Source organism: Muntiacus reevesi, chromosome 3 (assembly GCF_963930625.1).
Source record: "Muntiacus reevesi chromosome 3, mMunRee1.1, whole genome shotgun sequence".
In the NCBI taxonomy this organism is placed as follows: Eukaryota; Metazoa; Chordata; class Mammalia; order Artiodactyla; family Cervidae; genus Muntiacus; species Muntiacus reevesi.
Window position 1 is genome coordinate 118,341,407 of NC_089251.1, and position 144,179 is coordinate 118,485,585.

Below are 144,179 nucleotides of genomic sequence, written 5' to 3' on the forward strand. Positions count from 1 at the left end.
TCTGGAGATATGCTGAGGTACTGGCGGTTAGGACTTCCATATATGAACTTTGAGGGGACACAGTTTAGCCCGTGGCACTCCTCTTCAATGATTCCTCTTGAAGTAATCTTTTGGTATCAAACTCCAAAAATTCAACTCTAAGTGCCCTGTGTTTTGTTTAAGCAAATAATAGAATATGTCATTCATGGCACTTCCTAGTCTGGAGTGGAGACCCAGCTGGATCTCGAGCTTGTGTGATGCTTTGGATCCCTTCTGAGCTCGGGTTCCTCTGGGTTGACACTGTGTTCAGGCTTCGTGTGCAGCAAGGCTCAACTCTGGGTCACGTCAGAGGGAGAGGAGAGGGTGGTTCCCAGGGGTGGGAAAGGAGGTTCCAGAATTGGTTTTTTTGGCTCAGATTGTCCTGACGGACCCTGTGTTCTTCCCTGAGCCTGTCACCAAGGGCTGAGGGATAAGAGTGATGGCAAGCAGCCAGGCTGAGCTAGGATGTCACCAGTCCCCTTAGGGAAAAATAAAGGCACAGACATCAGTTCCCAGAAGGAAGGCAGATGGTGGCTGGCCTGCAAACATTACAGAAGCTCACTGGAGAATGAGTGAATACAGGAGGGAATGAGCAACTTAGACCTTCTCTGATGTGGTAGAGAAATGTGAGCTACACCCAGTCATCTACGGATTTAATTTCCAGTTTGTTTAGTCACACTGGCTTTGCCCCCACAAACGAGGCTTTTCCATGTTCCCTATGGGGAACATTGACAGATTTTCTTTTCCTGGGCTCCAAAATCTCTGCAGATCGTGACTGCAGCCATGAAATTAAAAGACACTTGCTCCTTGGAAGAAAAGCTATGACAAACCTAGACAGTCCACATAGTCAAAGCTATGTTTTTTCCAGTAGTCATGAATGGATGTGAGAACTGGACCATAAAAAAGGCTGAGCAACGAAGAATTTATGCTTTCGAATGGCTGTGCTGGAGAAGACTATTGAGAGTCCCTTGGACAGCAAGATCAAACTGGTCAATCCTAAAGGAAATCAACCCTGAATTTTCATTGGAAGGACTGATGCTGAAGCTAAAGCTCTAATACTTTGGCACCTGATGTGAAGAACTGACTCATTGGAAAAGACCCTGATACTGGGAAAGACTGAGGGCAAGAGGAGAAGGGGACGACAGAGGATGAGATGGTTGGATGGCATCACTGACTCAATGTACACGAGTTTGAGCAAGCTCCCGGAGATAGTGAAGAACAGGGTAGCCTGGTGTGCTGCAGTTCATGGGGTTGCAAGAGTCAGACATGACTGAGCGACTAAATAGTAACAATTAGTGTCAGCTCCACTGCGGAGTGTGACTTTGTCTTGAACCAGTGTCTTGAGAATGTGGAGAAGACTAACCGCAGTTTACATGTTCCTGTTTGGAATGGATTAGGACATTTAAAGATTCTAGAAACTTCCCTTTTGGTCCAGCGGCTGAGACTCCGCCCTCCCAATGTAGGGGGCCCTCGTTCAAACTCCGGTCCAGGAACCAGATTCCACATGCCTCAGCTATAGATCCTCAACTATGACCCATTGCAGCCAAGTAAATAAATAAATATTAAAATAAATAGAGACTCAAAGCACTAAGAAGATTATGGTGCCTCCATAGCCCAGCCCTATTACTGCCATTAAAAATAAAAGCATTTCCAAGCCATGGAATAAATGTAAGGAAGTCTAACAACTTGTTCATTTTTCCCATAAAGACTATTTGAATTGCAAATATATGTTGATCAAATTATTTTAAGAAAAATGAAATTATTTTTTCCTGGGCCTCTGCCCTGCTGGCTCTGGAAGACACTCTTGCCTGCTGATGGGGAATTTGGCCTTGCTGCCCCTGTTTGACCCTGGAGCATCATTTACCCTGCTGCTGGCTGAGATCTTTCTAGACTGAACACAGCCTCCAGAGGACACTGAAGAGTGGAGAGGATGAGGCACCTGTGTCCCGGCCTCTGTGGGGCTGGCTTGGGGCCTGAGGATCCCGGGCAAGGACTGACTGTTTGGCACCCACCCACAGGCACTGTCTGCTCAGGCAAGACGATGTGTTTGGATCTTGCTGGGTCACTTTAAGCCACAGAGGATGTCAGGCTGGGGGCCCTGGTAGGGTACATCGTGACTGCCCCTGCTAGCTCTCTCAGTTCCTCAAGTGTGCCCACCGTGGGGCATACTGGGTAAGAGAGAATAGCATCTTTTTAACTATGCTGTTAGACAAACCCAAAGTTCATTTTGCTGGCGAGCAGCAGTCGCCACGGCGAAGGCAGGGTATCCTGGAGATGTGGGGGCCAGCAGGCCTGGTGCCACGGATCATGTGTACTACACGCGAGGCTTGTCCAGGGGGCCTCGGCAGGATAGCACTCCCACTTTCTGCCACTTGGCCTGCCAATTTGGGTTCTGGGGGCCATTCCTTTGGGGAGTAACTCTGCCTCCAGGTGTGTCCTGCCTTGCCTCTAGAGACATCTGCCCTCTAAGGAGGGTTTTGCTGATGGCTGTGTGGTTGGAGGGGTTCTGGGGTCCTGACTAGCCCTGGGTCCACGCCCCATCTAAACAGCAAGGGGACCCAGCTCTGGAGGCCCCTTTGTGTAGGAGTGTTTCTCGGTGTGATCTCAGGATCACCTTTATCAGGATTACCTGAGTGCTGGCTAAAGTGATTTCTGAGTTGGACTTGAATTGAGTTTAGCCACTGATAGTGGCTAAAATAAGCAACTGTTGTTGTCCAGTCGCTAAGTTGACTCTGACTCTTTGCGACCCCATGAACTGCAGCACGCCAGGCTTCTCTGTCCATCACCAACTCCTGGAGCTTGCTCAAGCTCACGTCCATTGAGTTGGTGATGCCATCCAACTATCTCATCTGTCGTCCCCTTCTCTTCCTGTCCTCAATCTTTCTCAGCATCAGGGTCTTTTTCAATGAGTTGGCTCTTCATCAGTTGGCCAAAGTATTGGAGCTTCAGCTTCAGCATCAGTCTTTCCAATGAATATTCAGGGTTGATCTCCTTTAGGATTGACTGGTTTGATCTCTATACAGTCCAAGGGACTCTCAAGAGTATGAGCAAAAGCAAATAAATAAGCAAAAGCAAACCCAAAAGATACAGGTTTTGTAGTCAGACAGACCTGGGTTTGAATTCCGTTCTCATGACTTACTAGATACCCTTATCCTCTCGAAGTCTCATTTTTTGTAAAATGGGGATAGTAACATTTAGAATTATAAGGGTTGAAAATGGTCATCTGAGTAAAATAACGTGCTGAACAGAGTGCCTAGCACACAGAAGCTATTGTTTTCCTCTATTTCTTTGCACTGATCATTTAAGAAGCCTTCTCATCTCTCCTTACTATTCTCTGGAACTCTGCATTCAGTTGGGTATATCTTTCCCTTTCTCCCTTGCCTTTCGCTTCTCCTTTCCTGAGTTATTTGTAGTCTCCTCAGACAACCACTTGTTTAGTCTGAAGCCAGTAGGCATGCTGTCTCAAACACCGTGACAGGGACTTTGGGAGATATGTTGGAACTTGCCCTTAAAGAGCTTCTTTATAAGCTGGCTGGGCAGTAAAAATCCCATACACACAGGAAATCACTCAAGAACAACGAATTGCCTGCCAAGCATGTGTCATACGTGCCTGGGAGCTGCTCAGAGAGACTGATTACTGGGGCTAGCAGTGAGGTGTAAGTGAGAAACTCCACCAGGCTTCTAATCCAAGAGCAAAGGAAGGAATATGTTTATTCCTTGTTTTGGAGGGGTTGGTTCATACCCAGCATAAGCAGAAAGCCTGGGATGCATGTAAACCTCTTAAATCTTTAGAACATAAACCAGGGCTTCTGAGAGAAGATCACGGCATGAGTCAGAGGCTGCTCATACCAGGTCATGGGAACACGGCTTGGTGGGAAACTCTTTATCTCTGTCCAGCCACTTGCCAAGTCCCAGCTCTGTGTAATGCCCGAGGTCTTTGAAGGTAATTATCTGCTGGATGCAATTTTATTATACATAAATAACTCACTGACTTGACAATCGCTGAACGCATGCACCACCAAAGAAAAGGAGTGCTCAGATCCCAGCAAACAGATGGGAAATGCCCATCAACAGTGGGCCGTGATGTAGAGGCAATGGCTATCTGGAAATAATGCTTTTGTTGACAATCTCTTTCTTAAAAGGCACATTGGCTTAGGAGAATGGAAGAAGACACAGATTTGGAGCAGAGTACGGATGTAGAATGAGCAGAGAAATGGCTATTAGGAGGTCTGCTGCCTTTGGATCAAACAAGCTCATAAAACAAACAGGCCAGAGAGCCTGCTTCATGCAAAGATGAACAGGAAACACAACTGTAAAAATGGCACTTGATGTCAACTTCACTCTTTTGAGTGTCTTCATGTGTGAAATGAGGGGTTAGACCACACCATTCTGATTCAACTAAAAATTAGTGAATACCTGCCTGGTGCTAGGTTCTTTAACCTAAATAATCTCAACATAATAGCATCTACCTCACAAGGTGGTTTTGAAGCATAAGTCATATATGTGATTTCTTGATATCTAATAATAATTAGTCATTATCATCTAATCCCCACAACCTTGAGGTAAACATTATTTCCTCTGTACAAATGAAGAAACCATTAAGGGACGAGATCTGGATCTGAACCAAAGTCTGAAGTCAGAGTCTACTGTCTCCCCATTACGCAGTTTGGTTTGGATAGGGCCCTCCCTTCCAGCTCGTCTCTGTAAAAAATGAGAGGGTGGAAAAAAACTTGAGTGCTAGAAACAATCGAGCTTAGGACCTTCTAAGGGGTTTTCTGTGAAAAGCTGAAGTGTCCTCTCATTTATGATGAGGATAATAAGGAGACTGGGGAGAGGACTGAGACAAAGTCACGAAAGCTTCTTTGCCCAAGCTCACTTATCACCACCTCAGGACAGTTAGAGACTTCAGACCCATCATCTTACATGTACACATAAAGAAAAGCCAAGGTTCTTCAAGTGTAAAACTACCTGAAAAACAGTTCTTAGTAGTTTAGTCACTGCAGGAGATACACGAGAGGACGTTTGAATTAAATCTCCTCCCTTGTGCTCAGGGGTTCTGTCCCAGCTGTTCTCTTAGTGCTCAGTTGTAGCTCTCACCATTAGAGTCCAAGGATATATGATCATACATTGTGTGCTAGGGTTGTAATGGGAAGCAAGACAAATGTGGAGCCAGTAAATGAGGACAGAAGGGGAAATACTGGGCAAGTCTGGAGGCAGACGGACAGGTAAGTACTTGAACGAAGGGTAGTAAACAGTGGGGAAGGAGGGTAGGTGAAGTGGAGAGATGTTTGAGAGGGTAAACGTGAGTCAAGGGTGAAGCCTTTCTGAGTTTCTGGTTGGATCACTGGATGGAGGGGTTCCCATGGCCCGCAAGGGGAAGAGGCTGGAGGTGCTTTGCTTACATGGGTTTTGGTGCCTGTGAGGCAGCCCAAGTGGGGAGGCCCAGAGAGTGGCTGGATGTGCACCCACTTGCCTTCAACTCTGAATCAGTGTCCACATGAACATCACCCCAGAGTAACCACTGCCACTCTCCCTTCTGTTTCTTCACTGAATGTGTCAATTCTAGCTCCTGTTCATCTTCATACAGGACCTTGTTTCACTCGATTCTATTTCATTTTAGGTTTCTCTGCACCTTAGTTATCTCAATGCTATGAGTATCTTAGGAAATCGGGGGGGGTGGGGGAATCAGGAAAAGAGATACCATCTCATCATAGTCTGGCTCAAGTAGACATTTTATCTCAATAGCTTGCATTTTTAAGAGCTGTAACCTTAAGACCAAGATACAAATTCTAAACAGCACTGCTTACCAGGAACTGGTGCTGACTGCTCCTTCAGGGAGCAACCCACTATTTTAGAAAGAATTTATTAACTTTGGCCAGAGTCCAGTGACTGTACCACTTTTCCCAGACTACTCAATTTTGGACAGTGACATCACTGAGAGAATTCTGTTTTTTTTTGCTTACCCATGTAAGCAAACATTTCATATATTATGGGAAATGTCAGAGATAAACTGTCTGAAATGCAAGCAAAGTTAAGAGCTTGAAGAGGAAGGATACAGCTAATGAGAGGCTAGGAAATGAGATAATCTCTTTTATAGAAATATCTGATATTGAGGAAACAAGGAATTTATAAAGGAGGGAAACAATGAAATTAACCAGCGAGTGGAACCATCCTTTGGGATCAGTAATCTTGAGACCGAGACCTAACAGTAAAGCTGTGGTGATGAATGGACACTGCTGGTCTATCTAGGAGTTAGTTTCCTCTACTAAGATCAATTTTCTTTTTTTTAGACGTAGGAGGCTACATCTTAAATTACAAAGTGAAAGAATCAAGGCTGGAGTAAAGAACCATTCATGTATAAATGTTGGAAACTACCTACTTTAATGGTTGAAGGCCAAGGCACAAAAAACCCTATAGAACCAAATGTCTGCATTTTTTTTTTATTACATTTAAATTATATCTCAACTTAAAAAAGAAACATGGGAAAAAAAGTTAGAAAAGAAGAAAAAAAGGGTACACAATTAGGTCTTGTGGCTAAATTGAAATAATTTATGCTTACTGTCCATAATAGGGTCAAAAGCAGGAAACAAGAAGTAAAGCTTATTAAAAATAAAAAGCTTCTGAGCTGCCTAAATAGACTTCATTTCCCTTGGATCATTAAAGGGACTTCCTCTGTAACTGAACAGCACCCTACACCCTCAATCCCATTAATAAAAATGCAGAGAATTCTTGGAGTAAATAACAAGGGTGGTTGCTTTTCATATTTTTCTCCATTATTTTTCAAATAATTTATAAAATAGTTTAACTCCTTCACCGATATTAAAGTCATGCCTACTCATCTCAGGAATCAGATTCAGCTCTTTGGGTTTAGGCGTTTCATGGTGGGGAGAATAGTATTTGATCCATTTATTTACAATCCGGCTGAAAAACAAATAAGAAGTCCTTGTCCATCTGAAGATCTTAATATATTTATTTGAAAACCAAGTTGTGTGAAAGAGAACACTAGTCATATACCATCTCTTCAATCAAAGACTTGCAGACAAGGTCAGCACAGAGGCAATGATACATGCAGTGAAGAGCAGGTCTCAGCATAAATTTCCTCACAGGCCTTTCCAATATGAGCCTGGGCAATCTTTAGGTGAGCAATAAGATCCTGGGGTAGGGGGGAGAGAGAGACGCTAGGGTTACTCTTAATTTTAAAAACATTAAAAACAACACCCCCCCCCCACCCCCCAACAAGACACTAGATGTTGAAGTTTAAAACTAGCCCCTAGGGACTTTCCTGGCAGTCCAATGGTTAAGACTTCACACTTCCACCACAGGGGGCACAAGCTTGATCCCTGGTCTGGGAACTAGGATAGGGCATGTGGCCTGGTGCAGCCAAGACATAACAAAAGAAAACAAAACAAAACGGGCCCCTAATCCTGCTGATACAGTCCTAATGTGCCAGTTTGTACTAAGACAGACTGTAGCTTTCAAATTCTTATTGGACTGGATGTTTTGCCCTTTTAAAACCTAACAAGAACCCAACTTCCAACTGAAAATTTCTACGCCATCTGGTAGTTCATGGCCCGGAAAGACTTAATTGGGAGGTTTTCAGTAAGGGATTGTGAAAGGCTGCCAGGGGCTAATGTGAGCTCAGTTCTGCACACAAGCTGAGAGCTCAGGGTGTTAATACTGCTGTGTGTGGCTGGGTAAAGCTCAGGAAACCATCAAGAGCTAAAAGGTACTTTTCAAAAGCAGGAAGGGAAGTTATAAATCTGCAAACTGTCTCGTGGAGGTCTGACTATATGTTGCTACTAAGAGCAGGGTTCCTGCCTTAATTATTTATCTTAGAAAGCTTTAATTAATTGTTACTTATGGAGCTAGATCTGCAATCTGACATTTAAAATGTATTTTTTCATTGTCATAACGATACTATTCTTATCTTCTTTGAAGAGTAAAATTCACGTTTGTTTTACAACCTATTTGTATTAAGATGGCATTAGAGAACCTTGATTATACAGTTTGTGTGTGCTTAGTCGCTCAGTCGTGTCCGACTCTTTGTGACCCCATGGACTGTAGCCCACCAGGCTCCTCTGCCTATAGGGATTCTCCAGGCAAGAACACTGGGGTGGGTTGCCATGCCCTCCTCCAGGGGATCTTCCCAACCCAGGGACTGAACCTAGGTCTTCTGCACTGCAGGTGGATTTTTTATCATCTGAGCCACCAGGGAATGGCATCTTCAAATATGTAACACCCATTTGAAAAAAAAGAGGAGTAGAATGACAATTTTGTGAAATTGCAATCTTTTGCACCTAAAAATCCCCTTCAACATAGTTAGGAAACTGGCATAATAATTATCCTTTTCAACTTGACAAAGCTTTGTTTACAGTCTAACTGACCACAAGTACCTATAAGCACTATTGTCTTATACATATTAGATGTTCAATAGCCTCACTGAATAAATGAATGGTAAGGCTTTTACAGCCAGAAGTATTACCAAAGGAAAGAGAGGAATTCAGACCTGTGCTACTCAAAGTGTGATCTACAGAACAGTGCCAGTCCACAAACTATAACTGATCCCCAAGAAGGAGCTTACATCAGAATGGAAATCAACTCCATTACCGAGCAGTCAGTCAGTTTAGCTGATTTTTGGGGGGTTAGGGGATAGCAATGCTTTCTGATGAGCGAAGCACTGAGTTACATTCTGGAGCAAGCCCCTTCCTCAGGGACCTATGAAAATAGTTTGCAGTCCAGTCACTTTGAATAGGACTGGCAGAACACTAGACGAGGAGAGAGAATCAACAAAAAAAGAAAAAGGAATTGGTGGTTACATATTCAGGAAGAGGTCAAATAAAGAGAAGTTTTAATGTTATTTACATAAATAGGGGAAAGGGGTGAAAGGGAAAGTGAGACCACATCCTTGTAAAAACATTTGTGAAGAATCAACAGAGACTTCTCGCAGCACACAATTTTGCTCCACATGTACCTCTGGTCCTTAGTCATCAATATACTCAAATGGTTCTGGGGGTTCTGGCTCTTGTTCTTCCTCCTCGATTTTTGGGCCATGAGCTGCCACGGGTTCCACCAGCTCTTCAATGTCTTCACTGGTATCCTTCAGAATGATGATGCCTCCAATGGACAACTATTGAACAGAGCAAGGAATGAAGATCCTCAAGCTCCACTCATATTTCCAGAATGCTCCACAATCTTGATTGCATACTTGTTAAATGGTACCCCAAGAGAACGAGAATGATTTGGAAGTAGAAAACTGGAACTACACTCTCCTAGATGACAGTCAGGAAACTTGGCATTTGTCCCTGTGTGATGCTACACCAGTAACTTAACTGTTCAACTGTAAGAAGGGGCTATTAATATCTTCCTCATCTATTCCTTCAGGTTAGTCTGAGGACTGAACGTGGACAGCACTGCCAAAATACATAACAAAGGATTAAGATAACTGTCAGCTATAGAAATATCTGCAAATTTAACCCAGTGGCTCTGGGGGGTGGAACACGTGGTGTTACTCTGTTTGGACGATGCATCCCGATTTAAGATGCATTACCTAGTATTGTACTGACCTTAGCGGGACTGCAGGGAAAATGTCTACTATCCAATGAGGCAGTCTAGTGCCGTGCTACTCCACATGTGGTCCCGGGCCAGTAGCATCATTATCACATCAGAGCTTGTTAGAAATGCAGAAAACTTAGTCCTACTTTAGAATTCTGAATCTGTGTTTTAACAAGATCCTCAGGTGATTTTTATGCATGCTAAAGTTTAAGACACACAATCTAATAGATCTTTTTATCATTTGTGTGAAAAGCATTATTTTGGACAAAAAAGACAATTTATAAATGAAAAGAGTATTTTTTTCCAGAAACTTTAGAATGACAGAATATAAATATCACAAATATCTAAGTGTTTTTCACTTTAATCTACAAATCGTTGTGATGCAAGACAGTGAAAAACTAGATGGGAAATAAAAGGGAAGTAGAATGTAGAAGCAATTCTATTAAGCCCTCTCCCAAACATATTAGTGAAAGGTAAATTCAAGCGCCAAACTGTTCGCCCATCTCTGGTGTACCAATCTTATTCTATTTGCTTGCCTATGTCAAAGGAAATGGAAAGCTGCTCTCTGTAATTAAATCAGTCAACAGTGGAGGGCACATCTGGAAAAAACACATTTCTACCAAAGCATATTACTGGGAAGGAAAAGAAGCCCAGGCACATTAGTCAAATGATTCACATATGTATAAGCATCTCTGCGGTTCAACCTAATCTAATTTTTACCCATCAGAACCCTGCTCTGCCACGCTATAAAACTGTTGTGCCTACATGAATTTCTAAACTGTTTCCCCTGTCTCAATACACACATATCCATACATATTAATCTATAACCCTTCCCCTTAGAAAGTTAGCTTTTCTTGGAAAAAAAAAAGCCATTTTATGAATGGTCCCTGACTTTACTACCAATATTCACCCAAGAACAGAGTTACTTGGCCACTATCTTAATACTCCATGGTCTAAAAGTGTGTACGAACCTCTAAAGGACCAAGGGAGATTCAACAAAGAACTTCCTGCATTTTGGAAATACACGGCTCTAGGTTGTAAGAGTACTATTTCGTGCTTAACTGGAATGCTCCAGCCCAAATCCTGTAGTATAACCAATACACAGGAAGAGCTTTTTATACCTACATGGTTTAGATTTATTAATGCCTTATATGTTAGAGAGTTCACACACTCTCTAAGCAGATAGTAAGATATACGACAGTCTGTTTTCTGAGAAGGCTAGTGACAACTGAAGACAGAGGCAATGGGACATTTCCTGCTTCCAAAAGCTCCACACTCTGTAAGGTGTCTTTTAAGATGGACAGGAAACAGTAGGAATGCAACACATTTTCAAGACTATATGCAATGTCTGAGGAAGGACCTGATGACCCTGCCAGCAGGGTACTAGAGGAGATGAGTCAGGGGGTACTCCTTTCTTCACCACAAACATACAGAGGCAGTCTTTTTTCCAAAACTGAGATATAATTCACAGAACATAAATTAACTCTTTTAAAGTACACAATTCAGTGTTTTTTTTAAGTATATTCACAAAGTCATGCAACCACCTCCACTATCTAATTCAAGAGCACATTCTGATGAATGTTCAATCTAAAAGAAATTCTGCATCTATCAGCAGTCATTCTTCATTTTTCCCTAATTCCAGCCCTTGCAACCATTAAAACAACTTCTGTTTCTATGGATTCGTCTGTTTTGGACATCTCAAATAAACAGAATCATACAACATGTGGTCTTTTGTGTCTGGTTTTTGTCACTTAGGATAATGTTTTTAGGTTCAAACATGGTGTAGTATATATCACTATGTCATTTCTTTTGGCTGAATAAAATTCCATTGTGCATATCATTTTTATTTATTCATCTACCACTTGATGGACACCTGAGTTGTTTATACCTTTTGGCTATTATGTGTAAAGCTGATATAAACATAAGTGTACAAGTGTTAGTGTGGACATGGTTTTCATTCTATTGGGCATATGCCAAGGAGTGGAATTGCTGGGTCATATGACATACCGGCATTTAATTTTTCAAGGAACTGTCAAATTGGTTTCCATAGAGGCTGCAACAGCACTTGACACTCCTACACCAGTGCCATCTGAGGGTTCCAATTTCCCCACATCCTTGCTAACTTTAATCTAAAATTTACTGTCTTTTTGATTACAGGTATACCAGTAGGTATGATGAAGCATCTCCTTGTGGTTTTGATTTACATTTCCCTTACGATGAATGATGTTGAGATTCTTCATGTGCTTTTGGCCATTTGTAAATCTTCTTTAGAGAAAAGCCTATTCAACTCCTTTGCCCATTAAAAAAAAAGTTATGTTTTGTGATTTCTCTAGAAAGTATTTTTGTTGTATGTGACCACTGAAATCTCTCAGTTATCTGACCAGACAGCTAATAATTAGTGGAGGAGTTCCTTAAATACTTGGAAGAATAAGTCTCCCAGTCTTTACTGAGGGGCTATGTGTACAATTGGGGACCTACCTTCAACAGCCAGCTAGGCACAGACATAGGAAATATATTTTGACTCATAAGTGAACAACTGTTACAGTTTCGTCTGACTTGAGCAAAGTTTTAACAATCATTTAAGCTCCAGCTGAGGCAAATCAGCCTCCTCATATGGTGTCATGACACTGAGCATATGCTTTGTTGTCTCTAGTTCTTCATAACTGTCAAGATCACTGGGTGTCTTGTGCGCGTTGACTGCTCACTGGCTGTGTACTAATACAGCTGTGCTGGCAAGAGCAGTTTCGAAAGCATGCTGTTAGAATGTATTTTCTAGAAACATGTCACTTAGGTGAGCTGGGTTGCAGACTAGACAGTGACTAATATAATGTGTCCACTGGTGAGTGAGTGAAAGTCACTCAGTACTGGGTCCGACTCTTTGCGACCCCACGGACTGTAGCCCACTAGGCTCTCCTTTGTCCATGGGATTTTCCAGGCAAGAATATTGGAGTGGGTTGCCATTCCCTTCTCCACTGGCGGTTCTACCAATTCATTCATTCAGCACTACAGGCCAAGTAGTATTGGGTCCCAGTAATGCAAGGTTAATAGGAGGTGGGAGAAGACCTTCAAACTATTCTATCCTTCCTGGCCTGACTGCCTGCTACCCACAGATGTCTGATGACTTGTCACCAACACCAATAGCTACTGACTGAGGATTTACCATTTACAGATATTGTTTTAGGCATTTTACACATAACAACCTATTTAATCTTAACAATATTCCTGAGTGGTAGGTAGTATCACCATTCCAATTATTTGATGAGGAAACAAACATGAAGCAATTAAATGAGCTGTCTCAGTCACATAGCTAAGACATGGCAGAGCTGCAAGATAAACTCAGTTCCACCCAATTCCAGCTCTTCCATTAAATACAGCTATCTTCCATCCTCTGCCCTTGTTTCCTGATAATCTAGTTGGGTAAGACCCTGACTCACAATTGTGAGTAAGAGCTGTCACCACCAGCAGGGACCACCTTCAAGCTGATGAGAATGGGTTTACTTTTCCAGAAGGATCTAGAAATCTTATCTATGACATTTCAGATTGGTCCAGGATTTGAAGGTACTAAGTGTGCCTACTAATGATTCTCCAGTTTGCAAGATACAAGAACCCAGAAAAGAAAGACATTACCATGCTCAAATTTCTGATCAGCATTTGTTCCTAACATGAAACTTTCTGCCCTAGAATAAATTAAGTGGCATGAAGATCCTTTCCTAATTGTAAAACAGAACACTCATGTGCTTGTGTATTTACTGTATATGCTTGTATATTACGTTGTTCAATCACATTCTCGTGAGGTAGGGATGATAATTCTTATTTTCTAGCAGTGAAAACTGATGGAGAGAGGATTAGTTCTTGGCTTAAGGTCACGCAGGCTGAAAGTGGTAGAATCAGGATTTAAACTCAGGATGTCCAGCTCCAGAGTCCATGGTCCTAATCACTATGCTGTGTTAGTAACTCTATGATGTAAACCTTTGGTAGATGAATGGTTACACAAAAGTCAAGAATCCAAATCTGTATGAATGGAAGGGAATGTTTGCTTTTGTTAAGAGATTTATACTAGAGAGCTGTTTCCAACACTTGGGCAATTTATCCTTCTCTATAAAGATTCCATTGCCTTACAGATTAATATTCTACTGGTATATAACTAAGGGCCATTAGTAACTTACTGGTTTGAAAGGCTGGTATCTACAGGTCTCCAGCATGCTTAGGACCTTAAGCTGGGCAGGCATAACTCGGGCTGGGTTATCCAATAACTGGAAGTTTGGCTCAGGTTCTTTTTTCTTCTCTTTTTCTTCCTTTTTCTCTGCCTCATCCTACGGGGGGAAAAAATATATATAGTCCCATAAAGGTTCACTTCTGTTCTACAGCACTGTTTAATAAATTTACTGAGCAACTATCAGGTGCAAAAGGTAGTTAGGATTAGATATAATGGAAGTAGAACCAAAATGATACCAGACTCAGAAGAGAGAGATGGTAACTGCTTGGGGGTGAAAGTGATATTTAACTTAATTGAAAAGGGTAAGAAGGTTTTTACATTAGTAGAGATATTTAAATAAATGATGTTGCCTTTGCCTGAAAGGGCTTTTCTTTCTCCTACCGTCACCGCACTGTCTGATGAAAATCCTACTCTGCCCTTCAAAACCCATTTTAGTTGTCATTCCTTCCAAGAACTCATTCTTGATTTGTACCCTACTAGTATTCCCATGAATGAGTTTAATTTCTAAAGTCTCTTTCAATTAAAATTTTATGAGTTTCCATACTTGGAACAGGATAATTATTTAAAGGAAGTCAAGAGCAAGGTATAAGAATGTTCAACTAAGGAAGAATCTGGACCATGACAGAGACAGCTACATCAACCCATATCACCAGAAAGTTATACCCACCACTTCCATTTTCTCCTCTTCCTTTTTTTCCTTTTCTTTTTCCTTCTTTTTAGCCTTAGCAGTTATAGACAACACAGCAGTGGACACCTAGAGGAGTGAACAGAGTAAACTGTTATAATACTTACACAGGCTTCCCTGGTGCTTCAGAGGGTCAAGAATCGGCCTGTAATGCAGAAGACCCAGGTTCAATCCCTGGGTCAGGAAGATCCCATGGAGAAGGGAATGATAACCCATTCCAGTATTCCTGCCTGGAGAATGCCATGGATAGAAGAGCCTGGCAGGCTACAGTCTACAGGGTCACAACAATTGAGCAACTAACAACTTTTACTTACACAGAGATGTACAAGCCCAGTGAGAATTCCGTTCTACAATGCTATTGTTTCCTGATAGTAAAGAATCGAAAAGAAGTAAACAATCTGGGAATGTAAGGATAACTTACTGTTACAGTCATCAGGTAAATCTTTAGTTGCTAGAGGCTTGTGTCCAATATCGCTCTAAATTTTTTTTTTAATCTGTAGTATACCTTGGATGATAATTTGCTACGATAAGTTTCTGAGACAGAGATTTGGGTGCCACATCCTTTTTTACTTTATAGGGAAAGCACTGGAAAACAAAAATTTTCTCCAAACCTGGTTGTAAAGCTCTCTCACTGGACTAGATGCCCTACAATGATAACCCACAGTGGGTAAGTGGTTAACCTGGAATCATCATCCTTGATGGGTCTCACTGAAACCAGAGGTGAAACAGGGACCCTGAAAGGCTAGGTAGTAATTGTGTAAAGCTGCCTTTGTTTTAGACTCAAAGGTGGGGGAGGGGGCGCACTCTGAAACACAGCTGATGAATGATACATAGCTGATGAACAAGATGCTATTATCAAAGGACACTATCACCTACTACCTGGAAATTTGGCAACTATGTAATTATCCCTACTTAACCATAACATTTACAGCAAACAATCAACTGGCTAATACAGAATATTCTGTTAAGAGAAAAAGTTATTTTCCTAAACCTGAAGTGTCATAAAGGATAATTTTACTGAGAAAACTACAGGGACAAGCACAGCTCTCAATTTTACCACAGTTTAACTTAACACACGTCAATGAGTATCTTTATACTCATTGGGAGGAGTATAAATTGGTTATATCCATTTTGAAAGGAAATTCAGTTAATACTTATAAAAATTAACAATGTGCATTACTTTTGATCAAGCAATTCCATATCTAAGATCCTAACTTACGGATACACTTGTACAAGTGCACAATACACATGTATAAAAACTCTATCCCAGTCTCATCTGTAACAGTGACAAATCAGAAACAACTTTAAATGTCTATCAGACAAGGAACTGGTAAAACAATATACACACAAAGGGATTGCTCTGCAGCTTTGGAAAAAACGAGATCAACACACATTAAAAGAACCATTAAAATGAAAACAGTAAGATGCAGAAAAGTATGTAGAAAACACGATTTGCGGTATAAAAAGTATTGATATGTGCAGAAAAACCATTTGGAGGATTCACAAATTGTGACTCCTGAAACATGGGACCTGGATGACCAGGAGAGAAGAAGGGCTTTCACTCCATACTCTTGTATGATGCTGGATTTGACCATAAGAAGTATTACTTTAAAAATACCTACTTTAAAACATAACCGTATTTAAAACAAATCCAAGTAAAACACTAAGCAGCTCCTATATAGCTACAAATGGTGCTCAAAGTAACAAAGAACCAACCTTTTCCTTTTCTTTTTCTTTTGGTACTTCCAGAGGGGCAGGATACGCAAATGTTGATGGTTTACAGTTTGATTTATATTGAACTTTCGGCATCTGAAGAAATAAGAGAATTCCGCCCCTTTATTAAAATAATCAAAATCAAGGTTTAAGGATTCTATACTCTAAATAAGCATACAGATGCAAAGGGATGTCAGAAGTTTCAATTCACGTTAAATCACACAGCTATTCAATTATGCTACCACACTTCCCTTAGAGGCATCTGTCTTCTTTTTTTTTCCATTTATTTTTATTAGTTGGAGGCTAATTATAGGCATCTGTCTTCTTTCACTAAGTTAGTTTTGAGGTGCTCTACAGAACTACTATGGTTCCCTATACTTTCTTGAAGCTTGGTGCCTTCGAACAGGCATCCCTTTCATTTTTCATTTTACCATGCACCCTGCTTCAGAGGGGTAAGTCCCAGTCATGGTGTGAGCATCAGATCAACTGTTACCTTTTTTGCAGTGTCATCTAATTATCTAATCTGCACACTTAACTTCCATGTCCCTTCCTTACACTACAGAGTCTAGCATGAGACTAATGGAAAAGTTGGCTTTGCATTACTTGGTGACCAGGTTTAAAGTTCTCTAGTCTGAATTTTTCTCTATTTACCCAATTTGCATTAATAGGGAATGGTAATAAACACCACTTACTAGGACAAGCAACGTTGTCTTTCCCATCCCCCTTTCATTGTAAGGAATCGACACAGAGATCACAACACTATGTGCCAGAGGAAGAAGTCCCTAAAGATTACACTGTATGTTTAACCACAATGTTAGAGACTGGGAAACCAAAAGATTCTTGCTCTAAGACCGCAAACTGCTCAATATACATACAAGTAGTTAGTACTGAAACACTTACAGAACAACTGATTGGCTGTACAGCTATACTGGGAAGAAAATCAACCAGTGAGACACTCAATCTTTACCCATCATTTTTTTTACCTAAAATTTTTCCACCCTAAAAACTTAAATATTTTAACAACAGTGACGACCAAATGTAAGAGTTATTTAAAGGTCAGAAAGCCTCTGAGAGGATGGAAGACCACCAAAGTGAATCACTGGGCCAAAGCACTGAGAAAGACACAAGTGAAACTACGACCCCCCACTCCCCTTCAAAATAGTGTGATGACAGGGAATGCATCACCTCAAGTCTCTGACTTCTGTCACTAGTTTCATTCTGTCACTGCCCCTGGCTCCTCACCTCCGTGGTCCTGTTTTGTCACTACCAAAGGGACATCCACCTGTCTTGTTTTCCCTTTAGTAACAATCCTTTCCTCCAGCAAACATTCCAGCATCACATAACAGTGGAACATACTCCTTTCTCTACTCTTCCTTTCTTAGTAAGATTTAGTTAAGTCTCCCTTGCCTAGATTGTCGCAACAGCATTGTAACAAATTTTCATTGATACCAGAATGATGTTTCTAAACTGCAAATCTCACCATGTCATTTATCTGCATGAAATCCTACAACAGCTCTCACAGACCTTCAATATTAAGTAAAAGTCATCAATGATTATAAAGCCTTTTCATGTTTTTATATTTTGCCCCCTCACCATTTCTTAACTGATTTATCCAAGGTTACACTGTTAGTAAAGAGACTTAATTTTGAAAACTTCCACCAACACACTCCTCTCAGTCAGATGACTCAGTCTGAGGGGAAATATTTTATTAATAAGATGCCAACTAATCTTTAAGATCTTCATGAAAATCCTCATGAGTGGGTGGTGAACAGGATATAGTAAAGATATACTATAAAACTGAGCTCTTGCAAACATACCTTTAAGTCTTTGTTCAGGCCAATGACACAGGTAGGGGTATAAGCCAATGACAGGAAGTGCGAAAGAGGAAACCAGAACCAGAACTGGGTAAAGACAAGGACGCCAACCACAGAAGGCATATGGGTGTGCCCAGTTCTGGACTGCAAGGAGATCGTAACGTTATGTCCACCTGCAGAAAAGGAGAGAAATCACCAACATGAATCTAGCAGAGCAAACTAAAATTTCTAAGTACTGTACTAGAAAATAATTTGGTGATTGAGTGTACAGTTCATAAAATCTAATATGAAGTCACTGGAATTAGCCAGCGATCTATCAAGGGTCTCCAAAAGGAAATGCTGGACTCAGGGTAATTGAGAACTTCTTTATATATATATATATATATATATATATATATATATACACACACACACACATATATATACACACACACACATACACTAGGCATTTTTTAAAAAACTAAGCCTGAAGGACATCAGAACTTGTATGCTAAATTAAATTTTAATCTATATTGTATACTGGCTTTTAATGTACAAACAAAAAGTAAAATTTGAGTACATATCACATTTGTAAACAACAGCATAAGACAAGAGGTAGATACTATTTGCTTCTAATTCTATTAAATAAGAAGAGATTTTGGACTGACTTATTAATCTACCAGTTGCCATGTCTCCTAGACTATCCCCTGAGGGAGTACAGAGAAATACAGTTTGAAAGCTAGTAAAAAAGAACTAAGGTCCAAGTGTCAGTTAGCTACATCTTTACAGGCCCTCATAAGGCTGAGATTCTAGGATGCTCTGGAGGTTGCAAACATGAATGTCTTTAGGATCTGGTCAGGTAAACAAAGGAGAAAGCAGTACGACTGAAGCAAACTGATAAGTTCATATCATATTTAAAGAGGACATGTTACTCGGTGTGTAGGTCCATGGTCATCATGTAATTTTGTTTTTAAAAGTACACTTGAATCTGGATTTCTGACAAACATTTGCAGATTTTGCTAGGCAGGCAAAAACATGTGTTTAAGGCAGATACGGCCCACGGACTACTGTGTTGCTGCCTCTCGTCTATAGTAACAGTGTTAGTGTTGAACCCCAGAACTCTGGGATGCGAATTTTGTACTTCATATAATATAGCCTGTGAAAACAGGGCTTGTTTGTGCCTAGTCAACATCCTAATCTGAATTCCAATTGTGGATCTCCATTGCTTGATTACACTTCATCTCAGTATCTCACAGATGCCTTCACGTTTTGCTTGGAATCAGGAAGTGAATACAAACTTTACTAAACCAAAAAGCATTTTAATTTTTTGTAAGAATCAGGGTTCTACTGTTCAACCAAATAACCTAAATTTTTTCAGTACTCCTCTATAGATATTTCATTTACGATTTTACCTAGAAAAACTCAGGTATACTTTAAGTGTATTTTTCCAATAGGAATGAGTTCTGCTTTTACTGTTGTCTTATTTTCCTCCCCATTCTGACCCCACATTCACAGAATGCTTACTATGGATTGAAAATTCTGAACAAAATGCTGAAAAAGATTCCAAGCAGCTACAATCTAGTGAAGATGGATAATTTGATAATTAAAATAAGGCATAAAAGTATTACGACAGACATAAAGCTAGGCCCACCTAACCCATGGCAGAGGCTGAAGAAGGTAGAAGGGAAGGAAGGGTCTCCTAGAGAATGCGATATTTGACCTAAGTTTTGAAGCTGAATTTCCTTTTATTTCAATGAAATCTATCTTCTTCAGACTTAGAAACTAAACCTGCCTTTTGTTCTAACAGTGTGAGATTAATATAAAACAAGGGAAAGTTTATTTTATTGATAGTATTTGCACAGTTTTATAAACTTCAACTATAAACTTTCTTAACCTCCAGATTTTCTCCATGAAGAGACTAAATCATTGAGTGAGTTCTCATAAACTTCAATTTCACTCATTTCTTTGAAGTTTCCCTCTCTGGATTTTCTCTACTACCATTAACTTCTGAGACAAATCACAGTACTAAAATTTTTTCTAAAGCAAAGTGAAAAAGGGTAAGGAAATAATTTTATGTTCCTAATAGTGAACATGGCAGTCTAGAACTTTTAACAACACTAAAAAGAGAAATGGAAAGAAGCACCAAAACTTGATTGGTTCATCACAGATCAAATAGACATAAAAAATGTGGCGGAAGGAGAAAGGGGTTCAAAGAGGAAGGAAGCGAAAACACAGAGAGGACTTCTAGTAGAGATGGCAGAATAAAGCTAAAATAAAGAATTATTCTCTCCCCAATACCTTAACAAATGACTTTGATTTAGTAAAAACCAGTGAATGAATGAGTAAAGGGTTGAAGTCTAAAATCATAAAATTAAAAAAGCAGCAGCTAACAGGAAATATAAAAGGTTATGGAGTGGTAAAATGTTACTTCTAAATCCTATTTAAAAACCAATTACTAAAAATAGTCAATCTGAAAAGGCTACATGATTCCAACTGTATAACATTCTGGAAAAGGAAACACTAAAGCTAAGAGATAGCAAAAAAGATTAGTGGCTGCTAGGGGACTGGAGATAGGAGGGAGGGAGAGAGGGATGGAAAGGTAGAGCACAGAGGATTTTTAAGGCAGTAAAACTATTCTGTGTAATACTGTAATGGTGGATACATATCATTATGCATCTATCAAAACCCACAGAGTGAACTTGAATGTATACTAGGGACAGACAAAATCTAGTCAGTTAAGTGTCAAGTCTTAGCATAGACACCCTGGAAAAAGAAGCAGCATAAAAGAAATGGTGGTAAATAATGAATTCATTTAAATATGAATCTAAGACTAAACTGAGAACTATAATTTCACAAGAGAATGTATTTGTTATGAGCCATGACAATGAATCACAAGCTAGAATCAAGATAGCTGGAAGAAATATCAACAGCCTCAGATATGCAGATGATGCCACTTAAATGGCAGAAAGTGAAGAACTAAAGAGCCTTTTGATGAAGGAAAAAGATGGCTTAAGAGTCAATATTCAAAAAAACTAAGATCACAGCATCAGATCCTATCACTTCATGGCATATAGATGTGGAAAATGTCAAAAGAGTGTCAGATTTCATTTTCTTGGGTTCCAAAATCAACGCAGATGGTGACTGCAACCACAAAATTAAGAGACACTTGTTCCTTGGAAGAATAGCTATGACAAACTTAGACAGTGTATTAAAAAGCAGAGACAGCACTTTGTTATCAAAGGTCCATATAGTCAAAGCAATGGTTTTTTCAGTAGTCATGTATGGATGTGAGAGCTGGACCATAAAGAAGGCTGTGAAGAGTGTGAAGTGAAAGTCACTCAGTCATGTCCAATTCTTTGCAACCAAATGGACTGTAGCCTGCCAGGCTTCTCTGTCCATGGAATCCTCTAGGCAAGAATACTGGAGTGGGTAGGCATTCCCTTCTCGAGGGGATCTTCCCAATCCAAGGATCAAACCCAGATCGTCCGCATTGCAGGCAGATTCTTTACTGTCTGAGCCACAAGGGAAGCCCAAGAATACTGGAATGGGTAGCCTATCCCTTCTCCAGGGGATATTCCCGACGCCAGGGTCTCCTGCACTGTAGGTGGATTCTTTAACAGCCAAGATACCAGGGAAGCCCAAATAAGGTTGGATGCTGATGAACTGATGCTTTTGAAAATTCTGGAGAGTCCCTTAGACAGCAAGGTGATCAAACCAGCCAATCCTAAAGGAAATCAACCTTGAATATTCAATGTAAGGATTAATGTTGAAGTTGAAACTCCAGTACTTTGGCTACCTGATGCAAAGAGCTGACTCACTGGAAAAGACCCTGATGTTGGTAAAGATTGAGGGCAAGAGAAGGGGATGACAGAGGATGGATGGTTGGATGGCATTACTGACTCAATGGATATGAGTTTGAGCAAACTCTGGAAGACAGTGAAGGACAGGGAAGCCTGTCATGCTGCAGTTCATGGGGTCATAAAGAGTTGGACATGACTTAGCGACTAAACAACAATGACAATGTTTAAGTATAACATACAAACCTTGAAAGGTGGCAAAGAGGAATTTAGAAAGATGGTAACGATAACCCTATATGCAAGACAGAAAAAGAGACACAGATGTATAGAATAGACTTTTGGACTCTATGGGAGAAGGCGAGGGTGGGATGATCTGAGAGAATAGCATTGAAACATACATATTATCAAGTGTGAAACAGATCACCAGTCCAGGTTGGTTGCATGAGACAAGTGCTCAGGACTGGTGCAATGGGATGACCCAGAGGGATGGGATGGGGAGGGAGGTGGGAAGGGGGTTCAGGATGGGGGACACATGTAAATCCAAGGCTGGTTCATGTCAATGTATGGCAAAAACCACTACCATATTGTAAAGTAATCAGCCTCCAACTAATAAAAATAAATGAAAAAAAAAAAGGGGAGCAAATACAAGGGTAATGGTTCATTAGGGTCCTCCTAGAATTTTGCCTACCATAGGGCTCAATGAGTATTTACAAAATCAAATGACATATGCTCCCCCCTTCAAAAAAAAGAAGAAAGGTGGCAAAGAATGAGAAGGAAGAAACTATGGCATGTCAATGTCTGTAATGTTTATAACCACAGAAGAAAGAGAATCAATACCATCAAGAACTGAAATGGTTTACTTCATCTAAACTATCCATAGAATATTTTCCTTATTTATATACAGCTGCAATGACCTATTTTTAAATTGAAAAGAGAAAAATATAAACCATATCTTAAACACTAAAAATTTAAGCAGAAAACTCTCAACTTCTTGGAAAATTAAAACAAAACAAATGCCACTAGATAAATGGATTAAAAGAGAAGAGTATTTGCCTTAGAAACTTAGACAACTGCACTAACATTACAAAAAAAAAGAGAGAAAAGCAAATAAGAGTCAAACCAAAACAAAGAATCTAGGGGGCAGACCAATGATGATGGTCGTTTCTGGAAGAGTCCTAAATGATGAAAACATGGCTAGATCTCTGAGGTCCACGATACAGGAAAAAAAAAAAAAAAGAATCTAGGGGGCAGAAAGACTAACAGTAGCATATAAACAAATACAAAGAGAAATCTAATAAATTTAATCAAGAAAAAGGTAAAACAATCAAATTAGAAAGGAGACAGATTTTTTTTAAAAGCCTTATCTATACAGGAGATTACCTAAAATTATAAAATAAGGACACTGAAAATCTTGATATGACTAAAAAATACTCCAAGTGGAAAATATGAAGAGGTTAACCAAAAAAACCTAAGATATCAAAACATTCAGCTTCTTTTCCTGATCTCATTCACTAGAAATATAAACACATTTCTAGTTGACCAATAAAATAGTGGTAATAAATATGGTTAACAGTTATTAGAATAAATTAAGATAACTAATAAGTTTGAGAGCTCACCTAATAACAGAATTACTATGAAAACCTTGAGATACTACTTTTTACCTTTCAAAAAAAGATTAATAAAAAAGATTATATTCTTTTTTATTCTTTTATGTTATAATTCATATATTATATACATGACTAGGGTACAGTTAGAGAAAGAATCTCATACTTTAATAATTAAAGAGTTTAATAATTTAATAACAGTTTGATAATTTAATAATTATTTGATAATTAATTAATTATGCTCACTCCCTTCTACTCTACTGAGTGAAGTATCACCAATAATAACAAACAGTTAAAGAGTATGCTGCTAAATGAACCCCAAGTCCAAGGCCCTAAAACACACCATTCTATCTTGAAAAGTCAGTCCATTTCTTTTGAAACAAACCATAGCATAGTAATGAGAATGTGAATTCAGGAGCCAGTACAGTGTGCTATGCATACTAGGCAAATATTGCACGTACCTTATTTTAGGGTGATTTGGCTGCTAGAATTTGTCTAAAACTTATTTTCCTTAAAAAATTTCCAATGTCAACTTGTTTAAAACTGATACATACTAAGAAAATTAAAGGAAAAAAATCAGCCAACACTCATCAAACACTTTACTAAGGTACTGGAATGGTTTTAATTGCTTTACATGTATTTTTAATCCTCCCAACACTATGAGGTAGACTCTACAAGACAAGAAAACAGACATAAAGAGGGGAAATATAGCTAGGACTGTAAAGGGACTGGGATTCAAACCCTGACAGTTTGCAGCCTTAACTGTGCTAAATTATTCCTATGAACTGCAGGTTCCAAATTTTTTCCAGAAATAATTTGTCTCAGACTCAATTTCTACTTTGTCATATAGTTAGAACAAATATTTCATTAAATTTAGTTTAAAGAGATAAATAAATCTGGAAGATTTAAAAACATTTACCTGCGTCCAGTATGCCCTGGGCCAGAATAGCGCCAAACTTGGCCATGACATCATCATGTTTATCATTGATGACTTTGGAATACAGCTGTCTGAATTGATTCACCTGAAGGAACAAAAAAAAGAATTACAGCCTAATTCTATTTACTTGCTGTGTGATTTTAGAGCAGGCAACAGACTGCTCAAGTGGTAATGAAACCTAAATTCTGATTCACAACAGGCAGATAGGGGGATCTGGACGAGATCTGACGGCAGACCTGTCCCATGGTTGAAACACAGATGTCACGACTTTTCTGGTATCAGAGCACCAGTTTTGTTTTCAGTCCTCATTCCACAGTGGATGATTCAGACTTGGGGGAATGCTGAATGTGATTTTGTACTGCACCACTGTTAGTCAGTAGGCTGAAACTGTGTGAGTGAACACAGGCTTTCACTGCACTGTGAATTAGGTCTATTCTGCTCACCATCTACCTACAGGGCTCCTATGGGGCATAGTCCTTCCATTCTACCTTAAAACAAACTACTCTTCACTGAAGCTGCATGAGTATGTTTTGGATTTATATTCACACATACGATACAGATTTTCATTATGCACACACATTAACTTTTTGAGGAGTAATAATTACTCTTATCAAAAGAACACACCAAAATGGAACACACACGGTGACACATTTAGGGAGAGATTATGGGTAATTTCTGTTTGCTTCTTTTTATTTTCTGTATTTTCTAAAATTAACATGTATTAACTTTTATAATTAGAAAATAGAATTTATAAAATATATTTCTCTTGTTAAAGTACCTATGATTTTTGGGTGACAATAAGGGAAATATTTTATGTTTCTTCAATATCTTACGCTTCTCTTTTCCCACCAAGCATTTTTCAAATGGTAGGTACTCAGAAAGAAGCCTGCTTGTTCAAGAAGTAATGATTATGGAGTTCCCCAAGTTTGCCAAAAGCAGAAAATACCGAATTTGAGTTTCCTAACATAATGATTTTATCTACACTACATAATCTTTCAGAATCTCTTCTCCTTTTCAGTTATCTTGGTCTGGGAGGCCACAATGCGCTATAATACAGAGTAATACAGGATCAGACAACACCGGCTTATAAATACCTCTGCTCTAAGAAGCTGTTTAGGTAAGTTCTCAATACTGATCTTTTCTGAGTCTCAGCTTCTTCATCTCTACAGGGATTATAACACCTACACGGCTGTTGTAAGGATCATATGAGGTAATATATATGTAAAGTAATGTGTAAAGGGCATTGTATGGTTCAATAAGCATGGCTGTCTTACCATACCAGAGAAGAACCCCACCAGTCCTCCATGACTATTACCTCTAACAAAACAATACTTCTTAAAATGGTGCTTTTATTTATAGGCAGCAACAGAATGTGATGGGGAAAACAATGAGCTAACTGTGCCAGCTTATGACCATTAACAAGCCACTTTTCTACATCTTACTTTCTCTAACTATAAAACCCTGCATGATGAGATCATCACTAAATTCCCTTCCAGCTTAAAAAATCCTAAGGTTTGATGCTTTTACTCTGGTTCAACAGGTCAAATTCCTTTGATTCTGAACTTATTTTAGACGAACACTTACAATACCTTATATAGGATGGAAATTTTGTGCTAACAGTTTATGAAATAGTTCATGAATTTATAAAAAGAAACACTGGACAAAGCACTGTATGTACATTATAAGGAAAAATTTAAATATAAAATCACACCCAAAACAAGAAGACAACATCTGAAAGATGGAATTAAAAAAAAAAAATCAATACAAATACCTAATGGGTTTATCCAATCAACATTAAGTAGACTAGTACTTAAAAAGCCAGTTTTTGTCCATCACTTAAAAACTTTCCTCACATTTTATTACTTATGCATCAGTGACTTTATTTTCATTATTATGATTCTTCAGAAAGAATTTCATGGCTAAGGATCATGATTTTCTGACTCAACGTCATCAGTATGAATAGTATAGCCCCCTACAGAAAACAAATTAGAATTTGTAGAAGAAAGTCATATTAATTTCCCATTTTATATCATGATAATCTCAAAGAAAAGATAATTAAATTTCAGACAATGCTGTGATCCATGCTTTCTGCTGTGCTTGATTAAAGTCTACCTTCTCCAAATTCCTACATTTTAAACATTCATCATGTTTTTAATTCTATACACCTTATGCTGTTGGGGGAAAAAAAACAACCCATGCTTATATGCCAGAGAGAAAAATAAAGGTAGGGGAAGAAGGGAATAAAATTCCATTGAGTCTTTTCTGTTGTTACTTATCACCTAGGTATTTCTCTTCTCTCGGTCTCTTTTTCTTCCTTCAGTTTTCCAGGATATAGAAATGAAAGTGTACATCAGGGATCAGTTTCAGAGGGTTTTTTTTTGCCCCCTTTTATCTTTCTATAATAATACATTAGCTCTTATGACTTCAACTAGGTCTCTTAATTTCTTCCACAAAATCCTTGAGGCCGAATGAATTTTGGAATTCAGAATTCACAGTTAACATGGTGCATACACCATTAACTATGTAATAACCTCAGTGGAGTATGGGGGTAGCATCCCATAATTAACCAAATTAATATTTCTGAAGCAGCAAAATGACTGAATATTTACTAAATGGGATAAAGGCTATAAATGTGTTCATACAAGGTTAGATTTTACAGCCAAAAGAGGACTTAAAAACAAAGAAAATTCTTAGTTTTTAGAGTTCTCTGGAATTTGGAATTGCAGATAAAGGGCTCTGGACTTACATAATTTATCTGGACTGGCTCCTATTTCTTTCTTTAGTTCTGATTAATTTCCTATGTTCTCATCTTATCTCCAAATGACTTGCTATAATCTCAAACTTAATGTGACTAAAGTGAAAATTACCTTTCTTCTTTTTCAAGATATTCCTGGCAGTGCTATTATAATTTCCTCCTACCAATATCCCAAATCATGTTTCTAGCTCCCTCCTCAATTTTATTAGCATTATTTTGTTCACGTTAGTTGCCTGTGTCTTTTCTTTGTATTACCACCAACACTTGTAGAATCCAAATCCCCTCTTACTTAAGGAAACGGTATGTAATATAGATACCTATTTACAAATGTATTATGCTGTAAAATAAACCTTATAAAAGTTGATGCTGATTTATTTTATAACTGCAAAAGCTTATCAAACTTGGCTAAATATGATCCTACTTCCAAAAAGGGCACATGTCAGTGGTGGGAGAAGCTTCCTTGTAGCAGGTCTTAGGCTAGATGATATTAGACAAGGATGAGCACTAGATCCTATTCTTATACTTCTATATTTTTATCTGATTCTATGTATGTTACTTGTTATATACATGTTCAAGTAACTGCTAACAGTGGAGTTCATTTAATAAGAAAAACAGAAGATAGATTCTTCATAAAGAGTTTGGTTCTGGAGACAAAATAACTCCAAAGATCTATAAAAGAACATTATTCTAGTTAAATGGTTCTGATCCTCTGGTATAACAGCTTTTTAAATTGGGTCTGTAATCACCCAAAGGGGTATGCAGGTTCTTAGGCCTATGTTTGTGAGTAAGAAACTGGCAGAAGAAAAGCAAAGATGTACTGGAGTTAGTTAAACTAAGACCACAATGTGTATGTATAGCTTAGTGTAAAGGCAGCATTCTATAAAAGGATGTGATATAGATCATGATTACATAAAATAATTTCCTTTGGAAATTTCCATTGAGAATCTCACAAAATATCTCAGAAACATTTCTTTTGGATTGGAAAGGGTTATAGTCTTGATTAAATTAACACGTGAACTTTGATTTCAAGGCATTTTAACTTTATTTCATGGACTGGTTGTGACTAGGACCCTGTAGCCTCGAAAACTTCTCTTCAAGCTTGTTTACAGTCATTTCTTTTCAGCAATAACACATACCACCCCAAAAGAATATCTTTTTTTTTATCCTTCTCTTGCCTTGCTGTGAGGCTTGTAGGATCTTAGTACTCTGACCAGTTTCTCTGCAGTGGAAGCGTGGAGTCCTAACCATTGGACCACCAGGGAATTCCCAGAATATCGATGTTGTCTTCTTAGCAATTATCAGATAAAAGAGAGATGATATAAACTATAGTCTACAAAGCTGTTGATCATATGCTTCAGAGCAGAAAACAATGAAACAGAACCTAAACTTTAAGGATTTATGAACTGAGTAACAATTTCACTCTAAGGGATAGTGTTTCCAGAAAGAACATTTGTTGTATAAAGTTTTGCTTTTTTGTCATTGGGGTGCACATTTAACTTTCCCCTATGGAATTTATATTAATGGTATAAGCTACCAGGTATAACTACATTTCAACATTCTTAATCAAGACCAAAGATTCTAATAAAATGTGAAGATGGAAGTGTGTCCTACATATTCACATCAGCTAAGACTTGGTTCAACAAATGTTTATGAATGATTATAAAATAATAATTATTCAAACTGCTGCATTCTTTTTAACTTTTTCTAAATATGAAAAAGTTTTACTTCTTTATTAGAATAAATAGCTGAAGGCCTTTTGAAACTACACAACCTACTGCAACTTAACCTCACCCCCATTCCAAAGTACTTGGCCATTGTTGGTACACAATTTATGGTTATAAAATCAAATCAATGAAATCCTACAGCAGAAAGAGGAGAGTGAAAAAGTTGGCTTAAAGCTCAACCTTGAGAAAACTAAGATCATGGCGTCTGGTCCCATCACTTCATGGCAAATAGATGGGGAAACAGTGGAAACAATGGCTGACTTTATTTTTCTGGGCTCCAAAATCACTGCAGATGGTGATTGCAGCCATGAAATTGAAAGATGCTTACTGCTTAGAAAGTTATGACCAACCTAGACAGCATATTAAAAAGCAGAGACATCACTTTGCCAACAAAGGTCTGTCTAGTCCAGGCTATGGTTTTTCCAATAGTTATCTACGGATGTGAGAATTGGACTACAAAGAAAGCTAAGCACCTAAGAATTGATGCTTTTGAACTGTGGTGTTGGAGAAGACTCTTGAGAGTTCCTTAGACTGCAAGGAGATCCAACCAGTCCATCCTAAAGGAGATCAGTCCTGGGTGTTCATTGGAAGGACTGATGTTGAAGCTGAAACTCTAATACTTTGTCCACCTGATGTGAAGAGCTAGCTCATTGGAAAAGACCCTGATGTTGGGAAAGATTGAGGGCAGGAGGAGAAGGGGACGACAGAAGATGAGATGGTTGGATGGCATCACTGACTCGATGGACATAGGTTTGGGTAGACTCCAGGAGTTGGTGATGGGCAGGGACGCCTAGTGTGCTGCGGTTCATGGGGACGCAAAGAGTCGGACACGACTGAGCGACTGAACTGAACTGAACTGACAGCAGAGGGTAGGAATATGGTAAAACATTTGTCATGTTCATAATACATACAACATGAAAGCAACAGGTCAAAGTGAGTAAGTATCTGTATATTACTGTTAGGGGAGATGCATTCCATGACCAAATTTCCTTCTTAAATGACATTACTCAGTTGGATAACTTCTAGCTAACAAAGATCAACAGATGATCAAAAGCAGACATAAAGGATGCAAAAGCTACTCATATTATAACTGCTGTATTTAAAAATAAAACCGAAAAAGAAATGTGGTCTGTTTGAAAAGATGTTTATATTCTAGAAGATATAATACATTAAGGAATATATTATTAAAACAGGATGTGAAGTTTGATTCTATTTCTGCAATAATCCAATTTTTAGAAGTCTTGTGATTTTGAAAGAGTAGAACTGGATTTAAAAAAAAAAAGTGACAAAAATGATAGCAACTGCTTAGAAACGGAAATTTATTAAACAAAGTTTCACAGAATAATCAATGAATTCTAAAATTATTTTTCTCCTTCACCCTCCCTTGCCCCCCTCCCAGTCTATCTACTTTGCTGAAAATAAATCTTAATGAGCCCAAAGACAGTACACCAATGGCATTTTCTGTTGTCAATCTCTTTGACTGCTTCTCATACAGAAGCAGAAATACTACAAGCTTGTTAAATGCCCTAAGTTTAAATTAAGAATTAAAAGATCTGAAATTACTGCATAAACTATATACATCTATTACATATATGTCAAGCATGGTATTTTTAAGTATATGTAAATAAGACCTATCATTGTCTGTTTCTCAATAAAATGAGAAGTTCTGGTTGAGGTGCCAAGATACATCAGATCAAAAGTCTGAAATGAGGTCTGAGAGGAGACCCCATGAGATTTTAAAATAGATGCCTCAAAATATGTTATGGAGTCATCCACACGGTCTATGTGGGGACTAGATGATAGAAGGATATGTGAAAAGGACTTGAATGGGGAAAGCTAGGCTTTACGTCTTTCCTCCTAACTCCAAGCCTAGAAATGGGCTTCAGAGAGACCAAGTGGTGGGCTTAATGATCAGTGGTCACTGTGCATTGACATCTGACACATGAAGTAAGAGGCATTTGCTATTGACTGAGGTATAAGCAGTGCAAGAGGGAGGGAGAAGAAAGGGAAGGAGGAAGAGAGAGGAAGAGGCAAAAAAAAAAAAGTTGCACTGAAAACCTATTACAATCCGACCTGCAGAAAGGGCAAAATATGCAAGAGGTTTTTTGTGGATAAAGAAAGAAAGTCTTCCTGGAGCCACCTGAAACCCCGCCCAAGGCCTCTCCATTGAGGGCAATGACATTCCCACGGAGAATCTGGATGAGCTCCTTTCTAAACTGAGACTGTATACACTACATAAAGTGACTGCAGAACTTTTTATTGCCTCAGAGGACAGATCAAAAGAGTCATGGACCATTGAGTTTGTGTCATGTATTAGAGGAACACACCATCCCACTGAACAAATTTTAAAAGGACAGCAGAAGGCAGAATTAAAGTTGATTTTTATGATTTTGCCAACCCATGAGTTCTAATTTTTTGAAGTATGGCTATGTAGCTGAATTAACAAAGTGACCATAAATGTATAAAAAAATGCATTCAAAGAATATTATATACTTAAAGCTTACTTCCTATGCATTCAGTGTTCACAACATCTGAGGTAAAAATGTACTCAAGAGAAGATAAGCTACTAAAGAAAAGTCTGAACTAGTTCTCTCCTAGAGAATATTTTTGTCTGCTCACCTTTGGACAAGTGATTTCAGTCTGCTGGATCATGATGAGAGCTGAAGCTATGAGAGCGCCTTGCCTCACATAGTTCACAGGGTCATTTGTCATTGGTTCGAGCAAATTAATTGCTTCCTGAAAGCATAAAAAAAACCTTTTAATAAAGTTCATGTAGCTAAATTTTCAAATTATTTACTGTCTTTCTAACACAATATTTCCATCTAACATTGTATTCACAAGTTAATTTAAGACTACTTGGATGAAATGGTCAGAAATGAGCATGATTTAAGTTTCAGTATAACTGATGGTAAGTGAAAAGGAAGCTTAGAGAACACAAGTGCTCCTGTCTTCGGGTAAAAGAGGTCAAGAAGAAATTAAGAAAAAATGAGATTAATGTTTGACAAACAATATTATTTTCCAGGTGCAGTGGAAGGTATTTTATATATTTATTACATATTCAGGATGAAGAGGGTATATTCATCCTCAATATATAAAATACCTTCCACTAAAACAAGAGCAATAGAAAACAATTTTTATAAACAAAGAAACAGTTAGAAAGGTAAATTGACAAAAATCACCTAAGTGTAGCAAACTCAGGCCAGTCTGACTCTGTATCCAACTTCTTTCAAATACTAGAGTAAGATAATATCTTAAGATAACTTTACAAAACCTAATTTAAAAAATTAAATAAATCAAATCTAAATTGAAACAAACAAAAAACAAACAGAACTCTGAAAACAAGATTTTACTTGCTCGTAGAATGGCAACACAAACTAAATCGAATAGGATTAGAACTGATTCCATGGTTACACTCTGAAAGACTATATATGGTGGAATTTTCCAAAATGTTTACCAGGATTTTCCCAATATTAAATTCTTCAGAATATCAGTTCTATGAAAACAGGATTCCTTGATTAAATAAGTTTGGGAACTCCAGCATACTATATATTACCCTCTCTTGCATCAAGGGCTCCAGGAACGTATATATCATATAACAAAAGGTTTAAGAAAGCTAATTAAACGAACCACTAGTAAACAGACTCACAGATTTACAGAACGAACTTATGGTTGCCAGGGGAGAAGGGTAGGGGGAAGGAATAGTTAGGGAGTTTGAAATTGACATGCACACACTGCATATTTAAAATGAATAACCAGCAAGGTCCTACTCCTTAGCACAGGGAACTCTGTTCAATGTTACATGGCAGCCTCGATGGGAGGGGAGTTTGGGGGAGAATGGATACATGTATATTTATGGCTGAGTCCCTTTTCTGTCCACCTGAAATTATCACAACATTGTTAACTGGCTGTACTCCAATATAAAATAAAAAGTAAAAAAAAAAAAAAAAAGAGAAAGACACCACTAGAGCTTTGTATATCTGACCAAGAACTCTTCTGCTCTGTTCAACACTCTGCAGGAGCCTTGTTTAGCACCTCTTACAAGGTCCTTAGGTAAGTACAAACCTGGGGGAGCAGAGGAATGAGTTTATATGATTATCAAACTTATTTTAATACAGTATATCACTTCTCAAATGTCCTTTGTTTCAAAGCTGGGTAAGTGAATTGAATCCTTTTTTGGGGGTGGGGAGTAATGATTTTAGATTTCCTTACACGTCAATTTATTTATTAAAAAAAAAATCACGAGTGATTAACAGGTAAAACAAACATCACATAAGTGCATTCTTTCTCACTTCCCTGTAAAATGTACTGCTGTTGTTTAGAAGAATAAGTTTTTCAAATATTATTCATATATTGCTAATATTGTTTATGAAGCAGTCATGATAAAAATCTAACAAAATTTCCAACTTATAAGTTAGAAGATACTAACTTGACCTTTAAAGTATGTGATATAACCTCAAAGACATATTTTAGAATAAACAGGGTGTTTCAGGTTTTTCAGAAACAAAATTAAAGTGCCAAACTTCAGACAGATATTCATAAGTAGATCATACAAACTATCTAGAAATAAAGCAGACTTGTTTAGTAAGAGTAATGAAAAATGTTCATTGAATTAACTTGTCAGATGCTGTGTCTCAAAGAACATTTATTCCTAGATACCATATTAAGTTCAGAATAATCTGGAAAGAAAAAAAATCTAATTTACATTTAACTTATGAGGTCTGACATAAATGTCTACTAAAGACCTGAGGGAGAAAATACTTTGCAAAGCATTCAACTATATTTTTCCTTTATTTATAGAACAGATGTGTCCGGAAAAAAATGAAGGCCAATTTCTATAAACTGTATTTTATACACACAATGACTTTTCTAATAAAATTGACGATACATTCTCATGTAAGAAATTTTCCAAAAAAATGAAAACATTTAAAAAACAAAACTGTGAGGGCAGAGACCATGTCCAACTTGCTCCTCACCATATCCTTAAAATGATCTTCCCTCTATCATTCAATTGACAAATATTTACTGAAACTCTACTATGTGTCAAGTCTGACTTTGGTTTTAGCAGTGAATATTTGGTTCTCAGGGACCCTACATTTCAGTGGAGAGGAGACAAACAATAAATAAATAGGCCAAAATAAAATAAAAAGTCAGAAAAAAAGAAGAGAGAAAGAAACCACTAGAGCTTTGTATATCCCAACATTTGTTCATTGTATTTAACCAAGAACTCTTTTGCTCAATTAAGTCATAAAAATATGTCAGGTGGTGCTAAGTGCTCTGAAGAAAAATAAGGCAGGGTAAGGAGACAGAATGGGAATACTGGAAGGGCATGTCTTTTTATAAATTTTTATACAATTCTTGCCACACAGTGAAAATGCCTATTTTAATTTCTAGCTTCAATAATGTTTTATGTGACTAGGAAAAATTGTTTGTATCTAATACTAACCCTCCTTATTAGAGAAAAAGTCAAGCAAGTTAAAATCTAATCCCTGGAATCAATCAACAAACTAAAAATTATGCTTTACTTTAGTTTGGATAAGAAATGATTTCTAAAACATGGCTCCATTCTGATGTAAAGACTCTGGGGATATAACCATTTTCTTGTTCTCTCTCTCTTTCACACACAGACACATGCTTGTATGCTGTTAAAAGAAAAAGTACACCTTTTGAGGAACTAGCCAAGATGTGTTCATGTGTGCTATGAGAGGCAAAATGTGATTATGTCATTGCTGTTGGTCAAGAATACCTGTTATTAAAATACTGTTGCATTTCTTTATGAATCTCATGACAAAATGTTTTCGAATCATCAATGTGCCTAGCCCAACTCTTTCTGTCACTTTTGAGGGCTTAACAAATACCAGGTTACCTATTACGCTCTTGAGGAAAAAACAGACAAACAGCAGTTAGGCATAAGGTTAAAACACACACATGAAAAATCAAACTGAATTGACCATGGTGGTCTTAAGAAGAACTTTGATTTCCATAATACTAATTATGCAAATTAAACATGTATGTAAAATGGCCAGAGCAGTTCTTCAAAGAGCAAAATAGTTTTCCTTCTTTTTAAAGATTTCAGTGCTTTTCAAAAAATTCAACAGCATTGTTTCTACTAGAGCCACCCATGTAATGTGGTTTGTTCTTAAACTGCTTTCAGCAATCCGGCACAGTAAAGTAGGGGAGTTCGGGGAAGCTTAGCTTGCAAGGCAAGTGCAGATCACAGCACACTTGTATTTTTACAGCTGTGACATAAACTTCTCTGCTGGGAAAACAGTCTGGCGCCAGGGAAGCGCGGCCTGCCTGGCTTGGGCTTTACCTTGTTTCCCGTACCAGCACAGCAGATGCCCAGGGCCATGGCAGCTCCATAACGAACGTGAGGGTTGTAACTCTCTGACAACAACGAAACAACGCTGGGGCACTGTTCAGGGGTCCTGATGAGAAACAGAGACACATTTTAAATCAAGATGGAACAACTTTAATCAATTTTGTGAAAGCTATGGGGAACAACAGAGTTATATTCAACACAGAAGTTGCAGAATTAAACATCTCCAACAGAATTCTAATATTGATATTAGAAATCTATCGTCAACGCTCAGAGACTGTAAGCAAAGAAAGGAAAGTATCAGGTGATCCCTCAACTGCAGCTCTGCATCCCAGAATCTGTCATTCCTTGTGTGAGACACAAGGAATGGTGGGAAACAGCCATGGGGTGGGAAGACACAAGGGTGGGAAACAGCCATGGGGGAAGGGGGTGGGGGCAAACACTGCTCTGCATCCACTCATAACTCCTGCTTACTCTGGGTCTTGTTTCAGAAGACAAATGTCACTTATAGAGACTCCAACATGATTCCAAATGATTTAAATCTTCCAGTTATTACTCTGATGGAATATTACATTGGTAAATAGGACTCAGTATGAAAAATATTCTGATTTTTGTTATCTTCAGTAATTATTTTTGTGTTGATAAGAAAGAGAAGTTGTTCTGTTCTTATCCTCTTCGTATTTGTAGCAAATAGAGAAAACAGGGGAACCCTGACAAATGAAGTATCTGATCGGCTCTCTGAAAGACTGTCCTGTTAGAGGGGTTCCTTCTGAGGGGCAGGCTGACGGGTACAGTAACTGGGAGAGAGTATAAGGGGCATTCTGAAAGGCTGGTGCTGATGAACTAGGTCTGGTTAGACAGGCCTGTTCAGTTGTGAAAACTCATCAAGCTGTAGGCTAATTATGCGCATGTTTTTATATGTATATTATACTTCAATAAAAACTTAAAAAAGAGACTATTCATATATTACATTTCAATAGAAAGTTAAAGTATCTTGTGAATGAAAACAGTTATTACATACAGACCAACTCAAACCTATAATTCCATGCTGAGACTGTCCTCTTGCCTCAAACTCCAGTGAATAGTAAACTCAAACTTCAAATGAAGTAGAGCCAAATTTATGAAAACTGTCTATAAAGGTGAATTTGGGGGAAAAGGCAAGACAAGGGTAGAGGATTAAGAGTACAAACTACTATGTATAAATAAGCTATGAAGATATATTCTACAACACAGGGGATATAGCCAATATTTTATGGTAACTATATATGGAACACAGTCTTTTAAAACTGTGAATCACTATGTTGTACATCTAAGACATACAATATTATACATCAACCATACCTCAAAAAGATGGGCGGGGGGGAACTCTGCTGTAAGGGAAGGTTGGATTATTTCCCAACTTTATTATTTAAAAAAGACGTAACTCATACCCAAAGTTCACACAAAACTACATAAAAACCAGTTGGCTATTAAACCCAGGAAACTGATTATACCTAGGGCTCTGACATCTGGATTTCTTCACTGACTTTTCAGGGAGCTGGTGGCACAGAGAGCCCTCTGCCCACCTTGCCCCTCAGCTGCAGCAAGGACAGCACAGTCCAGGGAAAAGTGACTCACAAAGAGTTTATCTGAAATGTGTCTAAAATCTTATTTTATGACTCTCCCCTTGTTAAAAGTATTATGCTTAAAAAAAGGTATTAACTATTTCATGAGGTTTAGAAAAAAATTTGCCTGTGAACACAAATACAGAGCTTTGCCTGGGAGCCTAATCAAAGAGCTTTACTTAGTTTATCACCATAATGACTGAGACAGTCTGTGAGGGCTATAAACTCAAAAGCACATAAAAAAATTCTTGTATGTTTCTCAGTCTAATAATAATTCCAACTCTGACACATTCTTCAGAAAATTTGTTAAGACAAGGAATGATAAACACATTAATAAATTAGCTTAGACATTCAACTTCTTCAAGAGCAAAATAAAATAATGCATGAGTGCTAAGTTGCTTCAGTTGTTTCTGACTCTACGCAACACTATAGACTGTAGCCTGCCAAGTTCCTCTGTCCATGGGATTCTCCAGGCAAGCATACTGGAGTGGGTTGCCATTTCCTTCTGCAGGGGATCTTCCTGACCCAGGGATTGAACCTGTGTCTCTTATGCCCTCCTGCATTGGCAGGTGAATTCTTTACCACTAGCGCCACCTGGGAAGCCCCCAAATCATAATATTCTAGTTTTACTTTAATTTTTCAACAGGAAGCTCTAAAAGGACAAGTGAATTTTTCCAAGCAATGATCGCAATGCAAACATTCACTGGAAGCAAAACTTCCTTATTTTAATCTTTATCCAAACACATACATACACGCTATTGTTATTGTTTAGTTGCTAAGTCATGTCCAACTCTTGTGACCCTGTTGACTGTAGCCCGTCAGGCTCCTCTGTTCATGGGATTTTCCAGGCAAGAACATTAGAGGGCTTTGCCATTTCCTTCTCTAGGGGATCTTCCAGACCCAGGGATTGAACCTGTGTCTCCTGCATTGGCAGGAGGATTCTTTACCACACAGCCATCAGGGAAGCCCACACATACATGCTGGTAAATATACCATTTTAAAAACTAAGCTAATAAATGAATAAATGACAAAACTATATCAATATTACCAATATTTTGCAACATATAATGAAATTAATGGATATCAGCATCATTATCAGACTGCTAACATCATGAAAAGAAAAACAACTAGACCTGATACCTTATGCACACTGCCAGCCTCTCCTTAAATTAAAAAAGAGAGAGAAAAAAGAAGAAAAGAGTGAAACACTGACTTTGAATTAGATCAAGTCTTTTTTTTTTTTTTAATTAGACCAAGTCTTTATACCTATCAATTTATAGGGAATACAGAAAACCAAAAAACACATTATATTACACAGAGGTGCAGTGGGGGTGGGGAGGGCAAGGCAAGATATGGAGGAAGAACCTGCATTAGTAGAAAATACACTAATATTCTTTAATAACAATTCATAAGGCTTTCATTCAGTTGTTTTAGATAATTCTGACACAGTCCATAAGGTTTTCATTCAGTTGTTTTAGATAATTCTGACATTCCTTGAATGTTAGTTTTTCTATGTAAACATTTATCTCTTAAGGTAATGGCATAAAATAATCTCTTTATCTTGTTTTAATGCCTTTGGACCAGTATAATTAAGTATTTAAATGACTAATCCTTGATCAGCAACAAAAGTTCATCATATTACCAAGTGTGAAAGAGATCACCAGTCCAGGTTGGATGCATGAGACAAGTGCTCGGGGCTGGTGCACTGGGATGACCCAGAGGGAAGGGATGCGGAGGGAGGTGGGAGGGGGGTTCAGGATGGGGAACACATGTAAATCCATGACTGATTCATGTCAATGTATGGCAAAAACCACTACAATACTGTAAAGTAATTAGCCTCCAACTAATAAAAATAAATGAAAAAAAAAAAATTAAGAAAAAAAGTTCATCTGTCTTCATGAACATTTCCTGCTCTATTTTTTGGTTAGTTTATAAAAATTTAGAAAGTGAATAAGAGATTTAGAGATTAAAAGAGGGGTGATAGTACACACTTTGAACTTTGTTTTCATCTCAATATAAAAAATACATAAAATATTATCAGAAAAATAACTGAAAAAGAAAACAGTTTCATCTCCAAAAGACAGTGTCCCTTGAGATTCTGTATCCTAAGCTACTGCTATTTGCAGTTTTTAAATTAGTTTTTACTGTAGTTTTTTACCATCAATTTAGTATTTAAAGAATTATCTACTACATGCAAAGTACCACAAGGAAAACAAAACCACATAGACCCTGCCTCAAACCTTATGACTTTAATCCTATCTTTAATATTTCTTTTTTACCATCTTAGTGTACTCTGAAAGCCACTCAGTTGTGTCTGACTCTTTGTGACCCCATGGACTATACAGTCCATGGAATTCTCCAGGCCAGAATACTGGAGTGAGTAGCCTTTCCCTTCTCCCGGGGATCTTCCCAACCCAGGAATCGAACCCAGGTCTCCCGCATTGGAGGGAGATTCTTTACCAGCTGAGCCACAAGGGAAGCCCAACAGTACTGGAATGAGTAGCCTTTCCCTTCTCCATGGGATCTTCCCGACCCAGGAATCGAACCAGGGTCTCCTACATTGCAGGCGGATTCTTTACCAAATGAGTTATCAGGGAAGCCCATAATAAGCAACAAAGCTCTTAAAAATCTGAGTGCACTTCTGAACCTACTGTAACATTCAAAAAGTTACAGCATTATCAGCATGTCTCCGAGCCCTGCCCTTTATATGAGCAAACTAAGAAATGAAAAATTCACTAGAGGGGGCTCAACAGCAGAACTGAGCAGGCAGAGGTAATATTATCTTTCTCAGGTTAATTGAGAATTGAAATTAGGTTGGCTTAGACAATCCAATCTGAAGAGTAGAAAAAGAAAAGAATGAAGAAATATGAACAGAGCCTAAGAGAACTGTGGGCATCACAAAACATACCAACACATGCCTAATAGGGGTCCCAATGGGAGAAGAAAAAGAGAAGGCTGAAAGAATACTTAAAGAAATAATGGCTGAAAACATCCCAAATTTTGATGAAAGACTAGAAACTTAACAAACTCCAAGCAGGATAAACTCAAGAGAATGGTAAACAAAAAAGACAAAGACTACACTCTAGTAGGAGACAGACAATAATAAGTGATAAAGTTAGTAAAAAGCGGAAGCTCTATGGAGAGCAAAAAAAGTAAATCATGGTAAAGGGTCTTGGAAGAGCCAAGAGAATGGGGCATTTTGCAGCATTCATTGGTGCAGTCAGGGCACCTTCAGTGATGAGGTGACATTTAAGCGAAGACAAGAAGGCAGTGAAGAAGTGAGTCAAGTGGCTATCCAGAGGAAGAATACAGGTAGTAGAAACAGCTCATGCAAGTGCCCTGTGGCAGAATGACACCCAGCATGTTTTAGGAGGGGCAAAGACGCCAACAGTTTGACAGTAGTGAAGAGGGAAGAGTAGATGAAGACAGGGGCAGGTTATAGGAAACTGGCTTTTACTATGAGTGAAATGAAGGACTATCAGGATTCTAAGCAAAGGAATGACATGATCTGACTTGTTTAAAAACGGTCATTTTGGCTGCTCTACTGAGACCAGAGGTAAAGGGAGAAGAAAGACCAATTAAGAGGCTACCTCAGAAATCTGGTTAAGATATATCAGTGACTTGGAAAAGGTTCTAGTCATGAACATAGAGGGGAAAAGTTTGAAATTTGCCACCTGATGTGAAAAGTCAACGCATTAGAAAAGACCCTGATGCTGGGAAAGGTTGAGGGCAGCAGGAGAAGGACACAGAGGACGAGATGGTGGGATGGCATCAATGACTCAATGGACATAAGTCTGAGCAAGCTCAGGGAGATAGTGAAGGACAGGGAAGCCTGGCATGCTGCAGTCCATGGGGGTCACAAAGAGTTGGACACAACTAAGCAACTGAATAACAAAGAGTTATTTCAGTGGAGTGCTGGCGATAAAAATCTGATTACAAGGGTTACAGACTGCGTAGGTAGTAAGAAGGAAAGTAAAGTAAAAGTCGCTCAGTTGTGTCCGACTCTGCGACCCCATGGACTATGCAGTACATGGAATTCTCCAGGCCAGAATACTGGAGTGAGTAGCCTTTCCCTTCTCCAGGGGATCTTCCCAACCCAGGGATCGAGCCCAGGTCTCCTTCATTGCAGGCGGATTCTTTACCAGCTGAGACAGAAGGGAAGCCCAAGAATACCGGAGTGCAGCCTATCCCTTCTCCAGGGGATCTTCCCGACCCAGGAAATGAACCAGGTTCTCTTGCATTGCAGGTGGATTCTTTACCAACTGAGCTATCAGAGAAGCGCAGTAAGAAGAAAAAAGGATAGGCAATTATCTAAAGAAGTCAAATAATGAAGGAAAGAGACCGAAGGGATAAAGAAAGGTTTTATTTTTCATTAAGTGGTAAACCTGTACACGTCTGCAAGAAAGAAGTTAAAGCTGAGAAAATGAATATTTAAGGCATGGATTCTACGTGTGAAAAATATACTTTATTTAGCAAGATTGTAAATAATATCATAAAGAGCTGGGATTAAGAACTTAGGTAGAAGTTAGTTATGGAAAAGAGGGATGACAACATGATCCCAAAGAATAGGATGGATGAAAAGACATTTTAAGAAGTTGAAAGCTGACTGAGCTTTCAGATTGGTTTAAGCCTTTCATGAAAATAAGCGGTAAATTCAGTCATCAGGGGAGTATGAGCACAGAGTTTAAGGAGAACAGACTAAGTCTAAAATAGCTACTCTTACTAAAGTTTAGTTATTTCACTGATCTCATCAAAAAAGAATGAATAAGAAAGAAATTTTAAAAAAGTGTCAAGATGTATTTGAGCTGCAGTGCAGGCCCTGTCGAAGTGCGCTAGTCTTACCTCTACCATACCTATATTATGAGTGAGTGAGTCAAGTTGCTCAGTCGTGTCCGACTCTTCGCAACCCCATGGACTGTAGCCTACCATGCTCCTCTGTCCATGGGATTTTCCAGGCAAGAGTACTGGAGTGGGGTGCCATTTCCTTCACTATCAGTATACTGTTTCCACTCTTTTTGCCCTCCCCCCTCACCCCTTCTTTCAATCTGGCTTCCTTTCCTCCCTCTGAAATCTTTGAAGACCTGAGAGATTTTCATTTACTTTTAGTACTTGGATCTGAAGTTCTGTGTCTCTATAGGAGGTTTTCTGAGAGACTGTCATCTTGTATTTAAGGGAGTGTCTGATTAGGAGAATCAGACTGGAGTGTCTGATTGGAGAAGGAATGGCAACCCACTCCAGTATTTTTGGACAAAATTCCATGGACAACGGAGCCTGGTGGGCTATACAGTCCATGGGGTCGCAAAGAGTTGGACATGACTGAGCGACTATCACTCACTCACTCATAACTGTTTGCATCCCCCATAGATTATAAATTATATATAAAGGCAAAACATGCTTATTCTATTCTTCACTGTAACTCCACAAGCAAATGGAACTCAACAACTACTTTACACATGAATGAATATGCAATGAACACAATCTACATATTGTCAAAAATTCACTAATGTGTTAAGTGTGTGAAAGATATCATGACTGAGAGGTAAAAACTATCCTTGGCTGATATTTAAGTTGTCTTCCTAGACCTATAAAAGATACTACACTGCCTCTTTAAGTAGAAGACAATCTGTTCAATAAAACAAAAGGTATCAGGGATAAAATTCAGTATTTAGGGAAAAAGGCACCAATTAGATGTTTTGGTTACAGTCAGATTAGCATTTGAAACTGACCTTTACGCTACTTAAGAAAGAATTAATTTATCTGGAGTTCTTGATAAATTAATTTATTTAAGTTAATTAATTAAATAAGTTTATCTAGTTCTCTAAATAACATATCCTACACAAAGCTTCCAGATATTTGAAATCTCAAAAAAATGCATTTCACTTATTCCAGTCATCCAGAACAGAGCTGAATAAAGATGATTTAAGCTCTCAGCTGGTAAAGACTCCGCCTGCAATGCAGGAGACCCCGGTTCAATTCCTGGGTTGAGAAGATCCACTGGAAAAGGGATAGGCTACCCACTCCAGTATTATTGGGCTTCTCTGGTGGCTCAGATGGTAAAGAATCTACCTGCAATGAGGAAGACCTGGGTTCGATCCCTGGGTTGGGAAGATGCCCTGGAGAAGGGAAAGGCTACGCACTCTCATATTCTGGCCTGGAGAATTCCATGGACAGAGGAGCCTGGCAGGCTACAGTCTATGAGGTCGAAAATAGTTGGACATGACTGAGCGACTTTCACTTTTATTTGAAGCTTTATTAAATATGTGGTAGTCATCACTATATCAATTATACCACACAAGAGTTGTGGAGGGCTGAGTTACGAGAGCTACAAGTCTCTATTCTGAATAGAACTACATGCCTATTCAATTTCTGTTTTTTTCAGTTGGCCCTGTTCACTATTACCAAAGAGCTGTCCATCTTTTAATCTGTTACTCTATTTTGAAGAACAGAGGGAAATGTGTTTGTTAAAGCTGTCTCAAGAGTGAATTTATCACTGAATATTCTTTTGTATTGTTGATTTACTACCATGGGCAATTTTTTTTTTCATTAAAGACAGGGGAAAGACAAGTTTGTGTGTGTGTTTAGTGTTAGAAGATTTGAAGTGGTGACTTACAGTCTTCTACCTAATGTGCATGAGGTTTTAGAGCACAGATTTACTTATTTGTCAATTAGATTCATCTACTGTTTTATTTAGTATTATTATTTTGCCTTCTGATTGTCAACTATGCTTCTAATAACTCAAAGTTGTTGTTAACTGCAACAATAAGTAGTTCTTCTAACTACTTTTGGTCTCTAGCCATTAAGCTAATTAAAAATACAAATATAAATAAAAACATTCTAGGAGCCAATTTTAACTACTTTTAGTTAAAGTTTAAAAAAAGAAGTGAGTGAATGTGGGCAGAAGGGTTAGTACTGACACAGAATTATATAATAATAATGGTCAGTACTTTTATAATATACTCAATGAATACTTTAAAAACCTTATCTGTAAACACAAACTGATGAAGGTTTACTTCATACACGTCTTTTCATTAAACACAGTGGTGCTCGTTCCAATCTGACATTACTCATTTGCAGACACCTACTGCCTGCATGAGCACAGAAGCCAAACTGGCTCAGAATGAGCTCTATTTATTTTAAGATGTTCCCATATTCCTGAAGAGAAATTCTGGCACATTAAAATTTATCTGACTGTTCTTGAGGATTGTTTTGTCTTCACCCAAAATTATTAGTAAACATTTTTTTCTAAAATACTGAAGTCTGAGTTAAAATAAAGCAGCAAATATTGAATAAAATCTGAAGTGCTCAGTAGAACTGAACAAAATATTTTCTGGTAACTTTCACACAAGCTAAGGAACATAAATTTGAAACTGCATAAATGCTACTGCCAACAGAGAAGTAATTAAATAACTTAAAAATACGAATGACCTACAATGATCTTTTATTTATTTCTGTGTAGCATATGGGATCTTTAGTTCCCCAACCAGGGATCGAATCTGCATTCCCTGCATTGGAAGTGTGGACTCTTAACCACTGGACCAACAGGCAAGTCTCCTATTACATAATCTTTTAAAGGGAAGCTTTGAAGCAATGAAAAAAATCTCTTCTCAAACTTATATATGCATGTAGAATTCAAACCTTCCTGTGTTCTTCTATATAAGGTTGTAATCAGAGCAAATTAATTATGTTCCACAACAAAGGCATGAAAGCTGCATAAGAAACATGTTTCACTGGTAGAAATTAAAACTCTGGAAATCACTTTAAGGCTCACTGGGCAGAATCTCCACAGAATTAAAGCTCCAGTATCTCTAGACTGTATATTATTTTTTCTCAATTAGGAAAAAACAGCCTAGGGTTAATTGAAAACAAAACTATCTTAAGCTATAATGACATAGTTATCACAGTCCCCCAAATTGAAGACAGCTCTTAAGAATATAACTCGAATAAGGATCATGAATTGGTTCAACATACTTAACTGGTGGTTTTATGAATTATAATGAATGCTGCTACTCTCTAAAAATGAATGTATCGAAGATGAAACAACCTCCTTGGCACGCTTACAGCTACACAACACATTTGTATGATTTCGAGCACCAGTGCTGGAGGCTCAGAATAAGTCAACGGGAGGAGGACTCCCACCGCGGCAGCAAGCAGGTCTCCTGAGTAGATCAGATGATACGCTTAGGAGAGTAACCCGCAAATAAGAGGTAAGTACCCAATAGACAGAGTTAATCTAAAGGCTTTTTCTTTTCCTTCTTCAAAAACTCTGCTACCATAATTTTTTATTTCTATTCAGTGCTTTAAAAACCAAAACGAAAAATTTAGAAATGTTAAAGGGAAGATTTTAATGTGGGATTTGTAAGGCTTTATGAAAAAATGATTTAATCTTCCTCCTTGCCTCAGAAACTGGGAAGGTTAAGAAAAAAAGAAATTACTACTTAAAAAAATAACTGGTTCAAACTTGACATAAAGTGAAAAATTCAGAAAATATCTGTGCAGAAACATGCTTTCTTTGAAAGATGAAACATGTAAAAATAATTATTTGGATCCTAGGAGTACTTTCTCATCTTCTTTCAAACTATAAAGGAGTTCTAGAAACCCCAGTTTTTTAGAATGAGTTACAAAAATGTTTTATAAAAAATGGCATTTATATGAGTATTAAAATAAACTTGATCAGACCAAATCTAATTTCAAATAAGGATTCCTATGCTGGTAAATCACAGCAGGGCGGGGGGGTCGGGTGGGGGGGCTTGGAGTGTTTCTAGGTAGAAGGCCAGTGTGTATGAAAAGTTCTGTTTGGTGTTTGGATGTTTCTAATCTTCTGTACATATTCTAAAGTAAAGGTAAAATGACAATTGGGGGTCAGGAAACATCTAGGTTTTCATTACACCACTGAAAAAATTAATGTATCTCCCACTTCATTAATTGGAACATATCAGGCATATATATGATTGTAAGAACTGGCTGTATTGTCAGAAATGCACAAGAGACCTATCAAGAAGGGAGGGGCTGCTAATAAATTCAACTGCTTTTTTAAACTGGGTTTTATTAAGAAATAAAGAAAATAATGCAATTGATATATTTTATATCTAGGGAGAACCCTCTGGCATTCAAATTCAAACTCGACTCCACCACAACAAGGAAAAAAAAAAAAAGAGGGAGAAAGAGAAACCAAAAAATAGTCTGTTTTTTTCCCACAGCTATCAGTTTCTTTCACTAAGCCTTCCAAAACCTGAGCCTCTGCAGAACACTAACCACTCGGGTCTTACCTACAGACATGGACAGATGTACGTACACTTTCATTTTACAGAGTTTGAAATTCTCTTTCTAAGGAAGGAGTCAACTTTGGCCTTGAGTGTTTGGCATGGGTACAAAGCCTTAAAAAAGCAGATGACTGGTCAAGCTACTGACCATGCTGATCATTGTCCGGAATCAGATCAAATCAAAGAAAAACAGAGAATGGCTTTCTCTTTTAGAATATTCGAGCAACGCACAAGTCCTGAGCATGTTTTGCAGAGCTCATTTGACCACTTAATCTCTTCTAACTGGTCTGGATTACAGACAGAATCGATACCAGAGAAAATGAAACAGACTGGTGAGGAACAGGGAAATAAGCCACGCTGGGCAGCTCTTCTGATACTCATGGTGATAATACCCACAATTGGTGGTAACATCCTTGTTATTCTGGCTGTTTCACTGGAGAAAAAGTTGCAGTATGCTACCAATTATTTCCTAATGTCCCTGGCAGTGGCCGACTTGCTGGTTGGATTGTTTGTGATGCCGGTTGCCCTCTTAACAATAATGTTTGGTAAGTATTTCACTTTGTTCCTGCCATCAAACCACAGAACTATGATATACTATTAGAGAAATGGATACTCATTCAGGGTTTAAATATGAACTTGGACTATTTAAAGATATAGGGAGTAAACAGTTCCTCAGTTTTCATCCGTATGGTTGATAATCAGTTTTAAAGAGCAAAAAATAATTTCTTAAACAATTCTATTCCCTCTCAGTCACCTAAAAAAAATCATTAAAAACTCATCCAAGTTAGCAATATTCATATATTCTGAATGCATTACCTAAAACTTCTTGTGAAGAACAGATGACTCTATACTTTATCCCATTACTAGTACTTTTTTTCTTGATAAAGCAATAGCTAGGACACTACTGTGACAGTTAATGTGCTGGGTTAATTAATAATAAGGTCTCTGAATCAGTAAATGCCAATATAAATCTCTAAACTCAAATTTCAATTGGAATTGTTCTGAAAAGTCTTGCTATAGCTCTTTATAGTTTGTGTACTTAAACTAAAGTGTTACACATGTGTCCTGTTAACAAAAAATTATGTTTAGTTGCTGAAGGAATGGTCTGGCTCAGAAAATCCCAAGAGATGATCCATCTGTTTAGTTTTTATGATTTCTGACTATTCATGTCCTTGATGTATGTTAGAGGAATAAAATCTCTAAGTTATTAAAATAAATGACCAAAATCTGAGTTATTACAATAACTTAAAACACAATTAAAACTGAAATTTTAGTTTGTCATGATAAAAAAGAAAATGATATTAAAATGATGCAAGTAGTTTATGATTCATGCCTATCATCTCTAGTTATATAATTTGGGTCAATACAATTCTGATGATGAATTATGAAGGCTCTCAAGAATCAGCATTAAGAGGATATATAACTTAATGCTTGACATAAATTGATAGTCCATTCATTAATTGCTAAGGAAGATGATTATAGCAAACAGAGCTTTTTAGAATTGCTTATATGGTGAAGATAAAAATATTTCAGGTTATAGAAGTAAAATTTATTAACTAGAATTAGATTGCATATTTGATTATATTCAGGTTAAATGTTATATTTTTTAAAGTAATTACAGAAATGTATCTAATATTAATACTTGATCCCTCAAATACAATCAGATGGTGACAGGCTAAAACTTCCCATTCTTAGCTACGTGTTAAATTCTTTGGCAGGACAGACAGTAATGTCTTTTCTGTTTTAAAAGATTCTCTCATCATTAGTATTGTCTATCCCCTCTCTTGTAAGTTTGTAAAAATCTAGTGCAACACACAACCATGGAAGATGATTAAGAAATCTTACTCTATAGGAGAGCCTAAACAATCTTAATTCTGAATAAAGTTTAAAAGAAGTAAATGAGGATTATGTCGGAACATTTATGCATATTTGGTAAAGACTGTACAGGCACCAATTCAAATTCTTATCTCCATGTGCACAATAGTTTAATGTGTGAAGTTACTCTTTAAATTGTGCTTTGTTAGGCATACAAATGTTAAAATATTAAAATGTTAACATGCTCATCCCAACTATGACAAAATTTAATTGATATGTTGAATAAATGAGACTGATATGTATTTTAACTTTAAAATCCATGAGTTCATAAATATCAATCATCTATTAGTATTTGCAAAATACTGTTGTAGACATTTAACCAACAGTTAAACAGTTAAGGAATTTAAAGGCAAAGTTTCATGGCATTAAAGTAAGCTGATAAACAAAATAGAAAAGCAGGTAACAGTGATAATCCCATGTATTTCACAGGAAAACAGCAGGCATACTGCAGTTGAAAACTAAGTTTGTATTTAAATATTCGGGCCCAAGATATTCTTGGCTATAATGGCAGAAAATCCAACATATTTTAACATACAATATGTAGAACGTCTTCCTATCTATGTTCAAAAAATTATTATATATATACACTTTTAACTTCATTTTGTTCTTTCAAATGTAAATTTTTAATTACAAAATAAACTTTCATAGCCCCAAACATTTCTGCTATCAGTAATTAAGCTGCATAGAAAGGTTAGTAGATTTTTAAAAATAAGCTAACCTGGGAACTACTATTTAAAATATTACTGCATAATTCATTATTGAAAATGTTCTATTTCTATGAGAAAATGTATGAGAAAATGCAAGTTGCCCTCTTAAAAGCTTCAAAAGGATGCATTCATAAACTTGGAACTGCACATATTATAAATGGGGACCTGAGTTCAAATACTGTGATTTTTTTAATAGCCTTTCATGTGTTAACTAAATCAATGCATTTATAAGAATTTCTTTTAACTTTAAAATGCAGGAGTAGATTTTGTGCATTTTTCTTTCATTATAGGGAAAATCTGCAGAATTTCTGAAGTCTGTACAAACAAAAGTATCCCTGGTTATGGAAATTAAAAAAAAATTAACTATCACTATTTGTGATAGGAGTTACTTTAGTTATCTTAGGGAAATTCAAAGGAAGTAACACCGAAACTTTCTATTCTAACAAAATTAAGTTTAAAAGAAAGGACAGCACTGACAATTTTAAAGTGGTTTTTATGCTGATTAACATTTTATCTAACCAATAATGTGTATAATATTTGATTATACATTATTTGAATTTCTATTTTACCAAGATTATGATGACTGATATAACACGGTTTTTTCAAATAAATTGTGCTACATTAACTTTTCTGTCACTTCTTCCTCTTTGGGAGCATTGGACTTAACCTTTACTTTCCAGTTCTTTCACTGTCTTGTCTACAATTCTTAAAAATCATGATCACAAATTAGTAGCGTATAATATAAGGCTTGAAGATGCTTAGGTTAGACATATTTGAGTAGAACGCAAAGGAAAAGAGTGTATCATATGCCAGCATAAAAAAGACAGGATATTCACAGTTTAAGAATGTCTCTGAACTTTTCCTTCTCCCCTTAAACAAATTCTTTAAAATGTAAAGGGAGAAAATATAACATTTGGTCACCCATTGGTCATTACTGGCTTCTTTATAACAAATTTAAAACAATGTTTCACGATCTGTAAGTTGAAACAGTATCTGTGGTACAGTTGAAAGTGGACAGATAAAATAGCTGAAATATGGGTGTTCATTTGAAGCAAGATACCATATGCTTTGAATCCTGGTTTTCTTGTATTGGCTTAGGCAAGTCATTTTTAGGCAAGTCACTTAACAACATATCAGAATTCAAGCACCCTGTGTGTAAAATGGCTGTGCTAAATCTTCCACTGCCACTATCTTGTGAAATTGTCAAGTAGGTCCCAGCACGTATTATACACTAATAATTGGCAAGTATTTGTACAACATGCAAAGGGTTTATATACTTAAATACAATATTTAGTTTAGATGTGAGTTTGACCAGAGATGAAATAAACATATAGCAGTAAAAGAGAAAAAAATCAGTTATTCATTTATACAGTGAAATACTGTTCTACCTAACTCTTAAAGAAGGGAGCAAAGCAATTAAAGGCACTTCTTTCTGGAAAACGGAAATTTTAAAAAACCAATGTAAAATTTTCACAAGTATTAAATCACTCAAAACATTTATAACACTATATTAGACATTTAACCCCATGATCCTTCATATGCTCAAATGCAGTGAAAAAACAACAGTAACAAAAACAAAGCAGCTTTGTAATAAAAATTTAAGCACTGATCTAGCAGTCTTTTCCAGAAGATAAATATAGGAGCATAAAAGTTTCTAAGATTAAAAAAAAAAAGAAAAATACTTGAAAACTATGTCCTTTTTGGACGTTAGGGCAATTTAGGACTTGTCCTGCTACAGTACCTTCAAGAACTATGTATCTCAATGAACAGAGTCCCCTTGGAATGGCTTTAAAAATAGTCTTTAAATCCTCAAGAGGGAAATCTTTTATGTCCCAGATTCAGAGATTAATGTCAATTACTTTCCAAACTACCGGCATAACTCAGTTTTTCAAACTAAAAACTTGCCCCAAGGATAAGCAGGTTTCAGATGAAAATTAGTCCATGTCATCAAGAAGCCAAGTTTGTGGTTTAAAAATTCAGGTTTCCATACCAGTTGAAAAGAAAGCCAAACAAACAACTCACCCAAAAGAAAACAAAAGAAAAAAGGCATGGCAATGCGCATAGGTTATTTATGCTTCTTAGCCATATTCAATACAAATAGTTAAAATTCAACTTTAGTAAAAGGCATACTTTCATGACAAATTTAGTTAAAAGTTGAACAGTTAAAGATGTTCTCATGCCCTTTTTCTGAAGTAGAGTTTTCAATTTAATTGGATGCATTTTGCTACCACAGGCAGAAAGACAAACACTGATTTTATACTGATGATACGGCTCAATGTTTCTAAGTGGGAGGGTTTTAATGGCTGGATTAGTTGGCTAGTTTCTGCCAAACAATAATAGTAATAAGAACTAACATTTATTGGGTGCTTTCTGTATGCCAGATGTTGTTCTAAACACTTTACATGTATCACTGTATTTAATCCTCAAAGCAGCTCTATAAAATGGTATTACTGTCATCCTCATTTTACAAGGGAGGACATAGGAATAAATAAGTGATATGATCTGAACCTAGGAGAACTAATTCTAGAATTCACACTCTTTTACTCTGCTTTCTCAAATGAAATGAGAAACTGTATCAACCAGAACTGTTGCATTTGGCAAGCAGGCAACATTTTTTATCTGAAATAACTTGATCTAACAGGAGGGCCAGAGAATTTTATCTAGGGACAAGGCAGAACCCAATATTGTTTTAAAGTTATATTTCATATTAAATGATACATATTATATAATTTAAATGCTTGCTTTCTTCTGTAATAGTTTTAATTTAAAAAATTAGATCCTCAGGGATTAATTTAGTTTAAGTATCTGATAACTTATTTCCCTTATAGATTCTTAGATACACTTTTCTGTTTATGTAAATCTTAACTTCCATTTTAAATAATACATTACATCCTTATGGAAATAAGTTAGACATAATACATTGCAACAAATAAATGAAATTATAAATCTTCAAAACCTTTTCCAGTTACTCTGAGTAGTAATAAACTTTTCTGACCTCGCGCCTGTCAAATTAACACTAACTGAGAAGACAATTTTAGAATAGAAATATCTGGATTAGGAAAAGTCCTTTTATAAACTGAGAATGTCTAGAGCTGGTTTTAACTTACATAAATTATTATATTACATGAATTCTACTTAGGCAATTATTTTGGCTTTGAATAAAAGATTTCTATAACTTAATCCAATCATGTTACTCTTGTTAAGTTTCATAAAAACAGCCTATTCACTAGAATTTCATGAAATCTGGAATCATAAAGGTTAAACAAAAAGATCTATCACTTTTCATCCTAAATCTCAGTCTCTTTCTCAAAGAAAATTCTCTATCATGCTTCAGCAATTCTACTGTTACCGATTAAGAAAGCACTGACTAACGCACTAAAATTCTAAAGATCTGCATTAATTTTAGAACCCCTTTCTGCTCCAAAATTGTAGAGTTTATATATCCATTTTGCTGGAAAACAAAGCTAACAAGGCTTCATAGGCTTAGCTAAAATCAACACTAAAGAGCTTTCCCTCTTAGTTCACAATTAGAAGTATGTAGGTCAAACAGTTCAATTCCAGAGACATGTACTGTTAATACGGGAGTTCTACTGTGGCCTGCTGCTCACGGCTACTAGATTTCTGACCAGAATTTTCCAGATGTTAACTGAAAAGAATACAATCCAAAATTAGAATAGCTAAATAGGCAAGTGTATGTTATTAGCAACCCACTTTAAAAGATGCAGGCATTTTAAAAGAGGAAGCCTAACACATAAGACCTTAATTATCTGCCTTTTAAAATCTTTAACAATGATCAGTATCTCTGTAGCTCTAGATTTGAGTATTTTTCTACTTGCTGCTCAATTCTAAACCTGAACTTCAGGATAGTTTAAAATGCAGCCTCACTTTAAGTAGTTTCCACTGCAAAACTATCTCAGTCATATATGATTCTTTTTGCTCTATTTAGACCATTAATTTCCTTAAGCTCAGGTCAAAGAATACACTGCTGCCTTTGACTGTTCAAGGTCCTTTCCTGCTAGTTAAAAAGAAAACAGAACACCACAGCTAAGAGTAAGAAAATCTAACTGATTAGATTCTTCCTAAACACAAGTTTCTCTGCCATATTTTATTAAGTTTATTTTGAACAGTCTCTCATTAAGTTCTTTTTTATGAGGAATTCTGAGTGCCTATCCTATGCCAGCAAACTCAATAAACAACCTTTTCAAGAAAGTGGTGCTTCTCAAACACTAATCTGCATATAAATCACCTAAGGTATTTCCTTCGACTGCAGTCTGATTCAGCAGGTAGGGATGAGGCCCAAGAGCCTGCAGTTCTAAAAAGTTACCAGGTGATGCTGATCCTTGCAGATCTGAAAAGCATATTTTGGGTAGCAAGGTCCTAAAGAACACTTTCAATTAACATTTAAATTTTAGTAAATTTTGATAAATAAATGCTCTCTCTCAGATTTAAAGACTTAACTGTACCTGATTTTACTCATCTGCAAAATCAGTGATATAATCTCTAAGGTCCCTTCCCGCTCAGTGACTATTTTATCATCTCCATCCCTTGTGAAGTCGCTCAGTCGTGTCCGACTCTTTGCAACCCCATGGACTCGTAGACTACCATCCCTTATCCCCACCCCAATTCAATGAAGTAGGAAAAGCCTGATTAAAGTAATTTACTTAAAATATGAATTATTCCCTCCATCTGATGCTTTAAAGCCTTTTTAAAGAATCTGCTGAAGATGGAACCAAGTACAAAGGAATCATTTATTCTTTTTTTTTTAATCTCATACTGATTTAAAAAATATTTTAATATTCCTGTTAGGAATGCCACATACCAACTGCAGAAGCAGAAGGCACCAATGGGAGTATTTGTCAGCCTTGCTAGCTTTTTTTGTGAAATATCCAAATATTTTTCATTGAGATCCTTCCTGATTCTTGAAAAAAAAAAAAAAAAAAAATTCAAGCCTATCTAAAATCTCTTTCCCTAAATTATAGTCTTTTTTTTTGGCGGGGGTGGGGGTGGGGGGGGTGTCTAGAATACTAACCTCTCTCCACCCCTCAGGCTTCCTGAACTTAAACAGTTTACAACTAAAGGGTCTCTTGGTGCTCTGAAATACTGAGATAATCTTCGTTCCCCCTCCAATTACCTCAATCATTTTATACCTGTCAAAGTCAAGATACACTTTGCAAAAACCAGGAAAAGTAGTTTACATTTCGTCAGTGGACATACAATAATTAAACCATAAAAAGGGTTTAGATAATGTCATATGTATGGCATTTGTTCTACACAGAAGCAATGTGCTTTTATAGGAAGTTCTACAATTTGTGTATTTATAAAAAGGATTCTAACTGAAATACTCTAGGGCAAATGCTACAATAAATTTTAGTTGTTTTAAAACTACAAAAAAATACACTAGTGAGTATATATGTACAATGTGTAGTATATCAAATTCATATATGTATGGATACTCTTCTAAGTAAGTTTGTTGGAAAACTATGTAGAATATTCAATAGCATATCCTAAACCTGAAATTTTAAAAAAAATTTAATATTCTAAAGTGTTTAAGACTGTATGAGGTATAGAATAAATGCTTTTTACATGAGTTTGTTAAATAAATTAATTACCATGCCTAATAATGAGATGTTCTTTTAAACCCAAAATCTGTATTATTATCTCAAGTGCTTAGAGTGAAGGATGGACTTTTGGAAGGGTAACAATCCACTTTTCTCTGGAATAACCTAAGGCCATTCCTTTTGCAAACTAATTATTTCAGAACTATTTCTGTCAAAAGGAAAACTCCAGTCATTCCACTTAGTTATTTCACCAAATTAGAGTTTGCTATAAACAAGGTTCATGCTGCTAGTTAATGCTAGAAATGAGCCCAAATCCCAGGCCTGAGACTCCCATGCCAATATTCTTTTTGCCACATTACACTGCTTCCTCTATCTGGTAAAAAGGGTTTTTGTTTGTTTTTTTTTAAATAGCAGTTTAAAAATAAATTTTATCTGAATAGCAAAATTAAGCTGTAATACTATATACATTTTTAAAAAATCACAAAAGAAATAGACAAAAGAGCAAAGGTCAAAATAATGGTAAAAATGCTAAACTGATTTAGAAAGAGTTGTAATTACTATACAAAACAAAATATATTTAAGAGGTGCCATCTACATAAATGTATATGTTGTCAACTTCATTATCTGAAGTCTTCTTGGAAGTCGTAAAATTTCAGATGAATATTGAAAAAGGTTAAAAAATATGCATCAGTTGAAAAAGAAACGAAACTGCAGGAGAACATGCTTTTGTTTTTTTCTTTCTTTCAGAGGCTATGTGGCCCCTCCCACTTGTTCTATGCCCCGCCTGGTTATTTCTTGATGTTCTTTTTTCTACTGCATCCATCCTGCATCTCTGCGCCATTTCAGTGGATCGTTACATAGCCATCAAAAAGCCAATCCAGGCCAATCAATATAACTCACGAGCTACAGCATTCATCAAGATTATAGTGGTGTGGTTAATTTCAATAGGTATGTGGGGAGCGTCAGGGTGTGGGGTGGTGTATATAGGCCTTTGGTTCCTTTTGGCTAGGAGATTATCAGGTCTGGTAGTGATACATCAATACAAACTCCTCATAACATTACATTCATCATATAGCTTCTAAACCATTCTATCAGAAAAAGGGTGAAAAAGCAGAAAAGTTCATGGCTTGTTGTTGACATACAGGAAGACTAAATCTGAAAAAGTTTTTGTATTTGTCAATCAATCATTATGGCCTAGGTGCATGTAGAATCCTGAAATTTTATTAAAGTAACACCAAAAATGATATGCATCTGAAATCACACCTAAGAAAATAAATAGGAAATGAGAAAAAAGAATCACTTTATGTCATTATTGAAGTTCATATAGTCACCTTGGAAATTAATATGTATATAGACTAGACACATTAGTGTCTGTTTAAACAGTGTTTTGAACACGTTTATAAATTTGTTTTTGGCTATACTGCATGGCATGTGAGATCTTAGATCTCCAGCCACAGGGACTGAACCTGTACCCCTTGCAGTGGAAGTGTGGAGTCTTAACCACTGGACCGCCAAGGAAGTCCTTGAACGTGTTTAATTAGAAATGCTAAGAGAGATGCAAATGATGCTCAGAAATAATTTTTGGAAGAAACTATATTTCTTAACTGTTTTATGTGCCTGTGCCCATCTTTAATACTCAAAGATAGCTGCTATATTAGAGTATCTGAGCATGAAGTAAAGCACAAATGGTAACTCAAATGTTTTGTAAGTTAATATCACAAAAACAAACAGATTCACAACAGTTACTATGATCATTAACAGTTTGACTAGTATGTTCACTTCCTCCTAGTAAGGAAAATTCAAAGAGGAAAAAAATCAAGAGAGACTTGAAATAATCGAGAGACCTATGATCATTAACAGTTTGACTAGTATGTTCACTTCCTCCTAGTAAGGAAAATTCAAAGAGGAAAAAAATCAAGAGAGACTTGAAATAATCGAGAGACCTTACTAGAAAGAAATCTAGTAAAGATGTGACCTCTCTCTCTAATGAGAAAAAAAAAGACACTGGGGGTTAGGGGAAAAAAACAAGAAAGCAAGACACTGAAAATGACCTACATATTCTTGGAATACCAAAGTCAACTCTCTTTTGAAAAGTTTGGAGGTTAAAGTAAGGAGTGTAACTACTCTGGTTTGGGAAGAAATTAAGAGTCAAGAAGAAGTCTATTTATCTGCAAGCAGTGAGAAAAACCTAACTTTGGGGAAAGAGGCTGATTGATAGAATAGAAAAGGCCCCTAAAAAGGAAGCTACGGAAAGGACATCAGAGATAACGGGTGACAACTGCCAAAATTTAAAGTGGAGAGAAGGAAAACTGAAGTTCACGTCAAAAACCCCATATCTTTTTGGTAAGTTCAGGGCAATGAGAGAGAAGGAAGAGGAAACAGTGTGTGCTGCCGCAGGGTGGAAGCGAGGGGTGGGATGGGGGACAGGGCAAAGGTGGAGGGAAAACAGGAGAAATGGCTCCTTAAGAATTAAAACATTTGAAACTGAAATATATATTTAAGCCAATATACAGCCTGTTGGTAGAAGTTGTACCTCGATTAAGCCTGGATGACATGAATTTATACTGATAAAACTGATCAAATTTACATTAAGTGCTTATATGTTAGACACTAAGAATACAAAAATAAATAAGAAAAAGAATCTTTTCACTCAGGAAGATGGTCAAATAGTAAGTACTAAGTATACAGGAAGAAAAGAATAAAAAGATGACCTCAGATTTACAGCTTACAAGTGATCTTACAAACCTATTTTTTCCTTTTATAGATGAGAAAAGAAACCTAGAGGTTTTAAATAGTTGGCTTAAAGACTTATGACTTTTGGCCCAAAGGCCAAGATCAATGCCATTTTCATTTCATCACACTCTATGCTGTAGAACCAATGACAATTTAACAACTTTGTAAAAGAAAAGGCAGATAATGATGTTAGTTCAGTTTTTAAATTCTGTAAAGTGCTGAAGAGAGCTCACTTTCTTCTTCTGGATTTATAGTTATCCCAGGTAACACCTGACAACAGTAAGGTCTGAAAGGAGAGTAACAGGGTAAGGTATAAAAAAATACCAGAGAAAACAAACGTTACTGACCAACAAGTTGGTTGAGAAGGTAACGTGAGCCTTGATGGGAGTTAATGGAATGTGGGAAAAAGAGAAGGATGAACTAGAGGTCAAGATAGCTGTGAAAAGAAGTTCTACAGTAATGAAGAGCAGCAGGACAAGAAAGGGAAATAATAGTTCATGATTTTAGATATGGGATAATTTTAAGTGGACTTATGGATGGCTTCAGGAATGCAAACAAATAACTGGAGGTGAAGAGTTCAAGAAATAAAACCTTAGGTGTTAGAAGAATCATCAATGGGATGAAATTATGGAAGATGATAGCAATGGAACAGGGGATAGAAAACTATAGCAAAGGGCTAAAACCATTAAGGAAGACAGATAATATGTCCCAGAGGTTGGCAGAGGATCTAGATGGAGAACAGAGTAAGTAGCTTACATAGGCTTTGAAAGAGAAGTGCTTTGGGGGTGGGGTGGGGGATGGGGGGGGGGGGGATGAGAACAGTGTAATGGTTACTGGAAGTAACAGGACAGAAGGACCAGCGAAATTTTTCTGCAAAGGGCAAGATAGTAAATATTTTGGTCTTACAGATTCTGTATGATTTCTGTCAAAACTACTCAGCTCAGCAGCAGTAGAACAAAAGCAGCTACAAACCATATATTAACAATGGGTATGGCTGTGTTCCAATAAAATTTTATTTACGAAAATGGAAGGCAGGCCAGATTTGGCCGTTGAGCTACAGTTTGTTGACCCCTAGTGAAGAACAGAAAGTACACAGATCATCTTTCTGGTGGTGTACCTGAGAAAAAGCAGACAAAGCAGCAGCCTCCATTAGAAAGGGTTTGAGGAATATATTCTTTTCAAGGTTTCTATGCTACAATAAAAAGGCGATGTAGATGATAGGAATACGTTCAGATTGAGAGAAGTGAATTCCTATGATACCTCAAGAATCCTAGAGATGTCTAAAGATCAATTAACTCAGACTTACTTTAAAATATCTGCCGTTTCAAAGGGAAAGGATTAGGGCCAACCCTTGTGTTCTCTTCCTAATAAGCTATTTTACCAATAAGCAAGATCTTATTTAATATCTACTTCATAATATTTAAAGTATAAGAAAATTAGCATGAAATATATTTCTTTCATTTTTATCGGAGGAAAATGCAATCTTGAAAATAAATTTCAAGATCCACAAACTCTTAAGTAGTATTTAATAAAAAACAATGAACCCTTAGTTTTCCCTAAGAAGTCAGAAAGAAAAGGTTAAAAGACATTCACAAATATCGAAAGATAAACTGTCTGTTAAATGAAACCGTGTAACCTCAGAGATTAAAAATAGGTATCAACTCAGAACTAAGATACTGCATGAATGTATTCTTAAGTCTTTTGAGTTCAATCACATTGGATATTAAGATAAAAGCAGTTTCTCTTCCACATTCCTTTCCTTAACCTGGGATAGCTCAAGAACCAAAAATAGATACTGAGAAGTGGAGAATATATAAAAACATTCTCTATATCATGGGTACAATATAGTTTTAGGGACGCTTTAATTATACAACTGAAACCACTAACAAGTCTCTTTAAAAACAGCAGGTTTGCCGACTTAGATTCTGTTTGTCAAATCTTCCATTAAGTGCTTTGATTCTGCCTTGTGGGTACCAGGAATTAACATATACTAATAGTGAAATGTCAGTAAGACAAACTTTAAAAGGACCCAATCAAAGGTCATAACTCAGTTTATCTTGTTTTCCTTAGGCATTGCCCTTCCAGTTCCTATTAAAGGGATAGAAACTGATGTAGCTAACCCACACAACATCACCTGTGGGCTGACAAAGGATCGTTTTGGCAGTTTCATGCTCTTTGGCTCACTGGCTTCCTTCTTCACACCTCTGACCATCATGATTGTCACCTACTTTCTCACTATCCATGCTTTACAGAAGAAAGCTTACTTGGTCAAAAACAAGCCACCTCAACGCCTAACGTGGTTGACTGTGTCCACAGTTTTCCAAAGGGATGAAACACCTTGCTCATCACCAGAAAAAGTGGCAATGCTGGATGGTTTTCACAAGGACAAAACTCTGCCCAATGCAAGTGCTGACATACTAATGCGAAGAATATCCACAGTAGGAAAAAGGTCAGTGCAGACCATTTCCAATGAACAGAGAGCCTCAAAGGTTCTCGGGATTGTATTTTTCCTCTTTTTACTTATGTGGTGTCCCTTTTTTATTACAAATGTAACTTTAGTTTTATGTGACTCGTGCAACCAGACGACTCTCAACATGCTCCTGGAGATATTTGTGTGGATAGGCTATGTTTCCTCAGGGGTGAATCCTCTGGTCTACACCCTCTTCAACAAGACATTTCGGGATGCATTTGGCCGGTACCTCACCTGCAATTACCGAGCCCCCACATCAGTAAAAACCCTTGGAAAATGCTCCAGTAATATCTACTTCCGGAATCCAATGGCAGAGAACTCTATATTTTTTATGAAACATGGAATGCAAAATGGCATTAATCCTGCCATGCACCAGAGCCCAATGAGGCTGCGAGGTTCAACCATTCAGTCTTCATCCATCATTTTACTAGATACACTTCTTCTCACCGAAAATGAAGGTGACAAAGCTGAAGAGCAAATCAGTTACGTATAGCCGTAATGGCACAATTTTAATATAATGATGAGTAAGGCGATGAGGAAAATATAAATATACCAAGAATTATATAAAGAACTTTATATCATGTATCAAAAATCATCTCTTTAAATTAAGAATTATGTATTAAGATTATACAATTTTCTTTATTTGGGCAAAATTATTCTATTATTAATAAAAAATCATTTTTGTATAGTTGAAAATTAAAACAATCCAGCACCCTGGTTAAATGTTAAGATAGTCAAATGAAATAAAATAAATAAATCAATAAACTTGTTTAGAAAAAAACAATGTCACCATACAAAAAAACAATGTTACCATAAGAATTTATTTAGTTCCTAACTGCATGCAAAGCTATGCCAAGAATGAAATAAACAAAACAAACAAGCATTAACCTTGTCTTCAAGGCCTTAAAAGCATAAGGCATAACACAGAACAACAGTGATAAGAGGTCTAAAAATAAGAGTATAAAATAATGATCACAGCTGAAGATAAGCTAAGATTGCCATTTACACTTAGGCTTAGTTAAATGTGGGCTTCGCTGGTGCTTCCAATGGTAAACAATCTGCCTGCAATGCAGGAGACCCAGGTTCGATCCCTGGGCAGGGAGGATCCCCTGGAGAAGGGAATGGCTACCCACTCCAGTATTCCTGCCTGGAGAATTCCACGGACAGAGGAGCCTGATGGACTATAGACCATGGGGCCACAAAGAGTCGGACATGACTGAGCGACTAACACTTTCACTTTCACTTTAGTTAAATGCAGCCACAATTTTGCACCGATCAGGCAACTGTCTTGATGAAAGGGGGTAGTAGGGAGGACAGTAGCTGGTTATCACACACAAGAATAGAATCTTGGAATTACAGCTGTTGGTTAGATGGCTCATACCAGGCATTTACTGAGCAGAGGCAGGTTTACCAGAGGAAGAAAAAGCAAATGAAAACAGTCTTGGGTACATGGACCTTATGTTTCTCAAAGAGCATGTGTAAACTGAAGGCAGGGGACTTTAATCCAGGAACCCAAACTTTAATGAATTTGCAAATAAGATCATGGCTGCCCAAGCTTGCTTGAAGAACTGGTTGAACTTCTGGCACAGAATTTTTTATTCATCTGTTTGTCATTTTACTTTACACTGCTATATGTGGAATAAATCCAATCTGTGTCATTTACTAGTTATTAATAATTTGAGAACTTGGTTTTCACTGCAGCACCTTAGACAAGTTGATTACATTTAATTTTCTTCATCCATGACATTTTAGACAAAAGCATTCCTAACATGTTTTCTAGTTTCTACTTCTTATAAGAATCATATTATGAAGGAAACACACACACACCAAAACCCTGAATGGCCTTTTAGAAATAAAAAGCACATAATTCATTAGCTGGATCTGAGTATCCTTGGTAGTAGTCTCGGTGGTAGAGATCTTAGCAAAGCCTAAAAGCAGCTCAAGGAAGACATCTGCTGCTGAAACTGGGAATTGAGCACATGTGTGAGCTACAGTAAATACAAGGGCAGAAATGAATTTTGCTAATTAGAGATCAAAGCACGGTCAGGTTAAAAGGGGGAAAAAAACAGTTTTCATGAAAGCTCTACTTCCTGTGTGGCAGAATATACACAGGAGGTGACTGAGTTATAGGATATAAAATATAAGGTGACTAACAGGAAGAATTAGTAGCCGATAATGAATAAATAAAGGAAGAGACCCTGATGAGTAAGATTCTTTATACAGGCCAATAGTTACTAAGGGTACAACCTAAAAGAATATATTTCTCATATGAAACTTATCTTCTCATAAAAAGCCCTCCCTAAAAGGCAAAAATAAAACCATTTATTTTTGTTTTTAAATTGTGTCTAAATTTACAGCAAAAATAAGGAAAGGTTAGCATCACAGGTTGGCTGGAATGATAGGCCAAAGACAACAGGAAGGAAACAGAACTACTCAGCTTCTATTCTGCTTCCATCTTTTGTCACAAGAGAAGGATTTTTAGACCAGAAAAAGTAATGTTGTTAAAACTGATCAAAATGTAAAATAGGTGAAGAGACTGGCTACCTTAAATGGGTTCAAGTCTCTAAGCTAAATGAATCACATCCCTGAAACAGAACCTATGAATATAATAATAGAACCATCGCTGACAAATCTGAGGAAAAACAGAAAATGGCAAAAGTACAAAAGGACTGTAAGTGGCAAATACCCTAACGTTCAAAAAGAGAAAAAAGGGATGGGAATCAAGAAATTTAAACTGTGGAGTCTGTTGAAGATCTTCTGAAAAAAACATGGAATAGCTTAATACAAATGGATTTTATCAGATCTTAGAAATCAATGAACACCTGATACTTCTTATGAATTTACTAAAAACAGTAATAACCAATTAACCACATACTCTGTTTTAGAGGTACCAGACTAGTTGTTTAGTCACTAAGTTGTGTCCAACTCTTTTGCGACCCCATGTACTGTAGCCCTCCAGGCTCCTCTGTTCATGGAATTTCCCAGTCAAGAAAATCAGATCTGTATAAATACCACGTCTTCAGGATTTAGTGAAAGCTCTCCAGTCTTTGTGAACAAGCTGGACAAATGAGGGTTAGAGGATAATACACTGAAAGAGATTAGTATTTTGTTAAATAACCTCCTTCAACAAAACTGACTGGTGAAAGGAGAAACCTATTAGCATGCTATATGGATCTGTGCTTTGCTGTTTTAGTCAACATTTTTATCCAAAATAGGAAAAAAGTATTTAGTGTCTGCAGTAAACGGCTAACTTTCTATCTTGCATCTTAGAGGTCTTCTAACCAGTTCAGTGGATGTTGAATGAATATTCGTTGGAAAAAATATTTATGTATACATATTATTTGTTGAATTGCATTATTATCTTTACAACAAAGGTTCATTTCAGGAACTTGGGGTAGAAAATCTGTACCAGAGATTAAAAGAACATGAAACTCATCTTACTTGTCCTTCAGATTCCCATCCCTACATTACAGTATAACTTCATTACAATATCCAAAAAAAAAAAAAGAGTATCCAATATCCGGCAGTATCCAAAAAAAGAGCTGAAAGAAGTACTTTTAATTTTCCTATGTTGCACTTTAAGATAAAGTACCTTAGTGAAAAGAAACTATGAGAGATCGGAGAGCAGAACTATTTTTAAGAGGTGTTACTGCATCTACCGCCACTATTAACAATTGCCACTACTCACACCCATTTGACTAGCACTTACTAGTGCCAGATACCATTCTAAGGGCTTTAGATATATTAACTCACTCAACTGTCAAAAAACAGTCTTAGATACTATTACTCTGCCTCTTTTACAGATGAGGAATCTGAAATTCAAAGAGGCTAAGTAACAAGCTCTAAGTCACTCAGACTTTGAGTGACTCAGTAAGTGGCAGAGCCAAGATTCAATTCTGGCAGGTTGGTTCCAGAGTGTGTCCCCTGGATCACAACCATACTATAATGCCATGGGCATCTCCACATCTGCAATTTTTCCACTCTTCTGCATTTTAACAAAGCCTATTACTTTTCACTCTCATTAAGGAGCTTTAAGAACTCTACATGCCTGTGTGAAAGACAGCATCCCATTTGAATTACCAATATATCAATGCATGGGAAGAGGACTACTACTTCTCAAATAGCATCCCAATCTCTCGAAACATACTGGCTTCTTTTTCAGAGGAACAACACTAACTCTATTATTAAATGGTCCACATTCTGAACCTAGATAGATTTCTCAGAGAATCAGTTGCTATGTAACTACTAATTACAAATAGAAATGGAATATAAACAGAATCAGAAGTTAGAAATTATTACCTGAAGAGAATGAACCCAAGTGATTCTACTGCTGCTCTCCTGACGTCATCATTAACATCACTTACCTAGGAAAAATTTCAAAGGATGATTACATTATATGCTACATGCATTCTATTACTACAATCATTATATTGCACGCATTCTATTACTAGAATAAACTGATATTAGTGGCCCACATAATTTTAATGTAATTAGATCTCATTTGTATATTACCAAAGCTATCTTCCTATTCAGTTTCACTTTCAGCAGTTTCAGTTACCCACAATCATCTGTGGTCTGAATTTATTTACTGAATGGAAATATCCAGAAATAAACAACTCACAAGTTTTAAACTGCATACATTCTGAGTACCGAGATGAAATCTCATGCTTTCCCACTCTGTCCCACCTGGGATATAACTCATCCTTCTGGTCAGTGTATCAAGCTGTATTTGTCATTCACCCATCAGTCACTTAGTTACCCACTTAGTTATCAGGCCCATGTATTCAAATAGGGGTTCCCTGGTAGCTCAGCTGGTAAAGAATCTGCCTGCAATGCAGGAGACCCTGGTTCGATTCCTGGGTTGGGAAGATCCCCTGGAGAAAGGATAGGTTACCCACTCCCGTATTCTTGGGCTTCCCTGGTGGCCCAACTGGTAAAGAATCCACCTGCAATTCAGGAGACCTGGGTTCGATCTCTGGGTTGGGAAGATCCCTTGGAGGAGGACATAGCAACCCACTCGAGTATTCTTGCCTGGGGAATTCCCAGGGACAGAGGGGCCTAGTGGGCTGGAGTTCATAGGATCACAAATAACCTCTAGTTTACTTAATAATGGTTACTTAAAATGTATTATTGTTTACTTAATAATGGTTAAGTTTATTTAGTTAACTTACATTATTTACTTAATAATGGTTTACTTAATAAAGGTTATATTAGTTTACTTAAAATGGCCCTAAAGCACAGAAATAGTGATACTGGCAATTTGAGTATTCTCTTACTAGGCCTACTTTATAAATTAAACTTTACTACAAGTATGGATATATACAGGTATATGAAAAAACATAGTATATGTTTCAGTACTATCCATGGTTTCAGGCATCCGTTGGTTGTCTAAGAACATATATCCATGTATAAGGTGGGGGGACTACTATATTCCTCTATTAGAATGTCTTACCGAAATTTAGAAAGATTCATCTAAGAATTTATTCATTTCAAGACTTAAAAGCCTTTACAGCTTGGTGAAGTTTAAGATTCAGGGGTAGTTTTAAAGATTATTTCAGCTGTACCATAGCATTTGTGGCCCACACCAAAAATCTAATCTTTCCTTCAATGTTGTTTTAAAAAAAAATATGCCCTAAACTTAAGCAAAAGACAAACATCTAGAACATACCACATGTTGCACTGATAAATAATAAATTGCTAATAAATACTGGGTGATGTGAACATCTCTAGGAAGAAAAAAATAATAATAGTACTAAACCCTTTCTTGCATGGGAAGATGATCTTGGGTCTACCTTCTCCCAGCACCAAGACGGTAGAAATGTACTGGGTGAAGACATATGGAATGCCCACTGTGTCATCAGACAACATCATTGAAAAACTACACCTGGATCGGGTGACTATGAGTGGAAAAGCCCACTGGAGAACATGGGCACTGGCTCTCCTGTGCAGCGTGTCTCCTGTCACAGAGCATGTCCCTCAGGGTTACCTGGAAGCTAACTTCACAGGCTGGAAAAAGTTGTTTCTATTGTTCATCAGATTACCCTACCTTGGGGTGGCTACACACATTCACATGGTCTTGTCTCTTACTAACGAGCGTTTCCCTTGGAACAGAGTTTCAGAAGGTGCCCTGAATGACTTTAAGGACTTCTATGCAAATAAGACACACCGTTATCTGGAAAAGTTAAGTGAACCTGGTGCTCGGTTATGGCTGACTATATTCAGTGGAAGAGAATATGAATCTAAGACCACTGGTGGTGATTATGTGGTGTGGGTGTTGCAGTCATCAACACATTGAGGGTCCATCTGCAAACTTTCCCTTCCATCTCTATACAAGAAAGGATTAGAATACTTACAGCAACATGTAGCAGGCGTCGAATAGCTTTGTTGTTACCTGAGCCACAATAAGCCATGGCTACGGTATACATTCCAGATCGCCGAAGAATTGGATCCTAAGAAATAATTCAATATCATCAACTTATTTCAAATAGTAACTTCTTACAGGCTTAGTTGCATCCATCAGGGGAGCTGGTTTTAGGCAGAAAATGAACTAAAAGAGAACTGATTTGTGGTTGGCAGTTTTCTAAACAATGGGGAAATTAAAGGCTCTAACATGGGAATAATTAACTACTTCTAATTCCCAGTATTCTGTGCAACATACCTATGCTGCCTCACACTTTTTAGGACGTATAAGCTCAAGCCCAATACCAAACGCCCTATGATTCTTTCATTTGTCAAACAATAAAGAAGCTTGCTTCTAATTCTACATTCTAATTTGCTTTTTACCTTATCACTTAATTCTTGGGCACTGAGCAATGAGTGGAAGAGATATGGAGTTTGATGGCTGAGCAAAATAATTAGTAGTTTTATCAATAAACTATAGGAGTGGATATTTTTTTATCAGATTACAGAGGACAGTACTGTTTACCACTGTCTACCTACTATATGCAATATAGTAAAAATCGTTTCACTGCTGTAAAAACAAGACACACACACACACATATCTTGTTTTTTGTTTTTACAACAGTAAAACAATTTTTACTATATTGTATATGGTAGGTAGACAAGACAGGGGCTTCCCTCGTGACTCAGTTGGTAAAGAATCTGCCTGCAGTGCAGGAGACCTGGGTTCGATCCCCAAGTCAGGAAGATCCCCTGGAGAAGGAAATGGCAACCCACTATAGTACCCTTGCCAGGAGAGTTCCATGGACAGAGGAGCTGGGCAGGCTGCAGTCCATGGGATCGCAGAGAGTTGAACACGATTGTGTGACTAACTTTCCAAATAAATAAGTACAGAGAAGGTCACTGTTTTGTGATGAAAAAACAATGAAGCAAACTTTGTATCCTATTAAAAGACTATGAAATCATCCCCAAAATATTATTTCTAAATAAATTAACTTACAATTTCTAAAGAACTTTTCTAAATCTGCTTATTTGAAAACCACTGGAGTCTTAATTAAATTTAAAATTCTCAAATTAGCCCTGCTCACCTCTTCTAATTAGTGTTTTTCTTGCCTAAATTTTATTAGGCTTTATATATCTTTCGAGAAGTTTCATTGATTAATGTACCTAGGAGTTCTGATGGAAACAGAGATAATTTCTAGTCAAGGTTAAGTGTTTCTGTAGATGTTGGATATAACAACTGGAGGGTGAGGAAAAGCAGGGAGGAAAGGATGAACAATAGGTGATCTCACCTTATCACGGCAGAGAGATTCAATGAGAGCATCAGCCTCTTCCATCCTCCCGTACATCACTAATGCAATGCCAACTGCAAGACCACGGAGAATCTTCTCATGTTGAGTCTCCTGTGCATAGCCGACCATGTCCTCAATAGCCTGGGCATTTTTAGAGCCCAACATAACCAAACCTAGGGCCAGGCCAGCTGCTTCCCCTAGTGAGTAGAAAGCAAAACATTAAATAATAAGAGTTAAGTATGTAAATAAAATATATTCTACTGGAAGTGCTAATTATTAACAACTATCAACTATCAAAATAACCATCAGCTTCTGTAGCATTTTTTTCAAGTCATCAGATATAAAGGAGGATAGTTCATAAAGAAGTCCACCCATATATTTATAGCTATTTTCCTTTTAAACCGTGATAGGATATACCATGAAATCCTGCAGTGATTTCAAATGAGATACTATGGCAATATTTTTTCTACATTATCACCAAGCAGTATAGATAGTCCTAGGATACAAGGAGATCACTCTAATAAATTTCTATTTGCTAAAGTCAGTAATATAGACATATACACAAGATATACTATTTTTAGAAGCCTATATATCATGAAACATATTTTTATAAGATGAATGATAAATGTGGCAAAATTAACTCCCTCTACAAGTAAAGCTGGAATTAAGACTGCCAGGAGAAATATCAATAACCTCACATATGCAGATGACACCACCCTTATGGCAGAAAGTGAAGAGGAACTAAAAAGCCTCTTGATGAAAGTGAAGGAGGAGAGTGAAAAAGCTGGCTTAAAGCTCAGCATTCAGAAAACTAAGATCATGGCATCTGGTCCCATCACTTCATGGGAAATAGATGCGGAAACAGTGGAAACAGTGTCAGACTTTATTTTTGGGGGCTCCAAAATCACTGCAGATGGTGATTGCAGCCATGAAATTAAAAGACGCTTACTCCTTGGAAGGAAAGTTATGACCAACCTAGGTAGCATATTTAAAAGCAGAGACATTACTTTGCCAACAAAGGTCCGTCTAGTCAAGGCTATGGTTTTTCCACTGGTCACGTATAGATGTGAGAGTTGGACGGTGAAGAAAGCTGAGTGCCGAAAAATTGATGCTTTTGAACTGTGGTGTTGGAGAAGACTCTTGAGAATCCCTTGGACTGCAAGGAGATCCAACCAGTCCATCCTAAAGGAGATCAGACCTGGGTGTTCATTGGAAGGACTGATGCTGAAGCTGAAACTCCAATACTTTGGCCACCTCATGTGAAGAGTTGACTCATTGGAAAAGACCCTGATGCTGGGAGGGATTGGGGGCAGGAGGAGAAGGGGACAACAGAGGATGAGATGGCTGGATGGCATCACCGACTTGATGGACATGAGTTTGAGTAAACTCCGGGAGTTGGTGGTGGACAGGGAGGCCTGGCGTGCTGCAATTCGTGGGGTCGCAAAGAGTCGGAAACAACTGAGCAACTGAACTGAACTGAACTAACAAGTAAAGAAATCTATTAGATTTTTAAGAGATCACAAAATATAGGCAGAAAACAAATGTTACAGTTACATTACTTAATCCTAGAGTATGTCATCTTTGGAAAGAATCACTTACCTGTCACAGCATCATCCTGATAGAGGTTTGTTTTCAGCAAATCATACACATCCTGGCGTGCGGTCCCCATGGCAGCCAAACCAAGGCCTAGACTGCCACCATGCCGAACAATCTAGAGAAAAAGCATGGGCTCCATTTATCTGGTACACTGCACTTAAAATCCAACCTTTCATTCTACTTTCAAAATATACTGTGCTGTTGGCATGGAGAGCAGCTGGCCTAGTGAATATTATCAAAAGATAAAGAGGGTCAATGGTAACCTTACAATTTCAGTTTTGAAAGAATGCTGCCTGCTGATATAAAATAATGGCAAGTTAAGGAAATGAAAACAAAGTGGAGACAATACAGCTCTCTTTTAATAAGTTTACACGAGAAGGGGAGGAGAAAAATGACAACTAAAAGACAGAACCAACTGGCAAGAAAAGAGTTTTAGGATAGGTGAATATGCTTATGAATTGAGGGAGGAAGCATAGAGGAGAAAAAGGATGTAATGGAACATGGTAGGAGAAAGTGGCATCAAGAGCAAAAGTTAGGCTTTATTTGGAGAGTATTTGTGTGATGATCTGTTACTTTTGAATGCACAGTAACCTTTTATTAGTGACAGTACCCCAGTTCTGCTTGGGGAATATTCCTCCCTACTGGTTCAAATCTTGGTGAGACTGTCATTGAAAATAAACTCTCTTATTCCCCTGGGGAAAGTGTGGGCCTGTGACTCTAGACAGGCCAATCAGATGCTCCTCTGGAATTTTAATCTTTCTTAAGTGGAATGACCCAAGGACCAAAAACACTTCAAGTTCATTCATTCTGATAGTAGAGCCCCAAAGAGACCATTCCATTAGTTCCTATTACCGAGATTCCTAGAATCACCCTGCTTTTAACCTTTGTGAGAACTAGTTCACCAGCTTTTCCTTTAATTATATAAGCTAGTTGCAATAAACTCCTTGTTTAAGTTGGTCAGCAGAGGTTTTTGTTGCTGGTAATCAAAAAGCTTATACCTGATAAGAAAATTTTTACCTGAGACCACCAGAAATTTAAGGCAGAAATATCTATAAATTATGTAAGATTTGTGGATGGGGGCATATTAGCTGAGACAGACCATCCTACTGATCTCAGTCTTTTCACTGAAGTAGGACAAAAGTTTTTTGGCTCACTGAGCTACTCTCCCAATAGCTTTCTAATAGAGACTACTCTAACATAAAAGTTTAAAAAGTCTAAAATCCTATGTCACGGCTCCTTAAAATAAAAACAGGGATGCTTAATAAGTTTTTCCAAAAGAGTTACATTTAAAGATCACCATAAAGATTACACAAGCAAGAATTCTGATTCCCAAAATACTATAGGCAATTTTGGAGGGGCTTTAGTTTCCTATAAAATAACAGAAAATCACTTATGTAACATAACAAGACTCTGAAGTGTCTTACAATGCATACGATGTATATTTTACAAAAATCTGATACTTTTATTTCACTTTTCACAGATAAGGTTTAAGGGACTAGAAACACAATTTTAGCTTATAGAGGAGGAGAGGAAATTACCTTTAAAAGAAAAGATTCTATGAAAATAGTACTTTAGATCTGGGAATGTAGATTTGGGAATCCTACAAGATTTCTGTTCACTGAAATAATTTGGCAAATATAATGTTTCCCTCATTCTTAAGTAATGGGAATTTAGTTGTGCATTCTAATACTTACGTCATTGCTGGCATTCTTGAGCTGGTTAAGCAGATAGTCAATTATATCACCACCATGATTGGCATGAATGAGACCTAGTGCATAGAGACCTCCACCTTCCTGATAGGCTGATCCTGGAGAGGTGTCCTTGGGAAGGTATGTTGCCATTAATTGTAATGCTTCCTTCTCATGACCCTGTAAATGTAAGCCACCACAGAGGTGTCAGTAAAAGAAAGAGAAAAACATTTTCTATGACTACTGCTTTTTCTCCAGAGTGAAGGAGGAAGTGGAGTTCTCTCCTAAGCAACTTTCTATCACTCACAGGAGAAGATAGCTTTTAAGTGATCCTGAAATCACATCCTAGTTAGAAACAAATGCTTCCATTCCCCTCCTTTGTTTTATAACATTTCCCCAAATTTATCTTAGACTCTGCAAATAATTATTTCAATTCATCTTTTAAGAAATGGCTTAGTCTTCACACAAAAAAGATTTCTACTTTTTATTAAAAAAACAACCCACACATTTCCTTTTTACTTTATTCTTCCCTGTATAAGGACTGATCTAATTTAACAAAATGTACTTGTCAGTGCATTATAGTAAACATGTTTCTCTATTTTTTTTTTTTTTGACTGCACTACATGACATGTGGGATCTTAATTCCCTGGTCTGTCCACTGACTTGGATGCCCAGAGTCTCAAGCACTGGACTGTCAGGAAAGTTCCTACTTTTTGTTCCTTAACTCCGAAAAATTGCTTCTGTTCTGATGCCTGCTCACAGAGATAAGTATATATTACCTTATGAATTACACCCAAACTGGCTGTAGCTGTAAATTTTGCCCAATTAGTGGCTCTGGCTAACCATTCCAAGTTATCTCTGTAAGAAAACAAAATTTAGCAATATTATTGAAATGAATCTCATAAAGCTCTTTATAACACTAAAGTCAAAGCTCTAACATTTTTACCTTAACTGTTAAAAATCATTTTACTTTATGGATTTCAAGTTACTGATGATTCTGTTTTACCTCTTAAGGCCTCTTAATATTCTGAGGACTTTCTAAAAACGCATATATAATTACATTATGAACAAAAGCAAAATTGTATCGAACTTCAGAGCTTAATATATTTCATTCAAAAATCTGTATTCAAGGCAACTAATGAAGAAAATTAATTTTACCTCAAAACAGGTAGGTATATGCAATTTAAAAAATTTATAAAATAGCAAAAGTAGAATTTAAAATTCAGGACTGGCAAGCAGCTAAGGTTTCCCACATCCATGTAATACTGCCAACAGAGTCTCTGTCAGAGACACTTTTAAACCAAAGGGGGAGCCTACGAGTACATTTACCTAAGAAACTGGTCACTGGTGGTGCCACAGTGCATAAAAGAGTTTGCTATGACAGTTGCCGTATGACAGACAGAATTCCTTACTGCATCCTAAAAAACAAACACAGATATTCATCAGTTGTATTCATACAAATGCAAGCTTGAATGTAAACACACAATAAGAAGCACTATTTTGTGATGAAAACATGAATAAACTGAATTAGCATTTAAAATACGAATCTTGGAAATTTCTTTATAAAGATTAAATAACTAGCTTATTAGAAAACAGCAAGTCAAAAGTTTTATTTGTGGTCTTAACTTGAGGTCAATTTCAGGTAAGACTTTAATAGTAGATATTCTAATTGTTAGTTTCTAAATAGTTTGCCATTTCTCTTTGATATCCTGCTCAAGGTCTCCAAGAATGGATGTAACTTGAGGAGCAATGGTATACCTCTTCTGGCACTGTACCTCTGGCAGTCACCAAAGCAATTTTGTTTAATTCGATTGCACTATAAAGATAAGCATCAGAAAACTGTCATAAATGCAAATTTTTCTCTTGCACACTTGTGAAAATTATTTTAAAAATCTAGAGAAGCATGATTACATATACCTCAATCAAACAACTTCATATTAATGAAATAGTATATGATTATATAAAATGACTTTGTGAAAGGATTTGGGTAAATAACACAGGCAAGGCAGGAAGATTTTTCATAGTATGTATCTTTTCATATTAAAATTTTTTGGAACCAGATGAATAGATTATCTGTTCAAAAATTAAAATGAACAATTGTCAGGATGAATATTTCAGTAAAGGTTACAATATCAAGGTTAAGAACCCCTGTTCTCAAGAAGTCTGCAGTTCACTGGGAAAAACAAACACACAACCTATATTGATGCTCTGATTGTGGTATCTGTCCAAATGCCACATGTACACATTCAAATAAAAGTTAGCTATTACCATATGTAAAATAGATAGCCAACAGGATTTGCTTTATGTCTCAGGAAACTCAAACGGGGGCTCTGTATCAACCTAGAGGAGTGGGATGGGGAGGGAGGTTCAAAAGGGAGGGGATATATGTATACCTTGAAGAAGGAAATGGCAACCCACTCCAGTATTCTTGCCTGGAGAATCCCATGGACAGAGGAGCCTGGCAGGCTACAGTCCATGGGGTCGCAAGAGTTGGACACGACTTAGTGACTAAAACCAAACCATGTGTATACCTGTGGCTGATTCATATTGAGGTTTGACAGAAAACAACAAAATTCTGTACAGCAATTATCCTTCAATTAAAAAATAAACAAATTAAAAACAAAGTTAGCTAAAAGAGTAGGGTTAAAAAAAAACAACACTAAACTTCCCAATGACAGACTAACACAAAAACAGGAGTTCAATTAGCATTAATTCTCTTTCTTCTTCAGTAAGAGCAAGTGTCTCTTCCATTGTTATTTTTTCAAAAATGTATTTCTGTGACAAAATGCAACAAATTATTCAATAAGAAATAAGTACTAAGTACTCATGGTCAACAAAGAAATAAATATAAGAAAAAAGCCTCCATTATAGATGAATTTTCTACCTTTGTGTTTTTTAGAATCATGAGATCTGTGTTATTGTTTCGTATTAAAAACTGTAGATGTAACTCAATAGCCATTTCACCACTTAGAATTTTAATCATTTTCAAAGTCTGGTCCTTGGGCTCTGGACTCTGCCAAAACAAACAAGAATGAAAATTATTACATTATTGAAATCCAGTAAACTAATTTTAATAGCCCTAAACCAGTGTAATATACACATAAAAAAACTTAAACAAGCTTCCAATACAAAAAATTTTTTAAAAACCTTTAAAAGAGTAATGATGATATGCAGGGAACACTACTTTATACTTAGCCAACTCATAGTTTAGGTGAGAAACTCTCTCCTCAAAACTTAAAAAAAGCACCTTTAATCAACACATACATATGATCTCACGAATTATACTGAGCCACCAACACAACTCGTTCCAACCACAAGAAGAGTTGAAATTTATATACCTGGTAACTAGAAACCAAAAACTCTGATGTAGGAAACATTACATCCAACAGACTACTGCTCTAGTCCTTGCCTCACTCATAAGTACACTATGAATATTAAAAATAAAGACAACTAAACTGTCCTCTCTCTCTACAAGCTGTCACTTACTTGTTAGAGGCCATAGTTTTTTCTCACCCTATGATATGTAATTCAGAGTTATTCTGAACAGAGTTCATTCTTTGGTAAGGATCTGAAGACTTTATTGCTTCTAAGTCAAGTGTTTTCTGGGATCAATCTTTTGCTTTTTACCTGTGCTGTGCAGCTTGTGGAATTTTAGTTCCTCACTCAACCAGGCAGTGAGCTCAGGCCCTCTGCAGTGAAAGTGCCAAGGCCTAACCCTGGACCACCAAGGAATTCCCTGGGATTAATCTTTAAAATTTTACTTTTTATAGAAAATCTATTTTTATAAAATAACTTTGATATCAAACTTAATAATAAACCTCCATAAAAGCAGGTATATAACACTTTTAAGTAATTTACAATATAGTGTGGAAATGTATGTTTAGATGGAAATCTCAACTTCAAAAAGCGCACTTACCGCTTCTGGCGTCTTTCCTACAAGTACACTACCTGTCTTGTCGTCCGTTTCCATCGAGTCACTAAAACGAAGAGAACCAACAGCTATCAGTGTGACAAATCTTTTCTGAACGGTATGTGTGGGTGACTTTTTCTCTTTCCTTTTAATCAAACGGAAGATCTGAACCATGTCCATAAGTATTTTGCAAGGAAAAAACACTAAATAACTTTTAAAGTACTGCTGTTAAGAAACAGAAAAGACTGTAAAATAAGATGGAGGCAGTCCAGTTACCAAATTACCGTCAAATAATTTCATAAAACATGCAAAGCAACTAACTAGGTTAGCAAAAAAAGGACAATAAATACAACAAAACCAGGGAACAAAGTATTTCCCAGATTCTCAAAACAGAGCCACTACCACAAGCCACAAAACCAGCCTGAAGTAAAGCAGTCAGAGCCCCAACAACTCTTAAAACTGACCGGCCAACACTCTCTTCTAGGTCAAAGCAAAACACAAAGGAGAAAATGCTGGGCATAGAATTCAAATTAAGAAAGCAGAAACAAGGGAAAAAGAAGGTCCAAATGAAAGTGAGAAAGGAAACAGAGCCAGGAGATCTCACAACATAAGACACCATTCTGTTTAAAACTCCACAAACACAACAGAAGAGGAAGTTCTAGAGAACAGTGAAATTAGAAAAACTATCCTAAACAAGCCTCCTTTGTAAATACTTAGGAAAACTAATTTCAGTAAAGATAAACTACAGGAAAGGATCAAAGTAAAATCCCATTCAATATTATTAAAAAATTATTTGAAAAGAGTTAAAGACATGAATAAAATTATATAAGATATAAAAGAATATTACATATCAGAAATGAAACAACAGAACTAGGGAAAAATTAGAAATGGAAAAAGAAAAATAATTATTTCACAAATGAAGATCAACTCAGAGAGAACACAAGAGCAAATAAACACAAGAAAAAAGAGAAGGTAAGAAGAAAGAAAATTTTAAATCAAAAAGAAATAAACTAAATGCTATTATCCCATAATTAAGAACAAAGTAAGGATGCTCAAAAATCCCAACCAATGCAGAAAAATAAAAGGAGAAAAAATATCAAAATTATAAAAGAAGAAGTAAAACTGTTTCTGCTCACAGATGACATGATTCCTATGTAGAAAGTTCTATAAAGGGATCTATAAAAAAAATTTACTCAACCCTCTAAATGACTTAAACAAGGTTGTGGGATTCAATTTTAATATACAATGATCAAGTATAATTCTACATATTAGCAACAAGCAATTTAAATTAAATTGAAACTTAAACATACCACTTACAATAGTATCAAAAGACATAATATACTTAGGAATAACTTTAGGGGAAAATGTACAAAAGTCCTGTACTAAAATCTATAAAATAACGTTGAGAAAAAAATTTTAAAAAACCTAGATAAATGAAGATTATTGGACTACAGCAATTTTTATCAGTTCTAATAAGAGCATAAAAAAGCTAAGAATGTTTCTACCTGTATAATAAATATCTAACCCAAACACCTAAAATCTAGCCCAACCTACCCCACCTGAGATTTTTTAATTTACTTGATTAGAAAGCATGCAGGACCCACACCCTCCCCATCAGACAACCACTTTCATTGTTTCCAGAAGGGTCCATTTTTTTTTTTTTTCATTTTCCTTAATGTGCCCAGCAGAGTGCAAAACAGAGCAATAGTCTTCTTAAGAGTTTACAACCTACAAAATCTAATGGTATTTATTCTTAGACTACGTTGTCTAGAAATACTATATCTACTCCCCAAATAAGTTAAAGATAGTTGGGTTAGTTCTATGCAGAAACAGATAGGCGTACCTTTCTCTCTCTGATCCTGGAACAGTGCCCGTGTTGGTGGACCCAGGCACAGAAGCAAGAGGGGTGCCAACAGTTCGAAGATTCTGGATTACAGATGACAAAAACTGCTGGCTAGCACTTTCATACAAATCAAAACAAATCTGATAGGCCATCAGGAGGTTGTCTTCCTTTACCAGTTTTTCTAAGATATCACTCACGGCCTGAGGATCATCTAAGAAAATTAGGCACTGAAATGCAGATAAAGAACAATTAATTACATAATAATTGAAAACTTGGTCTGTAAGATACTTAAAGACTTACAGTCAACAACACAGGAAACCATAAATAAAAGTGAAGGCAAACTGCAGCAAACTATCTAGTCTAATGAGAGCATTCCATTTCTCATCCTGGCACCAGAGTTTTCCTGAAAGTAGAATCTGCCTTCTATAAGAAAGTCCATACAAGTTATGCTCACGGCTCCTAATACTGTGCCTGGCAATTAGCAATACTTAATAACTGGTTGGTGAATGAATCCTGACTTCTTTAAAACTTACTCATAAATCACTATCAAGTGCTCTTTTACTTCTAATTTCTGCTTTACCATCAACTGTAGGAGACGTTCATTTATTCATTCACAACGCACTGTACTGTGCTGGGCCACGACAAGAGGCACTGAAGTGAACATTCTGAAGCATTTCTCTCGCTACTCTTATGATCTGCCACACGTTTTAACAAAAGCCATGCAAAAAATTTAGGATATTTAAGAGTTCAATTTAAAGTGTTTTCTTAAATAGCAAATAACTCAATTTCAAAATGAACACATTAATTAAAATTATTGTAATCTAAGAATAGGAAATTATGGAAACAAAATAAATGACCAGTAACAGGAGACTGGATAAAAAAGGCAGAGAACACCTACTGAATGACTACTGCATAATCAAGAAAGAATTTGTACAAGAGTTTGTGAAGAGTTAAAACATGGAAAAAACATTAAACTGAAGGACATACATAATTTATAGTTTGCTTCCAGGGAAGGGAACTTGGGAGCCAAAGGGAGAAGTGGCAAGAAGACTTTTTACTATACACCCCTTGGTTCCTCATGAATTTTGAATCATGTGAATGTAACATCATCTGTTCGAAAATAAATTTTAAAAATGTAAAATTCAAAATTTTTTTTTACAGGGTCAAGGAATAAAATAGCTAAAATAAATAAAATTACTTCTGGAAAATAAAACTGAAATACACTGAGAAAAGAAGGCAGAGGACTATTGTTTTTCATGTAACTTTTAAAAAACCATTTAAGAAACTATTAAAAACTATTTAGAAGCAAACAAAACTCAAAAAAACTATATAAAGAAAAGTGAAAGGACATATACTAAAATGCTGGCAGATTTCAAGTGACATAAAGGTGGATGTTTTTCTTCCAACTTTCTCTGTGTTTCACACTTGCTTTAAAAAGCTTCAAAAACTATACATAAAACAGATGAGCAACAGAGTGCAGAGAACTATATTCACTATCTTGTAATAACCTATAATTATTTTTTTTTAAAAAAAGCATTCAAAAAAGGATGTATTAATCTAAATCTTAAATATGTATAGAAGATAGAAACACATAATGAGAATACATTATAGTGAACAAATAAAAAAATGTGTGATAAAATGCTATACTCTAAGCAGAATACAGAAAATTTACAGTGTGGTAACTGTTAAAAAGCAAACTGAGCATTTCCAGTCAATAAAAATACAATCCAGTCATTGAGAAGAATGAGGTAGCTCCACATGTTTTTGGAGGAAAACATCTATGAATCTTTTAACTGGAAAAATGCCCAGGGAAAGGGATAGATACACATTTCATTTTATGTATTTTCTGCACTAATTTTTTTAACATATGCAAGGAAATCCATACATGAAAAGAGATAAAGAAAATACCCAAAGGTTCTGGTTGTGTTTGAGAAATGAAACCAAATCTTTATACCTGAAATTCTTTTAGAATGACATAACATAGGTACTGTTTTTATCTTTTCTTCTACTTATTTTTTTTTAACCTCATTTGCAAAAATTTCCTTAAATGCCTGGATTATTTTCAAAATGAAAAAAACACAAGGAATACATAATAACAAAATAGCTTTTTAGCTTTGAGAGCTTCAGTTTTTTTAATCAGTAAAATAGAACATAAACACACACCTTATCTTCACAGGGCTGTTGTAAAGATCAGTTGAGATATATGTATGAAATTATAGTGATGTGATGAGGTTACACACATGAGGTAGTGAGGCATTACCTGGTAAAACAGTGTAAAATAATATGCTATTACCTGACAAACATTGATGAAATCAGGTTTCTCTAAATTCATGTAGATTTTAACTAGGACTCTCAGTACTTTATTCCGAAACTGTTTGTTCTGCATTAAAGACATGCAGAGCTTCAAGCTATAAGCCAGCATTCCTGGAACATCATTCTGAAAGAGATAATTTGAAGAGACATCATTATTTAGTTACTGAAGCATGTTTATTTAGAAATCAAATTATTTTAATCAATATTCTTTAGTCATTCTAGGCAGCTAAAGCTTTATTTGCAACTTAAATAAAATTTAAAATTTTTAACTATTTTAGATGAAAATCTTAAAAGAAAATTATCTACTTCCCTGTCTTCATGAAAAAATGGGTTGAAAACAAGTATTTAGTGTTCACTCAGGATCATCACTATATGAACACAGTATACTATAACAGAGTGGTGCTGTTAATTATTATAAAAGATCTACACAACTGTCCATATACCAAGCACACAACCTAGCTAATCCTCAGGATTTATCTCCTATGCTCAATGGCCAGGAACAAGATGAAAGAACTGTTCTCTAGCTCTGAGTGACTCAAGCTTTGAGTGCTGTCACATCTAACTGGCACTCTCCTGAGGCAGTTTTGACTCCTGACTATTTATGTTTACCTTGTGGTTCTTCAAGGAACCTGAATTTTGAGATACCAACCTATAAAAGTTCTTCAGCATAAACAAGCATGCTGAAAAGCTACAGGAGTATTTCTTAAAACCGGAGTTGAGAAATTAAAAATTCAAAAAAATTCACTAAGTGAGAAAGACTTTTGTTTTGCATCCCAATATTCATAGCGGTGTTATTAATAATAGCCAAGATATGGGAGCAACGTAAGTATCCATCAACAGATGAATGGATAAAGATACGTGTGTCTGCATATATATGCCCACACACACACATGTATATACACAGTGGAATCCTACTCAGTCATAAGAAAGAATGAAATCTTGCCATGTGCAGCAACATGGGCAGATTTGGAGCGCACTATGCCAAGTAAAATAAAGCCAGATAGAGAAAGACAAATACCACACGGTATCACTAATATGTAGAATCTAAAAAACACAACAAACTAGTGAATCAAATAAAAAACAAAAGCAGACTCACAGATACAGGGAACAAACTCGTGGTTATCAGAGGGGACAGGGAAGGGGCAGGGGTGATAGAAGAGCTGGGGATTAAAAAGGGTTAATACAGGATTATATAAAATGCACACAAAACCTTTGAAAAATTATAAATTGCTATAGAATTTAAAGAAAGTTAACATTCAATGTTACTTTGAGCTACTCCACGCTCCAGGTCAGGGGTGGTGGTCAAGAGGAACAACCCCCCGTCCAAGGAGTGGCGGCTACGCAGGAGCAGGAGGGCCGACAGGAGCTACTCCACATTCAAGGTCAGGAAGGGCGCCCTGAGGAGATACCCCTCGTCCAAGGTAAGGAGCAGCGGCTGCACTTTGCTGGAACAGCGGGGAAGACACCCCACGTCCAGGGTAAGAGAAACCCAAGTAACAGGGTAGGTGTTGTGAGAGGGCATCAGAGGGCAGACACACTGAAACCATAATCACAGAAAACGAGCCAATCTGATCACAGGACCACAGTCTTCTCTAACTCAGTGAGATTGAACCCTGCCGTGTGGGGTCACCCAAGACAGGCGGGTCATGGTGGAGAGGTCTGACAGAATGTGGTCCACTGGAGAAGGGAATGGCAAACCACTTCAGTATTCTTGCCTTGAGAACCCCGTGAACAGTATGAAGAGGCAAAAAGATAGGACACTAAAAGATGAATTCCCCAGGTTGGGAGGTGCCCAGTATGCTACTGGAGATCACTGGAGAAATAACTCCAGGAAGAATGAAGGGAAGGAGCAAAGCAAAAACAATACCACGTTGTGGATGTGACTGGTGATAGAAGCAAGCTCCAATGCTGTAATTGCATAGGAACCTGGAATGTTAGGTCCATGAATCAAGGCAAACTGGAAGTGGTCAAACAGGAGATGGCAAGAGTGAACGTTGACATCCTAGGAATCAGTGAACTAAGATGGACTGGAATGAGTGAATTTAACTCAGATGACCATTATATCTACTACTGTGGGCAGGAATCCCTTAGAAGAAATGGAGTAGCCATCATAGTCAACAAAAGAGTCCGAAATGCAGTACTTGGATGCAATCTCAAAAACAACAGAATGATCTCTGTTCGTTTCCAAGGCAAACCATTCAATATCATGGTAATCCAAGTCTATGCTCCGACCAGTAACACTGAAGAAGCTGAAGTTGAATGGTTCTATGAAGACCTACAAGACCTTTTAGAACTAACTGCCAAACAAGATGTCCTTTTCATTATAAGGGACTGGAATGCAAAAGTAGGAAGTCAGGAAACATCTGGAGTAACAGGCAAATTTGGCCTTGGAGTACAGAATGAAGCAGGGCAAAGGCTAAGAGAGTTTTGCCAAGAGAACACACTGATCATAGCAAACACCCTCTTCCAACAACGTAAGAGAAGACTCTACACATGGACATCACCAGATGGTCAACACCGAAATCAGACTGATTATATTCTTTGCAGCCAAAGATGGAGAAAATCTATACAGGCAGCAAAAACAAGACCGGGGGCTGACTGTGGCTCAGATCATGAACTCCTTATTGCCAAATTCAGACTGAAATTGAAGAAAGTAGGGAAAGTCACTAGACCATTCAGGTATGACCTAAATCAAATTCCTTATGATTATACAGTAGAAGTGAGAAATAGATTTAAGGGACTAGATCTGAAACAGAGTGCCTGATGAACTATGGATGGAGGTTCGTGACATTGTACAGGAGACAGGAATCAAGACCATCCCCACAGAAAAGAAATGCAAAAAAGCAAAATGGCTGTCTGAGGAGGCCTTACAAATAGCTGTGAAAAGAAGGGGAGCGAAAAGCAAAGGAGAAAAGGAAAGATATTCCCATCTGAATGCAGAGTTCCAAAGAATAGCAAGGAGAGATAAGAAAGCCCTCCTCAGCGATCAATGCAAAGAAATAGAGGAAAACAATAGAATGGGAAAGACTAGAGATTTCTTCAAGAAAATTAGAGATACCAAGAGAACATTTCATGCACAGATGGGCTCAATAAAGGACAGAAATGGTATGGACATAACAGAAGCAGAAGATATTAAGAAGAGGTGGCAAGAATACACAGAAGAACTGTACAAAAAAGATATTCAAGACCCAGATAATCATGATGGTGTGATCACTCACCTAGAGCCAGACATCCTGGAATGTGAAGTCAAGTGGGCCTTAGAAAGCATCACAGAGAACAAAGCTAGTGGAGGTGATGGAATTCCAGTTGAGCTATTTCAAATCCTTAAAGATGATGCTGTGAAAGTGCTGCACTCAATATGCCAGCAAATTTGGAAAACTCAGCAGTGGCCACAGGATTGGAAAAGGTCAGTTTTCATTCCAATCCCAAAGAAAGGCAATCCCAAAGAATGCTCAAACTATGGCACAATTGCACTCATCTCACATGCTAGTAAAGTAATGCTCAAAATTCTCCAAGCCAGGCTTTAGCAATATGTGAACTGAGAACTTCCAGATGTTCAAGCTGGATTTAGAAAAGGCAGAGGAACCAGACAGCAAATTGCCAACATCCGCTGGGTCATCAAAAAAGCAAGAGAGTTCCAGAAAAACATCTATTTCTGCTTTATTGACTATGACAAAGCCTTTGACTGTGTGGATCACAATAAACTGTGGAAAATTCTTCAAGAGATGGGAATACAAGACCACCTGACCTGTCTCTTGAGAAACCTGTATTCAGGTCAGAAAGCAACAGTCAGAACTGGACATGGAACAGACTGGTTCCAAATAAGAAAAGGAGTATGTCAATGCTGTATACTGTCACCCTGCTTACTTAACTTACACACGCAGAATACATCATGAGAAATGCTGGGCTGGAAGAAGCACAAGATGGAATCAAGATTGCAGGGAGAAATATCAATAACTTCAGATATGCAGACGACACCACCCTTATGGCAGAAAGTGAAGAGGAACTAAAAAGCCTCTTGATGAAAGTGAAGGAGGAGAGTGAAAAAGCTGGCTTAAAGCTCAGCATTCAAAAAACTAAGATCATGGCATACAGTCCCATCACTTCATGGCAAATAGATGGGGAAACAGTGGAAACCGTGTCAGACTTTATTTTTCTGGGCTCCAAAATCACTGCAGATGGTGATTGCAGCCATGAAATTAAAAGACGCTTACTCCTTGGAAGGAAAGTTATGACCAACCTAAATAGCATATTTAAAAGCGGAGACATTACTTTGCCCAACAAAGGTCCGTCTAGTCAAGGCCATGACTTTTCCAGTAGTTATGTATGAATATGAGAGTTGGACTGTGAAGAAAGCTGAGCACCGAAGAACTGATGCTTTGACCTGTGGTGTTGGAGAAGACTCTTGAGAGTCCCTTGGACTGCAAGGAGATCCAACCAGTCCATCCTAAAGGAGATCAGTCCTGGGTGTTCAATGGAAGGACTGATGCTGAAGCTGAAACTCCAACACTTTGGCCACCTGATGCGAAGAATGGCTCATCTGAAAAGACCCTGGTGCTGGGAAGGATTGGGGGCAGGAGGAGAAGGGGACAGAGAATGAGATCGCTGGATGGCATCACCGACTTGATGGACATGGGTTGGGGTGGACTCCAGGAGTTGGTGATAGACAGGGAGGCCTGGCGTGCTGTGATTCATGGGGTCGCAAAGAGTCGGACATGACTAAGCGACTGAAATGAACTGAAAAATTAATGATAAAATAAAATTTATTTTGTAAGCAGGTTGTGACAAATCAGTGCACAGATAATGAGATCAACTTAATAGGACTAAGATTTCTCAAAAACATAAAGTACAATTTAAAAATACCATGATTACATTAGAAGCAGAAAAAGTAGGTATTATTTCTTCTTATGGGCTTCCCTGGTGGCTCATACAAAAAGAATCTGCCTGCAATTCCGGAGACCTGGGTTCTATACTTGTGCTGGGAAGATCCCCTAGAGGAGGGCATGGCAACCCACTCCAGTATTCTTGCCTGGAGAATCCCCATGGACAGAGGAGCCTAGCAGGATATAGTCCACGGGGTCACAAAGAGTCGGACCCGGCTGAGTGACTAAGCACAGTAGATTTCATCCTAAGTTACATCTATTAATATATGTACATGTGCACTGGGAGACAAAGTAAGATGCACTTCCTACTCTGCTTTACTCTTTTTTTTAAACATTTATCACCCCTTGACCTTACAGGGAACAGGTGTCACTGCCTATTCCCCTAGTGGATTATTCCACTTGAGCAGGAACTTTGTTCCTTGCTTCCCACTGTCATCTCCAATGCTGAGAACAATGTTGAATGAATAAAAGCAAGTATTTTAGTTTTAGTCACCTGAAGATAAGGAGTAACTACAACTGCACAAAAATCAAACAGCAAAAATAAGAGCCAGTCTATGACACTGGGCCATTCGTATATTTACACTCACTTAAACAAATCTTACCACTGCTGCTAAACACTGCCTTAAGTTTGGGGACCCAGCGGTAAAAGCACCCGGCCTTAAGTAGGTTCTGATCTGGTGGACCAAGTTGGATCTAGGAGTCTGACAGGGATTGACAGAGGATCTGTAAACACATGACAGGTGAGCTGAACTATGAATCTTGAACGGGAATAAAGCAGGTAAGGAAAAGAAAAGGATGTTTTCCAGAGGGGCAATATTTTTGGTAAGGGGAATGATGTTCGGTACACCTAGAAGAGACAAAGTCAAGATGGCTGGAGTACAAAAAGCTAGCTCGTGGAGAAGGATGGGGGTGAGGCAGGCTAAGTGGGCACTTAACAGATCAATGTTCATTTAACTCAGGCTTGCACCTCTCTGACCACTTTGGTTGGTGACTTACAATTGTCATAATTATTGCAAAACACCCCCAAACTAGGAAAGTATAGTTTTAGCCATAGTAAAGGCACTACAATAGTAGTTATCATTATAGTCTCCTTTAAAAGGGCAGTGGACTTCTCTGATGGTCCAGTGGTTAAGAATCTGCCTGCTAAGGCAAGGGTCACAGGTTCAATCCCCGGTCTGGGAAGATTTCACGTGCCTAGGGAGAGCCACGGCCATGTGCCATAACTACTGAAGCCTGCACCCTAGAGCCTAGAGCGTTCTAATAAGAGAAGCCACTGCAATGAGAAGCCCAAGCGCAGCAACTAGAGAAAGGCTAATTAAGACAACTTCCCCACGCAAAACCTCAAAGGAATAAAAGTGGTAAGACAAAGGAAGCTATTCAACAAGCACAGCCAAAGTTCCCTTATCAATATATTAAAATCATAAAAAATATAAAAAGACATATTTTAAAAACATAAAAATAAATTTTTTTCAAAAGACCATCGCATCTTATTCTATCTAAGCTAGAGTTTCTTTTCACTACAATTTTCAGTTTTAATAATTTGCTCTGCTGATTCTTCATCAATAACAATCTCTAAAGTCGCACCCTCTACCTACCGACTCAAGTATAGTCTTCTCAAAGACATCCAGTCTTCGTGTCTCCAGAGCAATGCCGATAGCTTGCTTATACTTGTGATCATCTAGACATCTTTGAAACATTTTATTCACAATGCCTTCCAATCTCTGGTCAATTGGTTTTTTTTCTCCTTCGGGCAAATCTGCATTTTCCACACATTGTTTGGTGTAGTGATCAATGCACTTTGCTATAGGGAAAATAAAATAACTGATTACCTTGTAAATTGGGCTGATATATACTAGAAAGGACAATACCTACATTTGTCACCATGAAAACCTATGGGATGACTGTAGAGTAGTAAGTAAATTTCAAAATTTTTAAATGCTAGAAGTTATACCTTCAAACAATAGTCCCCTTCGTAACAGTTACACTAATTTCATAAGTTGATGTTCATTGTAGCAATTATCTCTTGGCAATAAATTATCAGTCTTCACATTAATCAAATTACTAGCTCCTTGAGAGTAGAGCCTGCCTTAATCATCTTTTTAGAGTAATGGTGAAATGACCTGAAATGTGCCACTGGTCCTAAAGGCAATTCCAAAGATTTCCAAAACCCTTTCCAGCAATCAGTTAAAATATTCACTGCCTCAATGTGAGGTAGGGTGAACCTTTCTCACATATTTCCCCTCTCCCCCAAACAGAGAGTATGAAAATTCATGCAGTGGTGCACATGCACAATTTGGCTTTCACATTTCACAATGATTTGGATGAAAGGGGAGGAAGTATCATGTTTACAACTCACACTACTTTACCATCATACCATAAACTTGTTAAGAGCAACCAAAAAGGGAAATTACCCTAAGACTTCTTCCACCTTCGTAAGGAAGATAGCCACTCAAGCTAAATGAGATATAAAACAGTTGTCCTTTCTATAACTCACTGGCTTGTCACTCTCCTTTTCAAAGAGAAAGGTACAAGGAAAAGATTAATGAGTTGCAAACTATAGCCTTAGCAAACAGAAACAACTGAACAAGCATGAAGAACTGCTGGTCGACTACACGGCCCACGTCAATGGGGCTATATTCAGGGGAAGCAGAACACTTTTCTAAACTGGAATAGACCAGGTTCAGGATCCATCCAGGAAGAATTAGACAGGTTCAGGTACAGTTAGAAGAACAAAGTGGCAGTCACAACGCAGACCTTAAACAATTTTCATTGCAGAAAATCTTCACCAGGCCCCAACAGGAGCTTTTTGAACCAAATGTAGTTGCGAGGAAATATTACCCTTGTCTCACCAGAGAGGAATCTCAGATTTAATAATGGAGGAAGAAAAATGTTACTTCCTAAGTTTCAAATGAGACTCGTGCTCTCACTTACCAGGTATATACTAACTGAAGCCTCATTTCTAGCTAAAGTCTTATTATAATTGGGAGAAAATTTTTAACCTTGGGTTTTCTGAGTGTACTGCTTACAACACTTATTTAAGGTCCTAGGAAGGTGTTCCTAAATTCTAATGTATGTACCTTTTCACAGATCTCACTGACATTATGGGAAAAAAAAAAAAAAACCATTCTAATAATCCCAAGAAAACTAGAAGGGTGAACCCCATTTCTACTTAAAGAAAAGCAAACAGAACTGGTCTACCAGTCAACAATCACCTCTTATAAGCTGTGATTAAGATGATACACAGGAAGGAATCTACCACCTCATGGACCAACTGTCTTGATTAAAATCATCATTTGTAAAATGGTAACATAGCAAGCACCTGCAGATAACTGCTGAAAAAAATTATCAACATTCATCAAAATAAATCCTTCAAATAAAAGAAAAGATAAAAGTATTTAACTCCCCATTCCTAACAATGCAGGGGAAGTGCTCTGGTTTCAAATGATATGGTCTATTCTTTAAAATAATCTGTTCTTTCCACAGGATTCACAGATGAAAACTCCAGTTTAATGAATCCCCAACAACAATAAAGCTTGAAACATCCTCTCACCATATAGCAAAAAATTTTAAAATGTGAACACAAAATCTTACTACAAATTTCAGGGACATTTGAAAAGTACCCCTTTGGACTGTCTAGTGCAGCATTTCCCAATTTCTGAAAGAGAATACCAATTTTCTCCCTTTAAGAGTTCAGGGGAATTATGCAGATCTCCTCTTAACCAGGAATTCAAAAAACTATCTATACTATACACACTTGCAGAAAACACTCTTGGGCTATCTGTAATTATAACCTAAAGCTTCATATTCATAAAGACATGTCTGAAGGGTACACAATCTCTTCTTTCATCTATTAGAGCAAGTGTTTTCAAACATTTTTAAAGCTACAAAAGCTCTGAACAAAATCTTACAAAGCTGATTCAACTTATAAGATGGAGAACCCAGAGGCTTGCCTGTGGGCTACCCTCTCACTTCAAAAATATAGAAACAAATAAGAACAATGGTTACTAGCAGAAACAATATGGATTTCGTACGGATTAAGCCTAGGTTTTAAATTCTGACCCTCCTATTTAATAACCATGTGTCTTTATCATCTTGAAATCCAAGTTTTCTCATCTATACAACAGGGTGAGCTCCCCTTTCACATGGAAGCTGTGGAATAAACCATGATATGAAGAATGATCAGGACAGTGCCTAGCACAATGGAAATACTGAATAACGTTTTCCTGTGCTAGAAACAGTTCTATAAATTGCTATCATTTAATTTCTGTTATTCACAATAACCTGATTTAATTTTTTTGTGTAAGTGTATGCTCACTGGAAAAGAGATGACTATAACCACTGAGATAACTAACTTTGCCTTAAGTCAGCTGTTTCTGAATAATTTCTTAGACTCACTCTTAAAATATTTTGTGAGGTGAGTACTTTCATTAATAATTACTGTTATTGATGTTACTGTTCATTATGATAAAAAATAACAGTACAGAATTCTAAGGCAGATCTAAAAACTCAGTCTGCATAAGATTATTATAGAAAGATTACGAACTTTTAATTAAAATGAAATGTGGCAACATCAAAGAGTAATTCGGGGGGGGGAAATGCTCTATGTAGGAGAGTAAGAAAGAGGCCAAAAAGATAAAGCCTTACTAGATGGAAGATAATTACCTATAATAGTTTCCACATATTCAGAGTTATCATTGACATTGAAGAGGTCACCTGCTCCAAGTGCATAATTCAGAGACTCCTCAAAAGCCCCCAGGTGATAAAATACTTTAGATGCCACTAAGGCCGCAAACTGCCGACTCCGGAAACCTTCATCTTCATACAAAACTTCTCTGAAAGAAATTAGGAAGTATAGGCCTAGTTCAAACTGTGGTTCTCTTTAAAAATTCCAAATCTATATACTCAAGTCACAATTTAGTGGCAGCAAATTGCTAAATGAATTAATAAACCACGAGACCCACATCCATGGATAATTAAGGTTGATCTACTTTATTTCAATTAATAGAAATAAATTCTTACATTTTGTCTACAGACTCAGAAATTTCTGCCCAGAAGTCATTGACGACTGCATTCAATTTGTGTAGTGCAAATTCCTGCAGAAGATAAAACCGAAATTCAATTTTGGGACAGGTTTATCATTATATTTCCTTAAAAAAAAAAAAAAGCTTCAAACAAATCAATGGCCAAATTCTAAGTCTTATTTACTAAAAATTTTAATCTATGACAAATATAAAAGTTTACCAACTAACCTACATTTTCTCTTGGGCTTACATACTTCCTTTCTGTTTTCAATCATAGAACATGAGACTAGCCATATAATGTCATTCCTTATCATACTGAACATTTTTCTTCTTTGACAGTATGTGTAAGATTGACTCTAGGTTGCTGATTTGGATATAAATGAATTCAGGTGCCTGGAGCTAACTAAAATATATTTCAAATTTTTGTCATATGAAAAAAGTTTTAAAATATGTGATTTCTGTTGATATAGAAAATTGGAGGGGGGCAGTTTCCAGGTACCATACTGAGATTTATTTGCCTCAGCTTTGCTAAACTCTAGGGAAAACCAATTGCTGTTGCCAAAACACTGTCTTCTGGGTCTAGATTTCAATGACTGGTTATAGACTGGGTACAATGGCTATTTTAAATGATGGGATATACACAAATATCAATATAGCCAAACAGTTTCAAAGTACAAATATTAAGCGCGGTTAATTTTCTTCAACTCATACCTTAAGCTGTGGTTCTTCTTCATCCAGAAGAGAAATAATTCCAGCTACAAGACAAAAGGTAGACTGTGATTAGTTTAGTTGCTCAGTCGTGTCTGATTCTTGTGACCTGATAAGACTGTAGCCCGCCAGGCTCCTCTATCCATGGGATTTCCCAAGAAAAAATACTGAAGTGGGTTGCCATTTCCTTCTCCAGGGAATCTTCCAAACCCAAGGATCGAACTGGGGTTTCCTGCATTGCAGGCAGATTCTTTATCAATTAAGCCACCAGGAAGGCTATATATTGTGATTATGAAATATATATACTAAGATAAACTAATGCTTAATGAAAAATATATCACAGTTGGAAAATAATATGCTTTGAGGGGTGACTTCATTACAGGAATGATTATTTTTCTTTAAAACCAAAAAGTTTATATTTCTTTCTTTTTTTTTTCATTTATTTGTATTAGTTGGAGGCTAATTACTTTATAATATTGTAGTGGTTTTTGTCATACATTGACATGAATCAGTCATGGATTTACATGTATTCCCCATCCCGATCCCCCCTCCCATCTTTAAAACCAAAAAGTTTATATTTCAAAGTTCAAGAATTAACTATGTTATCAAACTCTCACAATACCACATATATCACATTATGTGCTTAATTCAACAGTTTTCAAAGTATGGCTCCTGGATCAATTGGTACAAGCATTACCTGGGAACTTGTTAAAAATAAAAATTCTTGGCCCCATTACATATCTAGTGAATCAAAAATTGTGGGGATGGGGTCCGGTAATGGGGCCACAAGCCTTCCTTGCAATACTGATATTCATTATAGTTTAAGAATCACTGGCCTAATTGACTGACCAAAGTGAGAAATTTTCCTTCACAATTTTAGAATAAAATTATTCACACAAAATAAACCAAAAGTCATAAAATTATTTACAGAAGCAGGAATATTTAGTTGTCAACTCAACAGAGAAAAATAATTTGACTATTACAAGATGCTTATATTAAGGCACCTCTGTTGTATAACAAGTAACCTATACGGTTTTGCTAAATGATGAGCAATCTCACTTGTTCTGACATCAGTTACTGAAGCAAAGCAATCCCCACGTAAGACTGAGGTGTTGGCACCAACAGTGGAGAGTAGAGGAAATAACTGTTCTCTCCCAAAAATGCATCCTGAAATAGTCACATATCAAAGGGATTATTACGGGAAAAAAAAAAAAGTGGGAAATTACTGTCCTTGAACCATAAAGGAAACTAAACTGGCTAATACAAAAAGTGTCAAGGCAACTTTCCTTAGTAGATGTAGCCATTTCTAAGTGGTAAGTGTAGGTTTACCAAACAGCTTCAGCAGTCTTTAGACATTCATATGGGAAAAGACACAAAATTCAGCAAAGGAAACTATGCCATGGTTCTAGCTAGGGCATATTACTAATCTAAAACTTTAAACGCAGATAAAAGGAACTTCTTGGGGCTGTAGGTTGGTATAACAAACCCAGAACAGAGAAGCTGAATTGAAAGCATGAAGAGAAAACAGATTTAAGAAGGCAATGTGGGGTGTGGGGGGAGATTGGAAACTAATGACAGTGAAAAGCTGATAGAGAAGAGTGCCTTAAATCTGGAACAGATGGCAGACAGCAGAATGCTTTATCAAAATACTAAAAATGCTACCCATCCCCTTATCAACAATCAATGGTATACCTGAACTGCTTTTACCAAAAGACGTGATGGATTCTTGTACACTCACCTGTTTGGTTTCACTTATGACTAATGAGTTACATGGTTGTCCTGGCTTAGAAGTGCAGCCATTGTCCATGGAACACAATGAAATCAAATACCTACACTCCATACACAAATATTTCCCATCTTAAAAACAGAAGAACTCACCTTTAGATGGGGGATGGGTGCACCAGGGGAATGGGAAAGGTTTCAGGATGCTAAAAAAATCTCCTGTGCCATAATACGGCGTTAGCAAGTACTATCTAAGTTGCTGTATCAACTTATAGCATTATTTAAAATAGCATATTATTCATAAACATGAAGCTATGCTCTAGAAGATACAGCTTGAAAGTTGAAACAGCTCCCTCAAGGAATTTCATTCTCGTCTCTCCCTCTTAATAACTTCCTATATCTCTATCTCTCCACTCCCTTTCACAGCCAAAACTCTTGAAAAACTTAACAGTACACGCTGACCTTTTATTCACCACTGTGTTTGTACTGTCCTGCAAGTGCCTAGACCATAAATGAACAAATAAACTGACTAATCCGAACTGGAACCTGTTAGCTTCTCTTTAGCACCAGGGACAGATCCTAAACCACAGCCAGCCAAAGAACAGGAAATCAGGTGACAAAAGGTTTGGAGCAGAAGCTGATTAAGTAATCCTGTAAATGTAACCAATCAAAGTAACAAATAGGTACTATTCTACCATCACAGAGTTTCAGAGCAGGACTTCAAAAATCATCAGGTTTAAATTCTATTAAGTTCCATACAAGTGTTTTGTTTTTAGCCTCTTCTTCAAATACTCTAGTGACTGATTTACTGATTTGATTAGTTAACTGATTTCTTCATTCAAGATACACTTTTGAAATTCTGCCATCTGCTTGGCAGTTGTTCTAAGAATTATGAAAGGTTTCCCGCCCAAAATTCTACCACAGACAGAAAGACAGTAGTCAGGTAAATAAACAAAGTAATTACAGGACTGTAATGAAGGAAGGGGATGGATGAGGGGGAGAGACCCAGCATGTTTTAATAGGATGATCAGGGAAGACTAAAATTTGATCAGAAACTAAGGACTGAGAAGCTAAGGGAAAACTTGAGGAAGAAGAGTTTAGAAAGGGAGAAGATAATGTGATAGGGCCCGTAGGAAAGAAACTGACATTCATATTCAAGGAACAGAAAGGCCAGTATGATTATGTAAAACCGAAGAGTAGTACAAGAAAAAGCAGGAATCAAATCATGTAGGTCTTTAAACTTGTATTTTATTATAAACACAATAGACAGCACTGAAGGATTCTAAGCAGAAAAATATTATGTGATTAAAGTTTAAGAAAGAATACTCTGACTACAACTAGAAAAATAAACTATATGGAGGTAATATTGGAAAAACAGAATCTTAGGGCTCTCAAAGCAACCCAGGCAAGAGATGAAGGTGCTCTGGGCTAAGAAGATTAATCTGAAAAACAATGAGTCTTACATTTACAAGTGGTAAGAAATTTAACGCTAATTTTATCATTACAGAATTCTGACTGGAAAAGCTTTTACTTATACTGAACCAAAACAAAAGTCTAATTCTGTGTGCTGGTGGCATTTCTTCAAGTGTAAAATTATGCCTTCCAGGGTCTCCGTCAATTTATGCAATCCTCATAAACACAAGTTCCTTAAAAGTACAAGTCACTGTCTTCTGATCATCAGTTTGTTTACAACAAAACACTTGAGGGACAAGTGTAGAGTAAAACAGGACGAGAAAAAGGTCTGTGAGCCGGCAAAAAAAAAAAAAAACAAAAAAAACCACCCAAGACTGCGGACAACTTTGTGCAGATCGACCTGTAGTGAGGGGCTTAAAAATCTTCAGTTGAAAACTGACTTAAGAGCTGATTCCCGCTGCAAACCTCATTCCACGAATCCACGCGCGCAAGGGTTAAGTGGAAGAAACCTGCCCGCACACCCAAGAGTTCCTTCTTAAAGGTAGCAGAGTTACCGTGCATGCAGCCTCAAAACCATAGGCTGATTCTCAGTACACAGGAAAAGTTCTCGGGGTGCCTTAATTAAAATATCCTTGGAATATTTTAATTAGAATAGACTCAGAAACGACCTGCCCCAGCCCTCGTTTAATTTAGATTTCACTCCAAAGAAGACAAGAGCTGGGTCAGGTCGGGAAGTACTGTGTAGCATGGGCTGCCTTACCGTCCGGCTGCACAGGGGGGACCATCCCACCCTAACCACCCGCGAGAAAGGGCTGGGATCGGACGGCCCCACACGCTCAACTTCGGGAGAGAGGGAATTAAGGAAAAGCTGTCGGGGTCGAAGACCCGCCCGGGAAGCCCCTCGGGTCCGGGCACCGGTCAGGGGAGTGGCTGGGGAGGGACGACGAGCCGGTCCACCCCAGCGCGATTTTTCCCCCAGAGCCGGAGGTGGTCGTGGGTCCCCCCCTCGGAGAGGCCGGGCCGCACAGCCAGCTCCCGCCCGGAGGTGGGCTTTGGACAGCGAGGCGCGCGGCGCCTCCGCCGGGAGGTGCCCAGTCACCGGCCCTGACTCAGCTAAAAGCCGGCGTGGCGGCTCCTCCCTGGCGGCGCCGGCTGCGGCCCCACTCACCGGCCGAAGTGATCATGGCTGCGCCCCGCACTCGCCCGCCCGCTCGCTCGCCGCTCCGGCCACGCCGTGTATCTGTCAGCTCAGGGCCCGCTCGCTTCGCCGCGCCTCCTGGCTCCCCCCGGGTGCCCTGCTCAAGTCAGTCGCCTCCTCAGGCCGCCGGCTCGCTTCTCACCCAGGACCCTGCCCGCCCCAGAGCTGCCCGCGACTCCGCCTGCCGCCCGGCGCGAATTATGCCCCCTGGGTCTGTGTCTCCCCGGGCCGCCGCTGCCGCACCGCCTCGCGCGGGATGGGGGTGCACGAAGAGCTCCATGGTCTTCTCTAACCCTTCTCGAGGCCACAGCTCCCGCGGGGACTGTAACCCGCGTCCGCACCTGGGGTCAGGCTTCAGAATAGCCACCCCTAGAAAAAGGACCCCACAGTCACCCGCCATTGCTGAGAAAAGGGAGGTTGGAGGAGGCTCTCGCGATGTTCACAACGCCACCTGCTGTCTGGGCGGTCTCCCTGCAGCGCCCCCCAGCCAAACCTTTGGGGGTCTGGGTAGGGCGAAGAGCACTTTGTTAGAAAAGTGATTTTCAACATTTTTAAAAAGTGGAGCCCAGCTTCAAAAGAAATCCTCACATTAGTGCTCTATTATCGAATCACAGTGAATCCCTAGGTAATTACTGGTTTTTCATAAAGTTGAACAAGGAAGGTTTTAATTTACATTTGGAGTAGTGAATATTGTAAATGATTTAAAAATCAGAAGTATACAAAGATATACAGTAAAAAGTGTTCCAAAGGAAAAAAAAATGTCATTATTGCCTTCCATCTGCCCAGTTCCTCTCACCCGCCATGGCGGAGGGTTCCTGTTTTTTAGTATATCCAATTTGAAATGGCAGTTGTGATTGCCATCTGCGGTTTTATTCCAGCTTTAATAGACAATTTACTTCAATAGTCAGTACTGAGAAAATCTTGACAAACATGAGTGACAAATGGTGGCATTTTAAAGTCTCTAGCCTCGCACTATGAAGCTACTCTTAACTGGATAGTGATTACTAAAGCTTCTTTCTGAGGCCTTTTCAAAACAATTTAACCTAGTTACACAAACCAATGTTTCTCAGTTGAAATAAAATTTGATTGATGACACACTTGAATGTCACCAACTAAAAAAAATTAGTATTCTTAAAGCTGTATGTTAAAATATATTAAATATAATTATTAAACTTTTGAAGAATTAAAAGGCACTGCCCTCACAAGTGTGCATGAAAAACAAACAGGCTGAATGTTTGGAAGTATTATTTTACAGAGGTACTCTGACTGATCACTCACATAAAGACTCTTGTGTGCCCCCAAATCCTAAAAGAATCAGATACAAACGCTAACAGGTAGTTGAAATGAGTGAAGCAAGTCTAATGTAAGAAAACACCAGCTCAGCAGTATACTGCATGAAAACTAATAATTGTGTGTGTGTGTGGTAGTGGTGGGGGCAGTAGAGTGTAGTGGTGACTGTGACAAAATGAAGAATGATGCCCCGTTTCAGGGCTTTCCTGATAGCTCAGTGGGTAAAGAATCTACCTGGAATACAGGAGACACAGGAGATACAGGTTCAATCTCTGGAGGTTTCCTCCTCCAAGATCCCCTGGAGGAGGAAAATGGCAACCCGCTCCAGTATTCTTGCCTGAAAACTCCCATGGACAGAGGAACCTGGTAAGCTACAATCCAAAGGGTCGCAAAGAGTTTGACTGAGTGATTGCGAATGCATGTCCACCCCATTTAAAGAGAGCAGTGGCTGCTCGCTCCTACTGTGGTGGTCTGCCAAGATGCGGGCTTATGATTTTTTTCCAAAAAAAGCCGGAAATCAGAATTTTTTGTGAAATCCTTGAAATTTGTAAAGTTGGTAACTTGGGTGAAATGGGTGAAGAGGGTGGAAAGTTACAAACTTCTATTTATAAGAAAAATAAATTTCCCCTCTTTTTTCTTGGCTGCAGCAGCTCCTAACAGCCTTGACTTCCTACTCAGCATCTCACAATTCTGCGGGAGGTTCTTCACAGCCAGCCTGGAGCACTACTCAAAAAAAGGAAGACAGGGACTCTCCTCCAAGCTCCTCTAGGACTTTCACCCAACTCTGCTTACCCTCCACCTGCATGCCCCACTCCTCTGCCCCGTGGGCCACACTCCTGCCGTCCTGAGCAGCTGTGCAGCCGTGTACCTTATCTCTGACCTCCCTTCTACCTTCAAGGCCTTCTTCCCCTCACACCCAGCTAACCAGACTTGTCTTGAGTTCCAGTCAAGCCACACCTCCTCCAGGAAGCCTTCCTTGACCACCCTACGATGTGTCCCCTTACAGCCTTTACCCCACACAGCTATAATCATATCTCCAACTAGACAAGGAACTACTCCAGGGCACAGCCACATCTTATTCATCTCAGTGTCCCCTGTGGTAACTAGCACAGGGTCACGCACATAATAGATGATCAATACATGTTTCTTAGACCAATGGCACAAGGCTAGAACTCAGACCTATGTCTTAGAAACCCCTGCCTTTCCAAGACTTTAAAATGATTTCTTTTCAGAGGACACAGCAAGACCACAGAAAGGATTCTTACCCAGTGCTCTGTTCATAAAACAATAATCTCCCTCCAGATTTACGTACGGGTAACACAAAAGATCTCAAAGCCCCAACGAGGTCAGCTGTGGTCTAACGCACGTATGGGCTGGGCCGGGGTCTCTGTCAGAGTGAAGGGAGGAAACCATGATTCTGATTTTTCTTTGCAGATATACCCACCTTGGGGCTTCCCCGAAGCTCAGTGGGTAAAGAATCCGCCTGCAATGCAGGAGATCCCGGTTCGATCCCTGGGTTGGGAAGATCCCCTGGAGAAGGGAAAGGCTACCCACATTCCAGTATTCTGGCCTGGAGAATTCCATGGACTATCCATGGGGTCGCAAAGAGTCCGACATGACCGAGCGACTTTCACTTTCACTTTCATACCGACCCTGAGCAGGATTCAAGTCCGAAGCGTAGCGGGAGCACCTCCGTGGCCCGCGCAGCGCCCTCTTGTGGTTGCAGCGCCTCCCAGAAGGCGGAGAAAGTGGGAAGGGGAGACCTCTCCGAAGCGAGCACCTTCTATCCGCTGCCCCACCTTCCCCGCCCAGTCCGTAAGCCTTCCGGCATTTAAATCCTGGGTTTTCGGAGGACTCGGTCCTCCTGCTCCAGGTCCTCCTGGATTTGATTGCTTTCCACACCCCCGCTACTTTTTTTTTAATTTGTTTTTTTTTGAAAAAAAAATTTTTTTGGCCTCCGTTTGGCATGCGGGATCCTAGTTCCCCAACCAGGGATGGAAGCCCTGCCCCCTCTACTGGAAGCCCTGGGCCTTTTAAAAAAATTATTGACTAATTGATTGATTTTTACAACAGGTATTTTAAGCGAATTGTATCTACTAATTTATTTTTGGTCTTGTCACCCAGCATGCGGGATCTTCGTTCTCCCGCCAGGGATTTAAAACAAACAACACCAAACGACACCATCCATCCCAATCAAGGGCAGGGGCAGAACTCAAGGGACAGCTCCTCTACTTAGAGGTATTAGACGCATATACTTGAACGTTGTCCGATGACTGAATTGAGTGTCGGTATTTAAATTTCAATGAAGTAAAATTTTAGTTTAATTTAAAATCGGTTCCTGGGTTGTACTAGTCACATTTCAAGTGGCCCCCTGGGGTTGCCAAAGACAAGTGCTGGTGGCTGAGGTGAGGGTGGCAGACCCACTTTTCTTTTTTTTTTAATTTATTTATTTTAATTGGAGGCTAATTACTTTACAATATTGTAGTGGTTTTTGCCATACATTGACATGAATCAGCCATGCGTGTACAGGTGTTCCCAATCCTGAACCCCCTCCCACCTCCCTCCGCATCCCATCCCTCAGGGTCATCCCAGTGGACCAGCCCTGAGCACCCTGTCTCATGCATGGAACCTGGACTGGTGATCTGTTTCACATATGATAATATACATGTTTCAATGCTATTCTTTCAAATCGTCCCACCCTCGCCTTCCCCCATAGAGTCCAAAAGTCTGTTCTTTACATCTGTGTCTCTTTTGTTGTCTCGCATATAGGGTCATCGTTACCATCTTTCTAAATTCCATATATATGTGTTAATATACTGTATTGGTGTTTTTCTTTCTGACTTACTTCACTCTGCATTATAAGGGCTCCAGTTTCATCTACCCCATTAGAACTGATTCAAATGCATTCTTTTTAACGGCTGAGTAATATTCCGTTGTGTATATGTACCATAACTTTCTTATCCATTCGTCTGCCAGTGGACATCTAGGTTGCTTCCATGTCCTGGCTGTTGTAAACAGCGCTGCAGTGAACACTGGGTACATGTCAGACCCACTTTTCATGGGAGTGATCTTGATCTCCACAGAGGTGATGAGCTCAGAAAGCACAGGCAAATATTCAGAAGACTGCCTGTGCACATGTCCTTTCCCTGGCTCTGCCTCTCTGTCTCTTTCTGTGTCCCTGTCTCTGTCTTTCTCCTTCCCTTCCTCATGCTTTCTCCCTCCTTCCTACCTTCTTTCTCTGTCTCTCTCCCTCTCTCCTTCCTTTCCTCTCTCTTTCTGCCTTTCTCCTTTCTCCCTCTTTTCCAGCCCCGTGTCTTTAATCACTGGACTGCCAGGGATCACTTTCTGAGCTGCCGAGTGATAAGGTACAAAGTGATAAGATGCCGCTGTCGGTCCCAGGACACCAGGGATCAGATTCCTGTTGCACAGTAGTTCTGCTACATAAGGGGTGGGTCCACCTACGTGGCAGGCGGGCTAGTGCCAGGAGGTGCTCTCATCAAGGGCTTGGCAGAGAACAGCGGGCAGAAAAACTGGTCACGCGGCTACTGGTTGCTTCACCTGCAGCCCGCAGGCCACATGCTTTTTGACTGAAAGCACTTATTCATGGAGCAGAAACAGGAAATGCAGATGGGGACTTGGGCCTCCAGTGGGTAGGTGCTCCGTTGTAGGGAAATGCCTGGCTTGGGCTGGAATTGGCCTGAATGGACTAAATCATGAGAGAACCCTGGAAGCCATCGAAGACATTAGTGTCTCTTTCCTCAAAGGACAGTGTTCAGGAAGGTAACTCCTATCTTGGGCAACTGAAAGTCTGCCATGGACAAGCTGATGCTGGAAGCCACTGTCCCCTCGTGGTGGGGTTAGGGGGAGGTCGTGGGGGGTATAGGGTCCAGAGTGGGGGCTAGGGTGGCTGAGAGAGTGAAAGGTCTAAGATGACGAGCCAGCTCTGGGCTAGTGGCCAGGGGTGAGAGGAGTCACAGTGAAACCTCAGGAGAGGTCTCCTGCACTCTGGCTGTTCTGTCCGATGGCTACTAGCCCCAGGTGGCCACTTGAAATGTGGTTAGTGCAACCCAGGAACTGATTTTAAATTAAATTGCAATTTTTTTCCTTTGAAATTTAAAAACGGACACCCAGTTCCGTCACTGGACAATTTGTAAGGGTATGGTGGAACAATCTGAAGATGTAAATCTATTTTTGCAACTGTAAATTTAATAAAATCTAAATATAGATTAAGTATTTTGAATAAAAACTTAATATCTGAAGTGTAAAATTCTCACTGGGATTTCAAAGATGCAAAATGTCTCATTAAAATGTATTAAAAAATATTTGCAGTTGGAATGATACTATTTTGGACATACTGAGCTAAATAAAATGTTATTTAAATTATTTCCCCTGTTTCTTTTTATCTTTTTTACAATACGGCTACTAGAAAAGCTAAAGCTACATGTGTGCCTGTAGGTTCTCCTGAGACAAGCTGGTCTAGACTCACCCAAAGGCCTCAGTCCCTCTGCCCTTGGATTCGGGCCAGGCCCTTTGCCTTACTTCATAGTCATGGCTGCTCCTTGTGGTGGCACAGGCAGGGCCAGACCAGACCGGGGGACAGAAGCTGAACACGACACCCGCCTCTCTCTGGGGTTAAGGGGCTGGGAGTGACCGCCGTGGCAGCTAGGAGTTCTGGAGAGCGCAGTGCCCCTGGGACGGCGGAGGGTCAGGGTGGTCAGGCTGGAGGCCTTCTGGGGTTGGGGCAGTGATCTGAGGCCACACCCTGCACTGAGAAGACCTGTCAACCAGTGAGGAAGAGAAAGAACTCCTGTGACAAGACAAAGGCCTGGCTTCTGCCACCAGGACTCGTTATGACGGCTTGGTCACAAGGAGTAAGCTAAACCCTTAATGACTCCAAATAAATGCAGAGCAGGACAGTCACAAGCATGACTTAAGACTTAAAATCTGAATTTCTGTCTTGGAAATGCACTGGTCTGTACTTGCAGGAGGAGGCCTGGCTGGGACTGGGCAGCTCAGGGAGGAAGCCAGACAGGATTCACGCTCTTGTCAAAGCCCTGGTCCCACAGAGGTCTCAGTGCCCGGTCAGCCACATACCATGGTCCCTCGGAGTCGAATTCTGAGATCTCTATGAACCACAGCTTGGCTCAGTCTCTGCCTCTGCTCCACACCGTATGTGTGTGTTAGTCGTTCAGTCCTGTCTGACTCTTTGCGACCCCATGGACTGTAGCCCACCAGGCTCCTCTGCCCATGGGATCCTCCAGGCAAGAGTATGGAGTGGGTAGCCACGCCCTCTCCATGGGCTGCTCCCAACCCAGGGATCAAACCCACGTCTCCTGCAATGCAGGCGGATTCTTTACCACGGAGCCACTAGTGAAGCCCCTGCTCCAATTAGGCAGCCCCAGAGAGAAGGCAACCGGAAGGTTCCGGCCCAGGGATCCAAGGCTTCAGGGATACATGTGGGATCCTGGGCATCACTCCTGCCTTGTACCCTGTGGCCCCCTGAACTTTCCACACGTAATCATGTGGCAGGCTGCCCAGGGCAGCTTCCACTTCTGTCCCAATCCTTGAGCCACTTACACACAAAGCCGGGTCACAAGGGGGTTATGCAGGACTCGAGTACTAAATAAGCGGCTTCCTCCACTGTGTGGGCTGTGTTTGCCTCCCAAACAGGACAAAGTGCAGCCTCCTGACCACAGGAACAGCCCTGCAGTGGGGATCTGCTACAGTATGGATGGCTTTCAGATTAACGTGGCCACTGTCAACCTTCTCCAGGCATGTGGGGTCCTAGGTGGTCTGTCCTGGGTGAGAGAAGCTTGTTTAGACTACAGGTTTGGAGGCCTCAGCCCCTGGCCCCTTTGCAACTTTGCCTCAAGCTTGTGGTTTGATCACCAAGGGACCCCTGTGCAGAGTCCTCTTGTAGACAAATGCTTTGAGAGGAAACCGTGACGCACGCAGTATAAAGGGTTCTCTGAGACTCCATTAGGCTGTCTGGCCTGTTAAATATTCGCGTGTGCAGACACACACCCTAATAAATACCAAGCTAAATGCTATCTTTAAAAAAAAAAAAAGCAGTCTCTTTTAAAATATTTACTAATACTTTCCAGCTGCTGGTTTTCCAATCCCAACCAATGTGGTCGTGGACATGTCACCCGGGCCAGGACTGGGGGATTTTCAGACCAGATGATTCCAGAGGTCCTGCCATTCTCCCAGATGCCCTGCTCCCAAAGGTCCCTTCAAGAAACATTTTATGAGAATAAAGGGGAAGATCCATTTTGTTTTTGACTAGACATCAATGAGGTAGGGGTTGATTTTATTAGCTGTTAGGAATTCTTGATTCAAGTCAGAGTAGCACAACCACTGCCATATTAGAAAGACTGGCCCCCAAGAGTCCACACTGGGAGCTGAACGGAGGCCCCTCTCCGATGGCTCCTGGTACTGTTGTTCTAATTGCCCCCTCCGACAGGCCCGACCCGACCTTTGCGCCTTGTGAAGCGTCCTTTGAGAAGAGACTCACCATCAAAGGCATCCCTCTGAGACCCAACTCTACTGTCTACTGGAGGACAGCAACCATACTTCCTGAAAGCATGGGGCTTGTCTTAGCAATTTCTCGAGATGGCAGAGAAGGCGGGCCAGGCCTTCCAAGCAGGGACCGTGGGGTGGGGAGGGGAGGAGACCCTGCCTGAAGGAAGCAAAGGTGGGTCTCAGTCCCATTTAACATTTGGGAGGCAGAACCCAAATCTCAGTAAAGAAAGACCTGCTCTCTTCAACTATTCACAGCAAATACTGAAGGTAATGAAAAAATCATGTGTAAACCACCTTTTGGGCTTCCCCGGTGACTCGGCGGTAAAGAATCCGCCTACAATGCAGGAGATGGAGGAGGCCTGGGTTTGATCCCTGGGTCTGGAAGATCTCCTGGAGAAAGGAATGGCATCCAATCCAGTATTCTTGCCTGGGAAATCTCATGGACAGAGGAGCCTGATGGGCTACGGTCCATGGGGTTGCAGAGGGTCGGACGTGACTGAAGCGACTGAGCACCACCAAACCACCCTTCACACCAGAGGTTTGCAAACTTACCTGAGGGTCTCAATAGTGGCAGACTCTTCTTTGCGGTGCATGGACTCAGTTGCTATCCTACTTTGGATCAAACCCACATCCCCTACATTAGAAGGTGGAGTCTTAATCACTGGACTACCAGGGCAATCCCTACAGAAGATTTTTAAACACAGCAGAGGCTGCTGTCTTGTGACTTCTGCCTTAGACAATTTCCTAACTTATAAAAGCTCCCTCCCTCCACCAAATAAAAAAAACTTCAAATTATTACAAACAGATTAACGGAGAAATAGAAATATATAGCAGCTTCAAAATCACCAGCCTTCCCATTTTAATTCCTTTTTATTTTTTTGAAGTTTTCATCTTTAACGAAATGACTTTGGAAATAATGTACATTTCCCTGACACCAGCACTACAGTTTTCAGAGTCACAGTAAGATATACAGAATTACATCCATAATTAATACGAATGCCAACATTTCAAGCAGTAATTTCTGTTACACGGCAAACAAAATTCAAGAAAGCAATCATCAGGGACTTCCCTGGCAGTCCAGTGGTAAAGTCTCCACCTTGCAGTGCAGGGGGTGTGGGTTCGATCCCTGGTCTGGAAACTAAGATCCCACATGCCATGTGGTTTGGCCAAAAAAAAGAAAAAATTCCAGGATATCATACGAGAACAGCTGTTGCTTCAGAAAAGGGTTTCTGGCATAATTAACGATGAGGCTGCCAAAGACTGTTCCAATACCAGCACTGGAACCAGCCACTCCTGTTGTTGCACAAATGCACCAACAGATGTGGCTGCCGTCTCAGCATCTCTGCTGACTGCACTGCTATGAACTCCCTCTGGATTAACTGAGACACACCATTCTGGGCCCCACTAAATACCGTAGAGGCCTCTGCAGTCTTAGCCTCCAGTCGAGATAATACTGATGTAGAAATTGGTCTGCCTGCAACTCTGGATCCAGCTTGCAGGGGGGTGCAGGCGAACAGCTTGCACGGCTGGAGGACTTGGGTGACAGGGGGACGTAGGCTCCTCTCCCGCTTCCTCTCTTCCCAGGAGGTAGCCATGGTTGAAGGAATGGGGCTCCTTGTTTTAAAACAAAACCAACAGCAGTTCATAGATCCATTCTTGTGTGTGGAAGTCAGCTGGGTCCTTCCTGTCATCCTACCTGCCCTCACATTGAAATGGATTGTGTGTATATGCTCAGTCGTGTCCAACTCTTTGACCCTCTGGACTTTTTCCAGGCAAGAATACAAGAGTGGGTTGTCGTGCCCTCCTCCAGGGGATCTTCCTGACCCAGGGATCGAACCTGCCTCTTCTGCACTGGCAGGCGGAGTCTTTACCGCTAGTGTCACTTGGGAAGTCCGATATGGATTAGGCTCCCTGTTAGAATAAACAGGAGGCCTGGGGCAGAAAGGCCTCCTTAACATCAAAGAGCTCCTGGGCCACAGGTTTCCCATTCCATGTTTGTTTGCCATCATAGCAAGAGCTGAAATAACTAACACAAGTTATGCAGCATCTTGCAGAGTGCTGGGCAAACAGCAGTCACAACTGCATGTCTGCTGAATGAATCATGCATGAATGAATGCATTTAGCTGCTTCCCACAGATAGTGCTCTCTACTTGGGAAAAGCAGAGCTCTCCTTGCCATTCTGAAGACTGGATTTCTCCAGGGGCAAGTGAGGGGACAAGGGAGGTAATACAGAGTTCCCTCTCTGAGTAAACACAGATGGTCTTCCTGACTTTTAAGGGAACATCATTGACTCTGATGGACTCATAAGCAGAGAAAAAAGGATTCTGGAACTTGGAACCTCTGGGCTTCATCAGCTTTGATCTTGCGTTAGGACCGAACCTGAGATCCAAAACAAATCCTATGCTCTTGTAATTCCTACCCCTAACTTTCCTTCCGTTTGGTGACATGGTCAGTTCCCAGCATCTTTATTCTCAAAGAACTTGGCACAGAAAGTCAATGTCAAAGTGGAGAAGAAAGATGCACAAAACTACTTATGCTCTGGGCCTGCAGCACATGGACCATCTTGACTCTGGCCCCAGAGGCCCCCCAGGATGGCAGTGCATCTTTATTCTGGCTTGCTCTGGGAGCCAAAGCCCTGGGAAACCCAATTCTCTCTGCTCTGGAGACTCTTCCTAGAATTTAACTGGGAGGAGATAGTCTCACCTAGCGTTTCTCAAAGTTGCCATGATTGGCATTTTTAATGGAACAATTTTGCACCATTGGAGATTGTCCCGTACATTGTGAGGTGCCCACTAAATTCCAGGGGTGCCCCATAGTCGCAGTGACGCTCCCAGTACACACACACACACACACAATGCAATTTCCAGTGCTGCCTGGAGGGGTAACCTGGCCCCTGGTTGAGAGTCACTGGGTTGGTAGCACTCCTACGTGTTTGAGAACTAGAAGCCCCAAAGGTTGAGTGACAGGTCCAGGGCTCCTCTCTCAGATCTGATGATTTCTGGTCCAGCTGCTCTCGAAATGATGGATGCTCATGCAAACAATGACAGGATGCCACAGCACCACAGGACCTCAAAGCCCATAACGGTCTGTCTCAATGGCATAGAGAAACCGAGGCACAGAAAGAAATAATAACCCCCCTGCGACCAGTGAATGAGCAGATGTGAGGTGGGGGGCAGGTTCCCAGATGATACATTTTCCTAGGCCCTACTTAGCTTCCTAAGTCTCACTGCCTGGCTGGTAACATGTCAATGCAACAGCCTCTGGAAGGTGGGGCCTTGTAGTTACCAGCATCCCAAGGTCAACATGGAGGCAGGGCGACTCAGTGAGAAGAGCCAGCTCCAAGTTTGCAGGTTAGAGTTGGGGCAACCAGGGTCCAGCCTTCATCTCAAGTCTCCGGCGGGCTCAGTGGGAGCAGAGGCAACTCTGTCACAGGGTTTTGACCCCTTTCCGGGGTCCTCGCAATCTCCATTGGGATAAACCGCCATCAGTACCAGCTCCTCCTCAGAGTCCTGGAGGTCACCTGGAACACAAGAGAAGGAATCACCCAGTGAGAGGACAAAGTTTCTGAGTGGGTACGCTGGGAATGAAAGTGAAGAAGTCGGCCCCAGTAACTATCTACTTTAAAAATCCCACAAAATACGTAGCAAAAACCTTAAAAAGGTACATACCCTTTGACCCAGCAATTCCACTTCTAGGATTTTATCCTAAGGAAATAATTAGGAATAATTAGAATTCCCAGTGGTGGTGGCTCAGCAGTCAAGAATCTGCCTGCAGGGCAGGAGACAGGAGACTGAGCTCAATCCCTGGGTCAGGAAGATCTCCTGGAGGAGGGCATGGCAACCCATTCCAGTATTCTAGCCTGGAGAATCCCATAGAGAGAGAAGCCTGGCAGGTTACAGTCCATGGGGTTGCAAAGAGTCGGACACGACTAAAGCGACTTAGCAGAAGCATAGCACCAGCAGTAGTCGAACTGCTCCAGCCATCTTGCTACCAGCCTACAGATGAAACAGCACGGACAGCCCGGCAGAGACAAGGAAAGAGCCTAGCCTAGGTCCTTGATGGGGTCGCTGGGCCCCTGAATCAATGAGCCCTGAAGCTGATTCCATCTCTAGACTGTCTTTTAGGTGAGATAATGAATTCCCTGGCTGTTGATACTAGTTTGCATCATGGTTTCTTCACCCGGAGCTGAGAGCACCCGAATTGATATGAGATCTGACAAAGGGATTGGCTGAGTAAACTATCACTTACTCAGTCATATGATGGGGTTCAGGCATTAAAAATGATATATAAAATTCCCTAAGACTAAACACATGCACAAACGCAAGTAGAATTAGGGAGATCTGAATAAGGCTTGTGGATTGTTTCAGTGTCCATATCCAGGTTGTCCATATTCTACGGTTTTGCAAGAAGTTACCACAGGGAAAAACTGGGCAAGATGTACATAGAAACCCTGCACATGGTCTCTTCCAACTGTGTGTGACTCTATGATTACCTCAGAGAAAAAAGAAGATGAAAGATGCTGACATGTAATTGTTGCTGTGGAATATTGCACAGTCACACTATGTTATTGATGAAGAAAGCAGACTCTAAAACAGTATATGTATGTATGTATAATCTACTATTTATGATCTACATTATAAATGTATACATATGGTCTGTACATGCAATTTGCATCTTAATATATTCACTTCTACTTCTGAGACTAAACAATCTGTTCTGTGCTACAGAGGGAAGTGATCAAAGACTTACATAAAGTTGTTTATGATTCCTTCACTTTCTTTCCCTTTAGTTTCCAGATACATCCAAAATAATGCAGAGATTGAAGTCAACATTTTTGTAATTAAATATTTTAAATATGTGATGCATTTTGCAAATGATTTATCTATAATACAGAAGTGAATTTATTAAAATGTAAATAGTACAAGGTGCTATAAATAGGTAGCTAGAGAGACAGACAGAATAGTCTATCCAAATTATAGTTACCTTTGAGAGAGGGAATTAAACGAATGATTTTTTAATATTTGTGTTTCTCCTTTTGTATTTTTTAAGCTTTCGATTGTGTGGGCAGAATTCTAAGACAGCAAGTTTCCCACTCCTTGGGGCACTTATCCTGCATAATCCCCTCCTTTGTGTGTGGGTGGGACCTGTGAATATGATGAGATAGTCAGGCCATTGATTTCCCTTTGTGCCAAAGGTGATGGGTTGTCCCTCCTGTGATTACATTATGTTACAGGAGGCTGGAGATTCTCTTGCTGATGGAAGGAACAGCCGCCATGAGTGAGAGAGCCTGGGCGAGGAGGCAATTTCAGGGCCTCCCGGAGGTGGCAGCCTGCGAGGCAGGGGCCCCAGCGCTGCAGCAGGAGGCAGGTCCCTCTTAGCTGGGCTCTGCCTCTGGTCCCTCCCTGCTCCTGCAGTCCAGCCACCTCTTTAACACCCACATCTGCGTGCCTTTGCTCAGAAGTCGCCAGTGGTACCCAATTCCTCAGAGACCTGGGTCCAGGGCCCTGATTTGGTTCTGACTCTCTTCTTCAACCTCGGCCCTCACCCATCCTCTTGTGCATTTATCTCACCCCTCCCCCCACCCGCCGGGCCCTCTGGGCAGGGGTCCCTTTTCTGAGCTTGACATCATGCTGTCAAGCCTTGGTTCACGGTGCTCCCTCTCCAAAGCTTTCCCGTTTCCGGATAAGAAAATCCCCCAACCCTTAGCTCAAAAGTCACTTGCTCTGAGGAACCTCCCAGGATCCTTGGGTGGTGCGGGGCAGGGGTGCGAGGGTGGGGCAAGGCAGGGAACAATGCTTTTGGCTCCAGGTGCCCCATCTGGCAAGTCTGACATCTGCCTTACGGCCCCGCCCACATGGCCTTCCTTAGGCGGAGACTCCACTCCACCCCACCCCCCCTACACCCCCCTTCCTGGATGTTGGTCCATTCCATCCCTCCCGTCCCTGTGAGCACCTGACTGTATCCCCGGGCCCCTTCTCAGGGTTCAAGAGGCCAGGAAGGCGACACACTCACCCTGAGCTGGACCACTGCGGGAGCTGGTATCTGGGTCCTTCCCCCGGTTCCAGGGACCCCAGGAAAAGCACGCCAGCAGTGCTGGAAGGCCTGGTCTCTCCCAGGCTCCTTCTGCTAGAAAGAACACAAAGTCTCAGAGGCCGTGGGTCATATGATTCTTGACGCAACTGAGAGAATTTTCAGTTCAGCAACCAAAGTTTCAGCTGTCAACTGCCCTAGTTTCAACTAACTAAAAAAAAAAAGATTCTAATTTGCAAAAGGGGGTAGGGTTTTTGAACTTAACAACAACAACAAAAAACCCAATTGTTTTTATATATATTGATATTACTTCATTTTGTTTTCACAGAAACCCTATGTAGGTACCATATTGGAGAAACTACAGTAACAAAAATGACGTGAAGTTAATTACAATTATATAGCACCAAAGAAAAAATTCCAGGAGCCATAAACCTCCTCCCTCGATTTTTTAGTTCAAACGAGTCTTTAAAATTTTATTGACGTATAGTTGATTTACAATGTTGTGCTAATTTCTGCTGTGCCACAAAGTGACTCAGTTATACACATACAGACATTTAAAAAATATATTCTTTTCCATTTCTGCTTATCAAAGGATATTGAATATAGCTCCCAGTGCTATACAGTAGGACTTTGCTATTTATCCCTCCTATATATACTAGTTTGCATCTGCTAATCCCAAGCTCTCCATCCTTTCCTTCCCCATGACCCCTCCTCCTTGGCAACCACAAGTCTGTTCTCTATCTCTGCGAGTCTTCTGTTTTATAGATATGCTCTTTTGTGTCATATTTTAAATTCCACATATAAGTGATATCATATGATATTTGTCTTTCTCTTTCTGACTTACTTCATTCGCTCAGTAAGATAATCTCTAAATCTGTCCATGTTGCTGCAAATGACATTATTTCATTCTTTGTTATGGCTGAGTAATATTTCATTATATATATATAAATGACATTATTTCATTCTTTGTTATGGCTGAGTAATAGTTCATTATATATATAAATGACATTATTTCATTCTTTGTTATGGCTGAGTAATATTTCATTTTCTATATATATCTCACATCTTCTTTATCCATCCATCTGTCAATGGACACTTACATTGTCTCCATGTTTTGGCTATTGTAAACAGTGCTACTGTGAACATAGGGGTGTATGGACCTTTTTGAATTATGGCTTTCTTTGGATATATGACCAGGAGTGGGACTGCCGGATCACATGGCGACTCTATTTTTAGTTTTTTGAGGAACCTCCATGCTGTTTTCCATCGTGGCTGCTCTACTTTACATTCCTACCAACAGTGTAGCGAGCGGTTCCCATTTCTTCAAACCCTCTTCAACATTTATTATTTGTATTTTTAAATGATGGCCATTCAACTATTCTTGAAAAAGCCATCAAACGATTTCTTAATAGGAACAGAATTAATCTTTTTTGATAATCACACACAAAATAATTACATGTTGATTCGAGTTTCCTTATTATAGTACCACCTCAGTTATCTGGGGATCCCTAACCATCTGGAATCAGGTCAACTGGAATGAAGTTTTAAAAAAGGACTCCAGAGAGCCAAAACACAGAAAATCCTTATTTATAATTCTTTCTGTGGGGCCCATATACTCTTAATTTGTACCCAATTTAATAAGATTGGGTCCTTGGTTTTGCAACCAAAAGACAGCTGTATTAAGCATACACAGACTAAACAAGCACTAGCAAGAGGCAGGTAGCCTAAAAGTCTAAGAATAGCCACCAGACGGTGAGGGAAGAGACTGGAAAACTTTGCTATCACTAGCAAAACCTTAGCAGCATGAATCCATGGCATAGCCTACCGCAAAAGCCTGAAAGGAATTTCTGGACAATGAGTTATAATTACACCCATGACCTTCAGTCATTAATGAAAGGTTTCATGTTCAATATGTTTTGATGAAAGTATAATTGACTTTAATGCAATAGAGAATGATGAGTCCCTCGCAAACTGTTAAAAGATTTTAAGTGTTCCGGTTTAAAAGGAGGCAAGGATTCTGTGTGCCGAGCAGGGTGTCAGGAAATGGGAATACAGTGGTGATGAAACTCACAAGGGAAAGTGACAAAACCACCTTGGTAAGAGCTTGGAGAGCAGAAGCGGGTTCTGGGGTTTCATTTTTGAACTTGCAAATGGGAATGGGTCAGGGAAGGCTTTCTGGAGGAGGAAGTCCACTTCTGAATAGTGAGAGGGAAACGAGGATGGAAGAAAACGCTTTTCATGCAACTGCAATGTCAAAAAAAAGTGGAGGCCAGAGCAAGCTTGGCTCTGGGGAATTAAAAAGTTGTTCCCTGGGAATAGTAGATCGCTAAGAAACTAAGGACTCAGATAATTTTCTAGGCACAAATTCACTAAGGAACAGAAAATTTTCCCCATGGGGCCAGGTCAGTAAAGGTGCTGGCAGCAACAAAAAAAGGTGCTGGCAACAAAAAATTGTCATTCATGACAATCCACTTCGGGACATTCTTCATGTCTTTCAGGATGCTGGGCAGGTCTTTCAGGATGCTACACACTGAGTTTCAAATTTAGCTGGCTTTCTCACAGACTCAACAGAATAGATGTGGGAAGGGGTGGGGGAGGTTAGGACAGGCTCTACAGCGGAAAGGGATGGTCTTCACCTAGGCCGGCCAAGTTGACAGGGAAGTCTGTGACATCAGGGGTACCAGGTCTCCTTGCTGGAAAAGGAGATCCATCCCCACCCCTGTTAAGTCTGGGTTAACACACGAATGCCCTGGGAGGCAGAATACAGCCTCTATCTTAAGAAACTGTAGCAAGAAGGGTTGGCAGAGGCTGGAAGGCTTGGAGGGCAGCAGGTGCTGGAGAGAGGAGTAGGAGAAGGATGCTAAAAGTGCAAAGATCGCTCTGGCATTTCCTAGCTTTGCCAGGTCCAGCTGTACTTAGCGTCCGTATTTTAATCTTGGGGCCCGGAAAGCTTCTATAAGACCTCGTGTACCAGGATGGAGAAGATTCTCACCCTTTTGATGATGGCAGCAGTCACCGGGGCTGGGAAAAGACCCCCACTTCCCTCCGCTCTCCTTAGGAGTGTGGGGAGGGAAGAGAGGCAGACACCGCGGTGGGCAGTTAAGAAGGACTGGGAAAGCCTGTGCCTCAGTCCCTCACATCCTTTTCCCCCAACTTCCAAGTGCCCCGCATTTATTCCTTGCCTTGTTCCTTTGACCCCACGGCGCTTCACCATCGCATCCGTAGCGCATTCCGCATCCCTAGCAGCGAGCGTCCTAGAAGCTCCCAGACCAGAAACCCACTGGTCCCTGTCCTGCGATCCTCTCACCTTTAAACTGGCGCTTCTCAAGGCTTTCCCGTCTCCTCCCCCTCTTTCCCCTCCCGGAAACTTCCAGATCTTTGCCCAGCGCCGTCCAGCCCTGTCTCTACCAACCTCCCCTGCCTTCTACTTGTCCCTTGGGCTTTCCTAAGACCCTGTATTTCGCATGCACTCAGGGTCCTCCCGGGACAGCCTCGGCCCCTTGCCCAGGGCCCCGCTCCGCCCTAGTTGGGAAGCCTAGGGCTAGGCACCGACTCTCTCCCGGCCTCAGTTTATCTCGGGGTACCACGAGGCGGGGGTGGTGGGGCGCTGGCCTAAAGAGCTCCCGATGCGGTGTCCAGCCGCCGCCCGCCCGCGCCCCGCGGGCCTCGCGCCCCCCTCACCTGGGCGCCAGGGCCCGGCGGCTTGCAGGGCCCTGCAGGCGGCCGCCTGAACCGCCAGGCTGGAAGCTGGGTGGCCGGGGCGGTAGGCGGCCGCCTGCACCGGGCCTCCCGCCTGGCGGCCGAACACCGTGCGCAGCAGCGCCTCCAGCAGCCGCAGCTCCGGGGCCCCCGCGTCCTCCGGCTCCGCCTCGGCCACCAGCACCCCGACCAGCGCCGCGCCGGCCCGCCGCCGGCCTCGCACATCCCGCAGCATCTCCCGCAGGTGGCGCCGCGGCCCCCGGGCGGCCAGCGACGACGCGCGGCACAGCACGAAGACGAGCGGCGAGCGGATGGCGCGCGCCCCGGCCGCGTGCCTTTTCGGCACCCCGGGCGCCCCGGGTCCCGCGCCCTCGGCGGCCCCGCCGCCCGGCTTGCCCGCGGCTTGCTGGGGCGGGAACACTGCTCGGGCGAAGTCCCACAGGAGCGCGCGGCTCTGCTCGCGCTCCCATAGCTCGCCCACCAGTAGCACCTGCCCGCGGCCGCCCGCCGCCTCCACCAGCGCCTGGAAGGGCGGCTCGCCCGGGCTCTCGGGCTGGGCGGCCAGCGCCTCCAACTCGCTCTCCATGCTCGCGGCCGCCCGACCTCTGCGGCCGCTGCGGCCCTGCCGGGCCAGCTGCCCGCCTCTCGGGGCGGCGGCGCCGGGCCCGGGAGGACACGCCTCCAGGGCTGCGCCTCGCCCGACCCCCGGCCCGAGGGCAGGATCGCCCCGTTTCAGCCGGGAACTGGGCGGGGGCTTTCTCCCCCGCCAGCCCTCTAAGGGTGGCGCCTCCCGCGGTCCCCCGGCGGCAGAGAAGGGGAAACTGAGCCGTTCATGCAACATTTACTGAACGCCTACTAGGTGCACTGGAGAAGGGAATGGCCACCCTCTCCAGGACTCTTGCCTGGAGAATTCCACGAACAGAGGAGCCCCGTGGGCCACAGTTCATGGGGGTCACATAGAGTCAGACACGAGTGAGCAGCTCACACTTCTGCTAAGTGCGCAGGAGTCCAAGGTGGAGTAAGACAGAAAATGATCATGTGAACAAATAAATGTATCTTCACAAGCAAGACTGCTCTGAGACCTGGAGCAGATATTTCTGAGGAGTGCTCGTGGTGTGGGGACAGGAAATTTTGGAGGCGGGACTGTCCCTGACTGCTGCTTTGGAATTTGGGGCAGGTGTGTGTCTGTGTGTTGGGGGGGGGGGGGTGGGGGGGGCGGCACCAGAGAAGAGGGTTGAGGTGAGAAAAGAAGGGAAGCAGTTTCTTCTGTTACTTCGGTCCTTGACTCACTTTTTGGGCCTTCAGCCTTGAACAAAAACTTTTTGAGGGCTCATCATTTCAATAAATCCTATGACCTGCAGGACCCTGGAAGTAAAGGCAGATAGTGTTGCTCCCTGTGGAGCAGTAAGTCTGTGGGGACGGGATGCTGTTTTGATATGTGTGTGCTGGAGACGGGATGGGCTGGAGGACAAGAGAATGTCAGCAGGCCAGGTCAGCAGTAGGAATGCATTTCCTTTCATTCTAAGGGTCTAAGTCAGCTTTGTCCAATAGAACATTCTGTGATGATGAAAGTGTTTTATATATTATCTCTACTGTCCAGTGTTGGCTTCCCAAGTGATTCAGCAGTAAAGAATCTGCCCGAAATGCCAGAGATGCAGGTTTGATCCCTGGGTTGGGAAGATCGCCTGGAGGAGGAAATGGCAACCCACTCCAGTATTCTTGCCTGGTATATCTTGTGAAGAGAGGAGCCTGGTGGGCCCCAGGCTATGGGGTCGCAGAAGTGTCGGACAGGACTAAGCAACTAAACCACAACGGTCCAGTGCAATAGCTACTAGCCATATGTGGCTATTATGGAGCACTTGAAATCTGGCTAGTGCTACTGAGAAACTGAATTTTGGATTTTATTACATTTTAATTAAGTGTAAATAGTCACATGAAATGAGTGGCTAGGGCAGCGCTGGTCAAGGCTCTTTACCTGCCCTCTATGACACGGTATAGACCAAAGGCCCTTTTGGGTCAAGAACACGTTAGCACTCCAATCTCTCCTTCACCATATAAGCCCCAAACTGCTCTTGTAGTTACCCTGTTTCCTGTCCCTTATAATTATGTTGAAACACCTTTTCCTGGAGAGTTTGTATGTCCATTCAATTAAAACAAAGCTTTCTTGAGCTCAAGCAGTGAGGATTCCATGGACAGAGGAGCCTGGCCCTAGGTCTGATCACCCAGCAGTGATTTCAGCCAGTGTTTGGGGAAGGACCCAATATCATTGTTGGGGTCTTAGTTAATATGACCTCTTGACTCTCTACACCATCTTTGCCCAGGAGATCCAGGGACTTAGGTGGGAAAAGCACAAGAAATGGAGCAGGAATCCCTGTGCTGGAATCAGGTTATGTTCCAGCACCAGCTCAGTGATTCCGTCAACAATCTGGATTTACCACGAACCTATGGACACCTTATCTTCGACAAAGGAGGCAAGGATATACAATGGAAAAAAGACAACCTCTTTAACAAGTGGTGCTGGGAAAACTGGTCAACCACTTTCTAACACCATACACAAAAATGAACTCAAAATGGATTAAAGATCTAAATGTAAGACCAGAAACTATAAAACTCCTAGAGGAGAATATAGGCAAAACACTCTCTGACATAAATCACAGCAGGATCCTCTATGACCCACCTCCCAGAATATTGGAAATAAAAGCAAAAATAAACAAATGGGACCTAATGAAACTTAAAAGCTTTTGCACAACAAAGGAAACTATAAGCAAGGTGAAAAGACAGCCCTCAGATTGGGAGAAAATAATAGGAAATGAAGCAACAGACAAAGGATTAATCTCAAAAATATACAAGCAACTCCTGAAGCTCAATTCCAGAAAAATAAATGACCCAGTCAAAAAATGGGCCAAAGAACTAAACAGACATTTCTCCAAAGAAGACATACAGATGGCTAACAAACATATGAAAAGATGCTCAACATCACTCATTATCAGAGAAATGCAAATCAAAACCACAATGAGGTACCATTACACGACAGTCAGGATGGCTGCTATCCAAAAGTCTACAAGCAATAAATGCTGGAGAGGGTGTGGAGAAAAGGGAACCCTTTTACACTGTTGGTGGGAATGCAAACTAGTACAGCCGCTATGGAGAACAGTGTGGAGATTTCTTAAAAAACTGGAAATAGAACTGCCATATGACCCAGCAATCCCACTTCTGGGCATACACACTGAGGAAACCAGATCTGAAAGAGACACGTGCACCCCGATGTTCATCGCAGCACTGTTTATAATAGTCAGGACATGGAAGCAACCTAGATGCCCATCAGCAGACGAATGGATAAGGAAGCTGCGGTACATATACACCATGGAATATTACTCAGCCATTAAAAAGAATTCATTTGAATCAGTTCTAATGAGATGGATGAAACTGGAGTCCATTATACAGAGTGAAGTAAGCCAGAAAGATAAAGACCATTACAGTATACTAACACATATATATGGAATTTAGAAAGATGGTAATGATAACCCTATATGCAAAACAGAAAAAGAGACACAGATGTACAGAAGAGACTTTGGCACTCTGTGGGAGAAGGCGAGGATGGGATGTTTCAAGAGAACAGCATCGAAACATGTATATTATCTATAGTGAAACAGATCACCAGCCCAGGTTGGATGCATGAGACAAGTGCTCGGGCCTGGTACACTGGGAAGACCCAGAGGGATCGGGTAGAGAGGGAGGTGGGAGGGGGGATCGGGATGGGGAATACATGTAAATCCATGGCTGATTCATGTCAATGTATGACAAAAACCACTACAATATTGTAAAGTAATTAGCCTCCAACTAATAAAAATAAATGAAAAAAAAAAATCTGGATTTATCGAGCATCTCTACCATGTACTGTGCCCGCTGCTGGGAAGACAGCTGCGAACAGGCGAAATTGCTACCTTTCTGGAGCTGCAGATCTAGTGGAGGTTTCGAGAGAAAGACCATAAACAACTACATGTATAAATATCAGCTTCAGATGGTGATCGGTACAATGAAAAAATGTGGGGCTGACAAGATGCTAATGTGCCTGAGATGCTGGCACACTCCCGTGAATACAAACCTGAAGGTGCTATATGGAAGCAAGAGGGAGGTTGAAGAAGACGGAGAGACAAACCTAAAAACCATGAGATGTGCCCTCCCCGCCCCCACCCTCCTGGAGGCCACAGCGGGGAGGCCACATGTGTGGGAGAGACACAGAATCCCTTTCCAGATGAGAGCTGGGTGCCCTGGAGAGGGATAGGCTGAGTGATCGATCACCTTGTGATGTGTTCTTTTCTCCCCACCATAGATCATTGCCCAACTCCAGCCTCTCCCCACCCCACCTCCCATGGCACTGAAAAGAGCCCCAGATGGTAACATCAGGCTGAGGGCAGAAGTACAGACAAGTAGACCTGTAGCCTAGGAGTCCCTTCTTTCCCCTGGCAGGACCAGGGCATTCCAACCACAAGAGCTGGCTCCTGAAAAGAGCAGTGCCAGGAGAGTGTGCCCACAAGTTCCCTGATGGGGGTGGGGGGGTGGTGGCACATGGGGAGTTGCCAAATTCACACTGTCATGCCAGAGGCCGTTCCCATGCCCACTCATATTCCTTGAGCTCACTAGGAGGGAGCTCAAGATAAAACCTAAATTTCAGTCCCTTTCATGTTTACCTGCTGCCAGCCAAGATAGCTGATATCTGGTGAATAGGAACTCACTGAGAAAATTAATCAGATTTCTGGAAAGTATAAGTTAATGCAGATTTAATCAATACATGAAATCAGATTCATTGTAGCTGCTAATGACACAGACTACACAGAACAGTGGCATAAACACAATGAACATTTATTTTTCTCTGTTGTAGAAGTTTAAAGATGGATAGTTCATGGCTGACGTTGTAGCTCTGTTTACTGGGTCTTTGAAGACACAGATTTCATTCTGGATCACTATTCCTCCATCTTGTCCTCATGATTCAAACTAGCAGCGAAAGTTCCAGCCATTACCACTATGCTCCAGGCAACAGGATAGCAGAGGGGTGAGAAAGGAACAAAAATCAATTGACTTCAAATTTCTAAACAGTAACACTGGATTTAAGAAGACAGTTGAATAATATTTTTAAAGTATCAAAGAGAAAGAACTTGGAACCTAGATTTTGATCTCTAGCTAGATTATCAGGTATATAAAGGATATAACCTCTTTATCATATACAGCCCCTCTTTGAAATCATTGTTACAGGAAGCCTTCCAACAAGAAGAGAAATATAGGTGTGCTCAACAATAGGGAGAACAAGGGATTAAATACTTATTTAAATTACTCTTGTCTAAGTAAAGTGTTCTGTGCAATACTGGCAAAGCACAACCTGGGTGGGCATAAGCTGGGAGGTGGCAGAGTGGGTAAGAGCCCTGCCAGGAACATGGAAAGGAAATTGACTCCATTTGGTTACCTTTTTGAGAAAGAGAGGAAAACTTATCAGCTGACTGGAGAGGAACTCTCAAATGTGCTGGTGTTTTTATACTGTCACTAGTCAAAAATCAATATGCTCTGCCTCTTCAGCTATTTATTCTCTGGCTCAAAATTTCCAGGTAACAATTCCAAACTTTCCAGCCGTGAGCTGGAGGCTAGATCGGAGAGGGAGCGGGGCGTTCAACAAAGGTCAGAGTCCAGGGCCGGTGAAGTTTATCTTTACCTGTGTTATTTACCTGGCAAAGGTTCAGTCTTAAATTAACAGGAAATTACGAAGACCTTAGAAAAAGAGATAAGCTGCCAAGAATATTTCTTCCTTCCCTCTGTTCATGTCCTAAAAATCATGAAGAAAACAGCCTTGTTATTATGTCTTTGGTTTAGCAATGGAGATGTAAAGTGAAACTAGGATTTCTGAAACAATTGGCTTCTTTATATTTGCTCAGCTTCCCAGTGACTCAGTGGTAATGAATTCGCCTGCAATGCAGGAGACGCAGGAGACCCGGGGTTCGATCCCTGGCTGGGGAAGATCCCCTGGAGGAGGGTATGACAACCCACTCCAGTATTCTTGCCTGGAGAATCCATGGACAGAGGAGCCTGGTGGGTTACAGTCTAGGGGTCACAAGAGTCAGACACGACTGAAGTGACTTAGCACACATATTTGCTCAAGTGGAGCTTGGGAAGAGGAGTGATAGAAAAGTGCTGATTTAGAAATCAAGGAGTAATGTTGATTGAGTTGCTGGCACCTCTTTCTCCTCTCTTCTCCCTCTTTTTCATCCCAATCTTTTCTTCCTTCCTCCTCCCCTCCCTCCCTTGTGCTAGAACTTCATCTCTTCATTGTTGGGGAAGAAAAGGATTCTTTTCCTCCATTCTAGATTCTTTGGCTGGTGTAATAATTAAATTGACAGATGACAAATTAATAGGAGAAAAACAAATTACGTGCATCCTGGAGCCCCACAAAGACAGAAGATGCAAAGGCAGTTGGCCAATTGAGGCTTTGCTGCCATCCTGAGCTGAGGAAAGGGTTAGGGGTCTGGAATGCCATTCATCCCAGGGGAACAAGGGCCATTCACAGGAAGATGGGAAGAGCAGATGGTTGGCATCAGATATCACCCATGCAGGTAAGTCTCTCAGATTAGAAAAGTTATCTCTGGTAAGAGCTGTCTTTTTGGTACAGGCTTCCTTTTAAAAACCTCTTAGGCCTCCCTGATGGTTCAGACAGTAAAGAATCTGCCTGCCAAGAAGATTCGATCCCTGGGTCAGGAAGATCCTGGGTCAGAAGGACAATGGCAACCCACTCCAGTATTCTTGCCTGGAGAATCACCTGGACAGAGGAGCCTGGTGGGCTACAGTCCATGGGGTCACAGAATGGGACGAGACTGAGTGACTAACATGTTCACTTTTCAGGCAGTTAAGGAAGAGGTAAAAAGGTTTTCCTAAGTTTTCACGGTCTTAACTGCCTTCAGTTCCAAATAATCCACACACCAAAGTGGCACACTTTTGGGTGGATGTTCTGTTCCCCTTTGTGGTCTTCCTGGCCAGCACTGGTTCCCATCAGGGCACTGGGAGTGCAGATCTCTGGGATAGCGGGTGTTCTTCTGGGGGTTAAGCATCTCAGTCTTACCTGAACTCTAGGGTCTAATGAAGGTTCATTAAGAAGCCTGGGAGAGCACACTGAACCAGAAACTCTGACTTAAGCCCCTGTAGTGCCCCTGCGGGGCTCACGATGGTACAGCGGTGTCAGGGGGAGTGGTGGGCAGGCCCCCAGGGCACACATGCACAGACTGGGTGGATGGGGGAGGGGCACAGAGGCACCCCCTCCATCAGCAGAAACCTGTACCCAAGCCACGTTTCAGCCATTCTACCCCATCCCACCCCCACACATCCACTGAAGGGCTCATGGTAGAAGACCCTAGAGCAACAACTGAAAGAACATCTGGGTGAACTGTGGACACCAGCCCACCCTGCTTAGTTAGCATCCAAGAGCAACTGAAAAGCTCCCTGAGCAGGGCTTGCACATATGCATCTTCAGCACAGTGTTAGCAAAATTCAGCCTCGACCTGCACACTCAAAGAGGGCTTCTGCACCCACTGCTGGGGCCCAGATGGCTCCAAGAGGCTCTGTCCACATCTGAGGCTCGGTGGGGCAGGGAGTGACCAACAGCTGACCTGTGTTGCAAGGACTTCAAAGCCACTCAACCTGGTCTTCCTTTAAAAATCCACCTGGTCAGACTCTGTAGGATTTTGATACCTTTAGACCATGAAATTCTTGCACCCTGAATATGTTCCAGTGTCTCCTAGTTTATAGTCTATGGGTGCCGGGGTCCAGCCTCAACAGGATCCAGGGGGTACCCTCAGGATGAACGGCATCGGTGAGAGAGAGAGAAGACACATGAGACCAGGCTTGATAGGGCCAAGTCTGTGTTTTACTTTTTGACAACCGGTTTTATACCCTTTCACAGAATGTTTTCAAGGTACAAGATGCTTACCCATGATTACACAGGATTAGCATTACATCATTTTGATTTTTAGGAAAAGCAGGATTTTTTTGCTTTCTAATTCTATAGTAATTCTTAGCACATGATCTTCTGGCCTTGGGGCTATTAACATTTTATGCAGGTCAGGTGATTGTAAACCTATTTTCTGTTTTTATGGTGACCTTAACTGAAAGGTAACAGTGTCATACAAATAGTACAAAGTAGAATTATATTCTTGTTAATACAAAAATTAATCTTTCTGCAAAAGTTGTCAGTTGCGTTTATCTAAGAAGTTTACCCCATACTGACTCTGGGATTTGGTGAGGCAGCTTTTGCGTAGCACTCCTGACTGACAATTAACAACCATCTCATTGTTACCACACTAGGGCTAAGTTCTTATTTCTCTAGATTTTTAACTATATTAACAATGGTTTTTATAACACAACCTTAGCACATTAAAGGCAAAAATACAGCAAGCAAAAACACAGCAAGCAAATCACAACCCAATAACCACCTATAGAATAATTTTTCTTATGTTTTCTAATAGGACTCCTTTACCCCTTAAAAGGGCTCTATATCTATTAGGGCTTTTATATAATCAGGTTCTTTATGCTATTTTATGATTAGGATATTATAAGCAATCATGCATATTAGTACCAAGCGCATAAATGCATTTGGCTAACAAACTACCAGCAAAGGAGTTTAAATTAAAACACTCCTTTCACCCTGAATAATCTCATAAAATACCACCACCTGGGAAATTTATTGATTAAAGTTCTAAATTGATTCTTACTTGGGAAGAGATCGGGGAAGGCCTTCCTGCCTGTGTCAGAGAAATTAGGGAGTAGTCCGTCCATAGAGGCAGGCATCAGAAAGACAGATATTATCTTTAAGGTGAGAGCCGGGGGCAGCTTTTCGAAATTCCTGAAAACCTGATCTGCCTTGCCTGCCAGGCTTTCTCCTCATGACCTTGTTGTCATGGGTGGGATCTCGTGAGCTGGCCTTTTCGAAACCCCTGAAAACCTGATCTGCCTTGCCCGTCAGGTTTTCTCCTTTATGGCCTTGTCATGGGTAGGGTCTCGTGTGTTGGCTCCTGGCATATGGGAACTTGAATAGAGTTTGTATTCTACTGTTGTGGGAAAATTGTATAAATCTTAATCATGTTGAATTGGTTCATGGTGATTTTTAGGTCTACTATATCCTTCTACTTCTCTGTATATTCATTCTGTTAATTTTTGAGAGCTTGATATTGAAATTCCAATAAAAAATCTTAATTTATCTACTCAACAATAATTGTAATATATAGTGGAACTGTATGTGACTTTGTTCTGTATTTTTCAAGTTTCATTTAAATGTATTACCATATTGAAAAAATAAAAGACTGAGAAAAAAATCCAAGTGGTTGTATCAACTTGGAGCTTGAGCCTGAGTCTGTCCAGATCCAGCTTCACGGTAGGATGATGCTGGTTACGAGTGGCCAGGAAGCTCTAACAGTAGCTCTAAAGGGAGCTCTAAAAGTAGAATGAGACCATACCTCCCCAGGACATCATGAATGTGCAGATCTCACCAACCAGGCACACTTTCCCTGCCAAGCACCACGAGATCAGAGGGGATGAAAGGACAGTATGTATTCACAGGAGTCATCTCCATTCCTCAGTGAAGACTCAGAACAAGCTCCACTTTGCTGCTGCTGCTGCTGCCAAGTCGCTTCAGTCGTGTCTGACTCTGTGCGACCCCATAGACGGCAGCCCACCAGGCTCCCCCATCTCTGAAATTCTCCAGGCGAGAACACTGGAGTGGATTGCCATTTCCTTCTCCAATGCATGAAATTGAAAAGTGAAAAGTGAAGTCGCTCAGTCATGTCTGACTCTTCGAGACCCCATGGACTGCAGCCTACCAGGCTCCTCCGTCCATGGGATTTTCCAGGCAAGAGTACTGGAGTGGGGTGGCATTGCCTTCTCCAAAGCTCCACTTTACAGACTATCAAATAGAAGCTCTGCTGTGTCTATGGGGTGGACCTGAGGGCCAGCACTCACCATGGACTCCCTGCTTCTGTACCTATACGTCTCATTCTGTGCATTTTCAGCAGCCCCTTAGTCCCCCAGTTGATGAGATCTAGGATGTATGTGTTTGGGCATTTGGACATCGGTGACTTCATGATCACTGTTCACAGGGGGACTGGTGTAAGATGAGCTGGCCACTAAATATGAAACTTATCGTAACATTTCTTGCTCAGACCAGATCCTGGTTGGCACTTCTCTTGCCCAGAGGGATGGATCAAGGATTCAAAAAGATGGGCTCAGTGCATGGAAGCATGTGTTCCACTGACAGATCTGTGTGTTCGATGGGACCCCTTGTTCCCTATGAAAACACATGGAAGAAATGCCTGTCTGGTCTTGGAATTAAGCACATGATTGTTTTTATTCTCACAGACATCCTGAGTAAAACAGCTGGTCTTGTTTCTTTCTTTGCATGGGCTGCTAGGAAGCTCAGAGTCAAACTGTGGCTTATAACTAGCAAGTGTGTAGAACTTTCATTGCAAGCATTTTGTGTATCAGCCTTATCCCTGGCTTCACATTATTTCTCCTAAGCTAATTCTCTCTTCTTCCTAATAGCATCTGTGACTTCTTAAAAAATATTTTATTAATGTATTTTGCAAGCAAGCTTAAATGTTTTCTCTCAATTTTTTTAGTCAGAGCAGGATAAAAATAAAGATACACATAAAATATCTCAAATGTTTTCACTTGGGCTTATACTGAACTCTGTGCCATTCTCTAATCTGGGAAGCTCAGGGGTTTTATTGAGATGAAAGTTACTATTTCAGCCTTTGAGAATAATCATTGTGTTACCATATCTGTGATTCCTGCAGTAGAAAGAATTTTTACCCACTTGCATTCTTTCAAAACTCCTCTTCTTCCATCTGATGTTTACTTGACATTTGACACAATAGTTATGAACTTATCTTTATTGCCTGGATAGTGGAATGGGATTCAGAAATTCATGTCCTCATGCAGCTTTATAATCCTCAGGAAGAATTCTAAGAATTTTGAGTTTTTAAGCATTTTCCCCCCACTCTGGTCATGGATCTGGTAGATTAACATCAGAAAGTCACTAGCTTGTCTGCAAGGCAAACTTGAGAAGAACAAAGTGCAGTCACTAAAGCTTCATTAGAGCCTCCACTGGCCTCCAGCTCTCTCAGGCATCAACACAGACAACAGGGACCTAAAAACCCAGTGTGTGCTTACAGAGGAATGTGTATATTCATTACAGTGTAATTCTGAAGGCAGCAGTCAATCCTCTTCTCAGCATATTTCTTGCAGAAAAACAACAGAAAATAAAGACAATAAAAAAGAAAAAAAATCACCCACTGTTCTATTATTAACAGATAGGGGATTAACCTTCAAGGTTTTTAACAAAGTTTTGATTATATTTAACAAACATTTATTGAGGGCCTAGAATATGTAAATCCCTGTGTCATGTCCTGGAATATGACAGTATTCAAAACCAGACACAACCCCTACTGCATGACTCCTACCATAGGTCTACTCTACCATTAACCATTCATGCAGATGGCATCACAAAGTGTTCGAGTATCTGCTTTTCTCCCTGGACATATATTATGGATATCTTTCCATGTCAACATCTATAGACTGACACTGTCATTTCAAAAGGCTAAATAGTGTCACGTATATGTGGTTGTTTAGTCGATAAATTGTGTCTGACTCTTTTGTGACCCCATGCACTGTAGCTCTCCAAGCTCCTCTGTCCATGGGAATTTCCAGGCAAGAATATTGGAGTGGGTTGCCATTTCCTTCTCCAGGGGTTATTCCTGACCTGGAGATTGAACTCATGTCTCCTGCATTGGGAGGTGGATTCTTTGCTACTGAGCCACCTCAGAAGCCCCATATGTGTGATTAACCATGCGTATGTGCATGCTCAGTTGCTTCAGTTGTGTTCAACTCTTTTTGCAACCTCATGGACTGTAGCCCTCCAGGGCCCTCAGTCCATGGGATTCTCCAGGCAAGAATACTGGAGTGGGCTGCCATACCCCTCTCCAGGGGATCTTCCTGACCCAGGGATCCAACTGGCGTCTCCTGCGTTACTGGCAGGTTCTTTACTATATGAGCCACTAGGGAAAGCCCATGATTAACCATACTTTATTTCAATCAGTACCCTAATGTTGGGGACTTTTCAGTTCAGTCGCTCAGTCATGTCCAACTCTTTGCTACCCCATGAACCGCAGCACACCAGGCCTCTCTGTCCATCACCAACTCCCGGAGTTTACCCAAACTCATGTCCATTGAGTCGGTGATGCACTCCAACCATCTCATCTTCTGTCGTCCCCTTCTCTTCCTGCCCTCAATCTTTCCCAGCATCAGGGCCTTTTCCAATGAGTCAGCTCTTTGCGTCAGGTGGCCAAAGTATTGGAGTTTTAGCTTCAACATCAGTCCTTCCAATGAACACCCAGGACTGATCTCCTTTAGGATGGACTGGTTGGATCTCCTTGCAGTCCAAGGGACTCTCAAGAGTCTTCTGCAACACCACAGCTCAAAAGCATCAGTTCTTTGGTGCTCAGCTTTCTCTATAGTTCAACTCTCACATTCATACATGACTACTGGAAAAACCATAGCCTTGACCAGACCGGACCTTTGTTGACAAAGTAATGTCTCTTTGTTGACAAAGTAATAAGCTGTCTAGGTTGGTCATAACTTCCCTTTCAAGGAGTAAGTGTCTTTTAATTTCATGGCTGCAATCACCATCTGCAGTGATTTTGGAGCCCCCCAAAATAAAGTCAGCCACTGTTTCCACTGTTTCTCCATCTATTTGCCATGAATTGATGGGACCAGATACCATGACCTTAGGTTTCTGAATGTTGAGCTTTAAGCCAACTTTTTCACTCTTCTCTTTCACTTTCATCAAGAGGCTCTTTAGTTCTTCTTCACTTTCTGCCTTAAGGGTGATGTCATCTGCATATCTGAGGTTATTGAGATTTCTCCCGGCAATCTTGATTCCAGCTTGTGCTTCTTCCAGCCCAGCGTTTCTCATGATGTACTTTGCATATAAGTTAAATAAGCAGGGTGACAACATACAGCCTTGACGTACTTCTTTTCCTATTTGGAACCAGTCTGTTGTTCCATGTCCAGTTCTAACTGTTGCTTCCTGACCTGCATACAGGTTTCTTAAGAGGCAGGTCAGGTGGTCTGGTATTCCCATCTCTTTCAGAATTTTCCACAGTTTATTGTGATCCACACAGTCAAAGGTTTTGGCATGCATAGTCAATAAAGCAGAAATAGATGTATTTCTGGAACTCTCTTGCTTTTTTGATGGTCCAGAGGATGTTGGCAATTTGCTATCTTGTTCCTCTGCCTTTTCTAGAACCAGCTTGAACATCTGGAAGTTCACAGTTTACATATTGCTGAAGCCTGGCTTGGAGAATTTTGAGCATTACATTACTAGTGTGTGACATGAGTGCAATTGTGTAGTAGTTTGAGCATTGCCAAATAATTGGGGACTTTTATGCAATTATAAAAAGTACCTCTGTGCACAGCCTGACACATACAGACCTTGTGCACTGGTCTTATGATTTGAAAATGCTCTTAATCATCATTTTAAAGATGCTTTTAAATCATCCTCAGATTCAACAGTGTGGAAAATTGGCTCCAAGTCACCCATAATCGTTCTGGCTTTCCTAGTTCAATGACTTCTGCCTGTTCCGGGGTAATCATTTTCTATAGGAAGCTTGACTTGTTTGCATTCAAGTCGAGCTGACTGGGACTGCTTGGGACATGATTGAAGACAGTCTGCCTTCATCCTTGTAGTGGCCTTACTTTCTACAGTGACAGCATCATTTCATATTGGTCTTAGAGATAATGACTGCACTGCCTTGTCACTTCTGGTGGTGGAAGGAACCATGCGTGCTTAGTTGCTTCAGTCATGTCCAACTCTTTGCAATGCTATGGACCACAGCCTGCCAGGCTCCTCTGTTGATGGGATTCTCTAGGCAAGAACCCTACAGTGGATTTCCACACCCTCCTCCAGGGGATCTTCCTGACCCAGGGATTGAACCTGCACCTCCTGTTTCTCATACATTACAGGTGGATTCTTTACAGCTGAGCCACTGGGGAGGCCCAGAAGGAAACATATCCTTTTCCATTTATACTTTGTTTAAGAACTAGCACCTTCTTCCTGCAATATCCTGGTGCTCATTAAGTGTACCTGATAGATGAATGCATGAGTGAATAGCTTCCATGACTGGAAAAATGATGTGACTGAGGGACAGACAGTTCACAAGTAGGAGGTAGCATGCAGGTGGTGGTAGGCAGGCTTGAGATCAATAACATGGGTAAGTTAAAGATGAATGTTCCAGTTTCTAGAAAGAAAAAAAAAACCCACTAGAAACAACACCAAGAAGTTTGGCCAAGAAAATAAATGAACTAAATGGCAGACTAAATATACTCAGGAAGAGATGAATAGAAAAAAAGAACAGATGGGATAAACAGAAAACTAAACCAATATGGTAGACTGAAATCTAACCATATTAATAATTATTTATATCAATGAACCAAATACCTTTATGTGAAAAGTAGAGATTGTCAGATTGTATTAAAAAACATATAGCACTTTCACTATGATAGACTCTATGTTGGGCCATAAAACAAGCTTTAATCAATTTCAAAGGATTGAAAACACACAGGGTACATTATCTGAGGTATCTAATTAGTCATCAATAAGATATCTAGGAATTCCTCAAATATATGGGCCACTTTCTAAGTAACCTGCGGGGCAAATGAAAACAAGTGAAGTTAGGAAACATTTTTAATTGAGTAAAAGTAAAAATAAAACACCAAAATTTGTGAGGTATGACTAAATCAGTATGTAGAAAGTTTTTTTTGTTACAGCTATGGTCTGTATGTCCCTCTTTCCCCTCAGTTTCTCTTTTTCTTTTTGCTGTTGTTCTGTATTTTGTTTTCTTTCAAAGTTCTGTTTTTTCAGAAAATAATTTTGTTTGTTTATTTATGGTTGTGCTGGGTCTTCATTGCTTTGGTGGACTTTCTCTAGTTATGGCAAGCAGGGGCTGTTCTTCACTGCGGTACACGAGCTTCTCATTACTGTGGCTTCTCTTGTTGCAGAGCACGGGCTCTAGGCACGCAGGCTTCAATAGGTGCAGCTTGCAGGCTATGTGCTTGTGGCCTGTGGGCTCTAGAGTGCAGGATGAGGAGTTGCAGCGCATAGACTACGTTGCTCTGCAGTATGCAGCATCCTCCTGGACCAGGAATTGAACCTATGTCTCTTGCTTTGGCAGGCAGATTCTTTTCCACTATGCCACCAGGGAAGTCCCTGTTTTTTGTTTTTAAATATTTGTTTAGCTGTTACCAGTTGTAGTACGCAAGATCTTTTAACTGCAGCATCATTTTTTTTTTCTTCCAAATTCAGAATCTTAGTTGCAGCATATGGGATCTAGTTCCCTGACCAGGGATCAAACCTGGGGCCCCCTGGCATAGGAAGTGCAGAGTCTCAGCCACTGGACCACCTGGGAAGCCCTCTCCTCAACTTTTTGAATGAGATAGCATTGCTGTTTTCTGTCTCTGTCTCACTGTTATTTGTTAGGTGTGTACCAGAGAGCTAATTAGTCTTTGTACTTCACAGAATTAGTCTAAAGACACATGGCAGTTGAACCAACGAAGGTATCTGACCAGGATTTCTTGCCCTAGGGGAGTACTCCCTGGCCATAATTGGCTTCTGTGCAGTGAGAATCAGACCTCACTTTTTCCACCCTAGACAGCCACCCTGACTCATTTCTGTCTTCATTACTCAGGCCGTGGAGGTGATGACAGTGAAGGTGTCAGGCAGGTTGTTCTTGGGGCCTCAAACATGGAGAGAGAAGTATACTGCAAGTTTGAAGACGGTATTGGGGACCCTGTGCAAAAGGGTGTGTATGTTTAAGGATGTTCATGGTAGTACTGTTTTTAAGAGTGAAAGATTGGGAAAATGTGTATCTTCATCAGTGAAAGTCAAACTGTCTGTTGCTCAGTCATGTCCAACTCTTTGTGACCCCATGGACTATAATCCACCAGGCTCCTCTGTCCATGGAGTTCTCCAGGCAAGAATACTGGAGTGGATTGCTATTTCCTTCTCCAAGGGATCTTTCCCATCCAGGGATCGAACCCAAGTCTCCTGCACTGTTAGGCAGATTCTTTACCGTCTGAGCCAACATGCACATTATTATATCCATCAGTAGGTGACGTGTTAAAAAAGGAAAAAACTAATACTGAGAATGTACATGTTGATCATCTCCTCAGCATTCCATGCTTCCTTACTGAAAGTGAAAGTCAGTCATGTCCAACTCTTTGCGACCTGGAATTCTCCAGGCCAGAATAATGGAGTGGGTAACCTTTCCCTTCTTCAGGGGATCTTCCCAACCCAGGTCTCCCACATTGCAGGTGGATTCTTTACAAGCTGAGCCACAAGAGAAGCCCAAGAACACTGGAGTGGGTAGCCTATCCCTTCTCTAGTGGATCTTCCCAAACCAGGAATTGAACCAAGGTCTCCTGCAAAGCAGGAGGATTCTTTACCAACTGGGCTATCAGGGAAGCCCTTAGTAAATAAGCTTCCTTACTAAAACAACCTAATTTTCACTCAGATCATATGACTTCCCTCATGCAACCTACTCCCTTCAGGGGAAGCTAATTCAACCCGAATCTGTAGGTGGACCCTGGGAGGTCTAAGCTAATCAGCACAGTCCACACCCCTGGTCTCCATCACCGGTGGCTTGTGACTAAAAGGGGTCCAATTAGAGCAAGTTATAGGACTGCTGCTTGGAATGCTGGGAAAGGCACAGGCTTGTGGGCCCTTTCTCTGGATGTTGACAAAGATATATTGCAACTGTCAGGGAGGCAACATTTTCCCTGCACCCTCTTAGGGTTTTTCGACTGGGCTTGAGATGTAAACTCTCAGATTAACACGAGGAAAACATACAAATTTCTAAGAATGACAAATTTCTAAGTTATATGACATTGGAGCCCTCATAAGGAAATGAACACCCCCCCAAAACAGCAAAACATATATGCTTTTATATTAGTTGAAAAAAGACAGGCAATTGTGGAAAAGTTACTAAACTGTGTGGGGAGGCTAAAGGAAGATAAGAATTATTTTAACAACGCCTGTTTGTATAGAATTCTCTGTCTCAACCACCAGTTTTGTCCTTGATAAGAATATTACTTTCTTTCTGGTACACGGAAGGCTTCTTTCATGTGGGAGTCTTTAAATTCCTATTTTCAGGAAGGAAAGGGGAGATTAGGATGCCATTCTTGCATCATCTGTGCTTTAAGTGTTTTCAGCTCAAAACAAATATGGCACATTTATGGGTAAAATACGCTGTTACCCTTCATGGTCCTGGGTGTGTCAGGCCATGGGACCTTCCCGGGACAGACCCCTTCCCCATATTCTCTGCCTGCCTCTTGTTTGTAGAAAAGCTGTAGTCACCTAGGCCTCCCCTGAGTCACAAAAGCCTGGCTCAAGAATTAATGATTGAAAGAATGTGAACATGTAGTGACAAAAATAGTCAGTTGAGCCAGGAGAGCTGGTAAGAATTTAAACAGAGAACCAGCCATATTCAAGCTGAGCAGAACACAGCAGGGCTCCTCCCAAGTACACAACTGAGCAGGTAATGATTAGGATAATAAAAGTATATATGTAAATGGGCAACTAAAATCGTTGGCAAGGAGATATTATAGACTATGTTGACAGCTTCCACTCTGAGAATGTGGTGCCCTATGTCCACATAGGTTCACTGAGCATTAGCTGCCCAGATTCCTTGTCCGGTCTTACAATAACCTTACAATAAACACTGCACTTTCCTTCATCACAACCGAGTGGTGGTAGATTAGCTTTACTGTGTGCAGGCAAGAAGACTCAGGTTTGGTTTGGTAACAGGTGCTGTTGGCAGCTATCTTACAACCACAAGGAGTCTTAGTACAACGCTAACTTTATGGAAGGCAGAGTGGAGAAAAAGAAAGAAATGGGACCTTTGGATTAAGCCCACCCCAGAGCCTGCTTGATCTGCAGACTCTACACATCATGAGCCACTGTTCCACCTATTGGCTAAGCCAGATGCAACTAGGTCCCGCTTTCCCATCAGTGAGTCCGACAGGCATCATAGCCAGTATTCGCTGATCAGCACTGGGAACCAGCAATATGTGGAACCTGCAGAGGCTCATTTGATCAATTAAGGAATAGTCAGATGACAGCATCTCATGTAGCTGTTAAAAATGATATATCGCAGGGAACAATTTCCAAGAGAAGTGACAAGAGCGGGTAGCAAATATAGGCGTGAAATCTTACATAATCAGGAAAAAAAAATGTCCATTTTAACCAAGTGGTCTATTGGTGGCATTGGGAAAGGGTATAACAGGAGAGAGAAATCTTATTTGTCTCACTTATTTCAGCTCGAACCCCATCTGAGGCTGGAGGGAGGATAGGGCACTCCCTCCTGGGGCTCACCTGGTTAGAGGGTGAGAGGGTGAAGGTCAGAGGGTCGAGGAAAAGCTCAGGGGAAGGGACCTGGTCTTGGAAATGCCAACGTGGGGGCAGCCCAGACAGGACATCAAGCCTTAAAACACCTAAAGCTTACTGACCCAACAGTCACCCCGGTGCGGATCTGCTCTGTCCAGGAGGCACTGAGACCCGAACCTCCTGGTTGTGGGGGTGAAGGGAGCTGGGCTTCTAGAAAGCGGAGAGTTGGCTCATTTCAAGGCTTGTCCTCCTCCCTGGATTTGAGCTTCTGGTGGGTGACAGCCGTCTCGTTTTGAGTTCCCAGTTACCCAGGACTAACATGCGCAATGCAGGGCATTGCACAGAGATGCAGGGCAACTCTGAACAGAGGAGCCCAGGCCTAGGTGAGGGTGGGGTACAAAGATCAAAAGTGAGGGTTTCACATCTGCAAAGCTCTGAGAAACTGGTCTCCCTTCGTGGTCGGGCCTGACTTAATAGCTGGAAGTTCTGCTTCCTGGCAGTTTCAGAAGCTTCTCCTTTACATGCAGATGTCATTTTTAAGGAGCCTTTCTCCCAGGAAAGTCTTGATCTGCTTAAGGGCTCTCAGTGAGAATACACTTGAAAAGGGAAATCCAATACTGAGGAATTTGCATATTCAGAAAGCTTTCCACAGAAGGCCGAGCCTTGGAGCCTGTGAATGAAGTCTTTCTATGTTTGTTGCGCCATGGGAAGGGTACAGAAAGGAGGAGAGAAAGGGGTGCAGGGCATCAGGCGGCTGAGCCGGTGGGGGAGGCGCGGGGGCCAAGAGCGCCGAGGACTCTGGGATGTGTGTGGAGTACCTCCCCCTGCAGGTTTCCAGGGAGCTGCTTTGCAAGGGATAAACACGCAACCTTATTCTCAATGCCAAGGGCCGCCACTGTTCGGTGCTCTGCAGCCTCCTCTTCCCTGGAGGGCCAGGACTGGTGGGGAGGGGCAGGGCAGACCAGTGGGCAACGCGAGGGAGGGGCGGATTCTAGCTGTTTGGTGTTCCTAAGGGATTCAGTCCCACACTCAGAGGGGCTCCTTTCCCATCCCTTCTCAAGTCACTAGGGTCCTGTGGGAACCAAGGGGCGGTCAGGAGACCTCACCCGTGTCGTTTGCTCCCTTTGGCCCCACCCCGTGCTCGTCTTCTTCCCGCTCTGGAGAGGCTGAGTGAGAAAGCCTTGAGGAGGAAGGAGGCTTTAAAGCCTCAATTCAGTTCATCTGCTCAGTCGTGTCCGACTCTTTGAGACCCCATGGACTGCAGCAGGCCCAGCTTCCCTGTCCATCACCAACTCCCGGAGCTTGCTCAAACTGATGGCCACGAATTGGCCTGAGATTTCGGCCCCAGTAAGGGTCCTCTTTGTGGGTTCTTGCCTGGAGGAAGCAGGAGGCTCCCCCTAGAGGTCACAGTGAGAAAGACGCGGGTGTTCTAGCAACACCCCTCCTCCACTTCCACCCCACCCCCCACCCCCACCCCGGGGCCTGTTGGTTATATTCTCTTGGAAAGATGAAAGACCCTCTGAGGTTGCTGTCCCAATTCTCGTTTCAACTCTTGAGTGTGCACTTGGGGTCAAATTGCTGAGGGGTCTACATGTGTAAAAGCAACAGTCAGAACTAGACATGGAACAATGCACTGGTTCCAAACTGGGAAAGGAGCAGATCAAGGCTGTATATTGTCACCCTGCTTATTTAACTTCTATGCAGAGTATATCAAGAGAAATGCCGGGCTAGATGAAGCACAAGCTGCAATCAAGATTGCAGGGAGAAATACCAATAACTTCAGATATGCAGATGACACCAGCCTTACGGGATAAGAATTAAAGAGCCTCTTGATGAAAGTGAAATCTAGGAGACTGAAAAAGCTGGCTTTAGTTTTAAACTAAACATTAAAAAAAAAAAAACAACTAAGATCATGGCGTCTGGTCCCATCACTTTATGGCAAATAGATGGGGAAACAATGGAAACAGTGACAGACAATTTTCTTGGACTCCAAAATCACTACAGATGGTGACTGCAGCCATGAAATTAAAAGACGCTTGCTCCTTGGAAGAAAAGTTATGATCAACCTAGACAGCATATTAAAAAGCAGAGACATTACTTTGCCAACAAAGATCTGTCCAGTCAAAGCTATGGTTTTTCCGGTAGTCATGTATGGATGTGAGAGTTGGACTATAAAGAAAGCTGAGTGACGAAGAATTGATGCTTTTGAGCTGTGGTGTTGCAGAAGACTCTTGAGAGTCCCTTTGACTGCAAGGAGATCCAATCAGTCCATCCTACAGGAAATGAATCCTGAATATTCATTGGAAGGACTGATGTTGAAGCTGAAACTCTGATACTTTGGCCACCTGATGCGAAGAACTGACTCATTTGAAAAGACCCTGATGCTCGGAAAGATTGAGGGCAGGAAGAGAAGGGGCGACAAAGGATAAGATGGTTGGATGGCATCATTGACTCAACAGACATACATTTGAACAAACTCAGGGAAGTAGTGAAGGACAGGGAAGCCTGGTGTGCTGCAGTCCATGGAGTCACAAAGAGTTGGACATAGTGACTGAATGACAACAAAACTACATGTGTAACCTCAGATACTCCTAAAAGACACTGATATGATGGGATGCCATTCCCAAAGGTCCAAAATATACCTCAAATGATCCTTCACCCCTGGAGAATGAGACAGTCAGCGTTATCCAGCTCCCAGGGCTCAGCCAAGGGCCTGCTGGCAGCCCTGGGCTCTTTGAGCAACTGTAGTCTCTGGAACCTTCCATACGCACTACATCTTTGAAGATGGCTCATCAGCACATTAAAAACATTTCCAACCACACCTGCAGATAAAACCACACCCCAGTGTCATTCTCCAGCAGACTGCAATCCAAACACCATTTTTGGGGTATAATCAGATTCCCCAGAACATGGTAAAAGCAGTTCACTAGAGCACTTTGGAGGTGGGCAGGCAAGAGAAGGGCAGAAAAATGGAGCAAGGTGGAGAAGAAAGTCATACAGGAGAATCCAGTGAGGGGCTTCAGCGTTTTCATGGAATCAGCATCCCAGACTCCTCACCCTGAGTCCAGTGGAAGACAGGTGTGTCTATTTTATGTGCTCAACTGGGGTCAGTCACCCCAGATTTGTATAGAACTCTTTAGCTCTCTCTCTTTGCGGACTCTCTGACTCCGCACAGAGTCAGGGGATCCTGAGCCTGGCTTCCTTGCTTCAACCCTCAGCTGGGACCAAATGGTCCTCTTTCTTGGAGAGCTTCCTCCTTGTCAGCCAGCAATGCTACACATCTAGCGAGGAGGTGCCTCAAGGCTCTTGGTCCCAGTCCTTCTGTCAGTCATGGCTCAGTTCCTCCTGGCTTTGGCCAGGATTGCATCTTGGGATGCTGACAAGGGTACTTTGCTGATTCAAATCCCTGCTTTGAGTCTCCATGACTGTCTGTGTGAGGTGTGATCACATACATAATCTGCATATTATTTACATATATGCTGTTTCTACATATACAGAAGAGGAGTTGCCTGGAGACACAGGGTTTGCCTGAATTTCCTGGTAAAGCCACAACTTGCAACGGCAGCATGACTTGCCCTGCCTGACACAACAGTGAGCCCGAGACCCTAGGCAGGAGTCAGAAGAGGCTGTACTTAGGTGTTCCTCATGAATTTTATGGATGGATTTGTCAGTTCAGTTTTCTGGATCCTAGTTACTAACTCTACCTATAACCCACCATGCTTCATGACCAGTGGAAGAGTGTTTGTCCTCCGGAGGTGGGGAATGGGATAGATAAAGGCCATAGTAGTATCTGAAAGCTCAGCACCCATCACTTGGTCCTAGGCTCCTGGCACCAATGAGCTGGGTGGACCAGAAAGGCAAGTGCCAGAGGATGGGGCTTTCTGGACGTGGTTCCACCTTTTCCTTCTTCTACTCTCATTTCCCACCCTTGGATGGATTGCTCCAGTGGGACAGTCCTGACTTTCCCAAGAACCACCAACCCATGGTCTGAAGACCACATTCAGAGTTGAGGTCTGAGTCCAGCCTGGTGAAGATGCTAAATCCTCAAGCCTAGCCTCAACCAGGTTGCCTCCAAGCTCACAGCCATGACAACCTTAGTTATCGCACTATCTTCACAAATATATTTGGTTCTACATCTCTCTGGTTCTAAACTTCAAAAGCAGTTCTTGGAGCTATCTTGGCTTCCCCGGTGGTTCAGCGGTAAAGAATCTGCCTGTAGTGCAGAAGCTGAGGAGATTCAGGTTTGATCCCTGGGTCAGGAAGATCCCCTGGAGGAGGGCATAGCAACCCACTCCAGTATTCTTGCCTGGAGAATCCCATGGACAGAGGAGGCTGGTGGGCTACAGTCCATAGGGTCGCAAAGAGTCGGAAATGACTGAAGTGACTTAGCACTCACAGAGCTATCTCTTGAAGTTGGCAGTCATTAAAATACATTTGACCCTTGAACAACATGAGGGGTTGATCTGAGTTAATTTATAGTTGGCTGCTATATCTGTGCTTCCTCTGCATCCTCACATTCAATCAACCATGAGCCATGTAGTACTGCAGCACTTACTGCCGAAAAATATGTGTATAAGTGGATTTGTGTAGTCCAAACCTGAATTGTTCAAGGGTCAACTCTAGTTCAATCCCATGATTACATTTATAAACCATTCTGAATTCAATAACCCAAGCCAAATCTGTTTGTTCAAAAATGGTCGTAATGGTGGCAGGCCTATTCACTCACAAGATTCTTTTATATTCTGGGAAGGATTCGAGAGAGGAAAACACCTGGTCTCTGCCTCTAGGACCTAACGGGGCGGGGGAGGGCGGCAGTGGGGAGAAGGACACACCAACAAAACACCCCACAGCAGGATGAAGAGTGATAGGGGACTCTTGGCATGTGGCTGTTAGCATGGGGGAGAGGTTTTGCATTCTTTGACAGTGATGCCTACAGTCCATGGTAAGTACTGTGAGACCCAAGGCAAGACCAGCACAGCAGGGGTGAACCCAATGGTGCTGATTGCCAAGGAGGATGCTGTTGGCATTTTGGGGTGGGATAATTATTTACTGTGTGGGACTGTTCTGTGCATTGTTTTCTTGGCCTTCACCACTAGTGGCCCATAGTATCCCCTAAATACTCTGGCAGCCAGCACTGACACTACATTTCTCTAGGTGGAATTCGAGGTCACCACTGCAGGGGGAATCTGACCACCAGGGGTCTGTGGCTCAAAGCAGCTGGAGATCCTCAGCTCCCCGCTACTTCCATGCTGGTAACGTGGTGGGGGTGGAAGGGAAAGAGGCAGGAGTGGGAGGCCAGCATCAAGGCCCTGGTCGCAGGTCCAAACCTACCTGGCATCAATATCTGCTGTTTGTAGCTGCCTAGCACACACTTCCATTTCCTTTGGTTAAAGGTTACCGAAACACTATTTGGTCTCTTCCCTGCTCTCAGCCCTCATACTTTCTGTGGAGCTGACCCTCAATTCCAAAGGTTGTTGTGTAGGGCAGGCCTGGCCAATCAGAGCACCACATTGCCTTGGCTAGAGTGCAGTTCCAGGAGGGACCCGGACCTAATCAGAGCCCGACCAGGGGCCTTCTGCTGCGGGGACAGGCTTCCTTTCCCAGCCAGACTTGACTTCAGAGGTGGGGTGGGGGTGGGGGGGTGGCTATGGCTGGTGCGCCTTGAAGGATGAACTCGCCTGAACGCGGAACTGACACGACAATGCAGATGGAGAGAAATGGGCTCTGGGGGCACGGCCTGCACCCCGGGAACAAACCGCATCTGGACTGAACTCCCTCTTGACTTTTACTGGCGTCCGTACACACTCCTTTTGCTCAGGCCACTTGGGGTTAGGTTGTCTGACATTTACAACCGAAGGGGGCCTGATTAATATGCCAGAAAAAGGAGCTAAATGTCTTCAGTTAGAGAACTGGGCTGACTGGACGCAGCAGCCTCGGGGTCCCTGGTCCCCCCACCGTGTCTTCGGGCCCCTTTTATCCTGATCTGCAGGCCAGACTGCAGCAGGACCCCACTCCACCCCAGCAGAAACCAGCATTCTTCTTCCCAAAAGCTGACTGCCCAGAGAAGGATCCTGGCAACCCAGGGTACCCTCTCCAAGTCTCCCAGTGTCTGCTCAGGAAGGGAAATCCTGGGATTGGGAGGTGGTAGGTGGGCTCCGGGATTCCTGGCAACCCGTGTTCAGCCTCCTGCCACCCCCCACCTTCTTGCCCAATCCCACCTGTGCTGTTGCAGGCAGACCTGCCTCCCCCAGAGTTGTCCTGCTGGTTCAAGCCTGGCCCCTTCTTAGAGGCGAGCGGGTCACCTGGGTGCTCTGTGCACTCGCTCACTTGAGTTAGGGGTTGCCCTCACCCCCCCTGCTACCCACCCCCTCCAATCCCCTTGGGTAACAGGCGTCACTGAATTCTCAACTCCCAACTTCCACCATCTGCATCCTCCTGAGCCCCCTCACCCCCGAGGGAGCAGGGGACAAAATTAACCACCTCCCTCCCAGGAGCCCTTAACGGATGAGTGTATAAATAATACCCAACTTCCCCTCCTGGGCGGGGTGACTCTGAGGTGTATATTCTGTTTCCTAGCACTGTGTTAGAAGAATACAGCTTCATCTGCCCCCAGTGGCCACTGCACCTGTTTCACACATGTCTCCCCTATTGGTGTTTCCTGGGATCACCTTGAACTAAGACTTCTGCCTCGGCTGGTCCAGGAACTAGATGTCCAAACCTACCAGGCACTGGCTGGGTGCAGCTACGTCACCGGACAAACCACAAGGCTGCGAGCCACGCCTCGACGGACTCTGAACGTCCCCCGTCCCAGGTGAAGCTGAATGAAGCCACTTCCCAGGGACAGAGTTTTCTGGTGGTGGATACTAGTGTCTGTTGACTAGTTACCTTAGATACTGAATTAAGTTGCCTAATTCCTGTATTTAGAATAGGAAAATCTGAAATAGTTTCTCCTGTGTGTGTGTGCAGAGAAAGTTGCCTCCCTTGGGTCCATGGCCTCCAACGGGAAGGGCAGGATCCCATCTTGGTTTACCTGGGGGGCTCACCAAGTCACCAAGGCCCTCACATTTCCCTGCCCATTTGCCAAGAACAACTTTTGTGTCTCTGGGTAAAATATATTAAAGAAACAGAACTCCTTTTTTTGATTTTTTTTTTTTTTTGGTTTTGTTCTATTTGGTGACAAGAGAGATCCTTGATGGAAAACTGGATCTGGAAGAAAAATAAGGACAGAGCCATTAGCTTAGACAACACACTGTGACCCCAGAGTTTTGGTGGCTTTCCAGTTTTATGGCCTCAGGGTGAGGGTTTAGCAGCTAAGATCCTCCTGTGGGAAAATAAAGTATTTAGGATTAAAATTTCTCCCATTCTTCACCTTTCCTCTTCCTTTTGTCCGAACTCACAGAGACTTCGTTTTTTTCCCTTCAGGCTGTAACAAGCTTATGCAAAATGCCTGGCAGGAACTGGGCTTGGGTCATTGTTGGCACCTTCTGTTTCCTCTCCTTGTCCCCAGGGCCCCCAGCAGCTAAGATGGAGCCTCTCTCCCCCCAAATGCCAGGCTGTGGTGGTTTTACTACAATCAATGCCCAAAAGGAGAGGGGGGAGCAGCCGGTTGATTTTAGTGCCACGTCATTCACTGATGGGATGCAGAGAGAGGGGGTCACCAAGCTTTTGGAAAGAAAGTTCTAGAAACTTCTTTCCCTTGAGAGGAGGCTTTGCCACTGTCATCAGATGGTTCTTCACTCTCTAGGGTGAGAAGGACACCCAACTGCCCCTCTCCCTCTCAGAAGGTCTAAGAGCTGAGTCTCTGAAACTCAGAATGACTCTGCAAAACCCCATAATTTATCCCTCCTCCAACCACCAATGCGTGCATGCACACTGATTCACGCATCCTCGGAGTGGCTTTCAGTGACTGAAATACTGAAGTCAGAGAGGTTTCCAGCCCAACAGGTCTGTACTTGGCCGTTCATCGTGCACTGCCTAACCTACCACCTTCTTAAAATGCTCTTGCCCGCCATAGTCGCTGCTGCTGTCTGCTTCTTCCATATCCACTCTCATGTCTTCTTTCCTGGCAGGGGCCTCCTTTGGTTGGGTACGCCCCTCTTTGTACCCCCTTGTGCATAGGGGCAGGGTGTGGGGGACATCTAGATTGGTCTAATCCAGTTACGAAAATTCACCTCACTATGCTATTAATTTGCTTAAGAAGGAGCAGGAGACCCAGTGTAGGGGCTTGTCATCCCCAATGTGGAGGCAAGTATTCCAGGAGAGGGGCATCCTGGAAACAGATTCTTAACTCAAGAAGAGACCCAAGGGGAGATGGCCTTTTCCCTTGCTTCTGGCTGTCAGGGTGTGAATGCGTGCTATCGCTTCAGTTGTGTCCGACTCTTTGCGACCCTATGGACTGTAGCCCGCCAGGCTCCTCTGTCCACGGGATTCTTCAGGCAAGAATACAGGAGTGGGTTGCCACGCCCTTCTCCTGGGGATCTTCTCCACCCAGGGATGGAACTGGCATCTCTTAGGTCTCCTGCATTGGCAGGTGGATTCTTTACTATTAGCGCCACATAGCTTTTAAAGGTATGAGGATAAAATTCTGAGAGTTCCTCCAGCCATCTGCCCAGGAGGGTAACTAGCCAGTCCGGTGCTGAGGGTGTCAGAGCCCGAAGCTGGAAAAGTCCCCATGTATCTGATGACACCGTTGAGTTAACCAGCTCTGACTCCTGCCGGCTGTCCTGTTGTTACATGAGATAATCTCCTTAATATCATTTTGAACTGGATTCTCTGAAATCACCGGCACCAAGTAACCTAACTCATAATCCACTTGTAAATCAAGTCGTAAAAGGCCTCATGGGCATTTGGAAACCTACCAGTTCCCACTTTCACTTTACAGCTGAGTTAAAAAGAGAGGTGTCAGAGTGATGCCATTGGTAGAACACGTCCCAGGATTTACTGGGAAGCACCTTAACCACACGAGAGGGGTAGGTAAGCTTCATTCAGCTGTCAAGCTAAGGAAATTTTCTCTCGAAGTGGTGAAAACTCTTTGCACTTGAAAGGGTCTGCATGGAGAGCAGCTGCTGAGCAACAAGATGCCTGGCAAGTGGGGGCTCAGTGAGCACCAGGGTCGGCCCATCCAATCAAGAGGCAATGAGACCTGAACCCCAGTGCTGGTTCAGGGTCCTCCCACTGTTCACTGCATGAATGGGGATGGGTCCTGGCGCCAGGTTGGGGAAGCACAAGTCTGTCTGTCCACATTTGTCAGGGAACAGGAGAACAAGCAAAGAGAAGCAGCTGGAGCCTTACGATCAGAGGTCACTGCTCACCAGCTCCTCCCTCTGAGATACATCTCTGTGACCTTTCCAAGCGTGGACACTTGTTGACCTGAGCCTGCCTGCTTTCCTTACCTCTGGAAACCTCCTGAGATCCCAGGTGCTTGCCTAGACCCAGAGAAGACCAGGAGCAGGTGTCTACTCCGCAGGGTCTCCCCTCACTATCAGACTTCTCTGCGTTGGCGTTGGCTCTCTCCATCTTTCCTACATCAGCTATTGCTAATGACCCTTATGTTTACAGCTAAGACCCAGCCTTTCCTGTGAGCTCCCTCTATCCTCCTACCCACTTGACATCTTCACTTAGTTGTCCAGCAAAAATAACAGTAAAACAGAACTCTTGATTTCTGTCCCTTGTGCCTTCATCCTCTTGGAGTCAACTTTGAGGCTTCCCTTTTCCTCATTGTTTCATCCAGTCTACCAGCCAGACTTGCTGGTTCAATCCCCACACTGTCAAGTGAAGCCAAGTGAAGTTGCTCAGTTGTGTCTGACTCTTTGCAACCCCATGGACTGTAACCTACAGGCTCCTCCATCCATGGAATTTTCCAGCCAAGAGGACTGGAGTGTGTTGCCATTTCCTTCTCCACAGGACGTTCCCGACCCAGGGATCAAACCCGGGTCTCCTGCATTGCAAGCAGATGCTTTACCATCTGAATCACCTGGGAAGCCCACACTGTACCTGTTCACTTTTCCCTCCACAGCCATCACCCTGGTCCAAGCACCGTCTTTGCCTGTCTAGACCAGTTCAAGTGAGTCCTACCTGGTCTTCCTCCTCCGTTCCCATTCTTTACCCAATAGATACTGTGATTGCTTTGAAATCAAAAGCAGGAGCTTGAGATATTCCCATTTGAGAGGAGGATGAATGAGTTAATATTGAGTTGGTCAAAACATTCAAGGTTTTTCGTACTGTTACGGAAAATCTCGAATGATTTTTTGGTCAACCCAGGTGAGGCTAGTGGTAAAGTCCCCGCCTGCCAATGCAGGAGACATAGAGACTTGGGTTCGATTCCAGGGTTGGGAAGACCCCCCCCTGGAGGAGGAAATGGCAACCCACTCCAGTATTCTTGCCTGGAGAATCCCATGCACAGAGGAGTCTGGCAGGCTGCAGTCCACAGGGTTGCACAGAGCTGGACATGACTGAAGCAACTTAGCATGCACGCAATAAATGTAAAGTGTCCAGAAGTGTGCTTATGTAAGGATTTGCTGTTGCTCTGTAACAGGGGCTGTCCACCACATCTAGAACACAGTAGGAGCTCCAAGACCTTGCCTGACCTTGGTCTCCCCTAAATGGCATCCTGACCCCTAGCTCTTAGCCATACTGGCTTCTTCTCTGGCCCTAAAACTTAACATTAAGAGTCTCTCCTGCTTCGGGGCTGTAGGGTTTGCTGTTCCTTCTGCACAGAATGCTCTTCCCTCAGATCTGCTTGATCTGGCTCCTTCTGCCAAATGCCCCTCAGTTCAGAGAGGTCTTCAGAGAACAGCCAGGCTCTGGCAGCAGGCCCTCCTGCTCACCCCACCTCTCTCTGCTCTTTATCAGATCCACTTTATTTCCTTGACAACATTTACCACCAAATCAAGTGATCTTGTTTATTCACTGATGTGTCCACAGTCTGCCTGCATCCACTAGAATGTAGGCTCCCCGAGGAGAGCTGTTGTCTGGCCTGGGTTACTCCTATAGCACAAGGTAGGTGCCCAGGAAATACCTAATGACTGAATGCATTATTTAATTACCAAACACTCCCCACCATGTGGACTCTGCCGCCTTCTAGCTTGGATGGCAGGTAAGTGTGTGGGTCTCCATCTGAGTTGTCGCCTCTGAGCTCTTTGCCTGGGGACCTTGGCTGGCCTAGATCCACAGACTTTACCAGACTAGACTTTACCAGTCTAGCCTCGGCCTGTTGGTGGACTTGGCTGTCCACGCCCTACTGTGTCGTCACGTCTCACAGCACCTGGTGTGGTGCTGGGCACCTGGTCAGTACTGATGTGTGACAGCCCAGCTGACCCACTTGCATAGCTACATGGGGAGGGGTGTGGGGGGGACACGGGAGCCAGGTGGGAGATACCATGGCCACCAGTGGCTATTACTTCTGGGCTTCCAGAAAATGCTTCACTGCCCCCTACTGGTGGTGCCTGCATCCAACCTCAGAACCCTCAGCATCCACGGAATGAATGACAGGAGAATTTACATCACAGCCTGGCTCTGACAGCAGCAAGTCTGGAAGTGAGGTCGTTTAAAACACATCTCAAGCAACCGGATGCCAGTGAACGTGGATCTCAACACTGGTTCCCAAACAGTCACCAGAAGAGCAGTTTGACAGAAGCAGAGGGTCTGGTGAGGAAGCGCCCTCTCCTCACGATCACCAGGCATGGGCTCTGGGGCTTGGGAAGGGCTCTGTCTCAGGCCACTACACGGGAGGGGGCGCTGGCATGGTCTCCCTCTTCCCCAGGGAAATCATGGGAACAAAGGACTGAGGGTCTGTCTGTCCCTGGGAGGACCCACCTGTCCTAACTCTGTGTTGGGAAAGGGGCCTGCCCTCGGGAGACAGAGGAGTCACCGCTCAGAGCAGAAGAAAGAGGCGGAACTGTGTGATGTTGGCACACTGCGTGATTTGAAAGTGGTGGCAGTGATGCTGGCGTCCCGAAACAAGCCCCACCTGCCAGCTGGACCCCCGGCCAGCAACATACACACAGCTTTAGGGCTGGAGTGGAGCCTGGATTCAGTCTCTGGGGAGCCTTGTTAACTTTATCACCAGAGGTGACCTACTCCAGGCAGGGCAGATTTCCAATTCACTCCTTTCTCCCTTCTCCTCCTCTCCATTCTCCCCGCAATCTGTGCTCCCCTTCACTTCCCTTCCTCCTATCTCTCCCTCCCATCATCTCCCCATCCTCCAGGGCTCAGGGCTGGACACACACCCCTCGTGGATCACAGACACTCTGAGCGGCACTGGACACCACAGTCAATAATAGGGAATCACTACCTATTCCTGTGGCCTTTCAACCCTCTGTTTAAAGAGGATCTCAGTGTGAAGCTGGCTAGTCTTAACACCCAGCACTTGTCAAGTATCTTTGAACACACAGGACACTGACATCAAAGCTGAGATTTTTTTCAGGCACCCCGTCAGCCAGAATTCCAAGACATTTCATTTTCACAGTGTTTATATTTCTTGTGAATCTTCTAATGACAAAGGGTAGGGTTTTGCATTTATGGCCAATTTGAAGATAATTTGGAAAACTCAGCACTGGCCACAGGGCTGGAAAAGGTCAGTTTTCATTCCAATCCCAAAGAATGCTCAAACTACTGCACAATTGCACTCATCTCACACACTAATAAAGTAATGCTCAAAATGCTCCAAGCCAAGCTTCAACACTATGAGAACCGTGAACTTCCAGATGTTCAAGCTGGATTTAGAAAAGGCAGAGGAACGAGAGAGCAAATTGCCAACATCTGCTGGATCATCAAAAAAGCAAGAGAGTTCCAGAAAAACATCCACTTCTGCTTTATTGACTATGCCAAAGCCTTTGACTGTGTGGATTACAACAAACTGTGGAAAATTCTCCAAGAGATGGGAATACCAGACCACCTAACCTGCCTCTTGAGAAATCTGTACGCAGGTCAGGAAGCAACAGTTAGAACTAGACATGGAACAAAAGACTGGTTCCAAATCAGAAAGGGAGTACATCAAGGCTGCATACTGTCACCCTGTTTATTTAACTTATATGCAGAGTACATCATGAGAAATGCTGGGCTGGATGAAGCACAAACTAGAATCAAGATTGCCAGGAGAAATATCAATAACCTCACACATGCAGATGACACCACCCTTATGGCAGAAAGCGAAGAAGAACTAAAGAGTCTCTTGATGAAAGTGAAAGAGGAGAATGAAAAAGCTGGTTTAAAACTCAACATTCAGGAAACTAAGGTCATATCATCTGGTCCCATCAATTCATGGCAAATAGATGGGGAAACAGTGGAAACAGTGTCAGACTTTATATTTTTAGGCTCCAAAATCACTGCAGATAGTGACTGCAGCCATTAAATTAAAAGACGCTTGCTCCTTGGAAGAAAAGTTATGACCAACCTAGATAGCATATTAAAAAGCAGAGACACTACTTTGCTAACAAAGATTTGTCTAGTCAAGGCTATGGTTTTTCCAGTGGTCATGTATGGATGTATGTGAGAGTTGGACTATAAAGAAAGCTGAGTGCCAAAGAATTGATGCTTTTGAACTGCTGTGTTGCAGAAGACTCTTGAGAGTCCCTTGGACTGCAAGGAGATCCAACCAGTCCATCCTAAAGGAGATCAGTCCTTGGTGTTCGTTGGAAGGACTGATGTTGAAGCTGAAACTCCAATACTTTGGCCACCTGATACGAAGAACTGACTCATCTAAAAAGACCCTGATGCTGGGAAAGATTGAAGGCAGGAGGAGAGGGGGACGACAGAAGATGAGATGGTTGGATGGCATGACCAACTCAGTGGACATGAATTTGAGTAAACTCCAGGAGTTGGTTATGGACAGGGAAGCCTGGCGTGCTTCAGTCTATGAGGTCACAAAGAGTCAGACACAACTGAGTGACTGAATTGAACTGAACTGAAGATAACTGCATTTAAGCTAAAAAGGAAGCTAATTTAAAGAAAATAAGTGATCAGCTGTAAAACATAGCTTGACTATATTCTGACTTCTAGTTTACAAATATCTCATCTACTAATGTTAACAATTTTAGGTTTTAATAAAACTATAGTGTCTGTGGCAATCATTTTGCAATGCATAGAATCACTATGTTGCGCACCATAACTAATGGAGCACTATAGGTTAATACTACTTCAAAAAATATTAAAAAATAAATTATATTATAGGTTTCAAAGGTCAATAAAATTTGGGGAATACTGAGTTAAAAAATGATGATGATGATGTAGCTGCTATGTTTAGGTCTTTTTTGTGCCAGACACTGTACTGTGTTTCACATGCATTTTTTTTCATCTAGTTCCCCCACTTAATGTGGGTTGTACTATTATTATCTGCACTTAGGAAGAAAATGAAGCATCAGGAGTCAAAAAACTTGCCCAGGCCCCAGAAATACTGGGGGTAGAATGGGGATCCAATCCCAAGGTTTCCTGCCGAAGCTCACACCCATGGGTGCTGCTGAAAGGAGATTCTAAGATGAAACGCTTTAGCTCAGGCGCCATCTTCAAATGCCAGTCACTACCATCTTACCCAGGGCTTCTCAGGTGGTGCTAGTGATAAAGAACCAGCCTGCCAGTGCAAGAGATGTAAGAGATGCTGGTTCAGTTCTTAGGTTGGGAAGATCCCCTGGAGGAGGGCATGGCAACCCACTCCAGTATTCTTGCCTGTAGAATCCCATGGGCATGGGAGCCTGGCAGGCTATAGTCCATAGGGTCGCAAAGAATCAGACACGGCTGAAATGACTCAGCACACCACACCATCTACCCAGCCAGTGACCAGCCCCTGAGGGCTATACATCCCTTAGTTGATTCTCACAACCACTGCCCTTAAACGTGCTGTTATTCTCCCCACTTTAGAGATGATACCGACTCT

At 40.8% G+C, this 144,179-nt stretch overlaps 3 protein-coding genes and 1 non-coding gene across 6 annotated transcripts; 2 read left to right on the top strand and 2 right to left on the bottom strand.

Moving 5' to 3' along the window:
• Positions 1 to 6,961: 6,961 nt before the first annotated feature.
• PSMD1 (proteasome 26S subunit, non-ATPase 1) lies at positions 6,962 to 93,441 on the bottom strand. The gene is made up of 25 exons (XM_065930368.1): positions 93,274 to 93,441; positions 88,974 to 89,017; positions 88,261 to 88,334; positions 87,904 to 88,073; positions 84,837 to 85,042; positions 78,339 to 78,482; positions 76,046 to 76,272; positions 74,209 to 74,269; positions 73,177 to 73,305; positions 71,622 to 71,710; positions 71,072 to 71,150; positions 70,299 to 70,472; positions 68,608 to 68,719; positions 67,009 to 67,205; positions 65,671 to 65,766; positions 63,617 to 63,681; positions 35,105 to 35,219; positions 31,414 to 31,530; positions 24,298 to 24,400; positions 18,002 to 18,171; positions 16,188 to 16,280; positions 14,454 to 14,540; positions 13,737 to 13,883; positions 8,990 to 9,145; positions 6,962 to 7,171 (listed from the first exon to the last, which is right to left on the bottom strand). The coding sequence occupies exons 1-24, from the start codon at positions 93,287 to 93,289 to the stop codon at positions 8,999 to 9,001; spliced, it is 2,862 nt and encodes a 953-aa protein (XP_065786440.1). The 5' UTR covers positions 93,290 to 93,441; the 3' UTR covers positions 6,962 to 7,171; positions 8,990 to 8,998.
• Positions 22,916 to 22,987, top strand: LOC136165796 (small nucleolar RNA SNORD113/SNORD114 family). Its single transcript, XR_010662767.1, has one exon. It is a non-coding gene; the product is annotated as a small nucleolar RNA SNORD113/SNORD114 family (small nucleolar RNA).
• On the top strand, positions 44,879 to 61,002 carry HTR2B (5-hydroxytryptamine receptor 2B). The gene is made up of 4 exons (XM_065927610.1): positions 44,879 to 44,918; positions 45,805 to 46,519; positions 54,862 to 55,062; positions 58,918 to 61,002. The coding sequence occupies exons 2-4, from the start codon at positions 45,997 to 45,999 to the stop codon at positions 59,808 to 59,810; spliced, it is 1,617 nt and encodes a 538-aa protein (XP_065783682.1). The 5' UTR covers positions 44,879 to 44,918; positions 45,805 to 45,996; the 3' UTR covers positions 59,811 to 61,002.
• An 8,525-nt stretch (positions 93,442 to 101,966) lies between the features above and the next one.
• Positions 101,967 to 111,448, bottom strand: C3H2orf72 (chromosome 3 C2orf72 homolog). Of its 3 annotated transcripts, XM_065927613.1 has the most exons (4): positions 110,827 to 111,448; positions 107,128 to 107,241; positions 104,784 to 104,819; positions 104,537 to 104,635 (listed from the first exon to the last, which is right to left on the bottom strand). In XM_065927613.1, the coding sequence occupies exons 1-3, from the start codon at positions 111,428 to 111,430 to the stop codon at positions 104,815 to 104,817; spliced, it is 723 nt and encodes a 240-aa protein (XP_065783685.1). In that variant the 5' UTR covers positions 111,431 to 111,448; the 3' UTR covers positions 104,537 to 104,635; positions 104,784 to 104,814. The 3 variants fall into 3 exon arrangements, with proteins under 3 accessions (XP_065783684.1, XP_065783683.1, XP_065783685.1); XM_065927612.1 differs by lacking the exon at positions 104,784 to 104,819 and having other exon boundaries at positions 101,967 to 104,635; positions 107,128 to 107,238; XM_065927611.1 differs by lacking the exon at positions 104,784 to 104,819 and having other exon boundaries at positions 101,967 to 104,635.
• Between the last annotated feature and the right edge of the window lie 32,731 nt (positions 111,449 to 144,179).

Bases quoted from the DNA above. Each gene is read 5' to 3' on its own strand.
- C3H2orf72 (XM_065927611.1), bottom strand. From the start codon at position 111,430: ATGGAGAGCGAGTTGGAGGCGCTGGCCGCCCAGCCCGAGAGCCCGGGC. The intron at 107,242-110,826 runs GTGAGGGGGGCG...TGTTCTTTCTAG, and splicing joins CGCCGGGCCCTGGCGCCCAG to CAGAAGGAGCCTGGGAGAGA. The intron at 104,636-107,127 runs GTGAGTGTGTCG...CTTGTGTTCCAG, and splicing joins CCGCAGTGGTCCAGCTCAGG to GTGACCTCCAGGACTCTGAG.
- HTR2B (XM_065927610.1), top strand. From the start codon at position 45,997: ATGTACGTACACTTTCATTTTACAGAGTTTGAAATTCTCTTTCTAAGG. The intron at 46,520-54,861 runs GTAAGTATTTCA...TCTTTCTTTCAG, and splicing joins CCTCTTAACAATAATGTTTG to AGGCTATGTGGCCCCTCCCA. The intron at 55,063-58,917 runs GTATGTGGGGAG...TGTTTTCCTTAG, and splicing joins GGTGTGGTTAATTTCAATAG to GCATTGCCCTTCCAGTTCCT.
- PSMD1 (XM_065930368.1), bottom strand. The intron at 74,270-76,045 runs GTACGCCTATCT...TCTTCGTTTTAG, and splicing joins CCAGGATCAGAGAGAGAAAG to TGACTCGATGGAAACGGACG. The intron at 16,281-18,001 runs GTATGTTTGCAA...TTATTTCTTCAG, and splicing joins GCCTGAACAAAGACTTAAAG to ATGCCGAAAGTTCAATATAA.